Source organism: Cynocephalus volans, chromosome 8 (genome assembly GCF_027409185.1).
Source record: "Cynocephalus volans isolate mCynVol1 chromosome 8, mCynVol1.pri, whole genome shotgun sequence".
NCBI classification, from domain to species: Eukaryota; Metazoa; Chordata; class Mammalia; order Dermoptera; family Cynocephalidae; genus Cynocephalus; species Cynocephalus volans.
Genome location: NC_084467.1, coordinates 65,557,029 through 65,678,924, shown reverse-complemented (window position 1 = coordinate 65,678,924; position 121,896 = coordinate 65,557,029). Strand labels below are relative to the sequence as shown.

Below are 121,896 nucleotides of genomic sequence, written 5' to 3'. Positions count from 1 at the left end.
TGCACAGCATAGTCCATCCACACGCAATGACTGCAGTTCTTAAAATGACTGAATTGCAATTACCTTTGAGAAAATCTGAACTTCCACCCCAAATCCACTAATTAAAATACCTTATTTTCGCCAAAATCGTAAACTCCAAAAACCACAGTATAAAAGAACGTGGGGCCAACCTTCAACTTATCTGTTAACATGTTTCCTATTGGAAGAAAAAAAGCCAAAATCCTGATTAATTCTGATCTATAAAATGCTAAAAAAATGAGAAGTGCAGTCCAAATTGCAACCCGACTCTAAGAGGTAATGTCATTTACCTAAATCTGTGACCAATTCAGAGTGTATTCAAGCCTATGAATTACCCCCAAATGTCAACAGCCATTTATTTTGTGGATCTTTTTAACTACTATATGGGGTTTATCCATTTCTATCAGGTAACATTCTTGTTGACACAAACCAATTACATTAAGTATTATTACTGAACACATGAAAGGAGCAGCACATGGGGTATAAAACAAGTAGAACTAAGTTTTTATGTTTGCTGTTATGAAGACATATGAACAGAGACACTAAAGTAAAAACAAAATATTGTACTCAGAAAAAAATCTAAAGCTGAAAATACAATACAGGTCTTTATTTTACAGCATGTATAGTTACATAATTTATTAAATTAACACAATATACAAAATATTAACATGAGTCATTTTTAGGTTCGATAAGCACTTTAAATACAGAAATGTTGAGATGGCAAAACTACACTAAGCCAACTTTTGCATCAATGAATCTAGCTCACTAGCTCAGGCTGAATGTTCACCCTTCGAAGCACTTCCTCAGGCATGCAAAAAACAGGACTAACAGGTTTAATCGTTTCTTCTCCCAAAAGTGACAATCCAGCAATTCCAAATAATGTATGAAAAGGATCCACCTATTAGAAAACAAGAATTTATGGAATATTACAATATGCAAACCTTTAAAAATCCTTGTTGATAAATATTCATATTGGAGTCAATTGTAAGAGGGTACATCAAAAAGGGCATGGAAAGATTCATATTACACCTTTCTTTTTTTTTTGGTGGCTGGCTGGTACAGGGGATCTGAACCCTTGACCTTTGTGTTATCAACACGATTCTCTAACCAAGTGAGCTAATTGGCCAGCTCTTTACATTACCTTTCAGCTGTATTTACTGAAGTACCCTCGTATTATTTACTTTGTATGCTGAAAGAGACTTACAAATTGTTTTTAATATTTGACCTATATCATAAGCTTAACTAATTTTGTTGGCAAGAGGTGATGAAAATTTTCTGAAAATTTGTTAAATAACCTTCACATTTGAAATTAAAACATCTGAAGTAATACAACACTGAAAAAATAACTTATTCAGACATGTAAGAAATATACTTGCCATATCTCCTGGCCTATCTGCAAATCCCCCCGTTTCTTCATCTTGACATGCTAAGATGAAACTACGCAGTTTCTCTCTATCAATCCAATGAAGCCTTCCAATTATCTTTAGGGAAGCCAACACCCACCATGAATAACAAACATCCGGTAACTAGGAGGGAAAGAAAGACCACAAAAGTCACAATTTTATTCTCTTCCCTAGTTTAGAGGAACAACTTAAAAGTGGGTTAAGTCCAACTCTTAAGTTATCTGAAGTTCAAACAGCGGGTGGGTGGGGGGTAGGAAATCAAGGGATATACTGACATGCACTGTTTGAAATGCTTGCTGAGAATTAAAGATCACTAGGACAAAGAAGACCAAATTCCAATCCATAAATACCCATGCTCAATATTTCAGTACTTATTGGTCAGCACCCAATTATGTATGAAATTATGCATGTATATTTCTATGAAGAATACCTAACTCAGCTCCTTAACCAAGAAGCTGATGGAAGGGCTCATGAAATTCATGAGAATATGTTCCACTTTCCCAGGTAGAGCATTTTAACAAGTGCTGTCCAGATGGATACACATCTGCTTAAAAATCACCTAAAGCCTGGCTTCTCAAAATGTGGTCACATGAGTCTGTAAGAAAGGCAGAAGATCCCATCCCAAACGGAGTAAGAATCTGGAAATAAGATCTGCATTTTAATGTAATCCCTGAATGATACATAGGCACAAAAAGAGCTACCCTAGACTATGGTGAAAACACAGGTTCCTGGGGCTCCCCAGAGCCACCCATTTTCCTAACCACTGACAGTGCCCCAGGTTTTTTTCTTTTTGGCAACTGGCCCATAAGGAGATTCAAACCCTTGACCTTGGTGTCATCAGCACCATGCTCTAACAAAGTGAGCTAATTGGCCAACCCCCCCCCCCCCACAGGTTTTTAAAGACCAACTGTGGATATTTCCCTATCCATTAAGTGATTCAGAAATACTGAGCAAGAAAAGTTTAAAAATAACAAAAATAGTGACCCAGATGAAAGCACTACCATGTTCCATTCATGGGCCAGAGGCACAGCAAGCTACAGCCCTTGAGTCAAATCTGACTACAACTTAAGAACAGTTTTTACATCCATAGTTTAAAAATAGTTGACATATAAAATACAAATATGTCCATAGTAATTTTAATTAGAACAAAGCCACACCCATTCATCTCTGTCTGTGGGTTACACTTGCTCTACAAGACAACTGTATAGTTAATACAAAACTATTAAGGCTGGATGAAATTTATTATGTGGCCCTTACAGACCTGATTTAGACAGAGCATAATGTGGAGGAAAAGTTTAATAAACCTCTCTCCAAATCAAAATATTAAAAATTGTCTGGGTTTTCCTTAAAAGTAAATAAAGACTTGGAGTGAAAATTCTGTAGCCTACATTTAAAAAAATTTTTTTAATTTGGCAAAATCAATTATCCTTTCACACTCATAGATGAACATAAGAGATTTCTATACAAGATGCCTAACAGTAATGTAAAGCCTTTGGCTGCCAGCTATAGAGCCTTTACTACTTAAGAGATAACCCGGTATGTGTCCAGAACCAAAAGGTGTTTATAGTTTCATTTCAATGCCTTCATTATGAGGCCTTCAGAAGGAAGGGGGAAAAGATCTTCTAAAAATTCACACACGTCTGAATACAAATACTTTTTAAGCTGTAAGTACAGTATTTTTGTATTCGCCTTCAGAAAACTCAGTTTAATTCAGGATAGTGAAGACCAAAAGACACGTTTTTGGTAAGACCACCAGAAAGCAGTACACACAAGTTTTCAATACTGTCTAGAAATGGAACACCAAGGCCAATGAGCATTTCAAACCTAGGGGTTCTACTTTTACCTGTCTTTTTAGAAGATATTACTGAAAAATTAGAACAGAGGATGGAGGAAAGGAAAAAAGGTCATGATCAATTTACAATGAAATGTGCAAATGGCATTCACTCAAGTTTATAAAGCACAAAACACAGCTTATGAAAGAATACCTTCTCTGGCCTTCCATTGAGTCCACCTGAGGGTAACTGTCGTTCACAAAGCCACCAACCAAGTAAATCAGAATTTACTTGATGCAACTGACTAGTAATAGCCAGGAATCCTGTGCAACAATAGATCTAAAATTACAGATATAAAGTACATGTGTATAATTCCTTGGTAGTAAAAGTGATAAAAACTACTCAAATTATTAAAACTCTTATTTTATAAGTGAAGTTTCGCTTTCTGACCTGACATTTAGAAATTCAAATATGTAATACCACATAACTATTTGAACGAGTCCAAGCATACAATTACTAGAATCTAATTCTGCACTGAAATACCATTGTCAAAATTTCTTCATGGCTAAGTGTTTCAAAACTACTGACAAATAATGTTCTCTGGCATGAGAAAAGAGGTGGATAGGGACAGAATGTTTTCATTTGCATAGTTAATTACAAATTAATAGGAAATATAAAAATGTATTTTGTTGATTATAACCTTGCTTCTTATGTTTGTTTGGGTCAGTGAGTTCCACTAACAGGGGAAGTTATATAAAGCAAACTATATAAAAATTCATTCCTTAATTAGCAACTAAGCAGTTCTTATGAAATATCCCACATTACAGTTTAACTTTATTTGTATTTGACAGACTCTGAAATTACTATTAACACATTTCCCCACTTTATTTCACTGATTATCTCTCCAAAATTGATATTAAATTTAATTAGCATTAATAAATCACCTGCCCAGCATGGGACTCAGAACCTGGTCTGCAACCAAATCCACCATCAAAGTTCATACAGGACAAAACAAATTCGATTGCCTTTTCCACATTAACAGCATCAAGCTTCCCCTGTAAACAAAACAAAACAAACAAAAAAAAGCCTATTAAATTCCAGAGTATCTATGGATGCTTAAATTATTTCAATACAACATTGAAAGCTTACCAGTAGAGCCAAAGTTGCCACTGCACAAAAAGAGAATCTTGTATCAATTTCTCCTAAAACAAAAGGGATCAAACCAAAGTGTAAGTGTTACCAGAGGATTCTATCATACATAATGCAAGTTACCTAAAACCCAAATCTTCACAACTACCACGTTACATTTCTAAAAGTCCAGCTTAACTTTTACTTTAGGTAGTCAGGAGGAAAGCTAAACCTGAAAGTTAAATGCCTTTACTTACTTCTAAGGAAACAACCACAAGACTCAAACAACCCAGATTGCTCAGACAGGAGAGACTAATAGAACCAAAAGGACTAGTCAATTTCTAATAATGCAAATAAACTTACTCTATTTTATAAAAGTAGACTTTCACATCCCATGAAGCAGCTGGTCTGTCTGGCCTGCACTGTTTTCAGCCCTAATGCAGAGATTATATGTATCAAATAAATTCTATTTCCTCCCTCTACTCAAATATTCAGTAACTTTGCAAAGTTTTTTGAGTATTTTCTCCTTTCCAACAATTTTTTTTTTTTTTTAACTTTACAAAGCCACCAAATATTGGGGGAAAAAATCACACCTACCTTATCTTTTAGACAAGGCCCCTGTATTCCAGTGCTCCTGTATGCTGATAAAACTACCACAGTGCATGCTGGAACCTCCAGCAGACCATTAACTCCAGTTAGACCAGCTGCTTAGTGGGACCTGAAAGGATGAAAAACTTAAAAATCTCTTTATTAACTAGCAAAGCCAGGACATTTTAGTATTTGTAACTTGGGTAGCATGGACTAAATTTGAAATTACCCCAAATGTCTCCAGCAAAAGAACCATCTTCTTTCTGTAGACTTTGGACATATTCCACAACTTTATTTACGTCAATAACATTAATACTGTCATAAAGGGTAAGAATCTGCAACAAACACAAATAATATTAAGTGAATACCCCTTTTCAAGTTTATTTTAATGCTGTTATCTTCAACTACCTTTTAAGCTGTCAAGCAAGCATGTTTTGTCTATGTATGTTGTACACTTTTCTCAAATATGCAGACTACCCTGTTACTCAATAAAATTATATATTATCAACAAACCTAAATCTTTAATTATTAAGCATTATTTTTCAACATATTAATTATAACTTGGCATTCCAAGATATTCAAATATCTTTATATATATACAGAAAGCATATATATATACTTATACATAAAGACTTTAAAGCACCATGTGGATCTTCACTAATACCAAAATTAAATAATTACATCTACTGATTTTAAAATGTTTACATATACTACAGATAAAAATTTTATCTTCCAAGGTCTCAGTAATTTTAGAACTCACATCAACTTTGAATTCAGCTAATACATGCCATCACATCATTGACCTTGTAGAACATGCTTCACTTGAAAAGATTAACTTTTTGACCTATGATACTAATTTTGTCATCATCCTAACAGTCTCAATTCCTGACTCAGGTAATAGAATACACTATATCTAGACTGTTGAATCTTAATTAGTATTTACCTGGACAGCACTAAGAGTGTACAGAAGATGAGGATCATGTCCAATACTAGCACTTATTCCTCCACACTCATGCTGGCATGACTTAATGAACGTCAGAATTTCTTCTCTATTCATGCGATGAAGTTGTCCCATGAGATCCATTACTGTCAGACCCCAATAGATGCCACTCATTCTCAAATACTCAGACATACAGTATTCCTAAAATACAGAATTTCTTAAATGTGTCAGTTTGAACTGACGACAGGTTAAAGAGCTTAAACACATAAAGTTAAATCACTAGCCAGCTTATTTCACATGATCTTAACGGTATCACTAATCAAGAGTGAGTTTAAATTTGGAGTTCTCAAAATTAGAAGCCATCTTCAGACACAACTGTCAATGGGGAAAAAATTATGAGAAGCATGATAAATTCATCTGTGGCTGACAAAGAGGGCTTTAGTCTCTTCCAAGAGCCACCTAGAAGAAAAATGAGTCAGAAACTGTATCTTTTTAATCAGTGAAATACAGAAAGTATTTTTCAGAATACCTCCGCCAGTTTGTTAGACATCCATTCTTTGAATATGTGGACTCTGCACAAAACCTATTATTAGTAAATCACATAACTACATGCAAATGATCAAAATGATCTAACCATGGGAAAGGTAGGTGTTTATGCCCAGATAAAATAGTGGCTAATCAAGGAGTCATGAAAATTAGTTTAGTGCCAACCCAAATTCTGGGTTTAAAGAAGGGGCAGGTGGTTTTAGCAGATAAAAGGCAGAAATAAGTCAAGCCCCACCTCTTTTAAGCCATACAGAGAAATAAATACATACTGCCTTAACAACTCTATGATTGCTATTAACTGGAAGTAATAGTTATGTAACTGGAAGGTTATGGGAACAACCTAACACTTAAATCAAAAATTCTTCATTACCAGATATTTACCAAGATGACAGGTAAGATTAAGACAATTCAGCTGTTTTAATACTGCAGAAAAAATATTTATATTTAGGTGAGTTGTTTATTACTTTTTGCTAAAATTGTCCCATAGTAAAACTCTTCATAGTTTAAAAACTTAAGGGAATACTTCTTCAAGGTCTCAGAGTAATTCTAGAGCTTAAGTGTTATTACACATCAGCAATAAATTCAGGTAATACATGCCAACACATCATTGACCTTGAAAGCATTACCCCAAATACAAAAATAGAAACCTTTTTGGGCCTCAGAACCCTAATCTACTTTGTCTGGCATAGCCTCTAAGGGATGGTAAAAATCCTGGTTGATTCTGATAAATCTCCAGCCTCAAAGGTACACTTACTGAATGTCAAGGGCACATCTTCAGCCCTCTGCATACATAAGATGGATACAATTTTAAGAAACAGGATATAAATACTTCCCCACTGCTTATGCCTGTCGGACTTCTTTAAAATAAATTTTTCAATATAAAATTATACATACATAATCATCTTTCTTTGAGCCATAGGATGCGATATAATCTACATGTTTTTCCAATAACAGGGTGTCCGGTGCATCTGACTTGATAACAACATCCTTCTGTGGTGTGCCCTTTCAAAATAAAAAAAAAATAGTGATCTATCAATGTTTACCTTTTGGTGTTCTGTCCCCTAACATATATTCATTTCATCTCACCACAGAAAAAATTTCAATTTAAAAATTGCAGTATCTGACCGAAGAGAATTTAAAAGATTAAATCTTCACCTTAGGCATGATTCAGGTATTTTTAGGGTCTCAGAGTAATTCTAGAGCTAAAGTAATAATAATCAGCTTTAGATTCAGAATACATGCCGGCTCATCATCGACCCTAAAAATTACCATCTGCATTTATTGTTGCTTATCTTTCAAAGAATGAAGCAAAACAAACAGCACGGAATATCAAACCTTACCAATTCAGGTCAACTTCCGCAGTAAGCATGTGGAAGCTTTAAAAAAAAAAAAAAAAAAAAAAAAAAAACCTAGCTAGCCCATAACATACAGGCAAATTTTTGGTTAATGAAATTCAGGTTTCGAAGCATTCTCCATGCACCCTAAAAGTTATTCATATTACTAAATAAGCAGTCCTTTTAACTGCATCTCTCCACCTTTACTCCGAATCTCTGCCATTTGCAACAAGTCCCCAGGCGAGGCGGATGCAGTTCTGCTTTTCATTTCTTATCTAAATCTCCGTAATTGAGACTGCACTGTAGACACCATTAGTAAGTAGGTCATGAAGATTACTGAAAATGATCAAGTAGCGTATTTCCTTCGGATCCTATTTAAAATTTATGAGGTCTTCCAAGAATCCATATCACTAATGACTTAAAGAATATTTTTTTGAGCAAAAAAAAAAAAAAAAAATTCCGTAAGAAAAGAGCCAACTGGGTGCGGATTTTTAGAGGGATCAGGCGCTAAATCCTTAAGACCGCCCCCCCGATAAGAGGAAGCCTGGCGGCAATTATGCCCGCGAGGTCTGCAGAAAACGCTTAGTAATACTTCACCCTCTGCGTACTCAAAAGTACTTCCAAGGCCCGTGTCTTAACCCAACCAATCTCCAACACTCGGTAAACAACACTATGGTGACCACGCTGCTCAATACTATCCTATCCCGTGTCCTCCCGACCTATCCGGACAGCCGCAGGAAACACAGCCACACTTACCATGTCCGGGAGCGAAAAGAAAGAAACTGTTTCCTCCTAGGTAGAGTTAGGAGCCGCGCGCCTGCGCAGAAGTGCTCCTCAGGCCCCTTCCGCTCCCTGACTTAGTTGACCACACTTCCGCCTGAAGAACCCCACCGACTGCTCATGGGTGTCCTCACTGCCTGCGCCTATTTTCTTGTCTCACAGTCATTTCGATTTGTCTAGAACAGTTTTATTTTGTTTTGTTTTGTTTTGTTTGCAGGGGAGGGGGGCGGATGGCTGGCCGGCACTGGGATCCGAACCCTTGGCCTTGGGAAGTGTTTCAACACTGACCAACTACGCTAACAGGCCAGCCCCCTACAAAAAATCAGTTTTTAAGTATCGGAGTTACTCTAAAGAAATCTTTGTTCTTGAAGCTCTTGGTACTCCGAATATCTGAGATGGCTGTTTAGTAGAACGCCTGCGTGCATGTAGTAAGTGTTCAGTAAATAGTTTTTGAACGAATGTTAATGAAACGTTCACATTTCCTCCGTTTGACTTGTCCCTTCCAGATCCGGCCCTTTACTCCCCCCTCTTCGCCCCCCACCTCCCATTACCCCCCCGAAGCGCTAATAAAGTTAAAATAGTTGGAAGTTACGTTCCAAAGGAAACACCCATGTACCTTTTAAGAGCTTTTCACACAATTTGTATCTGCTAGGTTCATTACAACTATTTTCATTTGTGTGTTTTTCTCTTTGACACTTAAGAATTTTTGTGTACCCATTAGAAAATATTGGCACACTGTCCACTTAAAATTGATTAGGTAACGAATTGGGGAAGGATTCCTGAAACACTGACGTATCTGTGCTATCAGTAGTTGAGACAGAGAGTGACGATGTTGAATGTACTATGATGATGGATTTCATTATTTCTCCCTGTAATTCTGGTGATTTTCCCATGTATAGTTTGGGGCCACTTTATTAAGTGAATGTAAGTTTAGAATTGTTACCTATTTTTGGTGAGTTGAGATTGCTATCAGTAAATGATGACCTAATAATGCGTTTTATCTTACAAAGTCTTCTTTGTTAAATATTAACGTAATTTCCCCAGCTTTCTTTTGGTTAATAGTTACCACTAAGAGGAATTTTTTTTTTTTTTAATCTTTTTACTTTTAACCTTTATGTGTCGTTAGGTTTTAAAGTGTGTCTTGTAAACAGAATAACAGAATATGGCTGAATTTTTTGGTCCACTTTTAATCAGTAACCTCAGTCCAGTCACATGCATTTTTATTACTTATTTATTTGGGTTTCTTTTTTCTTTTCTGTATTTTTTTGGCGGCAGCAAGGAATCTCTGGAGGCTAGTGGACATGCCTACCCAGAGTCTGTCACCTGAACTCCAGACCATATTTCAGATCACCCTGAATCCACCCTGGATTTCCCTGCCCAAATTGCCCTATAGCTCACTTCCAAATTCTATCTGGGTCTCTTCCCTGGGCCCTTTCCTTAGAGGTATGTGCACCACATGTCCCAAGGGGTGGCCAAGTCACTGCTATAAGCCCAGTATGGAAAGAGCTTGGATATGTAGGCTGGGATATCCACATGCATAAGTACAAACCCATTGTGACACAGGAGCCAGGAATGGGACAAGGAGGACAGGCCAAGAGACATCCCTTTCTACTCTGCAATTTTCCAGCACAGGAATCTAAGTCCCAGAAGTCTACATTTGAACCTGGCTTTTTGGGCTGTCATGAAGGTATAATCATGAACATCAGAGGACAGAACATATTTTAACAGTTTATTAGCCTGATTTTTACCGTTTAGCTGTTAAATGCTAAGACATATGATATGTGGGCCTCTATTTGTGCTCTTGCTCCAGGCCCTGCAAATGTAAGGGGTGGGCCTTCTTTCTTTCAATATTCTCTCTCTCTCAGACTTTAGTGGATATGTTAGACTTTCTTATTTCATCCTTCTTATTTCTTAATCTCTTGTATTTTCCATCCTTTTATCTTTCTGTGGTGCATCCTGGGTAATTTCTTCAAATCTATATTCTAGTGTCCTTTTGCTACTCAAAGTATGTGGGTCAGCAGCATCAACATTGCCCCATGATCAATCAGAAAAGCAGAATCTGAGCCCCACCCTAGGCCTACCACATCACATTCTGCATTTTAGCAAGCTCCCTGAGTGATTCCCGTGCATGTTAAAATTTGAGAAACACTATTTCACTTCACTAATTCTCTCTTCAGCTGTACCTAATCTGCTGTCTAACCAACCCAATGAGTTTTTTATTTTATTAATTGTATTTTTCATTTCTGAAGGTCCAATATGATTATTTTTCAGATCTGCCTGTTTGTTTTTATAGTTTCCTGTTGTTTTCCTTTTTGTGATTTTTTTGTGTGTGTGTCTTTTATTTCTTTATATCTTTCACACCAATTTTATGCTCTGTATCTGATCATCCTAATATCTGGAGTCTTGGGGTCCAAAATCTGTTATTTTTTTATTTTTAGTTGACTTATTTTCATGGTGATTGGTTCCTTACCTATTTTGGAGTTTTTTGGTTGTAGGCTTATATTAGGGCCTGAATGGGGGGAAAAAAACAACAAAAAAAACAAAAAACCACTCAATTCAGTTTCTCCCACTATACTCTCATAACATGCTCCTGACACCAGATGTGTGGGGGTTTCTCCCCACACACTAAACAAGCAAGCAATTCTACAGCAGACACAGTGTCCTCTAATTCAATTCAATTCTGACACCATGTACCTGGAGAGTGTCAGATCCCACAAATTAAGGGCTCAGTCCCCAAGACTGCCCCACCACCCTTCTGATACCAATCCTAAGCTCCAGGTTGTCTTTCCTTTGCTTCTGACTGCCTATAAATTGGGGTCCCTGCAACCCCCTCCTAGGGTTTGATTGATTTCCTGTGCAGCTCACAGAGCTCAGGGAAACACATTTACTGGTTTATTATAAAGGATATTAGAAAGGATACAGATGAAGAGATGCGTAGGGCAAGGTATTGGAGAAAGGGCACTGAAGAACCATGCCCTCCTGAGCGGACCACCCTCCAGAAACTTCCACTTATTCAGCTATCCAGAAGCTCTCCAAGCCCTTGGGGTTTTATGGGAGCTTCATTACTTAGGCATGACTGAAGCATAAACAACTATGTAGAAACTGAACAGAAGGGGTATGATCTAATACTAATAAACTGAGTGGGGAGACCCAGCAAGGCCAGGTGGTTTAGATTCTTCTTGGTCTCTCTGTGCAGCATTCCTTGCTCCCAGTTATGGGGCAGGACCCGTCCTGAAATGAGGGTTTTATGACTTACAATCAGATAAAGTAGGTCAGAGAATTTCTTTATGGCAAGCTCCAAGATAGAAAGGCAGGAGATTAGAGGCCTGCCTTGGGGAGCCAGGAAATGTGGATGAAAACATGTATCACAGGACCTAACTTGAAGGTGCTTTTCTCTGAAGAATATTTGCTTTTGTTTCTGACAAGGAGTACAGGGTATTAATTAACTAAGTCTATGTTATGTAAACATGTATTAAGCATGTGCTATGTAGCTGGCCCTCTATTTGAGAAAACAGCTCAAATAAGAAATGCTTCTACCCTGACTAGGAGCCTAGTGGGAAGGACAGTTGGTAAATAATCTGTGGTAAATTCTATGATAAAGGTAAGCTCATCATCCTATGGAAAAGGTGCCTACAAATCAGATGGGGAAGGGGTGTGATAGAGAAGGAAACAGAGGGAAAGGGAGATTGATCAGATCTCCTTGGAAAAGCAATGCTTGAAATAAGAACAATTCAAGAATCAGATCCAAAATGTAACACTATCCAGATTGTCAATAACTGTTGAAAGAATAATAAATAAACCTCACTTCCTGCTTTATAAATTCATTCAACAAATATGAGTATGTATTGGATACCTAGAATGTGCCAAACATTATTCTAGGTTCTGGTTACAATGGTGAGCAAAACAGAAATATGTGTAGGGAGCACATATTCTAGCAATTTTTGTAATTACATTCAGCAATTCTATCTCTAGATGTTTATCCTACAAATACACTGGGTGTGAAGTAACATGTGCAAAAATAACTTATGTGTTAATTCATAGCAGCAGTACTAGTAATAGCAAAAGATTACAAATATTTTTAAATCAAATGGTTAAATAATGGTGCATTCATTGTGCAGCCATTAAAAAGTGATATACAAATTCAATGCAATCCCCATCAAAATTTCAAAGACATTTTTCTCAGAAATGGAAAAAACTATCCAGACATTTATATGGAACAATAAAAGACCACGCATAGCCAAAGCAATGCTGAGCAAAAAAAATAAAGCTGGAGGAATAACACTACCTGACTTTAAGCTATACTACAAAGCTATAATAACCAAAACAGTATGGTACTGGCATAAAAACAGACACACTGACCAATGGAATAGAATAGAGAATCCAGAAATCAACCCACACATTTACTGCCATCTGATCTTTGACAAAGTCACCAAGCCTATTCACTGGGGAAGGGACTGCCTCTTCAGCAAATGGTGCTGGGATAACTGGATATCCATATGCAGGAGAATCAAACTAGATCCATACCTCTCGCCGTATACTAAAATCAACTCAAAATGGATTAAGGATTTAAATATACACCCTGAGACAATAAAACTTCTTAAAGAAAACATAGGAGAAACACTTCAGGAAATAGGACTGGGCACAGACTTCATGAATACGACCCCAAAAGCACAGGCAACCAAAGGAAAAATAAACAAATGGGATTATATCAAACTAAAAAGCTTCTGCACAGCACAAGAAACAATTAACAGAGTTAAAAGACAACCAACAGAGTGGGAGAAAATATTTGCAAAATATACATCGGACAAAGGATTAATATCCAGAATATATAAGGAACTCAAACAACTTTACAAGAAGAAAACAAGCAACCCAATTAAGAAATGGGCAAAAGAGTTAAGTAGGCATTTCTCTAAGGAAGATATACAAATGGCCAACAGACATATGAAGAAATGCTCAACATCACTCAGCATCCGGGAAATGCAAATCAAAACCACACTGAGATACCATCTAACCCCAGTTAGGATGGCTAAAATCCAAAAGACTCTGAACGATAAATGCTGGCGAGGTTGCGGAGAAAAAGGAACTCTCATACATTGTTGGTGGGACTGCAAAATGGTGCAGCCTCTATGGAAAATGGTATGGAGGTTCCTCAAACAATTGCAAATAGATCTACCATACGACCCAGCTATCCCACTGTTGGGAATATACCCAGAGGAATGGAAATCATCAAGTCGAAGGTATACCTGTTCCCCAATGTTCATCGCAGTACTCTTTACAATAGCCAAGAGTTGGAACCAGCCCAAATGTCCATCATCAGATGAGTGGATATGGAAAATGTGGTACATCTACACAATGGAATACTACTCAGCTATAAAAACGAATGAAATACTGCCATTTGCAACAACATGGATGGACCTCGAGAGAATTATATTAAGTGAAACAAGTCAGGCACAGAAAGGGAAATACCACATGTTCTCACTTATTGGTGGGAGCTAAAAATTAATATATAAATTCACACACACACACACACACACACACACACAAAACCGGGGGGTGGGGGGTGGAAGAAGATATAACAACCACAATTTCTTTAAGTTGATACGACAAGCAAACAGAAAGGACATTGTTGGGGGGGATGGGGGGAGGGAGAAGGGAGGGAGGTTTTGGTGATGGGGAGCAATAATCAGCCACAATGTATATCGACAAAATAAAATTAAAATAAATAAATAAATAAATAAATAAATAAATAAATAAATAAATAAAATGAAGATGCTATGCAAAAAAGAAAAAAAAGAACGAAGAAGCTCTACATATATTACTATGGAAGGATCTTCAAAATATATTAAGTGAAAACAAACATAAAAAGAAAGTGCCAAACTGTATAATACGCTACTACTTGTGTGGGAAACAAATTCACAAATACATATATTTATGAATGCATAGAATAAAAAAAAAAAAAAACAGTTGCCTACAAAGAAGAAATGGTTGACTAGAGGACAAGAATTAAGAAAGGTCTACTTTTTATTGAATAATCTGGTACTTTTGAAGTTTGGTAGGGTTTACCTCTTCAAAGAATAAAAATACTCCCCCTCCAAAGAAATGTAACTACAAAAATCCTATGTTAATTAAAAAACAAGTTCATCTTTCCCTCTAGATCTGCAATGCCCAATATTGCCACATGAAGCACTTGAAATGTGGCCAGTCAGAACTGAGATGTGTAATAAGTGTAAAAAACACACCCTATTTTGAAGACTTAGTAGGAAAAAAAAGTAAAATATTAACAATTTTAAAGCATTGATTTTTGAAATGATATTTTGGATGTATTGGGTTGAATAAAATATACTATTGTGGGTTGGCCGGTTAACTCAGTTGGTTAGAGCACGGTGTTGTAATACCAACGTCAAGAGTTCAGATCCCCATACCGGCCAGCCAACAAAACAAAAAAAGAAACTGAGGTATTCTATTTCTTTCTACTTTTTGTTTGTTTTGTTGGCTGGCCAGTATGGGGATCTGAACTCTTGACGTTGGTATTACAACACCGTGCTCTAACCAACTGAGTTAACCGGCCAGCCCTTCTTTCTACTTTTTTTAATGTGACTATTAGAACATTTAAAATTATACAAGTGGTTCACATTATATTTCTATTGGACAATGCTTGTCTGCTTTGTTCACCATTACATTTCTTACACCCGAGGAGCTTGTATTATTTGGTGAATGAAAAAAGCTTCTCTTTATGTATAATTTTGGTCAAAGCTCATACTGTGACCAACTGCAACTGTGAACATAGTTTCATTAGCATTCAGTGTCTAAGCTATTTTTAGTCTGGTTTAACATTTTCATAATGTAGAAATAGCATTTCCCTGGAGCAACAGTACCATATTTCATCTAAGATGCCATTGATTATAAGACACATTGCAAAGATGATAAATGTGAAAAAAAAAATAGCCAATGACATTAACATAAAGCTTATCCAGATTTGAGATGTTAAAAATGAAAAAATATGCATTTTGGGATCAATGACATCTAGTAATTAAGTCATTATTTATTTCTGAAGTAGCAAATGTAGAAACAGAATCATGCTTCATATTCTACATTTAAAATTCTATTACTTTCTATATATTTTATGCTGTCTCTGATTTCTTTACTACTCTTCCACTTCATTCAGTTCAAGCAAATGAAATCTTGTCTAAAGTCTTGGAATTGCAGGCCTTTGTGATTAAGTAGTTCCAATAATAAAAGGAACTCTGGATAGGTAAGATACAAGTATAGAAGGAATAAAATTCTAATGCAATTTAAAAGAAATGTTTCAGATAAAGTTGAACTATAAAAACCTTGGGGGTTAGCTGTTTTTTTAAAAAAGAAACATTTGAGATATCCAGATTTTAAGGTTTAAATTGCTTGCTAGAAATTGGTTTCAATATGATAGAATTTGGATGTGTTGTCCCCCAAAGCTTGTGTCAAAATTTGATCCCCAAACTGGCAATGTTGGGAGCAGTTTGGGTTATGGGAGCAGATCCGTCATGAATAGATTAATGCCCAGGGGTGGGGTGCAGAAGGGGCCACTGTGAGGGGACAGTTCCTGGGACAGCTGGTTGTTTAAGGGATGCTGTCATCTCCTCTCTTTGCTTCCTCTCACCATGTGATCTGCTTTTAACTGCTGGCTGCCTGCTGCTTTCTGCCATGAGTAGAAGCAGCCTGAGGCTCGCAACAGATGCACCTGTCCCAGAATCCTGAGCCAAATAAACCCCTTTTCTTTATAAATTTCCCAGTTTCAGATATTCTGTTATAGCAACACAAAAACAGACTAATACACAATAGCTTACAGATTCCCTTCTTGATTAAAGAGTTGAATATTTGATATGTTCATTTTATATTTGTATTCATCATGATTTTATCATTTTGAAATTTATACTTAACAGTTCTGGAGATCACCCACTCAGACACCCACATGAACTCACTAGATAGAGCCAAATAAACTGCATTGCTTGACGACAGCTCCTCAAGATCTACCCAAGCACCTCTTTCCTTGGGTCTGAGAATGACCCCCATGTAGCAATAGCACCTTTTCTTATAATACTCTATTTGTGTAGATTTTTTCCTCTCTACTAATTTTGTGTTTTGTTTGTTTCTGGTTCACACATGGCCCGTATGTTAATACTCACTGGTAGCAGCAATGATCAAGATTGTTTTTGTGGCCCATTTGATGATTTCTGTTAATGAAAGAAACTTATTCTCTCTTGGAGAAGAGATGACAGAGAATCTGGTATGTTCATTTCTGTCTGCATATTTGTAAAAGCCCTAGAATGTTAAGAATTTTATGCCTAGTGGGAAGGAAAACAGATCTTTGAGATTTGGTCTAGTAAGTTTACTTTCAGCCTATGGCTGAAGTTTGAGATCTGAAGATCTCAATGTGTCTGTATATCTATAACTGACGAAGGCCTTGATCTCTCACTGTGTGTCTATGAAATATTTCCCTACCTCTGAACAGTATAAACTCATACATTAATGTCTCATATTTAAATTTTGTTCTGATTGGTTGGTAGAGATAAATAAGCACACTTATATAAATACAATGGTTCCCGAGTTACAGAAAAGTTTTAAAATTAACTTCTAATTCTTTGAATGAGCTAGACTTTAAAGGAAGAAAAATCATCCTTATAGATTAGCTCAGAAACATTTATAAAAATCCAAAATCACATAATTTGACTTCCAAATTAAGATGATTTTTGGACAACTCAGATAGGTTTAGTAAATTTGGTTTAAGAAAAAAACAAGGTGCTCACCTTTTTCTTTATCAGTGTTAAGTATAATACAAATAGTGTTATCAACTGAATGTGTGTTCCTGCTCCCCCCTCAATTTATGTTAAAATGTAATCCCTAGGCTGGACAGTTAACTCAATTGGTTAGAGCATGGTGTTAATAAAAACAAGGTCCAGGGTTCAATCCCTGTACCAGCCAGCAGCAGGCCCCCCCCCCAAAAAAAAAACCTAATCCCCTTTGTGATGGTATTTTAGAGGTGAAATCTCTGGGAAGTAATTAGTTCATGAGGGTGGAGATCTCATGAAAAAGATTTTAAGAACCCTATTGGCCCTTATAAGAAGAGGCCAAAGACCTAGCTTGTTCTCTTTTTGCCATGAAAAAGGTGGTAGTCTACAAGCTAGTAGAGGACCCTTACTAGAACTCAACCAGGCTGGCAACCTGATCTTGGACTTCCAGCCTCCAGAACTGTGAGAAATAAATTTTTATTTTAGGTAAGCCACCCAGTTTATGGCATTTTATTACAGCAGTTCAAGCTAAGACATAGAGTATCATATGTACTAGTACATTTTTTTATAATATTTAGGGTTATTGTTTAGTAAAGAGACTAGTCTGAATTTCCTACATTTTTTATATTGATTTATTGGTTGAATTAACTAATTTCTACAGAAAGTTTAAGATTGAAAAATATAATTTTGGGGGCTGGTCTGTGGCTCACTTGGGAGAGTGTGGTGCTGACAACACCAAGTCAAGGGTTAAGATCCCCTTACCAGTCATCTTTTGAAAAACAAACAAACAAACAAAAAAACAGTAGCTATTTGAAACTATACAATAAATTGTTGTTAACTTTAGTCTCCTTACAGTGCTATAGGACACTAGAACTTATTCTTCCTATCCAGCTGCAATTTTGTATCCAATGACCACTCCAAATCATAATTCAAACACACTTTTTTTATTCCAACAATTATTATTTTTTGAATTATGTCAGATTGAAGAAAAATCTTCAGGAAATTTGAAACCTTGACCTGATGCTGATTTAACTAATGAAAAATCATTGGACGCGTAGATCATTTCTTAGATAAAATATGAAATCATTAATTATTGAACATAATTTTAAATTTATATACTTTTGCTTCTTATTTTGATATGCTATAAAAGGGTTATATCTTAGGGTCAAGTTAATAAATGTTTTCTCAGGATGGGGCTGGTCACCAGAAAGACTAATTATTAGAAAGTTGTGTTATGGAGTAAATTGTGTCTCCCCCCACCGCTCACAATTTCTTATTTGAAGACCCAATTCCCAATGTGACTGTACTTGGAGTTAGGGGTTTTAGGGAGTTAATTAAGGTCACAAGGGTAGGGCCCAAGTCCAGTATGACTGGTGTCCTTAAAAGAAGAGAAAAAGACACCAGAGCTCCCCCAACATAACCCAACCCTTGAAGCATGCACAGAAAAGGACACGTGAGGACACAGCAGGAAGGTGGCAGGTACAAGCCAGGAAGAGAAGCCCTACCAGAAACCAACCCTAAAGGTGCCTTGATCTTGAACTTCTAGCTTCCAGAATTGTGAGTAAATAAATTTCTGTTTAAGCCACACAAGTCTGTGGTACTTTTTTATGGCAACCCTGGGAAACTAATACAATTGGGAAATTTCAGCTTCACCCCTGACTTCTGAAGAAGAAAGGGAGACTGGAGATTCAACTCTATAAAAACTCCTGAATGAAATTTGGGGAACTTCCAAGGTTGGCGTACACATAGAGGTGCTGGGAGAGGTCATGGAAGCTCTGCATCTCCCCTCTCCCCCAAACCTTGTCCTATGTATCTCTTCCATACAGGTTCTTCCTGAGTTGTATCCTTTATAATAAATCAACAGGTAAATGTAATTAAAACACCACAAAGGTCCAGCAAGCCAGCTGAAGGGGAAAAAAAAAAAAAGTAAGTAAAATGTTTTCCTGAGTTCGGTGAGCCTTTCTTGTAAATTATCAAACCTGAAAGTGGGGTCATGGGGATACACTCTGAAAACTATACAAACACATGAAAATTAAACAACATGCTCCTAAACAACTATGGGTCCAAGAAATTAAACAGGAAATCAAAAAATCTCTTGAAACTAATGAAAATAAAGACACATCATACCAAAACCTGTGGGATACAGCAAAAGCTAAGAGGGAAGTTTATTGCAATAAACACTTACATCAAAAGAACAGAAAGATTTCAAATAAACAACCTAACATCACACCTCAAAGAACTAGAACAACAAGAACAATCCAATCCCAAAATTAGTAGATGAAAAGCAATAATTAAGATCAGAGCAGAACTAAATGAAATAGTGACCGAAAACGATACAAAAGATCAATGAAACAAAGAGTTGGATTTTTGAGAAGATAAAGAAAATAAACCATTAGCTGGGTTGACTAAAAAAAGAGGAAAGAGCAAAATAACACAAATCAGAAATGAAAGAGGAGACATTACGTTGCACAGAAACACAAAGAATCATGATCCTGTATATATAAAAACCTAAAGACTCTACTAAAAACTCTTAGAGCTGATAAACAATTTCAGTAAAGTTACAGGATACAAAATCAACACCCCAAAATCAGTAGTGTTTTTACAGAAAAAGAAATCAAGAAAGCAAGTCCATTTATAATAGTCACAAAAACAAACAACCAATAACAACAATGGAATCAAGTAAACCAAAGAGGTGAAAGATCTCTAAAATGAGAACTATAAATCGCTGCCAAAAGAAATTAGAAAGGACACAAAAAGAAAGGCATTCCTTGCTCTTGGATTGGAAGAATTAACAACATGAAAATGTTTGTACTACCCAAAGTGATCTACAGATTCAGTTCAATCCTCATCAAAGTACCAATGGCATCCTTCACAGAAATAGAAAAAACAATCCTAACATTCATATGGAACAACAAAAGACCCCAAATAGTCAAAGCAATCCTGAGTGAAAAATAAATAAATAAAGCCAGAGGCATTACACTACCTGATTTTAAATTATACTACAAAGCTATAGTAACCAAAACAGAATGGTAGACCAATGTCTGACCAGTCGGTCAGACACACAGACCAATGGAACAGAATACAGAACCCAGAAATCAACCCACATACTTACAGCCAACTGATCTTTGACTAAGGCATCAAGAACATCCATTGGGGAAAAGACTGCCTCTTCAATAAATGGTGCTGGGAAAATTGGACATCTTTATGTAGAAGAATGAAAGAAGACCCATACTTCTCACCATATCCAAAATCAACTCAAAATGGATTAAAGACAAACATAAGACCTGAAACTGTAAAACTCTTAAAAGAAAACATAGGAGAAACACTTCAGGAAGTAGGACTCAGCAGAAACTTTATGAACAAGACCCCAAAAGCACAGGCAACAAAAGAAAACATAAACAAATAGGATTATATCAAATAAAAAGCTTATGCACAGCAAAAAATAAAAAATAAATTTAACAGATTGAAAAGACGATTTACAGAATGGGAGAAAATATTTACAAAGTATATATCCAGCAAGGGATTAATACCCAGAATATACAAGGAATTCAAACAACTTAACAGCAAAGTAACCCAATTCAAAAATGGACAAAAGAGCTGAACAGACAGTTCTCAAAGGAAGATACACAAATGGCCAATAGATACATGAAAAAAATGCTCAACATCACTAAGCATCAGGGAAATGCAAAACAAAACCACACTGAGATACCATCTCACCCCAGTTAGACTGGCTACTATCAAAAAGACAGAGAATGAGAAATGCTGTTGAGGATGTGGAGAAAGGAGAACCCTGCTACACTGTTGCTGAAACTGTAAATTTGTGCAGCCATTATGGAAAACAGTATGAAGCTTCCTCAAACAACTACAGATAGAACTGCCATATGATCCAACAATCCCACTGCTGGGTACATACCCAAAGGAATGGAAATCATCATGTCGAAGGGATATCTGCACTCCCGTGTTTACCGCAGCTCTATTTACAATAGCCAACAGCTGGAACCAACCTAATTGTGGTATATATACCCTATGGACTCTACTGTCACAAAAAAATAATAAAATTCTGCCATTCACAGTGACATGGATGGAATTTGAGAAAATTACATGAAATAAGCCAAGTACAGAAAGAGAAATACCGCATGTCCTCACTCATAAGTGGGAGGTAGAAAACATAAAGTAATAAATTTAAAAAAACGAAAGAAAGATACAGCAATCACAATAATATGCTGAACTTACAAAAGAAGAGAACAGAACTGAGATTACCCGAGGTGGGAAAGGGGGAGGAAAGGGGAGTAAGTGAGAAATTGGTAAAGGGCCAGAAAAAATGATTACATTGTATAGAGCTGAATATACTAATTATCCTGATTTGAGCATCCTATATTGCACACAGATATTTATATTCAACGTGGTGTGCCACAGATATGTACAATCAATTATGTTTCAATAAAAAAAATAATTCCGGGTAGTGTCAGAAGAGAATTGAGATGGAGTTGATGTTGGAGAATTGGAGAATCAGACATGGTATCTGAAGACATCCCATTTAGTATAACAAGTTTTAATGGTATTTGATATTTAGAATTACAAAGAAATACTAAACTCACAAATTTTGGTTGTTATTTTATTTCATATTTATATTTTCTGAGATCTCTAGTAATATAATCTAATAAAAATTGGGTAGATAACTTTACACAGTTCAAAATCAAGACAGGACTTTTTTCATCATAGTAAATACATGAAGTATACATTATTATATGAAGTAAAAAAAGTTCCTGGAAAGAATATAAAAAGGTACACTAATAAGCATTGAACAGACAATTTTTATTTAAGTTCCTTTTCAAAATGCATGCACATGAAGTGAGATTGTATACAATAAACCAAAGTCTGCCTAGAGACCAGCAGAGTCATATAAAAATAATTCAAGACAAGCTTTATGGATTTATTTTAAATGAGACAGCTGAAATGCGGGGTTGGAATTAAACAAGAATTTTCAAGAAATTTCATGCAGTTGTATAATGGGAGAATATGAATATAAAAATTTTGACTGTTACTGTGCAAAACTGAATGCAAATGCTTTTCAAGTTGTAGTAAAATTTATTCCTCTAACAGCATAATACCATTAAGTCTACAAAGCTGCTGGCCACTTGTTTGATGGTATCCAAGTCCTACAGTATTTTCTTAATGTAAATTTTGGAACATTCTGAATATTTTATAAGCCCACTTTTCTATCACTGGAAAAGTATTGAAATTCCAAGGAATTTCTGTTACTTTAATTTTAAGGGATCAAAATAACAAAACAAATGTATTTTTCTAGGTTAATGTAATTCAAGTACAGTGGTACTAAGGACAACATAATTTTAATAAAACCAAATCTATTTGAGAAAAAGGAAATCATAAAGAAAAACACAAACTACTATTACAATCAGCTGCATAGATTTAATATAGGAACACTTATTTTTATTTTCACTGGAAAAATGTTAAAGCCCTTTCTCTTTTTTGAAGCTTAAATAGTGGATTGTGTTCTAGTTACTCAATGGTTAATCATGTTTCTATCGCAATCTCTTTACTTATTATACTTGCCAATGTGTTCACGGGCTATAATAAGCCTTTGAATTTGTGCAGTACCTTCATAAATCTGCAAGAAAAATAATGTATGTTAAATATCTTCAACACATAAACACCCTAATTTATTCAATATTTTGGACAGTAGTATAAGCTCCACTGTAATACCAAACTGAATCACATCATATACATTTATGTGTTGCTTAACAACAGAGATACATTCTGAGAAAAGCATCACTAGGCGATTTCATCACTGTGTAAACATAGAGTGTACTTACATAAACTTAGATGTATAGCCTACTACACACTGAAGCTATATGGTATAGTCACTGTTGTATATGCGATCCTTTGTTGACTGAAATGTCTTTATGCAACAGTTGGCTGTATATGGTCTGTAGCCTATAGAGATTCTGAAATCTGGTTTTGTGAAACCCATGAAAATAAATAATTGTCTAAAGATTAGTTTAAATTATTATAAAAATCATTTACCAGAATTTTGTAGAAGAGTCTTCAAATAATTAAAGGAAAGGATATTTACATTTGAAAAAGTTTGGGAAAACTAAAGTTTAATGTTGCCAAAGTATTTATCCAACTTTTCTTTTCTGAACTGTTCTGAACTAGCTGTTACCTCCAGTCATTTTCTATTCTTCCTCTTAAACCTGATTTTTCCTCCTGCTACCTAAGGTACAGAGTTGCTAAATAAGAAGGTGCTGGAAGGATTTGGTTTTAGTCACCTAAATATTCCTAGTACTCAACCTTCATTTCCATTCTAAATATCTAAACCTATCTGTTAGTTCATCTTCTCAGAAGGCAGAGAAAAGTTAAATAGTTGATAACAGTAATAATTATAATAATTATATGCTTCAGGACACGGAGAATATCACCAGATAAACTTGTGACTTTGGATAAGACATAAATTCTAGTCTTCAGTCTTTTTCATGTCTAAATGGAGGGGCTGTAAAATATCTAATATTTCTTCTCACTCTAGTATTCTGATTCTGCCTCAAGGTTTTAAGTGAATGACAGACTTGTCAATAATTCTCTTGGGGGAGGGAAGCAAGGAAAGAGATTTAGGAGCATGGGTTATAATTACTTAAGCCACAAGTGGAGAACATGTGTATTTATATCTTACTAAATTTCTAGCTAAGATTTTCTAACCACTGATTTAATTTAGAAGTCATCTACATTACTGTCTTCTCATGTTGGTTTAAGACTCCAAGAATGTTTTAAATTAACTCATGAGTTGTCAGGCAAGATTCAAAACAAAATAATTACTTTTAAATGACATGCATACCTTATGGAGAGAAAATGTAGGTTACGATTAGCTGGAATGTTAAAACTCAAAAGCCTGATCCAGACATATTATACGTTTGTACCACTTACTTCGTTTGCTTCTTTGTTATTCTCTCTCAAGACCTATACTTAATAAAAAATAGCATTCTTCTTTGTGCTAATTATTTCCAACCACCGGCTCACCAACTGGCTAATAAGCCATCTATGATAGTCATTTACTGTTCCTAGTGCCATAAAATCCCTAAATAATGAGAAATCTCTTCTGTCATTTATGAATATTCCATCCCCTAACAAACAACAAAATATCATTTTTAACCTTACCTGATAGATCTTTGCATCCCTCATTAGTTTTTCTACAGGATATTCTGTATTAAATCCATTGCCCCCGAAAATCTGCACGGCGTCACTAGCCAACTGATTTGCAATATCTCCAGCAAATGCCTTTGCAATAGAAGCATAATAGGTATTTCGGCGACCGGAATCAACCTCCCAAGCTGCTCTCTGGTAACTCAGTCTAGCTAGTTCAACTTTCATTGCCATTTCAGCCAGCAAAAATGATATCCCTTGGTGCTAGAATTAAAAAGAAAAAAGTTCAGGGACATCTACTGACAAAATTTAGAAGTTTTTCTCATAGAACTCTTTTTTTTACTCTTTATTTTGAACTAATTTTAGACTTACAGAAAAGTTAGACCCAGCTTCCTGATGTTAACATATAAAAATCCATAGTACAATGATCAAGGACAGGACATCAACACTGGTACAATACTCATCAACTAAACTACAGACCTTACTCAAATTTGGCCAGGTTTTCCACTAATGTCTTTTTCTTTTCCAGGATTACACATGAATTTAGTTATTTCTCCTTAGTCTCTCCCAGGCTGTTACAATTCCCCAGTCTTTCCTTGTCGTTACCCTTTGCACTTCTGAAGAATACTGATTGGTCATTTTTTGTTGGGTGTCCCTCAATTTGGGTTTGTCTAATGTTTTCTCAGGACTAAAATGAGGTTATGCATTTTGGGCACAAATACTACAAAAACTATATGTGTCCTTCTGAGTGTCTGCTGGGACTGTTTAAAGAGAATTGCTACAGATAGAGAAAAATAACATGGCATTGTATCAGATACTGACAGGGAAAGGACAAATAAAAGATACTTCTTATCCTCTAGAGGCTCATAATCAAATAGGAGACATAAGACAAACACTTTCAACAAGGGATAATAAGTGCTCTATGAGTTATATGACCAAGATATGTTATAGGATGGAAATATGTTCACCACATACTGTTACTTGTGAAATTTTCAAATACATGGTTTGGTTATAATTTCGGAAAAATATACTTATGGAAAAAATACAGAAAAAAAAGAATATAGAGCAAAATGTTCATTGTAATTATCTCTGGACAATGGGATTATGGCTGTTTTACTACATAGGTTTACTTATATAGTTATCATATAAATTATTCCACAATAAAATAGAAATATGCTTTAAAATAACATACATTAGGGCTGGCCCCATGGCTCACTAGGGAGAGTGCGGCGCTGGTAGTGCTGAGGCCGCGAGTTTGGATCCTATATAGGGATGGCCGGTGCGCTCACTGGCTGAGCGTGGTGCAGGCAACACCAAGCCAAGGGTTACGATCCCCTTACCAGTCCAAAAAAATATATACATTAAAAGAAGTCCTTTAGGCATTGTGAAACAATAACATTAAGATGATTAGAAACCTGTTTCGTGTATCAGGCAACATCAAAATGGGTTCTGAATTCTTAGGAGATTATAAAACCACAAATTCTGTGACTGAGTACTGACTAACATGAACCAAAGGTCACAAAAAATAAAACAAAAAAACTGAGCTGTTCAATTTCACATATTTATTATATTTAGTAACATAAACTTGGTCACACTGCCTTAGAATGTGACAAGTTGCTTCAGAATGGCACAGTAATTAAGTCTTCGAAGAGGCATAATTATCTAATGTGAATAACTCCTATGTTGAACAAGGAGAGCAATATCTTCCCCTATTTTCTACCTGCCTGAATTGTGCCCATTCTTCTAAGCCAATAAGTCTTTCAAAGTTTTTCTTTTTACATTTTCATTTCATATTTTGAATAGGTAATACATTCACCAGTTCAAAGTTCAAAAGGTATGAACGAATACACATGAAAAGTTTTCTACCTACTTCTCTCTATCATCCCTGCCCTCCTCCCCTCCCACTTAGGTTCCTCTTCCAGGAGGTAATTTATGTTATCAGTTTGTTTTTTATCCTCCCAGATATATTTTATACACATAAGCAAATACACCTATAGTCTTCCCTTTTTTTTCACACATATGCTAGCATACCAGGTTGATGGTTCATTTTGCTTTTCTTATCAATAAATCTGTGAGAGCTTTCTGTATCAATACATAAAGAACTTATATATATTTTTTATAGTTGCAAAGTATTCCATCCATTGTATGGATGATCAACATTTTAGTTGTTTCTGTATTTAGTTGTTTCTATACAATGCTGAAATGAAGGGTAAATATCATATGGAATATGGCTATAGGATTACCTTTGTTATGTGGGCCCCAAGGTAGGTATCTTTGACATATATTGTCAAATGTGGTTCATAAAAGTTACACCAATTTATATTCCTATCGACAGTGTGTAGAAATGCTTATTTCTCCACAGGCTGCCCTGGTAACCTGGTATATAATAATAAGTTTTTTTAGGATGCCCACACTTCTCTTGAGACTTTGATTAAAAATATCTGGGGGTATGCTCAAATTTATGTGTTTTTAATGAATACTCCAAATGAGTCTCCTTCAGTTGGTTTTCAGCCACACTTGAAAAACTCTGTTCTAAACGCAGTTAGATTCCGTGTAATGTGTCCAGCCCACAAAAATCTCTCCTTTTGCTTTATGAAACCTTATTTGTAGCTCTTATTTTGAGATCTAAATCTTATATTGCTCTATATTATTTCTGAATTTTTTAATGATATACCTTATCTCCAAAGTAAGGTTAAAGGTTCCTGAGGGTAGAAACTATGTCAAACCTATTTTCTATCCCTGGGAATAGCACATGTGGCATGTAAAGAGCATGGGCTCTTTGAATCTTGGTTCCATCATGTATTAGCTGAGCCTAATATTTTTATATGTGATAAATAGAAAAAATGCTATTTACTCCGTGGTACTGAGAGGATTAGATAAGTTAATACATGTAAAGCATGTAGAAGAGTGCCTAGAACAGAGAAATTATCCAATTATTAGTATTTTATTGTAGTAGAGGTTCAATTACTATTTGTTGACTGAACGAAATAGTTCAGAGTACAGGAATATAAGTTTCTAAAAACAGAAATTCCCTACTTATATGGAATTTACATTCTAGTTGAGAGTGTGAGGGAGACAATAAACAAACACATATATGATATAATATTGCACAGTGATAAGAACTGTGAAGAAAAAAGGGCAGAATTCTTTACTGAAAGGAATGATGAAGTGAAATTTGAACAAAGTGGAAGAGCTATCCTTAAGGATATCTGGGGGAAGAGCAAAGGTAAGGAAAACAGCAAAAATATCCATGTGGTTGATAGAAGACCACTGTAAAGACTTTAGATTTTAATCTGAGTGTGATGAGAAGATACTGGAAGAAATCTGAGTACAAAATGGTTAAGGAAGAGGGAAGGAACAGAAAGTTAGAGTTGAGGTTTGAGATTCCTATTGGAAATCAAATGGAGATATTGAGGAAGTATTTGAAAATTCAAGAGTGATGCTCAGAAAAGAGATCAGGGCTGGAGATATAACTATACTCATCAACACATATTTTATCTTTAAAGCCATGGAATCATATGAAATCACATAGGAATGATCTTTCACATTTCCACATTTAGATGAGGAAATTGAGGCTCAGACAAGTTAACTGAATTGCTCAACATCTCACAGCTAATAATTTGTGGAAGCAGCCTTCCAATTTAGTCCTGACTTTCAGCCCAAGAGCTTTCCACTAAGTCACACTGTCTTCCAAAGAAAAGACAAATACTGGCAGCCCAAAGCGTCATTTCTCAATTACTTTTCTACTCATTCTAACTGGTCTGCCATTGACTACCACTCATATAGGGGAATACAAAATAGAAAAACATAGAAAAGAAAGGAGATATAAATATTTTTCTTGCTAAGTATATCATACTTGAGTCTTAGGTCTTACAGTGTTTTTCCCCTTATCCATTTTCCTGTCAAGAAGTGGTCATCATGGGAAAAAGTTATTGCTAGTTAGCAATAATAATTAATCAGATGGGAGTTATTCTTTTTGTTTGTTTTTTGGCAGCTGGTTGGTAAGAAGATCTAAACCCCTGACCTTGGTGTTACAAAGCTGCACTGTAACCAACTGAGCTAACCGGCCAGCCCTGGGAGTTGTTCTTAACAGGTCCTTTCATACCATCCCAGACCATTCCAACTTCACTCAGAGGGATGTGACTAGATAAAGGAGTATGTAATTATTTCCATTATTGGATTTTACCATCCAGTAATCTGTTATCAATGTTCCTAGTTTTAATCACTGGTAAGAAAAATACCATCTTTTATTTTTGGCAGCTTTCTTTAGCCACATCAGGTTAAATTTAAGCAAGATGAGGATAAGTAGCAGACATAGCATTCACTGAAAGAAAGAATAACAATGTTTACATAGTAGTGAATGAGAAAGCTCTGATGAGAGTACCATTCTATACTGTCCCTTAAAAAAAAAACAAGACAGAACAAAACAAAAAACCTTCTCCATTCTCTCTTTGGAGATAATGAACCCAAGCTATATATAAATCAGCTCCATAGAAAGTAAGAATGAGAGGCCAGCCACAAAAACAAACAAAAAAGAAATTAAGAATAAGAGACAGAGAATGGTAGAAACAGAATGAGAAATAAGAATTATGCAAAGTCTGGTTATGTTGGAATAAGGGGGAAAAAAGGCACGCACACTGCAACAGTTTTCTTTTAGAAAGTAATAAACAAGACCTAATGTGTTAATATTTTAATTTTATATAAGCAGAAGAAAATAAAGTAGACTACAAAAAGTGTCATAAATGGGTCTGGAATGATATGGACAGAAAAACAACATAGATGGGACTAAACTAAACTTTATCACAAATAAATGAGCACATACTTGCTCTTTTACCTTCCTGCTCCCATATTCATACCACACACATTCTCACACAATATCAGATTAAAACATCCTACCTTTCTTGGCTCCAAATTTTTATATGAAAATAGATGAGTATGTGGTGTATATCGTGTATTTCTTAAGATTAGACATGAAATGGCTAAACAATTATTTAAATGAGGATTCCAAGTATGAAGTGACCCTTCTTATTCATAATGCTACATACAGAGAGCACAGATTCTAGCAGACTGGAGTTGCAAAGAACACACAGATTGGGAGGGGAGGTACCTGGCAAAGGGGTGACAGGAAATTACAGCATCACATCAGTATACCATTAATTTAAAATGTAGGCAGTCATTATTTTTTATGGTACTTAAGAAGGAAGCAAATCTTCAGTAGAAATCAAATGATAAAAGGCTGTTTTTTGAGTTAAGTAGTAAGCAAAGACTAAGACTTTTCTTCACATAATAGGAAAAGAACCTTAAGAACCTATAAGAAAGGAAACAAAAGGAGAAGATTCCATATTGAGTTGAAGAACAGCCAAAATAACTAAGTTATCATCAGATACTTGGTAAGGAGGACCTGAAAGATGATGACAGATCTTCACTGAAGAGTATTTGTAGTTATCATCTGTTTATGAATAAGCCAAATTAACATTTAGTAAAATGTATATATGAAATCTTCAAGTACCTCCTAAAAAGGAATTTAAATCCTGATGAGAAGAGATGACACAGAGAAGGAAAAAAATCAGACGCAGTTTGGGTACAATGAGAGAGGAGCTGGAGTTTTAACAAAACACAAGAAAAGGAGATTTGGATGTGAGCATGAACAATATAAAGAGATGAAACTAAGACTCCCTACATACAAGAGCTTCTCTTACAAAGGGGGAATTGAAAGTCTCTGCTCATCAAGACAGGAAGGCCACAAAGTAGCTTATCTCCTTCCCAAGACTCTGTCCAGGAGAATAAAAAAAAAAAAAAGAAAAAAAAGAAAAGAAAAGAAAAGAGTTTCGTGAAGTGTGGAATCAAAGTATATGGCCTCTGTGGAACAGCATTCACCAAGTGGAGAAGTTAATATAAAATAATAACTCTTAGAATGGTGATATCTTTTGGGTATCTGACAAAAGTACAAAAAAAGTACAAAAGCCACTCTTGAGGATTCTTACACAATGCACTGAAAAAAAAAAAATCTCTTGCAGATAAGCTTACAAGCAAAAGTTAAAAGATGAAATAATTGGTCATAACAAAATTAGCAGAATGCAACAGATCAAAAGATCAGCATTCTAAGAATTTGAGATAACAGAAAAAGATCTGAAATTGACTATAAATAAAGAATTTTTATATGATCAAGGAGATAAAAGGAAAAAGAAACACTGTGTTGAAAAACTAGGACACCATGAAGGAAGAAGGGGTAGAATGGAAAGGATCAAAATATAACTTCTGGAAATGAAAAGTAGTCATTAAAAAAATTCAACAGGCTGACTGGTTAGCTCAGTTGGATAGCACTCGGTGTTATAACACCAAGGTCAAGGGTTTGGATCCTCGTACTGGTCAGCTGTTTAAAAAAAAAAAAAAAATTCAACAGATGGATTAAGTAGCAGATTAGGCACAGTACCAGAGAACTGGGAAGCAGATCTACGAAAATTACCTAGAATACAGCACAGAGAGATAACTTATGAAACGAAGGTGAAGGCACTTAGTGCCAGTCAACAAACTGTTACTGGTTCATGGTACAGAAGGTGAGAATTAAGCGTTTAGAAATTTCAATAACAATTTAACATTGTGTGACATTCTCATACTTTACAAAAATAATGGTCCACAATTTATTGGAAATTAAAAACAAACTGGTTGTTTACCACAGAGAGTTTGAAAACCAGTGACACACGAAGACAGAAATAGGAAGTTCACTGCACAATCCATAGTGAGTTAGAGGAGAGAAGACATAATGGGGGAGGGGACATCAACATTTGAAGAGGTAAGAATTTCCCTGGAAATTCATGGAAGACGTGATGCTTCAGGGCTAAAATTATTTGATACTCAAGAAGACATGAAAAGTAACATGGATTAAAAGCATAAATTGAAGGGCCGACCCGTGGCGCACTCGGGAGAGTGCAGCGCTAGGAGTGCGGCAGTGCTCCCGCCGCGGGTTCGGATGCTATATAAGGATGGCCGGTACGCTCACTGGCTGAGCGCGGTGCGGCCGGTCACAAAAAGACAGAAAAAAAAAAAAAAAAAAAAAAGCATAAATTGATCCTGGACCTGTGACTTATGAATTGTGTGGCCTTGGATAAATTATTTAATATCTTGGTTTCCTGATCTTTAGCAGAGATTGTAGCACTACTAAAAACAGGATTACTGGGGGAATTAGAAAATACATTTAAAATGTGTAGCACAGTGTCAGGTACACGACAGGCACTCAATAATATAAGCTGTTCTTTTTCTTCATCTTAACAGATTCTCAAAGTGACCAATGATTAGTGGCATAGTCTAAAGAAAATTTACTCTTGAAGCCCATCCTGATAAAAACCACATTATCTTCTTGGTACTGTAGTAGAAACAGATTAGTTTGTACTTTAAAAGTAATTTCTCAATATTTAGATGAAAGTGAGTGTCTTTAGATTTGAACAGAGCGAGCACAGTATTAAAATTACCTCTACAAGTGTCTTTCCAAAAGTTTTCCTTTCCAGGGCGTATTTGGTAGCTTCATCCAAAGCTCTCTGTGCTAATCCAACAGCACCGGCTGCTACCTAGTATTTTAACATTTTAAAAAGCAAAAGTTCATGTTGTTTTTAAAATATACAATATATGGCTATCTGTGTGAGACTGTTAAGGATTACACAATAAACAGATGACCTACAGCTTAAGTCTACAAGAGGATGGGGGGAGACAAGCACTGAAGTTTGTATTATTTATTAAAGGTAACAGCAGGCATTTGTAAGGCATAGGATCATAGATTAAAGTAATACCTTTAATTTAACAAGGGAAAACTTTTGGGGGAAAATATTCTTAATGAGTAAAGGAACAGGAAACGAATACATGTCAACAGGAATGATCAAATTAAGTGTGGATTGCCTCTCTGTAAATCTAGCAGCAATATAGTAATTTTGCATTTGCTAAAATAATTTCCATAATGGGCAGCAAGAAAGTTGAAGAATTCTAAAAAATGAAGAAAAGTAACAATATCTCTCCTCCACCCTTAACAAGCAGGTATTTAGAAAGAAAGACACAGTAAGAACACAATGTTAAAATAAAACTGCTTATGTAATGTAATAAATAAAAGATCTTATAAAGCTTATCAACTAATATTACTTACTGGAGGTCTGGTTAGATCAAAAGCTCCCATTGCAATTTTGAAACCAGCTCCCTCACCAATTAAAACATTTTCTTTGGGCACTCTCACATCTTCAAAAACAATTCCTCTTGTATCTGAACATCGCTGGCCCATGTTTAATTCCTAACAAGAAAATCAATATATTTTAAGAAACATTTTTTGAGCTAGCATCAATTTTTGCCTTAACCAGTGTTTTATGACTTTCTGCAATTATCTAAAACAGGTCAACAAAGTATTGCTGCAATCCATATTGTGTACACAAAGTTTTATTGGAATACAGTAACACTCATTTGTTTACACGTCATCTATGGCTACTTTCTTGCTACAATGGCAGAACTGAGTAGTGACAGATCATATGGCCCAAAAAGCCTGAAATATTTGCAATCTGGATCTTTACAAAAAAAGTTTGCCAACCCTTACAACGTTTCATAAACTTTGAAACTAACAGTAATCTAAAGGTCTACAAGGACATACTACATACAAAGACAAATCTCATTATGTTTGAAAGGTATCTTTTTTACTTTGAGTGTCAGGAAAAACAGCAAACATAATCTGATTTGGGACCTTTAATCTTAGCTTAATTAACAGAGCTAGCAAAGTAATCTACTGAGTAAAAACTGATTTTATTTTCTTCCAACTTTCTTAAAATTCTTTAAATCTTTCTTAAAATTAGGTAAGATTTACATATAGAAAATCTTTCACCCTTTTTATGTACACATTTTTAATAGTTTTAACAAATGTATATATGTGTAACCACCACTACAATTAAGATACAGAATACTTCAGCACTCCAAAAAAGTTACCTGTTTCCCCTTTGTAGTCAATTCCCTTATTCTACCCTTACCTGCTGGCAACCATTGATTTTACTTATACTTTTTCCTTTTGTAGAATGTCATGTAAGTGTAATAATAAGGTCTGCCATCTGCGTATGACTTTTCACTTACAATGGTTTTTGAGATTCATCCTTCTTGCTATCTCATCAATAATTCATTTGTTTTACTGCTGTGTGGTATTCCTCTTTATGAATGTACCATATATCTATTATCCATTAAATATCTGCCCCACCCCCAATTTTTGGCAATCGTTAATAAAGCTGCCATAAACATTTGTGCATAGGTCTTTGTTTTCATTACTCTTCAGTAATTACCCAGGAGTATTGGGTATGTGGTAGGAGTATGTTTAACTTTATAAGAAACTGCTCAACTAGCTATATTTCTTCAACTTTTTGTTTTGAAAATGTTCAAATCAACAGAAGAGTTGTAAGAGTAGTATGATGAATACTTATATACCCTCTATCTGGATTTACTAACTGTTGACATTGACACATTTGCTTTATTTCTCTAATTTTATATTTATATAACTATTAGCATTATGCTGAATCATTTGAGAAGAAGTTGCAGACATCATGACTCCTTTCCTTCAGGAAAAAAAATTTAAATCTCATTTTTAATGAGTAGGATGAGAAACAGGGGAAATGGAAATATAGAACTGTGAATTATTTCTTTAATTTGCTGTTTTTAATATTAATAATTTGCTTCCAGATTTGAAGAAATGGTGACAATAATATGTAGTCTGACCCAGAAAGAAACCGACATCACTTTGTCTTTACAAGTTAATAAATTCTAGTACCTTAGTTCACCACTCAGATGTAAGAAGACAACATTGTTTACAAAAATACCGTTTACTCTAACCAGTTTCCCAGACTCACATCAAACCACACAACATTTAAAACCAAAATGCTTCCTGGACTTATCTCAAACCATATAATTTCTAAAACAAAAAACATTTTTAAAACATCAAATTCATAAATTTTTAAATGCCCATTTGTTTCAAAAAAGATTTAAGGAGGCTCAAATATACACCATATAATTATCTGTCTCCTCACTAGAGAATAAATTCCCCAAGGGCAAGGATTTTTGTCTGTTTTGATTCATACAGAATCCCCAACACCTAGAATAGTGCCCAGTATATAGTGTGTACTCAATAGTAAATATTTATTCAATTACAGAATTTTCTTAAGTGAGAAAATTGGGCGAAAAGAAAATAAGCCTAGAAATAGCAAGATAAAATCAGAAATGGGGTTACTACAGAAAAAAGTATAAGCTATTAGGTCCTTTACATTTTATAAAGATGAGCCATACATTTGGCCCTGAGTTTGCTAGCAACCATCCCAAAGAAGGAAACACGATCCATTACACAAATAAAAACCATTTTCTTGAGAGAAGCACAACTATTCTGAATACTTATATTTTGTTATACTATAACAATATTTAGTTTTATTTGTAAAGTGCAGTCCACCTTTAATATTAACTCTTAAAAGAGAATAGCACAATATAATGTCAGAAACTGCACATTCCTAAGGGACCTTAGTACTGATCTCAAGTCCACCTCTAAGTTTGTGACCTTGAGTAAATCATTTCACTTGAACCTCAGTTTCAATATTCAGGGAATAGACTGAAGTAAATAACATGTAGGGTATCTCCCACCTTTAAAATTCTGTGACCTAAAAGAGAAGTTACCCATTTTATATTCTCTAGCAACAAATTTCCATTTTAAAGAGGCTTAGATACAACAGAGATTCTGATGGCTTTTAATAAAACAGGATTTTACAAATACACATAACTGGTTTAGAAATTTGCTTAACTTAATCAACTGAAATTAGTTTTTCCAATTTAGGGTATGCATTCTATTCTAATATCTGACCAGATAATCTATACCTTTCCCCATCTGGGAGGAAGAAAATATATTCACGTAACCTTCAGTAACTCTTAATTAACTTCCACAGTTTCTCCTTTGCCTTATATATAGACATCATTTGGTCATTAATAGGTTTTCTTTTTCAAAAATCCACTTTGCAATAAAGAGTTTTACAGTTGTAAAAGTAAGTCTGCTTTTCCTATTCTCAGTCATAATCTAAAATCACGCTTTGTTAGCTCTCACTAGGATTACTTTAATGATTTCATTTCTTTCCTCCTTTGATTTGTGAAGTTTTAAACTCTTTTCTCTTTATACTACTTTAAATGCTAAATTATCTCCACACATTCTGATTACAACCCTTTTCAATATGTTAAATTAACTTTTTCTTATTTAAATAAAATTGTCTTGCCTTTCCACATTCAAGGTTCTTTGCCATTCTTACGCTTTTTTCAGGCATAGCTTTTTTCTCTTAGTGTTGTATGACCTTGGGTAATCCATTTATGTCAAATTGTTTTGATCCATAAAATGGGCATAATGCCACTTAACCAATCAAAAGGTTTCTGTGAGGAACTAATGGGAAAAAGGGTAGAAAAGTGCTTTGAAATATCTACAACTCTATGACTGAGCAGGCAATATAAATGATAGTTTGATTTCTAGTTCCTTATCTCTCACAGGTGTTATTATTACTCTCCACAGGTTGCTACCATAAATAGCCACTCTTTCAAAATGACTTGAAATGACTATTATTGACAAGATTTTCAGCTTCATGTAGACTATTGTTTGATTTCCTCAAAACACAGCTTTATTTTTATTCCAACTGAAAACAAACAAAATGTCTTCATTAAAGAAAACAAATAATATTTTGAAATTTATAGTTAAAATAATATTTGAGGCCTTAATCACCAATAAATATACACTTTACCTTTCTTCCAATCTGCACTCCTGGAGTATCTGCTTCCACAATAAATCCAGTAAAGGCTTTACTAGCAGGAGCCTTAGGATCTGGATCAGAACGCGCCAATAAAAAATACCTAATATACACACATGGTGATGGTAACAATGATATCAGCAAATAATAACACACGGTGATAGCTAATCTTCCCAACAATTCCAATTATTATTAATTCCATTTTACAGATGAGGAAATGAAGAATTAGACAGGTTTAAAAATTTGCCAAAAGCACATACCTAGTATGTGGCAGAGCTAGTATTTCAACCCAGGTCTATGTCTTAATGTAGTTAATACGGTATTAAGTTTTTTTGGTAGTATGAATTGTTAAGTAAAAATTCCTTGTATAAAGACAATGTAATATTAAAAGAAAGTATGTGCATGTTGGAACTGACACTTTTTCTTCCTCAAAACGAATTTTATTCTTTAAGAGACATGCTGTCTAGAAAAGGAGGGCAAACAGGGATGCCTATGAAAAGGAATAATAAGAGACAGAAACCCCTATATCCTGACTACTCTCCCCTTTATGCAGCAAAATCAGTCTTTGGTTATGACTGAATTATTATAAATATTTGCATATTTGTTGCTTTTCCCTCCAGAAAGATTTTTTTCTCAGAAGTATTTTGAAATCAAACATGAGGAAAAAATGAAAAACACCCAAATATCGATCTAACACGTGTTCCATATATCTTGGCACAGGAGAATTTAAAATACAAAAAGCAAAAAAGGTATTATTCCTTCTTAAAAAACAAATTTATTTCCTATGCTGAAAACTAATAAATTTTCATTCACTCTATAGTTTTGTTTAGTAATAATAATAGTAACATATAGTAAAAACTGTTTTCTAGTTTCATATATTATCTAATTTGTCTTACTATATGAAGAGTTGTAATCAGTTCTTAAAATTACGAAAACATCTAATTGCATTGTTAGGTTTCTTTCAGCTTGTTAAATTTTAATAGTTTCTTCACTTTTTTATTACTTGTTAATACTACAATGAATTGCTTAAGGATAATGATATAGCACTCTGTAATATTAGACACATTTAGGATACTCATAATGGATTGATAGATATGTTTAAAATAAACAACTTCCTGGTAGGCTCATTCCCAGGAATGATGCTTTACTTGCTAGAAAACTGAACTGCACAGCACACAAATATATTGCATCAGAATATGTGCAGATATGGAGAGATGGGCCATTCAGTACATTATTCCAATCACCAAAAAGTCCTTCTAGGAAGTCTCTGTTTATGTACTTGTAGTGATGCATAAATACATTATTTTTCATGGCAACTTAACACATATTGGACAGCACTGTTATTGAAAAACTTGTCCATATGTTGAGCTAACATTTTTCTAACTTTTACCTATTAATTCTAAACCTGTTTCCTGAAGGAAACATACAAGCCTGCTCTTCTTTTTGTGCAATATTATTTCAAAAAATTTCAAGATTCTTCCAAAATAGCCAAACCTAATTCCTTTACTTTTCACAACATGTTTTGTATGCTCCTTCTAATACAGGATGCTTACCTGCTTCTGGATTTATTCCATTTTTTCAATGCATGTCTTAAAATGTGTTGCCCAGACTGTCACCATTTATTCCTCTTGTTTGATGCTATACTTCTATTACTTCAGCTTGAAATTACATTAGCTTTTTAAAGGCTGATACATCATATTGTTGATTTTCACTGAACTTAAAGTTACATTTAAGCTTTCCTCTTCTTTTTCAACAAATAATCAAGTGTTTTTCTTTAGTATTTTAAATTTATACAAATGACTTTTTGATATTTTGTTGAACTTTCATATTATTATTTTTGGACCTCTATATTCGGACCTTTTAGATTTTATTAAAGTCAGATTCTGTCTTCCCTAAAGGATAACCTGAGTTTTACGACTGCCTCTGCTTATTTCTGAGAATCAGAGAAATGTGCTATACCAATGGCTTTCTTTTTTCCTCAGAGTTTCAGGGGTTCCAAGAAGATGCTGCCAAGGAGATGGAGAGTGGAGACAATGAGCCAAGTGGATGGAGTACTAGCCTTCCTAGTCATTTTCAACCAGAACAAGTATTTTGATTTTATTTTACAAATTAAACTTCTGAGAGTTATTTTGAAGAAAAAGTTTAGGGTCTTAAAAATAGTTATTGAAAATCACTAACTATTTATAATCTCTTACGGATCTTCCAGTTCCATGAATATAACTTATCTTAATTGTGGTGGTTTAAAAATACAATGAAGAAGAGAGGAAAGATTCTGAATATAACGTAATTAGGAAGAAATAGACAGAGATGTTTTAAACAACATACCAATTAGCTTTTCCTCCATTAGTTATCCACATCTTCTGACCATTAATAATATACTCATCTCCTTTCTTTTCTGCTCTGGTCTTTATACCAGCTACATCAGAGCCTGCTCCAGGTTCCGTTACACAGTAGGCCTTGAATATAAGAAAAGAGGAAAAAAATTAAATGTTAACTATTATTTTTAATGTTTGGAAATAGAATTATATGTTATTTTTTAAGCCAGTATTTTAAATATTTTAAAATACCTAAAATTAAAATGTTCTTAGAAAATCAAATAAAATTCTCAAATGTAAAAACATTTAATATATAAATTAAAATTAGGTGTAGGATACCACCAAACCATATCAAAAATTAAAATATTAGATATCGTCAAACAAGTTCATTACATTCAATTTCACATGTACTCATTAATTCGAACTTACTGATTATCTACTATGTACCAGGCTATAAACTAGATGGGGAAACCAGAGATGAAAGACATCCTGTCCTAGAGATTTTCATGATGCAAAAGTGGAGGTAACTATATTGTAATTATATGTCTAAGTGTGAACATCATACACAAAGGGCTTGAGAAACTAGCTTCCCAGAAGAGATGATGCCTAAATAAAAAGGAAAAGGGATTCTCTAGGAGGAACGAAAGGAGGAGAAATGTATAGTCCAGGCAGAGGTAACAGCATATGCAATGATGTTGGAGTGAGCAGGACTGAAGCCATGTTGCGACCTAAAACCGCATGAGCTGTAGGCATATTTTAAAAGGACGGTTTTCTTCTTGGAGTGCATTTCTCTGAATTCTCTCTTTTCTCCTGGTTATTTGATATTTTGAATCTTGGTTATGAGGCAAGATGACATTATTCACATGAATGTAAGGTGGTTTTCCAGCCAGCCTGAAGCTTCAGACTTGCACATCCTATCCAGACCCTGAAATAATAGCAAGGATGGGAGCAGAAACCAGACAGAGCCTTGCTGAGAATTTGCGCCTGGCCTCTTGCACATCCCCCTCCCGCTTTTCATTTCCCATGTTCCATTCCCTCAGCTCCCTCTTTGAAAACCATGAAGACTGAGGTGTATGCTCTGCTGAGGAGATTATACTTCTATGTATTCAACAAAAGTTTACTGAACACTTACTACTGTGACATGGGACCTTAAGGAATCAAGTAGATGGGCTTCAGGGAAATCCAGAACACACTGATGTGCAAAAGTATGGAGTATAAGCATTTTTGGGGGGAAGTTAGATTCTAAAATGGGTTCACAAGTTAAAAAATAAATATTAAGTACCACCACCATTGATGACATGAAACCACTCCTCTCTGTAAATGTAGGAGAGTGACATGTACGGATTTGTATTTTAGATAACTCAGTATTACTAAAGTATAAAAAATGGGTTTAAGGGGAACTAATAAAAACAGCAGCAACAACTCACTACCTTCCAAGTGCTGTTCTAATAATAACTATATTCAAATATCTGAAGGGCTATGATAGACAAGTATGAGAATCTGAACTGATAGGAGAAAATGGCAGTAAAATCACTCAAACATTTACTGAACACATTTTGTAGTATGAAGTGGTAAAATTATAAAAAGAAGTAACAGATCCAGTCCCTCAGTGCCATGTAATCTAGAAAAGCTTTCAATTGACCAGAGATGCTCCCAAATGGAGCTGCTACAGAAGGTGTTAACAGAAGTATGAAAACATGAGCTAGGTGGCCTTTTGACAGAGATGCTGTAGAGGGGATTCAGGTGTCACATAAGTTAAATGAACTAGATTACTCTCTACCTGGAGATTCAGTGATATATTCAGCATCATAACAAAATAAGGATTTAAACAAATGAACTGTCCAGAAAACAACCCTTTAAAGTACCAAAATTTTGTTTTCACCACCTTTAGGATTTTTTCCCCTGAAATATGCTATTAGACATTTTTTTGCCTTATAATGAGGGAAAGTTTTTAGAGCATATGAAATGTATGGGCCTATTTTTTCTATACAAAATGGATTGTCACTGCTGCTTCTTCAGAGTTCTTCTTGTCTTATTTGATCACTTATTAGTAGATAAACTTAATTTTTCTAACCTTTCAGTTGAAGCCCTTTTTTTCATTGCAACTTGTTCCCTTCTTTATCACACAATAAGTACTATATAATCTTATATTTGTTTGTGTTTCTTATGCTATATCAGAGTTTCTTGAGGGTAGGAATGGTACTTATTCCACTGATATCACTAGTGCCTAAAACTAAGTGTTTAATAAAATAATAAATGTCCCTAATATTTGTCATCCTCACCATTTTAACCAATTTGACTTAAACCACCTAAATGTTGCCAAGTGAACTTGTAAATCAAGCAAATAGGTCTCTTTTGTTCAGCTTATTTCTCTTGCCATGATACTTTGATTTGCCGTAGAAAGTCACCACATCAGGAGGAGGGACCACACCAGATGTGTTCCCTGGACTTTGGACTTCCAAGCATCCAAACTCAAAAATTGAACCTAACCAGTACGTGTGGAGCAGGGAGATGTCCAGCAGAGGAAGTGGAAGCTCCGCAGAGAACACATGCCCTGTGGTGCCGGCGCGCAACCCAGCAGGTAGGCCTCACTGCCGGCACCTGACTCCATCCCCAGCCCGGCTGAGTGTGCATGGAGCAGGGAGACGTCCAGCAAGGGAGGCAGAAGCTCGACAGAGGCCACACGCCCTGCGGTGCTGGTTAACGACCCAGCAGGTAGGCCCCACTGCTGCCACCTGACTCCATCCCCAGCCCAGTGGAGTGCATGCTGACCAGAGAGGTGGCTCCCCAGAGAGGCCCAAGACCCAAAGCAACCACACACACAAGGCACTTGTGGACAACTGAGCAGACACTGAGACAGCCATAACAAATTGGCAACCCCAGCAACATTCTAGCCAGCCAATAGTGTCAAACCAGTGGACTGTGAAACTCGCTGCCACAATGACTAAACATCAAAGGAGAGATACCAGAAATATGAAAAATCAAGAAAGTACACCACCAAACGGTAATAACTCTCAAGCTCTAGATCCTACAGAACAAGAAGCCTTTGAAATGTCTGGCAAGGAATTTCGAGTGATAATTCTAAGGAAACTGAATGAGATACAAGAAAACTCAGCTAGACAACATGATGAAATGAGGAAAAATATAAAGGACCTGAAAGAAGAAATGTACAAGAAATTAATGCCCTGTAAGAGAATGTAGCAGAGCTTGTTGAGTTGAAGAATTCATCCAAAGAAATAAAAAACAAACCACAGAGTTTAACCAGCAGGCTTGCAGAAGTAGAAGAGAACTTCTGACCTTGAAGATGGGCTGTTTGAAATAACACAGGCAGACAAAAAAAAAAAAGAAAAAAGAATTAAAAGGATTGAAGAAAATCTAATTGAGATATCAGACAACCTTAAGCATTCAAATATCTGAGTCATGGGTATTCCAGAAGGGGAGGAAAAAGGAGATTGCATTGAAAACATATTCAAAAAAATAGTGGCAGAAAACTTCCCAGTTGTTGGAAAAGAAACAGATCTTCAGACTCAGGAAGCTCAAAGATCCCCAAACGTATTCAACCCAAAAGGTCTTCTCCAAGACATGTTATAGTCAAATTGACAAAATTAGAGACAAAGAGAATTTTAAAAGCTGCACGAGAGAAGCGTCAAATCACCTATAAGGGAGCCCCAATCAGACTAACATCAGACTTTTCATCACAAACCCTCAAAGCCAGAAAGGAATAGGATGATATACTCAAAATACTAAAAGACAGACATTGCCAGCCAACAATACTATACACCGCAAGGCTATCCTTCCAAAATGAAGGGCAAATAGTATATTTCTCAGACAAACAAAAACAGCGGGAGGTCACTACCACACAACCACCCTTACAAGAAATTCTCAAGGGAGTACTGGGTTTGATACCTGAAAAACAACTACCACTGCCATAAAAACACAAGAAAAATCAAAACCCACTAGTATAATAAAAATGGCATCCATGAAGAGAAAAGAAACAAACAAACCAACAGACAAACGAAAAAAGGCTATCTACAACCCAAGGAACCAACAAATACACAAAACAAACAGTAAATCAGAAAGAAAGGAACAAAAGACACATAAGACATCCAAACAAAAATCAATAAAATGCTAGGATTTAATCAACACTTTTCAATAACAATTCTTAATGTAAAAGGCTTAAATTCCCCAATCAAAGACAAAGACTGGCTGACTGGATCAAAAAGGAGGACCCAACTATATGCTGCCTTCAAGAGACCCACCTCACCCATAAAGATTCACATAGATTAAGAGTGAAAGGATGGAAAAAGATTTACCATGCAAACAGAAAAGTAAAACGAGCTGGAGTAGCTATTCTTATATCTGAAAAAGTAGACTTTAAACTAAAAAGCATAAAAAGAGACAATGAGGAACACTACGTAATCATAAAAGGACTGATCCATCAAGAACACATAACAATCATAAATATGTATGCACCCAATGTTGGAGCAGCAAGATTTATAAAACAAACTCTATTAGACCTAAAGAAGGAAATAGACACTAATACCATAATAGCAGGGGACCTGAACACCCCACTGTCAATATTGGACAGATCATCTAGGCAAAGAATCAGCAGAGAAACACAAGATCTAAAGAACATACTAGAACAATTGGACTTGGCAGATATCTACAGAACATTCCATCCAACAACCTCAGAATATTCATTCATCTCACCAGCACATGGATCATTCACAAGGACAGATCACGTTAGGTCAGAAATCAAGTCTCAACATATTGAAAAAAATTGGAATTACCCCATTTATTTTTTCAGACCACAATGGATTAAAATTAGAAATCAATAACAAATTAAATTCTGGAAACTATACAAACACATGGAAATTAAACAGCATTCTACTTAATGACATATGGGTCCAAGAAGAAATCGAGCAGGAAATCAGAAAATTTATTGAAACTAATGAAAACAATGATACATCATACCAAAACCTGTGGGATACTGCAAAAGTATTACTAAGGGGGAAATTTATCACATTAAATGCTCACCTCAGAAGAATGGAAAGATGGCAAGTGAACAACCTAACATTTCACCTTTAAGAACTAAAAGAAAAAGAACAATCCAAACCAAAAGTTAGCAGACAGAAAGAAATCATTAAGATCAGAGCAGAACTTAATGAAATTGAAAACCAAAAAACAATACAAAAGATCAACGAATCAAAAGGTTGGTTTTTGAAAAGATAAAAAAAATTGACAGACCATTAGCATGGCTAACTAAAAAAAGAAGAGAGAAGATCCAAATAACACAAATTAGAAATGAAAAAGGTGATATTACAACTGATACATCTGAAATACAAGGAGTCATTTGAGACTATTATAAACAACTATGTGCCAACAAATTTGAAAATCTGGAGGAAAAATGGATAAATTTCTGAACACACACAAGCTACCAAAACTGAGCCAAGAAGATGTAGAAAATATGAACAGACCAATAACAATAAAGGAGATTGAAGCTGTTATCAGAAGGCTCCCAACAAAGAAAAGCCCAGGACCAGATGGATTCACAGCAGAATTTTACCAAACATTCAAAGAGGAATTGACACCAATTCTCTACAAACTATTCCAAAAGATTGAAACAGAGGCAAATCTCCCAAACTCATTCTATGAAGCAAACACCATCCTGATACCAAAACCAGGTAAAGATACAACCAAAAAGAAAACTACAGGCCGATATCCTGGATGAATATAGATGCAAAAATGCTCTAAAATACTAGCTAACAAATACAGCAACACATACGTAAAATTATTCACCATGATCAAGTGGGATTCATCCCAGGGATGCAAGGTTGGTTCAACATATGCAAATCAATAAATGTGGTACACCATATTACTAAAATCACACACAAGGACCATATGGTCATCTCTATAGATGCTGAAAAAGCATTTGATAGAATTCAACATTCATTCATGACAAAGACCCTCTATAAGTTAGGTATAGATGGAAAGTATCTCAACATAATTAAAGCCATATATGCCAAACCCACTGCCAATATCATCCTGAATGGGGAAAAGCTGAAAGCTTTTCCTTTAAGAACAGGAACTAGACAACGATGCCCACTCTCACCACTCCTATTCAACATAGTGTTGGAAGTACTAGCCAGAGCAATCAGAGAAGAGAAGGAAATAAAGGGCATCCAGACTGGAAAAGATGAAGTCAAACTGTCCCTGTTTGCAGATGACATGATCCTATATATCGAACAGCCTAAAGCCTCTACAAAAAAACTGTTGGAGTTGATAAATGATTTCAGCAAAGTAGCAGGATACAAAATCAACACACAAAAATCAGTAGCATTTCTATTCTCCAATAGTGAACATGCAGAAAGAGAAATCAAAAAACCTTGCCCATTTACAATAGCCAACACAAAAATAAAATACATAGGAATTGAGTTAACCAAGGATGTGAAAAATCTCTATAATGAGAACTACAAACCACTGCTGAGAGAAATCAGAGAGGATACAAGAAGATGGAAAGATATCCCATGCTCTTGGATTGGAAGAATCAACATTGTGAAAATGTCCATACTACCCAAAGTGATATACAAATTCAATGTAATCCCCATCAAAATTCCAATGACATTTTTATCACAAATAGAAAAAAACTATCCAGACATTTATATTGAATAACAAAAGATCACGCATAGCCAAAGCAATGCTGAGCAAAAAAAAAAATAAAGCTTGAGGCATAACACTACCTGTCTTTAAACTATACTACAAAGCTATAATAACCAAAACAGCGTGGTACTGGCATAAAAACAGACACACTGATCAATGGAATAGAATAGAGGACCCTGAAATCAACCCACACACCTACAGCCATCTGATTTTTGACAAAGGCACCAAGCCTATACACTGGGGAAGAGACTGACTCTTCAGCAAATGGTGCTGGGAGAACTGGATATCAGTATGCAGGAGAATGAAACTAGACCCATACCTTTCACCATACGCGAAAGTCAACTCAAAATGGATTAAAGAATTAAATATACACCCTTAAACAATAAAACCTCTTAAAGAAAACATAGGAGAAACACTTCAGGAAGTAGGACTGGACACAGACTTCATGAATATGACCCCAAAAGCACAGGCAACCAAAGGAAAATAAACAAATGGGATTATATCAAACGAAAAAGCTTATGCATAGCAAAAGAAACAATGAACAGCGTTAAAGACAACCAACAGAGTGGGAGAAAATATTTGCAAAATATACATCTGACAAAGGATTAATATCCAGAATATACAAGGAACTCAAACAACTTTACAAGAAAAAAAGAAGCAACCTAATTTAAAAATGGGCAAAAGAGCTAAATAGGCATTTCTCAAAGGAAGATATACGAATGGCCAACAGACATATGAAAAAATGCTCAACATCACTCAGCATTCGGGAAATGCAAATCAAAACCACACTGAGATGCCATCTCACCCCAGTTAGGATGGCTAATATCCAAAAGACTGTGAACAATAAATGCTGGTGAGGTTGAAGAGGAAAAGTAACTCCCATACATTGTTGGTGGGACTGCAAAATGGTCAGCCTCTATGGAAAATGGTATTGAGGTTCCTCAAACAATTGCAGATAGATCTACAACATGACCCAGCTACCCCACTGCTGGGAATATACCCAGAGGAATGGAAATCATCAAGTCGAAGGTATACTTGTTCCCCAGTGTTCATCGCAGCACTGTTTACAATAGCTAAGAGTTGGAACCAGCCCAAAGGTCCACCATCAGATGAGTGGATACAGAAAATGTGATATATCTACACAATGGAATATTACTCAGCTATAAAAAAGAATGAAATACTGCCATTTGCAACAACATGGATGGACCTAGAGAGAATTATACTAAGTGAAACAAGTCAGGCACAGAAAGAGAAATATCACATGTTCTCACTTATTTGTGGGAGCTAAAAATAAATAAATAAATACACAAAAAAAAAACGGGAAGGGGGGTGGGAAGAAGACATAACAATTGCAATTCCTCGAAGTTGATATGACAAGCGAACAGAAAGGACATTGTTGGGAGGGAGCGGGGAAAGGGAGGAGGGAGGGAGGTTTCGGTAATGGGCCACAATGATCAACCACATTGTATATTGACAAAATAAAATAAAATTTGGGGAAAAATAAAAAAAACAACTGAATAAAACACAATATTTTATGCAGTACAATTTTTAAAATATTTACTGGTATTGATATTCAATGCTGTACCCTACATATACATACAATCAATTATGTTTTCATAAAAATAAAATTAAAAATAACCAATATTTATTGGGGTTTAAACAATTAACTGAGTCTCAGTGTAAATTAATCAAAATTTACAATCAATATACCTATTGATAATTTTCATTTTCACCCTTGGCTTCACGTTTTGATTACATCTATTGCTATTATGCACTAGAAGGGGAAAAAATGTACAATAAATGTGCAGTGTATTAATTCCGTAGTTATGATAACATCAGTACTACATTAAATGTACTTTTACATCTACTGAAAGTATTAAAAACAAAACTGCCAAAGAAATGCTTAAAATACTTAAATTGCTTTTAAAGACTCACAAATATTTTAGAAACACCTATATATAACTAATTACAAATATTCTTATCAATGCATTAAGGTAGATTCTCCTAAGCAATTCTATGTTTTAATTTACTAGCCTATTTCTATTAGTATATATGCTACAGGAGAAGACTCTAGATATTTCACACAGTTCTTATACAATATTGAGAATGTTTAGCCTAAATTCTCAGTTGTTGAAAAATATAATTACCAAGGAAATATGTACATATGTCTTTATAAGCAGTTTGCCTGACATTTAGGTATGTGAATAAAAAACATTTATTTTCAAATATTAATTTTTACTCTTTCAGACGAATATTCACAATTAGGTCAAAACTAATAATAATTGGGCCGACCCTGTGGCTCACTCGGGAGATTGCGGCGCTGGGAGCGCAGCGGCACTGGGAGTGCCGAGGCCACAGGTTCGGATCCTATATGGGGATGGCCGGTGCACTCACTGGCTGAGCGCAGTGCGGGCGACACCAAGGCAAGGGTTACGATCCCCTTACCGGTCACAAACAAACAAACAAACAAACAAAAAAACTAATAATAATTTATTATATTTCAGTATCACAATCACACCTTAGATTGAAATGTTTGACCAAAAAGAAACAAGTAAAAATCTGTAGGTAAAGAACATTTTCAGAATACAACCTTAGTACACATATTAATATCTTTTTTAAAAATCCAATTTAAAAATGTGTTGGGGCTGGCTGGTTAGCTCAGTTGGTTAGAGTGCAGTGTTAGAATATCATGATCAAGGGTTCAGATCCCCATAGTGGCCAGCCACCAAAAAAAAAAAAAAAAAAAAAAGTGCTGAATTGCTTTTAGGGATTTAACTAAAATCTGTAATTATTCTTCCCCAAGTCACTCAGTCATTCAACAAATATGTTGCTATCTCTTTGGTCACATGCTCACATTAATTCCTTACTAGTTCAAAAAACTACTAGTTCAAACACCTATTGTCCTACATTAAGTCTGAACTTCCTGACATAACCACTCAGTTTTTGAACTGCAGAATGCTCCATTAAGTAGATATCTCTCTCCTGGAAACAAGCAAGGGGATTATTATGACACTTTTTTGGCATCTCAGAAATATCATTGTACCTAAATATGTTGCTAACTTTTGTCTTAATGACACATATATAAACACATATAGAATAAAAAGGAGAAATAACACCTTTGTTCCCTTCTTAAAATGTGAAATAAAGCAGCAGCTACACATACTCACACACATCAATGGCTCCTCAGTCATTCTGCCCAAATACTTCTTTTGTTGTTGATTATTCCCAGCAATAATAATAGGCGCTTGCTGCCAAAGAAAATAGTAAGCATGGCAAATATTAAATAGCAAATATTAAAAAAGCAAGTCATTTTTATCAGATATGTAAATTCAGAGACACTATAATTCAAAACAAAAGAACTATTTTGCCCAAGCGGTAAGTCCAAAGTAGTGGCCTTTACTTTGCTAAAACCATGAAGAAATACATCTGCTAATCTAAATATTTTCATAAATTTAAGTTATATGTAGGACTTGTTGGTAACATAATATGTAAAAATCTACCATAGTAAAATGCACAAATAAAGAATTAAATTTAGGATATGTGACATGGTATGTATGATCAGGCCTCCTAAGAACTGCTAGCTAAATTTCAGCACTGCCAAGAGTGGCAGCAAGTCAACCTGCTCCTGCTCCCTTTAGGCATTGCCATTACCTGAGAACTACCACTGAAGCTGCAGCCAAAGTGTACAGTTTCCTCACAAGGACAGCTAGGATTCAAAGTACTGGAGATGACAGCCAAAGTAATCAAGCCTTGGATTTAGAATTCCAGGGTTCATTGTTGAATCTTGTGTTCCTATTTTAAAGAAAACTGTGCTTCACCAACTAACCTAGCCTAGTAATAACTAACTCACTAACAGCAGCTGTTAGGCAATTAATTTTCTAAGTAACTTACCCCCAAAGAATTTCCTTCAATAGCAGTCTGAACCCCTGTACATCCATAAGCCAATTCTTCAGTAATTAAACAAGCATCAAAAGATCCAAGGCCAAGACCTCCTACAGTATTAAAATGTTTTAAGAGCCAATTATAATATGTAGCATATCTCGATAGAAATAAAGGTAAACAATTTTAATTACTTCCAATATGACCTAATTTGTTTTAAAAGCAAATTTGCAAATACAATTAACTGTAAATGTTCTGGCTGGCACAAAAACAAATCATACTTTTCTAAAATTAAGTTGTAAAAATTTCAAAAAATTCTCTTACTATTTGTAAGCTAAACCCATATTTCTGTTTCAACTTGATTTTGTAAAAACTCAGTTCAACTCTGCTAAAACTTTGACCCATTGATCCAAGGAAAAGAGCAACAATCTCACACAAAAATAGTCTCAATAAAATGTGAAACAGAAGGCAGAATTAAATACAACAAATTGACTAATCTAGACAGAGAAGTTACCAAGGTCTAGGATCAAGTTAAGGTTGAAACCAGTTATAAAGAAGGAAAATGCCTCAAAGAATTGAGTACAAGGTTTCTAAAGGCAGACAAATACTGTAGTCTGAACAGGGAGGCAAAGGTAGAAAGCCATTTAATGGCAACAAATAATTGAAAGAATGACTTGAGTAGACTTTCACAATTTTTCTTATTCGTATGCATTCTAGGATTATAAATGTAAAGAAAGCTTACCACAACTCTCTGGAATATGTGTATTCATTAAACCAAGTTCCCAGGCTCTTTTAATTAGGGGGACAGGGTACTAAAAAAGAAAAAGAGAAAGAAAAAACCCAGTTATAATATATTTAAAATCTAGATAGTTTGATAATATCATCTTGTAAAAAACATAAAGGGCTTTTCTATCCTTAAAATGTATATACCTACTTCACCAGTTTTATCATATTCTGCAGCAACCGGGATTATTTCCTCTCTGGCAAATTTACGAGCAGTAGCTTGAAATTCTTTCTGCTGTTCAGTGAACTCTAAGGGAAATTCATTTAGAAAACATTAAAATAGGACAATGAGTTGAAAAAAATCCTATGCAGTCAGTATGTGGATATTTATATTTATGAGGACTTTAACCCTTGATTAACCAGAAAGCCTAAGACTACAATGCATTTTCTGACTAATCAATATTTCACTATACAATATAAATCTATGTCAATACAATTCTAAAAGGAAATATGTAATATTTCTAGCTTTTATGAACAAGTGATAGATATAAACTATATATCTCAAGTGAGTTTTTTCTTTTCCAATTGTGAGGTAAAGAATTTTTTTTTAACTAATTTTTAGTTAACTAATTTTTTTTTAACAAATGTTTACTAACACAGAAGTGAAACTAATATATAAGACATGCCCCTGATCTCAAGAATCAATCTGAGATGAGACACACTCAGTGATCATAAAGCAAGAGAACTTGTTTCAAAGTATCATAAATATCAAAATCATAATTTCAATTTTATTCCTCCTTTAAACTCAGACAATTTAAGTTTATAAATTAGCACAAAGCAACTGGTAAAACTGGTGGGAAGGTTTCACAAAAGATAATATCAAAAAACCCTTCTTTAATGCTAATAAGTGGTGTCCAAACAATTCACTTACATAAAATAAGGGGTTGTTATTGTAAAATTAATGAAATGAATATGGTGGCTGGACTGAGAACAGGAGCCAGTGATAACTAATTACACTTTTTCAAATCCATGCTATCCAAATGTTTTAGTTGTTATATCCAATGTCAAAGCATAGGTCAAATTTAAAAGAGGTATAGGGTATTTCTGGCTAAAAGAACAGGATTAAAAGCACAGAGGTAAGAATGAGCAAGAATGTTTAAGGCTATAGGAATCATCTGTATGGGGATGTGAGAAATAAAACATAAAAGACAGGAAAATTTAGGTGCTGAAATGAAGAGCTTAAGCTCTCTCATTTTACAGTAAAGGAAACTAAAGTACAGTGAGGAAATGATAGCCCTTTAGTCTCACAATGAATTAGTAGTAGACGTATACTTATGAGTCCAGTGTTCTCTACATCACAACCTCACTTCTTAGATTGAGGTCAGTCCATATCGAGGCTGTGGGTGGGTAAAGGGTATGGAAGACAGGGATCTATTAAGTATTTTTTTATTGAGAAACTACTTTGATCCAGTCACTATGTGCTAGGGACTTTATGTGCAGCATGTAATTTAATCTTCAAAGAAATCCTGTTATAGAAGATAAAAAACGATGCAACTGGGTCATAGGTGTTATCCCTATTCCTTTACTTGAGCTTCATAATCTCCCTCTGAAACACTTATTTGAGAGTACTTCAATATGAATCTTTCTGCTAATTTTTTCAAGTACCCTTGTGTCTATCTCATTCTCTGCCACTCGGCTAACCACCACAGATTTCTCCTGTTGGTCTCCTAGTACTGAGAATGAATTTGTATGCAACAAGCTGAAACTAGACAGCAATCATACCAAATCAATGGTAATATCTCAGTAAGTAAGGAGATCCACTGCCCCAAACTGCTATCTTCACACTGCTTGAAAATTTCCATTGAATTCTGGTTAAAAAAGAGAAAAAAAAAAAAAAAAACTTTATAAAGAAGGAAAAAAAAATCTTAGAAAAATAAAACAAAAAACAAAAATGGCAACTCTAGAGAGCTTTGAGATTGTACTTTGTACCTGGGTGTGAGTTAATGATCTCAGCTACCTTTTAATTATTTTCTGAAACCAAGTGAACTGAGCAAGTGAGTTTTTAACTAAAGGAAAGGGAAAAATTTTGATGCAAGAAGCACTTTAGAAGGCAAAGGATGCCAAAGATAGGGATTATTACTTCAAATTTTTTTGCCTGGGGTTTTCATTTTATAGAAGGAAAGGGAAGCAAAATCTTATCCTTTTCCCTCCAACATTACATGGCTCCCTGGTCCCACAGCTTGAGAACTTCATCTAATTGCACCAGAATTGCACTTGAGATGAATTGCACTTGAGATATATTATCACCAAAACAGCCTTTAGTTTACTACCTAACATTGTTTTGTCTAATAAGTGTTTTAAGAAGTATTTGTTGCATTCAAATTTGTAAGTTGAAGACTGTTCATGTATATCAGTAAAACTGTCATTTATCTTTGGCTACTCAGGAAAAAGGGAAGGAATATACATGTATGTATGTTAACACAGATCTAATATGCTAAAAAAGAACACAAGATTAGGAAGCATGGGTGTGACTGTGAACAATCTGCAGATGGTGATTAGTTCTACTCATTGATAGATATTAAGTTTTTTTACATTTATATTCCAGACAAACACATATATAGAACTTCTTATGTGTAACAAATATAAGTTTAAAATCAAAAGACAGAGCATAACATATACCAAAACTAAATCCTAATCTTGGTTCACGTTGTGGAGTGGCTTTTGTATGTTGTAATCTCCAGTCAAAACGAGAAATACTTCTTAGGACCTGTAAAAACAATTTTATTAAAATAAATTGATATTTATCAATCAAATGAGAGAATACTGACAATTATAAGAGAGTACACCAACTTGTTTGACCACACTCAAGAGCATAATTGTTAAAGTCACCATTACTTAAATGCCTTCGGTTATAATTTAATTTAAATAAGCCAATTGCCAATTATTTAAACACCTATCATAAAGGAGAGTTAAAAAACAAAAAGCAAGTAAGGAGGGGCTGGCCAGTTGGATCAGTTGGTTAGAGTGCAGCCTTATAACTGCAAGGTCATGGGTTCAGATCCCTGTACCAGCCAGCCCACAAAAAAAAAAAAAAAAAAAAAAGTAATGAAAATAAAACTAAGCAGTATTTGCACTACTGAAGTGGAGGGTTTCCAGGACAAACAGTCAGGGGTAGTAGCAGACTTCGGGCCATTATTCTGGAAATCTTAACTATAAGCTCCTAGGACACTGGTGATTGGGAAGCTGGGGTTGGGAGAACAATAGTATGCAATTATACATACTGTGTACAAGAGTTGCCTAGTCCATCAACTTTGATACCCTATCCCAGTGAGCCTCCCAGATATGCCTCTGTCAATCTTCTCCTTGGAGGATCCCATTTTCTAAGATATCTCACTCTAACAAAACAATTAACATAAAACCATGTTCCATATTTGTCTATAGAACATGTCGTCTACACACATTCTTACAACGTTCTAAGCTGGGAATCAGCAAACTATTGCAGCCGCCAGTTTTGTAAATAAAATTTTAATGGAACTCCCACACCATATTATCTATTATTGCTGCTGCTTTCACAGAAAATCTAGGTGGTAGCCATGGAATTCATATGGTCCACAAAGCCCAAAAATATTTACTATCTGTCCCTTTACAATAAAAGTTCACCAACCCTGTTCTAAGCTACTAACATAGCATCTGTCTTAATATCTGAACTAGTCTCATATTTCTTGAAAAGGATATATAAAAAAATAATCAAATATACACATATTATTCCTTTACAACCCATTTTTATATTCATGACAGTTTAATGGACACAAAAGTAACCATTTGCATTTATTAAAGTTACTAAACTGGAAACAACAGTGGTGCTCCTGAATAAAGGTTTGAGGACAGCCCAAACTACACAATTTACACTTTAAAGGATTTTGATGGAACTAACCCAAGGCAATTATAATAAGCTAGATACTAAGAGAAAAGAGAAGCTAAACAATATACTCAAGTTTCTAGAACTGGAACTTCTTCATTTTTCAAAATCTGTAAAATAAACTGTCCACTTTGTAGATGATCAATTTACAAAGAGAATCACCTACATTTAAGGGGACTATATAGATTGTCAAATATTGTAACTTAGACAGCCCTTTCAAAATAATAACACCTCATACTACAATTTTGAATAAATTAAATAATTACAGAGAGTATGAAAACTCAGAGTTTCTCTTCAAGTTTCATTCATTTTATTTTGGAAGTAAAACATGGTTTCTCTGGTCCTTATTGTTCAGCAGTCATAGACCAAACCTATACTTATTTACAGTCATGTTACAAATATTAATTCACTGAATCCCAGGTGAAGCCTAGGATTAAGGCACTATATTTATCCCTACTCTGCATATAAAGAAACTGAGGTTCAGAAATGTCAGGTAAAATGAGCCAAGTTCACTCCACTCTTAAATTACTGGAACCAGGATTCTAACATTTACTATCAAGAGCCCACCCATACTATCAACCACCTTACTATACTGCTCTTTCAATTAGTATCCTAACTGGTCATTTCGGTCCATAACAAAGAAAAACACCCCACAAAAATCAGACCAAAATACCAAACTCTATTATAAATGTCTGTTTGTGCACCATTGCACAAAAGTCAGACTTCACAAAACATGTAAAATGGTCCCTAGAAACTTTAAATAGGGAATTATTTAGTGGATTTAAATTAGTTTACAAAAAGTTAGTTTACATATGATTTTTCAGGAAAACATGATATGAAACAAAGTGCTACAGTCACTATAGCCAGAGAACAATGCCCATCAACCTCTGGATTACATAATAATATTAGCTATTTAATTAGAGGGGTGGCTTAGGAGAAGTAGAATACACAGGATTTGAAGCTAGAACTGCTGAATTTGACTCTAGGTTCCACATGTATCTGTGACCTTGCACAGGTTACAAACTTCTTATAGTTTCTATTCAAACCTGGAAAATGGGGCTAATCTCACTTGGTAATTTGGGATGCTTAAAATAAGATAGTGTTTTGAAAGCCTAATGGCATATAAATATTGGTTTATTTCACGCATGGAATTCCAATACCAATTGTGCAATAATAGTACCATTCTAATTAAACACATGCGCATTTCTAAGAAAAGTGAGTCAATTTTATCGGCGTCAAAGAAGAGAAAAAGGTATAAAAACTTTCTGTATTGGGTTTTCTAGATCCTTCCTTGGAGGGACTGTGAAATCTTTTTTTCTAATGGGAAAGTTAAAAATGATTTTTAAAATCCCCCAATTTCTTCCTTCAGAGCATATTAACTTGTATAGCAACGACAAAAACTGGGCAAGAATCCATTACAATTACTCTAAATTCTAAAACAGCAGCTTTTTTGGTAAAAGACATAACGTTAATTCAACTTTAAGTGGCATTTAATTGGAAGTATCGTGTGACTATATCAAGAATATTTAAGATACCAAAATACATCTAGTTCAAAAACGTTTAGAATTTGTAAAACATAATAATGGAATATATAGACAAACTTCACTGAAGTTCAGCGGTAGATTTTTTTCTTGTACTTTTTTTTTTTTAACGTACGCAGTAGAGGCGTCCTCCTCCGTATTACAAAACCAAAGGCATATTAAGTATCCCCAGGAGCAGCTGCTCGGTTTTCCTTCTCCCGGTAGTTCCGAGACCCCTCCTAGTTCAGAAACGGCTGACTTCGGGAAAGGGTGGGACTCCTGGGGTTAATATTTGGAGGGTTCCCAAGCCAAAGAAAGAAAAAGGATATTTTGAACTGAGAACGCCGCCTATAGGGGTCAGTTCGGGATGAATCTGGCCCCGCGGTGAGAGGAGGGAGTGGGCGTGAAAGCAAGGCGAGGGTCCGAAATCCCGGACGGCGTGCAGCAGTGGCGTGAAGCCGGCCAGGCGCTCCGAGCCGGGCTCCTTCTCCAGCACGGCATCCTAGCCCGCCCGGCCGCACCTATTTTCCGCCCATGCCCCAGTCCCCAAACATCACCATATCCATGCCCCAGCCCCCCGCAGCCTTGGTGTCCCTCTCACCCCGCAGCTTCGCCTGAACCGTGCAGCCATGTCGCCTCCTGGTCCAGCCACTCGGACCACAAGTCACTGGCCAGCGCCAAAATCTTCAGGCTCTGCGGGAGCGCGGGACCCTCCTGGCTCCGCCTACCGGATGGACGTGGGCGGGGCCCGGGGAGGGAGCAGGGCAGCCACAGGAGGGAGGGGGCGCGGCGGGAGGGGTTGCGTGCGCTACTCATCCAAACGCATGCTCGGTGGCTCTCGCCTGCTCCGTCCGCGGGATTTGGGTGGGGGTCCCCGGAAAGGCTTGGCTGCCCTCTGGTATTCTGAGTTCAAACGTCGCGCGCTCTCTGGGGTACGCTGTGGCTGACGGCGGTGCGGAGAAGGAGCCCCGAGGGACGCAGGGGCTGGGAGGGTCAGGTGGCGCCGAGGGATGGGGGACGGGGCGCGGGGCAGGACGGGAATCTGGGTGAAAGGGCGCGGTGGGGGTCTGGGCGTGGAGCGTTCAGCCGCGGTCAGCCTTGACCTTCACTCGGCGAGTCCGGTCAAACCCAGATGGTTTCTATTTTGATGACTCAGAGTACACACAGTACACTTAACTCTAAAGAGGGGGGCCGAAAGCGAAAGCACGCCTGTGCTTCTCAAAATTTAAACAAAGGGAAACTTAATTGCTTCGGTAAATTTGAAATATAGCCAAGGCAGTTTATTACTGTCCACATGTGTGGATATGGAGAGTGTCATTAGAAATGAGGGTGTAACAACAGAGTGGGAGAAAATATTTGCAAAATATACATCTGACAAAGGATTAATATCCAGAATATATAAGGAACTCAAACAACTTTACAAGAAGAAAACAAGCAACCCAATTAAAAAATGGGCAAAAGAGCTAAGTAGGCATTTCTCTAAGGAAGATATCCAAATGGCCAACAGACATATGAAAAAATGCTCAACATCACCCAGCATCCGGGAAATGCAAATCAAAACCACATTGAGATACCATCTAACCCCAGTTAGGATGGCTAAAATCCAAAAGACTATGAACGATAAATGCTGGCGAGGCTGCAGAGAAAAAGGAACTCTCATACATTGTTGGTGGGACTGCAAAATGGTGCAGCCTCTATGGAAAATGGTATGGAGGTTCCTTAAACAATTGCAAATAGATCTACCATACGACCCAGCCATCCCACTGTTGGGAATATACCCAGAGGAATGGAAATCATCAAGTCGAAGGTATACCTGTTCCCCAATGTTCATGGCAGCACTCTTTACAATAGCCAAGAGTTGGAACCAGCCCAAATGCCCATCATCAGATGAGTGGATACGGAAAATGTGGTACATCTACACAATGGAATACTACTCAGCTATAAAAACGAATGAAATACTGCCATTTGCAACAACATGGATGGACCTCGAGAGAATTATATTAAGTGAAACAAGTCAGGCACAGAAAGAGAAATACCACATGTTCTCACTTATTGGAGGGAGCTAAAAATTAATATATAAATTCACACACACACATACACACACACACACACACAAACCGGGGGGGGAGGGGGAAGAAGATATAACAACTACAATTATTTGAAGTTGATACAACAAACAAACAGAAAGGACATTGTTGGGGGGAGGGGGGGAGGGAGAAGGGAGGGAGGTTTTGGTGATGGGGAGCATTAATCAGCTACAATGTATATCGACAAAATAAAATTTAAATTAAAAAAAATAAATTAAAAAAAAAAAAAAAAAAAAGAAATGAGGGTGTAAGATGACCCTATCCAAAAGCTCCTGGCTCAGCAAATGAATGTTGAGAGTGAATGTCAGCTTTGAAAAATTCTTCTTAGAAGCACTTTCTTTTCCAATTAGACCCTGAGTCTTTTACCAAGACCAAGTCTCCAGGCTGGATTTTTGGCATAAGAAGGGAAGTGGTAGATGGGAGTAACACCTACTTGCCATACTTCTTAATGGATTTTTGGACTTTTTGCAGGTGGATAATATGTTTTAAGATTAATGTGACATCCGGATCATGAAAGAGGTCAATGTTTGGAGATCGGCTTTCAGGGCTACCTATATTAATAATAGATAGTACCTGAGTTCAGGATAGGGAGTTTTCCTGGCAGAGCTTGGCTAAAGTCTTTTTTAGGGTGTGATTAGCCTTTTCTACTTTTCCTGAAGACTGGGTGCACCACGCAGCATGTAGCTTAATCTGTGTCCAGCGAAGTCCCGACCTTTTGGGGTTATTTGGGCTGTGAATGAAGACCCATTATCACTTTGTAGGCCCCCGAGAAATCTGAACCTAGATATAAGTTCCCTCAGAAGATACTTTACCACTTCCACCACTTCCAGTACCTTCTCAGTTCTGGTAGGAAAGGCTTCAGCCCAACCTGTAAAAGTGTCCAGGAATACCAGTAGATATTTAAACCCACCTGACTTTGGCATTTGGGTAAAATCCATTTGCCAGTCTTCTGGGTATGCACCCCAGTGTTGTGTGGGCTGTAACAGGGAACGAAGTCTAAGGCCTACCCCCTCTCCCCAGGATGGTTTAAGGAGCAAGTGGGGCAAGTCCTGGTGACTTACCTAATGGTAAGGGCCAATATATTTTTCCCTTTGCAATTAAGGAGTAGTCTATAGGGTGATATTTGGCATTATGCCAAACAATCTTTCACCTGAATCTTGCCCAGTGATAGAAATGGAATCATCTGTCAATAAATATCTTTTTATTAAAATTTGGACACTGTTCCACAAAACTTTTACTGCATTGTTAGGTGAAATAATTAAAACATTTTCCCAATGTTCCTTCCTCCCTTGCTGTCTCCCCGTAACCCATGGGACTATTATATAAATGTCAGACCATCTTTAGAGTAGTTCTTTAGGTTAGCAGTTCCTAATGTGGAGCTTCTGAATAAAGTTGAGGTGGATCCTTAAGGTTAAATCTTTTGGGTTTAAATGCAAAATTTTATATACATACATATATTTCTGATAAGATCCTTACGTAGATACAAAAGTAAGAGTGTATGAGTTCAGATGCCCATAGTTTGGTAGATGAGATGGAGTAACAGGTATCAGTACGGGTACAGTGATCAAACCCTGGACCTTGGTGTTACCAGCACCATGCTCTAACCACCTGAGCTAACTGGCCAGCTTGATTGTTTCTGTTTTTCAGTGAAATAGGAAATAAGGTTATCAGCAAAGAGTAAGGAAGTGTTGAAAATTTAAGGAAAGAGCATAAAATTATTGTGTAAGTATAGACTTATTTCCTGTTTCTCCACACTTCTTGGGATGTGAGGGGGTCAGGGAGAATGGAGAGGTGGTAGGTTCAATGCATTGGCATGAACAGTGAGTTTGAAAAACTAATGGACCTGGAATATTGGAGAGAATGAGCTGAAAGGATAGAGGGCATTAATCAGGTGGAGGACGTACGGTTATAGTAAAGCAAGGTCTAGGGTATAAAGGAATGAATAGTTGAGAAAGAGAACAGTATTATTGTAGGAAAGGAAGTCAGAGAACTGAGAGGCTGGTTATTGGAAAGATCATCTTTGTGGATATTAAAATTATTAAGAATTATGACAGTAGTTTTAGAGAAAGAGACTTTTAGCCACATGCAAAACTCTTGGTAGCATCCTTATTTTTTTCTCTCTCAAATAAATGGGAAAAAATGATGATAGAATTGTAATTAGAAAGCTGATTTGTTTGGCACAAAACAACAGCATTAACCTTTTTGGTACCTGTTTTTCTTCTTTTCCTATTTCAAATAGTACTCTTGTTCTGTCTTTAAAGTACAAATAGATCTAGGCATACTACATTATGTTACCATGAAAAATTATTTTATAAAAAAGGAATTTATAGTTATACCTCTACCAATCCTTTGGTGTTGCTTAAGGCTATGTCAGCCTTGACAGTGAAAAAGTCAGTTTCACATTCAGAGGCACTTCTGTTTGTAGAGCAAAGGTCATACTTAAAAATTGTTGATACCACTTTAAGCTCTAGAAATAGCTAATTGCCTTAGATCCCAGGAACTAAAAAGTCACAAGAGAGTGCTATGAAAAGTTCTAAGCCAATAAATTTAGAAACAGACAAAACACTATTCTACTATATAGAAATCATTAAAATTATATCATGAAGAAAAAGCCGGAATAAACCATTAACCACCCTCCCAACTGTCCTACCTCAGACTTGAGCTCTAGATGGTTTAATAATTCTTTGCCCATGGTGCTGATAACACCAAGGTCTATGGTTCAATTCCTGTACTGGCCAGCTGCCAAAAAAAAAAAAAAAAAAAATCCAAAAACCGTTTCTTTGCTGTGTGAATATTATGAAGCAGGAACAGTCTGCAATATGATTTCAATACCATTCCCATAGGTCTAGGTATTGTTTTCCTAAGTGTATTATATGTTTTTAAAAAAATATATTCATTAAAATAGATTTCTAGATATTTGATGTCTCCGTGTTTACTGTTTATCTGATGTTATATCCAGTGTGCGGATCTGGGATCTAAAGTCATACCAGCCAGCCTCCTAGAATGGGAACCAGAACAAAGCCAGCTAGTTGCCACCAACTATTGCCTTTAGTTTAGAATACAAGAGTTATATCATCTGAGCTGGATTGTTACAAGGGATTACTGATGAGGGAGTGAATTGGATACAGCTGACAGAGCAGTTCTAAAAGAAGCCAGAGTCTTGAACTAGAAGAACCAGTTTATACTTACAAGGCAGCTATGTATATTTGGCTAAAGGATGGAGAGTCATGAAGTCATGAAATTCAAGTTAAAACTGTTAGATTAAGGTCAGAAATGGTTGAGTTATTAGGATGTCAAAATCACAGTGCAGGAACAATTTATCAAGACCTAGGATTAACAAAGGCAAGTTTAGTATAGAAAAATGTCTAAGAACAAGGAAGAGCGTGGGACAGGCACCATAACAAATTATTTGAACAAGGTTTTTAGCTGACTTATTTCAAAATACGATTGATTCATCTGATTATAAGTACCTGCTAATTATTTAAAAATCCCACGAGTAAGGGCTGGCTGGTTAGCTTAGTTGCTTAAAGTTGGGGGTTGTAACACCAAGGTCAAGGGTTTGGATCCCCATACTGGCTAGTTCCCCCCACCCCCAAATCCTACAAATAAAGATAAGTATAAATAAGAAATAATGTTAATATTTTTGTATATAGTTTTTATACTTTTTTCTATGCATGCAATATAGACATTCATAATATTTTTTATAACAAAGTTTGGTTTTATTACATGTATAATTTTGTATCTGCTTTTTGAAAATGTCATGAAGGTCATGAACATATTTCCACGTGAATATATAATTGCCATCATTTTTAATGTTTCCATAGTCTGTACACTAGATTTCTCAATTTAGTTTTCCAGTTTCATGTTGTTGGACATATAGATTAATCTTTTTACTTTTTTTAAGCAGTGGTGTAATAAGACACCACTGGACAGATTCTCACCAAAATTTGAAAGTATATCTAGAGTGGTCTGTCTGAACATACAGACTAGGTAGCAAACATGAAATTTCTTTAAGGGGTCCTGGAAGGCACCTTAAGGATAGAAGCCGTCATTCTCCAGAAAAGCTGGAACTGAGGTAAAGCATTATATGAATGCCAATTGTGAGAAACATTTCACATGTGTTAGATGCTATGGACACCAATCTAGCAGGGAAAAAATGGAAACACGGGAAATTTTATAAATCCAATATGAGTGGGGGTGGGGGAGGGGGAGAAAAAAAAGAGTGGTAAACAGGACACACAGGATAATATGACAAAAATCAGGTAAATATGTCACTAATCATAAAATTACCTTCTGGGCCGGCCCGTGGCTCACTTGGGAGAGTGTGGTGCTGATAACACCAAGGCCACGGGTTCGGATCCTATATAGGGATGGCCAGTTAGCTCACAGGCTGAGCGTGGTGCTGACAACACCAAGCCAAGGGTTGAGATCCCCTTACCGGTCATCTTTTAAAAAAAATAAATTAATTAAAATAAAATAAAATAAAATTACCTTCTGAAAAATAATCGGATATGTTGCTTACATGAAACATCATACAGCAAAACCATACAGAAAGATTGAAAATAAAGAGATGGAAAACATTTGTATGTACTTAACAGAGGCGGGGTGCATAAAGAACAAAAATAACAGATATGTTGAAAAACTGACAAATTTACTGGCCAACTGCCAAAAAAAAAAAAGCCAATAAGACCCCAAACTATGAAACTACTAGAAGACATAGGGGAAATGCTTTGTGAAATTGGACTAGGAAAGGCTTTTTTGGAAAAAGACTCCAAAAGCACAGGCAACAAAAGCAAAAATAGATAAATGGGGTTCTATCAAGCTAAAACATTCTGCACAGGAAAGGAAATAATCAGCAAAGTGAAGAGACAATATACAGAATGGAAGAATGTATTTGCAAACTATGCACCTAACAAAGGACTAATATCCAGAGTATGAGGGTACTTGAAAAAGTTCATGGAAAGATTTGTATTATCTTTTAGTTCTATTTTCCTGCAAACTTTTTGAAGTACCCTCACATGTAAGGAATGCAACAGCAAAAAAACAACCCAGTTAAAAAATGGGCAAGGAGCCTGAATAGACATTTCTCAAAAGAAAATGTACAACTGTCCAACAGGTATATGAAAAAATGCTCAACATCACTAATTTCCAGAGAAATGCAAATCAAAGCCACAATGAAAAATCACCTTACCCTAGTTAGACTGGTTATTATTAAAAAAGACAAAAAATAACAAATGTTGGCAAAGATGCAGGGAAATGGGAACTCTCATACACAATATATTGCCAGTGCAACACTTAGATTTATATTCTTAGTTTCTACCCAGTTTTGTTTTTGTTTGTTTAAATTCTCTTATTTTGATGTTTTGTTGATTCATGTAAAAACAGTAGAGCACTGTAACCTGGTATGATATGTTCTGCAGACCTATGAAGATTCCCTTGAGTAGATAAGTCTGATAGTGAACAAGTGTGGCACTTGACCTCCAAAGACATCTGAACAGAGAATGTGCCGTATGCCTTCTGGCACCCTCTTGGATGAGTGCATTTCCACATTCTTAAGTCCATTTTTATGTTGGGATATGTGGGTTGCGTGGCAGTTCAGGTGATTTAAACTTTCTATAACCATTCAGGTTTGTTCTTGGCTTTGTCTTTCCAAATGGTCTTTATTATTCTGTGCTTGCTTGAGTGCTGCTCCAGCTACCCTTACGATATCTAATGTACGTAGGTTTCAATCTTAGTCCTTGAATTAGTGAGAACAAAGCCTAAAGATGTATTTGGAGTTATCTTGCGTCCAGGTAGTGGAGTCTGGAAATAATCTGCTGCCCTGCTTCTTGTCTCTGAGTGTCTAAAAGGTAGCACTGAAATATAGCCTTCTAATTGTTGTCGTTGTGTATGGGTAGAATTTTTATCAAAAATGTTTTCTTATGTTCCTGGAGCTTTATTTCTCACTTTTGCTTATATCCCTAGTGTCTGACAATCCTTTACTGTTTTAGTTCCTTGACAAGACTAGAGACCAGACCTAATTCCCAACTAGATGGCTGTGAGCTATGATACCCCTATCAAGTTTCTAATAGTCCCTTCCCCCCAACAAATGAAAAGAACTTTGCTTCTTTTCTCTTTACCCTTTCTTTCAGCAGAAATCTCTGAAGAGCTTAAGTTCTCCCATTATTTCCAAATTTGGGGCCATTGACTTCAGTCTAAATAAACCTGAATTTGTCATACTAACTTGAAGTTGGTTTTAGATTGCTGATCTTATCTTGGAAGTGGGAAGGAGACAAATCTAAATTACATCTCCCATATTGACTTTTGCAAACTGAGAGCAAGAAAAATATTATTTGATGTTTTGGAAAAAAATCACGAAACTTATAGCTTAGTTTAAGCACAAAGTTTTTTCTGGTGTTTTGAAATCACCATACTTAGAGCCCCTACCACTGTCACTATTTCATTCAGAATTAGAATGTGCCCTTTGATTTTTTTTTTTTTTTTTTTTTTTGTCTTTTTTGTGACCGGTAAGGGGATCACAACCCTTGGCTTGGTGCTGTCCGCACCGCACTCCGCCAGTGAGCACACCAGCCATCCCTATATAGGATCCGAACCCGCGGCAGGAGCGCCGCTGCACTCCCAGCGTCGCACTCACCCGAGTGCACCATGGGGCCAGCCCTTGATTTGATTAACTTTTAGTCCATGGATTTCTCTATGGTTGGCCTTTAGAGTTCATAAACTTCTGAAATTACGGGAAAATTTGTGTGTATGTATGTTCATTTTCTGGTGACAGATTTCTAACTACATGTTGGTGGGTAGCTATCTCCCACTAGGGGAACAGAGTATATCCAAAGAAATACCTGTGCCATTGGAGATTCCCCCTGGTAGATTCTCTTCTATGACCCCCCAGATGGGTTCTCCTTCCAGAATCTCTCGAGAGACCCTAGGAAACCACTTCAAAGAACTTGTCCGGTATCTGGCAGTGTGCTCATTGTATACTGAGAATGATGTGACTGAATGTCCCCATAAACATTGTCCATGGTCCCCTCCCCTAAAGAACCTATAGGCCCGGGGTTGGTTTTCTTTACTTCAGACAAAACCATACCCATCAAGGGCACATGTTTCAGTGTCGCTAGTCACATTTTTTGCCAGCTGTGAATCTATTACACTTTTGTCACATGTGAATAAAGCTGGGCCTATTTATTCTCCACCCCCCTATACAAAGAACGTCAAAAGGGGTGCTGTTGCTTTACCTCCCATGGATTTGTCACCCTTCTTCCCCTCAGTGATGGAGCTGCAAAGGATTACTCAAAGCCCATCTCTTCTGAACAGTGAGAAGCGCTAAAGGGGTTAATCTCCCAGAACACTCAAGAAAGAGGCATTCTTTCCATTTGGGAACTGGGGTTCTCTTCCTGCATTTATTCTCCAGACCAGGAAGTTACAGGAAGAGAACATAGATGGGGTTATAGTTTAACAATATAGGCTGGTAACATTCAGTAAAACAAAGAAGGTGACATTTCATAATGCAGTTTGCAAGAAGTTAAGTCGATCCACCAACAAAAGCTTGATCTTCGCAAACATTCTCTCTCCTTACAGCAATTTCCCAGTATGTTTACATATCGGTCAGTAACATGTCTGTCCTATGAGCCAGCACCCTTGCTGTGCTACAATTCTTTATCTTACAACAGAGACCTTTAGCCTGGAGAAAATTTTCCTGTCTTTTGCAAGGTTAACATTACTATATGTACTTTTAAGAAGCTAGGCTAAACCTGAAACTGCAAGAAACTAGGCCCTGTGAAATATATTTACTTTATAGTATACTCCACAGCATGCTAGCTGAATCACCATATGGGAAGAACTGTCATATGTCATCCTTTCGCTGTCTGATTGAGTTGTCTAGAGAAATAGGCCATGGGCCTCTTAAGAGGTCCAAAGTTTTAAGTTGGGACCCCTCAGGCTCAAACCTTGTCTCTCACGTACAAAAAGGTCAAAGAATTTTCTTAAACCTGGGAGTCCTAGAGCTGGGGCAATAAGCATATTTTCCTTAATCTATTTGAGTGCATTCTGGAATTCTTGAGTCCTGGGTTCAAAATCCCCTTCTCTTAAGCCTTCATAAAGGGGCTTCGCTATTACTCTGAAGTTAGATATCCAAATAAGACAGAAAAGTCTGCCATTCCCAAGAATCCCCACAACTGCTAGAGGGTGGTGGGGGTTGCTCCTCGGGCAATTGTCTTCCTCCTATCTGGGAGGAGGCTTCTCTGTCTCTTGGATAGTTCAAATCCTAGATATCTGACAGTTCTATTATAAATTTGGTCCTTTTTCCTCTAAACTTTATAGCCCTTATTGGCTAGAAAGCTTCATGTCTGAATGGTATTTTCAGTGGAGGCCTCCTGGGTTTTACTGGCAATAAGGATATCATCTATCTGCTGTAAAAGGATCCCATCCACTAGTTGGAGTTCTCTCAGGTTTCTGGCTAGGACTTCTTCAAAGATCATGGGTGAGTTCTTCAAGCCTTGAGGCAAGACAATCCAACAGAACTGCTGCTTGGAATTAGTCTCAGGGTCTTGCCATTCAAAGGCAATGACTTCTTGGAAGCCCTGAACCCAGGATGGAGAAGAAAACATCCTTCAAATCCAGGACTATAAACTAGCAGAGGTCTCTGGATAAGGTGGTCATCAGCAAGGTATATGGGTTAGAAATCATGGAGTGCACTTCTTGAACTATCTGGTTTATGGCTTGGAGGTCCTGAACAATAATCAGTACTCCTTTGAGTGAGGCTTATGGATCAGTAAGATGAGGGTATCATAGGGAGAGCAGCATGGGTGGATCAAGCTGTATTTCAGAGAAGCCTCCAGCAGGGGCTATATTCCCTTTTTTGCCTTTTCCTTTAGTGGATATTCAAATTAGGATCTTTTTTTACTGGATCTGCAGTCTTGGCTCTCCCTGGTTTCCCATCTGCCTCAAGATTTCTTGAGGTATCTCACAGAAGGATTCATCTTTAGTTTGTAGCAACAACATCTGAAAGGTGTAGGCATGTTCAGGCAGGACTTCCACGTCCAGTTGTCTAGAGGTGAAGACAACCTGGGCATTTAATCTAACAAGTAAGACTCATCCCAAAAGGGGGTTGGGGCACTCCAGCTTATACAAAAAGCTATGTTTCGAATTTTCATCATGAAGGTGGCATTCCAAGTGTTGTAGGAAGGGATGGGTTATGGCTTCTCCTGATACTCCCATGACTATCATAGTCTTTTTTGAATTAGGGGAGGTAATGGCTTGAATTATGTCCCCCCAAAATTTCCTGAAGCTTGAATTGTGTCCCACAAGTTTTATGTATTAGAAACTTAGCCCCCACTGTGACTTGTTAAGAGGGTGGGAGATCCTATTATGGTAAGTGAAAGATGGAGCCTTGAAGAGGTGATTGGAGTGTAGGACCATGTAGTAGTGAATGGATTAAAAATGGTGGTCAAGGGCATGGTTCTGAGGGCTTTAAAAGAAGAGGAGAGTCTGCCTTTTGTTCTCTCTGCTCTCTGCTTCCACCATCTTGCAATGTGAGACCCCTGTGTCACTGTTGCCACCACCAGATGGACTTTGGACTTCTCAGCCTCAGAAATGTAAGCAATAAATTTCATTTTTATAAATTACCCAGTTCAGTGCACTTTGTTATAAGCAACAAAAAATGGACTAATACAGAGGACAAAGGGGTGTTAGTTAGAGAATACATAGCCCCATATCAATGAGAAAGTCAATTAATTGGTTCCCCACTGTCATTAGCACCCAGAGGTACTGTGGGGATACAACAATGGGCTGCTACAAGTCAGGTGGAGCCCCTGGGCCTCTTTGTTCTTCATTTGTGTCTCCCACCTTTACTTCCACTGTCTGAGTTGAGGGAGCTTACCTTCCTTCACCCTCCTCTCCACCTTAGGGCAATCCTTTCCCCAGTGCCCTTTTTCCTTCCAATAAGCACACTGATCCTTTCCCAAGGGTGTGTGTGATCCTTCCCCCATCTTTCCATTGGCTTGTCAATTGATTGCAGCTGCCAGGAGGATCACCTGCAGCTTTATTTTCCTTTGTTTCTCTGCATCTTGGGCCTGGACTCTGCTGTCGTAAACCTTAGAAGCAGCCTCTACCAAATGTTATATAGGCAGCCCAAGAGCGCCATCTACCTTCTGTAACTTTTTTTCTAATATTGAGGGCACTTTGGCTGATAGAAGTCATATTTAATATTTTCTGATTTTTCAGGGCATCAGGATCTGCATTAGTATATTTCCGGTATGCCTGAAATACTCATTTCTGAAATTGGGAGGGGTCTTCCTGTGGTTTCTGTTTAACCTCCTGGACCTTGTTTAGGCTCTTCAGTTGAGAGACCCCTTTTTTAGTCCTTCCAAAAATCATTTTTTGTAATGCTCTTAGCAGGGCATTTCTCTGTTACTTATATCCCAGTTGGGCTCAACTATGGGGATGGCCTTAGCAGAATCAGAACAATTGTCCCTGTACTCAACGTAGAGTCAGTAGGCCTCCTTTCTTGCTTTTTCATGTTATTTCTCAGCCATGAGCAAAATATTCATAAGGGACCAACTGGAGTGTTATGTTAAAAAGATGGAGAACAGTTCAGTCACACGGTTGAGGTCATCTCCATAAAAGGGGTTATTATTTTTCCAATTAAAGAGATCCGAAGTGGGAAAGGGGTAATGTACTCATATCATGCCTGCTGGCTGTCCATTAGTGTTTACTCCTACAACTGGGAGTTAGTGAAGTGGAAACTGCCTTGCTTGGGGACCTCCATCTCTGTGGGTACTAGATAGACCATGTCCTGACCTTCTCGCCCTCCCTCAGCCAAGGGAGGATATAATGTTTCTGTACCCTGCTCTCAGTATGGAGGTAGATCGGTGGTTGTTGCGGTGTGGGAGTTTACAGGTTGGGGGGAGACACTGGTACAGGTGTGGTGATGGTGGCAGGGGGGTCAGCTGAGGGGGTGGTGGAGTGGGCATTGGCAGAGGAGCCAGTGGCATGGTGGGAGAATCCAAGGTATGTATCAAACAAAAAAATCTCATCTTCCTCTCTGGTGCTTCTAGACTCTAATATTCTCAGCTTAGGTTTCTAAGCCCTTTGTACCATTAAATTGCACCTTCTTTGTGCACACTTATTTTGGTGTAGCAACATAAAGGCTTGTACATACAGGATTTCATCCCATTTTTCTTCTCTTTTACAAAACAATTCTAATTGCAGAATGATAATATAATTCAAAGAGCCATTAACTGGCCCCTTTTCTCCAGAGCCTAGAGAGTATTGTGGCCAGGCAGTGTTGCAGAAGAGGATCATTTTCTTACATTTTATAGGCTTATAGCTATACACAGTCCAATTTTGGAGGATGCAATCCAGTGGGCTGCATTCAGGGACTGAATTAGTATTTCCCATAACTATCACTCAGCTAACATTTACACACACACACCAAACAAACCAAATTCCTGCAGGACAAAAACAGAAAGGTGAAGTCCAGCAATTCCCACAACTCTGCCAAAGGAGGTCCCCCCGCAACTTCAAATAGGCAAAATGGAATCACTACCATGGGTGTCCTGAAGACTCACCAGCAAATAAATGCAAAACTGAAAGCAAACAATAATTTATGAAGTTCAGTGTGTTTCTCCACTCCAAGCACGTCTTGTGCCCAAGGTGGTTGATGCTGGCAGGAAAGGAAGCAAAAAGGGGAGTCCCCCAGGCAACACACCTGAGCAGATGCAGGGACCCTTGAGTGCTCGGATCCAACTGAGGACACCTAGCCATGGGCACAAGGCTCCTGGCTGGCTTGATGAAGTTGTTGCCAGAACCCCAAGTTCCAGGTTCAGGTACCCAGTGCACAGCTAAAGCCAAGACACTAAAACACCGGTGCTTGGAGACAGAGAAATGTTTATTCAAATCGGTCAAAATGTGAACACAGGAGAGCAAAATCTCTCAGATCCGTCTTCTCATAGAAACAAGGCAAGGAGTTTTATAGGGTTAAGAGGTAAGGGAGAGGGAGTCTCAGGGAAGTTAGGGGAAGGTCTGTGCTTTCTTAGACTCTGGATAAGCTCTTAGTAGACAACCAGGCTCCTTAGCACCAGTGGCAGCTGGGGCTGGGTCGAGAGCATTCATTCTTTCTGCAGAACAAACTTATAATTTTCCTTGTGATCTTTGGATCATCTCTTACTGCTTGATGGAAAACCGGACATCAGCAACTTGTATTAGGGACAAGGGGTAGTGGGTGGGAGGTTAACAAGCTATCAGAAAGCAAAAGTTTAACAAACACTCAGGCCATTCATTTTTAGCCACTATTAAATTTTTTTTTTTTTTTTTGTCTTTTCCGTGACCGGCACTCAGCCAGTGAGTGCACCGGCCATTCCTACATAGGATCCGAACCCGCGAGGGGAGCGTCGCTGCGCTCCCAGCGCCACACTCTCCCGAGGGCGCCACGGGCTCGGCCCAGCCACTATTAAAATTTAAACCATTGAAATTCCAGAGGGAATTGGCTTCACTTTCATACCTTTAGTTAGATTTATTCATAGATTGGTGTTTTATTAGCAACTTTTCCTTGAAATACTTTTTTCACATGGCTTGTGAGACATTACTGTCTCTTCCTCTGACTGCCTATACCTTTGCTGATCCTTCCTCATCATCCAGATTTCTAAATTTTGGTTATTGCAGGGCTTAGTCCTTGGTCCTAGACAATATTGATACTCTAACCAGATCTCTTTTACCAGATGGTGGACAAGTACCTAAGTTAAAAGCTTATACCTGTGATCTCTGGAGAATTGCCCTTGTCTAATAGGAGCCCCCTCCCAGGAGATGCCCAGAAGTATATTTCCCATTCCCCTCCCCTGCAGCCAGTGATGATTCAGGAGTACAAAAGCCTGGCATCCTTGCTTCAGAGTGGGTAAACTCAGCTCCCAGAGGCTCTAAGCCACCCATGCTCCAACGAAGGATTAGGAGAAAGCTGAATTTTGCCTGAGACTATATTCTTATTCAGATATGTTTTTCTTTATTTTATTTCCCTCATGGCCTTACAGGTTTTTCTTGAGGAGAGATCCCTCAATAAATCAAATGTTCCCAGTCCTTGTCTCAAGCTCTGCTTCTAAGGAAACTGACCTAATTCTGTAGCTCTTCTATTCTCTATCTCTACTCATTCCCTAGGTGATTTCATCTAGTCTAGTGGTATTAAATATTTTTTTTATGATAACAACTCCAGATTTTATATTGCCAGCCTTAACTTCTCCTCTGAACTTGAGACTCAAAAATCTATCTCATTGCTGTCATCTCCATTTAGATGTCTAAAAAGCCTATCAAATTTAGCAAGTACAAAACTAAACTTTTGAATTTTTCCATCTCAGTGAAAGGCATCTGTATTTAGTAAATTTCTCAGGCTAAACAACCTCAGCCAATCATCCTTGACTCTTCCCTTTCTCCCATTTCTCAATTCATACATCAGCGAATCCAATTTATTCTATTTTCCAAATACATCCACTTTCAGAAAATCCTGTTGAGTCTACTGTACAAATATATCCTGAATCTGCCCACATGTTAACTGTTTATGGCAACCCCTTCTCCAAGTAACTGTTAGCTTTCTCCTTGTAAAGATGTGTTGTAACAGCCTCCTAACTTCCTGCTTTCCTACACACCCGTTATCCTTCCTAAATGCAAATCAAACACATCACTCCTCTGCTGAAAACTCTGATGACTTCTCACCTCACTGAAAGCAAAAGCTGAGGTCCTTTCAATACCCTCAGAGATCCTACAAGATCTGACTCCTCTCTACCTCTCTGACCTCATTTCTTACCATTCTCCCCCTCAATTCTGGCCTTTTGCTGTTTCTTAGAATGCTGAACACACTCCTGCTTTAGGGCTTCTGTACTTACTGATCTAAGTTTCTACCCATAGATGTTGAAAAGATTTCATTCTCTTCATTTAAGTCCCTGTTAAAATCTCATTTTTTCAGAGGTTCCTTTCATGACTACCTTTTCTAATATTTCCCCCTTCCTCCTCATTCTCTGTCTTCTCAACTAGTTTTTTTCTTTATAGTATTTATCACCCTATGAAATATTTTTTATACACACACACACACACACACACACACACACACAAACTCAATCCTAGCAAAGGCATTATTTTATTCACCTCTATAAAAAGGCATTTCTTTTTACAATACTTTACACTTTATTATTATTTTTTTACACTATATCAGAAGAGATTAAAATTATAGGTCCATTTCCTGATGAAAATAATTGCAGAAGTCCTAAGCAAAATGTTTAAAAGTAGCATGTTCTGATAAAATAAGGTTTTTATTGGGACTTCAAGGAGGGTGTAACAACACAAAATGTATCAATATAACTTACCACAGTAATAGGCTAAATAATCAAATTATTTTCAATAGATGCAGCAAAGGCATTTAATAAAGACCAACACCCATTTATAATTATACACTCTCAGAAAAGTTGGACTAAAAGGAAACTTTCTAAACCTGATGAACTATACACCAAATTTATCAACAGCATTAGCCTAAAAGGAGGAACTTTAGATGATTTCAGGAACAAGACATTATTGCCTATGGTGCAATGTTGTGCTGGCGCCAGCTATGGTTAAATGGGTCACCCAAAGGTTAATGATTGGAAACTTAATCTTCATTGTAACGGTGTTAAGAGGGTGTGAAATCCAATTTTGATAACTGAAAGGTGGGGCCTTTTAAGAGGTGATTAGATTGTGAAGACTATCCTTATTGGCATGAGCAGGACTGAAGCCATGTTGGGACCTAAAGCTGCCTGGGCTACAGGGGGTGGGGAGGATTTTTAAAAGGGCAGTTTTTTTCTCTCCACTCTTGCTTCCCATCCCCTGACTTTCTTATCTTGCTCATTAAGTAGGAAAACAAGGCTGAAAAGCTAATTAGTACTTTGCAAAGCTAACAGTTCTTTCTTTGAGATTTATAGAGTTTTGGGAAATGATCAAGGCCAAATGACTGAAGCTGACCTTGGGCACTAGCCAAGTGTACTGGTGCAAATCAAAATCTTGCAGGGTCCTGAGATAACAGCAAAGATGAGAACAGAAACCAAATGAAGCCTTGGCAAGAATTTGTACCTGACCCACAGAAATGGACCCCTCGTAGCTCATGTCTCCTGCTCTCCTTCTCTTCACCTCCCACCTTCCATTCCCTCAACGCTTCCTTAAAAATCCCTTCAGTAGGGCTGGCCCGTGGCTCACTCGGGAGAGTGTGGTGCTGATAACACCAAGGCCACGGGTTCGGATCCCATATAGGGATGGCCGGTTGCTCACCCAGCATGGTGCTGACAACACCAAGTCAAGGGTTAAGATCCCCTTACCGGTCATCTTTAAAAAAAAAAAAATTCCCTTCAGTAAATGTAAATCTTTGAGATGGGGTAGCCTACCATCTCCTTCAGCTGAATACATCTGCTTTTCTAACACCAACCATTTGACTTCTAAGGTTTTTTTCTTTCCTTTTCAAAGGGGTGAGCAGCTGGACCTGAGTCCGGTAACACCCTTGTAAATGGATTAATCCATTGAGGCTTTCTGTGTGGTAATGAGCGTGGTTCTGATGGCTTTAAAAGGAGAGCAAGTGAGGAGGTGAGCTTTCTCTTGCTCAAGCCATTCACCATGTGATACTCTGAATTACTGTGGAAAGTCACTACCCACAAGAAGGCCCTCACCAGATGCTGCCTGGATATTGGACATCCTAGCCTCCAAAATTTTAAGAAATAAATTCTATTTCTTTATAAATTACCCAGTTTCAGGCACTCTGTTATAAGCAACAGAAATGGACAAAAGCAGCCTGGTTCCCTGTCTCTTTCTCTTTGCCTACCTCTAGTATAAAGGCTGAAAATTTTGAATAGTCTTTTCCTATCCTCCTCTACACTTAGGGGTTGACCATGTGATGCAGTTCTGGACAATGAGATCTAAGCCAGGTTCTATAGGGGGTTTTTTGGAAAGCTTTTGCTTCCCTGGTGTCAAAGAACAAAATTACAACACATTTAGTTAAAGCTCTCAATCTGCTTTATTGAAATTCTGGCAACATGTTATTCCATAAAATAGAGTAAGTGTTCCAATGAGTCCAGTAGAGGAGGTTGATTTTATAGAAAAAAGAACAAAGAACAGATTGGTTATTTCAAAGTTACTCTCCTTGTAAGGCGGGGACAGGAAGACAGAATGATAGAAAAATAATTGACTAGTTAACATTAGGTTTCTTCAGGCTGTCTTTTTTGTATAAGAATTAAAGCAGAGAGAACTTCATTATCATATGTATTGAAGATTAAAACTGGTCTGTTTGGGAAATTAGCACAACCTAAGTGACATGGGACTTATCAGGGGTGACTCCATTTTTATTTGTAGTCTGGTTTGTTGGGGCCTAATATAGGAACTTAGTCCAAAACAATGGCCTCTGATAATTTTTATTTAATACTGGTGTATTAGTCTGTTTCTGTTGTTTATAACAAAATACATGGAACTGGATACTTTGTAAGATAATGAAATTTATTGCATATTATTTCAGAGGCCCGGAAGTCCAAAGTCCAGGGAACACATCTGGTGAGGCTCTTGGTCGTGACTTCAGTGATGCAGGATATCACATTGTGAAATGGTGGAGCAGAGAGAGCAGAGAGTAACCTCCTCACCCTCTATCTTTATAAGGCTCTCAGAACCACTTTATAAAGCCCCTGACCACCATTTTTAATCCATTCACTACTGCAAGGTCCTACAATCCAATCACTTCTTCAAGGCTCCACCTTTTAATTACCATAATAGGATTTCCCACCCTCTTAATGGTTACAGTGGGGGCTAAATTTCTAATACATAAAACTTAGGGGACACAATTCAAGCTTCACTGAGTTTTGAGGGGACATAATTCAAACCACTTCAACTGGTAAAAGGGACATATAGTGGTGCCATCCTTCCCACATCTTCATGTCCCTCACCACCACCCCCACCAACTATCTCATAATTGCCTCTCCAATCTATTTACAACTGCCTTTAATCCACCATTTAATACTCTGCCTTCTAGCCAGAGTTCACTTATTTCAGTTCCCCAGATATGCTGTGAGTCTTCTTGCCTCAGGGTTCACACACTTTTCCTTAGGCCTGGAGTACTACCGACACAGCCCATTTTATTTTTTTTTATTATTTTATTTTATTTATTTTTTTATTTTCAGTTGCCAGCTGGTATGGGGATCCTAACCCTTGACATTGGTGTTCTAACATCCAGCCCATTTTAGCTCAGTTAATTCCTACCCTTCTTTAGTATCAGCTTAGGTAACTCTGCACTCAAGAAGTTTTTCTTGAGCACTCCTCCACGTCTGAGGTTTTTTCACCTGCATGCTCACATAGCACCCTGACTGTCCCCTATCAAAGCACTTCTTTATTGTATTGTAATTGTCTGTTTAATTGTTTGTCTTCGTCACCTACTTTAGGTTATTTTAGGATAGGGGTTTTATCTATCTTATTCATTGTGTCTTTATACCTTGCTCAGAACCTGGCACTTATAAGTCCTCAATAAATATTTGTTTAATAATGAATAAATATTTTCATGAAATTATTTATTTTGATTTATTTTACTTTTTTATTTTATTAAATAAAATTTTAGTTTATTTTTACTCTTTAAAATGAAGGAATTTTAGACTTTGAACTTTTAGTATAATATAAGGTTATACTTTGTCTTGCTTAGTCTTACATCAGTTTATGTTAGGGTTTGTGAATGAGGATTATTTTAAGAATCCATGTAATAATGAAGGGAAGAAATATTTTCAGTTTCTCCACAGCCATCTAAAAGAATTTCAGCCTGAATCAAAATACAACTCAGTGCTAGGGACTGTCTTTTACTGTTTTCCTTTCAGCAGCAGGCGTCTGTTTCTATGCTTGAGGACTTTGCCCTTTCTTAACAATTCTGTGTGTTTGCTTCTACTGCACTCATCCCTATCAATTCCTTTTGCTCTTGTTTTCTCTACTGTTGATTGATTAAGTGAGTGATCCAGTCATTCATTCAATAATGTATAAGACAATGTCAAAGTTGTTGGAGATATTCAAGTATGAACAAGATGGACCCAATCCCTGCTCCCAGAGAACTTACAGTTTCATGAATTTCTACTTTTTTATGGTTCTATTTCCTCATGACATCTATCACTTTATGAGTTCTGCTTAGTGGTTTCTCTCAGTGACTCTCCCTGCTTCTGTAACTCCTGTCTGCATTCCTGTATTAACCACATTTCTACATTCTGTATTTTATGATGTTTTGACATCTTGGAGCCTTGCTAATCTTGGAGAGACTGTCACTCCCATAGTTAGCTTGTTCCTAAAGATAGCACTCTCCTGTGAGTGTTTCTTTTATATAAAAACCAAAGAATTCAGAATCCATACCTACCAACATTTATGGAGCTCCCACAGGTTGAACCACCATCCCCTACCCTAACATCAGTCTAGGGCCAGGTCCCAGGCAACTAAGGGCAGTTCCTACATCCCAGAGGCCACTGAAATTATTCAAACTAGCCAGTCCTAAGTCTGCCTACCCTACCTGTTCCTTCCCACAAAAACTACAATAAAGGCTTTGGTCCATGCTTTCCCCTCACCCCTTTGCCTCCTGACTGACCCTGTTTTTTTTCTGGGGATCTGTGAGTATGAACTTCTTCCTTCATGATGATTTTTTTTTTTTTTTCAAAGATGACCAGTAAGGGGATCTTAACCCTTGACTTGGTGTTGTCAGCACCATACTCTCCCACGTGAGCTATCTGGCCATCTCTATATAGGGATCCGAACCCATGGCCTTGGTTTTATCAGCACCACACTCTCCCAAGTGAGCCATGGGCTGGCCCTCATGATGATAATTTTTGTGTCTGCATGTCTTACTGTGAAGGTTAATTTAGGTGTCAACTTGTTTAGATTAACAAATACCAAGAAACCTGGTAAAGCTATCTTTTTTAGGTGTGTCCATGAGGCTGTTCCAGAAATGATTAGCATGACAGCTGAAGTGGACTGGGTGGGAAAGATCCACCCTCAATATGGGCAGGAACCATCCAATCCACAGGGAGCGCAGAGAGAACAAAAAATAGAGAAAAAAGGTGAAGCTCTCTATCTGCTGGAGCTGGGATATAGAGCTCTTCTCCCCCGTCTATGACATCAGAGCTCAAGACTCTTCAGCTTCTGGGTTCCAGGACTTAACACCAAGGACACCCTCGGCTTCCCTGGTTTTGAGGCCTTTGGACTTGGACTGAGCTACACTGCCGGCATCCAGTTTGCAGTCTATCATGGGAATTTTCTTCACAATCATGTCAGCTAAATCCCCTAATTAATTCCCTCTCATATATTTATAACATATTCTATTGATTCTGTCTCTCTGGAGAACCCTAATATACTCACCATACCTGATTAAAACAAATCTGGATACATTTTAACACAAGTCATCACCATATATCTAACATTCAAAAAATCCAGTAAGATTACTATCCCTATTACTAAGATAATCTAGTTATGAATTACAAAGTACAATATAGTCATAAGAAATCTCTTTGAAGAGGGCTTTGGGCATGGTCTGTATTTTACTGCTTGTTAGAAAGAGTGTGATTGGCAGATATCTTGTTTGAATTATTTAGTATAGCCTTCCTCCTCCCCCACTCTATGATTTTCTCCTCTATATAGACTGGTTTACCCACCTTCATCTTCTACAATGACTTGGAAGTTAGGGTGTTCTATTTTAAATTCTACTTCAAGTCATTAACAAATTTCAAAACACTATTAAACATATTTATATAATTATGACATATAAAACCAAAATAACTAGATTCTTTTTATGAAGTATTTAAACTTAGTTTTAATTTTTCTCTAGCATTTAAAATTGCAAAGGAGAAGACTAATACCCTTTTGTTCTGTTTTATGATTTCTTTTTTTTTTTTTGCTTAGAGCTTTTTAAGAGACTTTCTTTACTTTTGAGTGTTAAAAAGTCACCGTGATAGACTTATTAATTTTTCTTGGAGTATATGGAACTCTCAACTCTGGGATCAAATAATTTTTAGATCATTAAGGTTTCCTTTTAGGCATCATTATCACCTTTGTTTGTTTTATTTTCCTTGTCCTTTTTTTTTTTTTTGGCAGCTGGCTGGCATGGGGACCTGAACCCTTGACCTTGGTGTTATAGCTCTGCACTCTTAACCAACTGAGCTAACCAGCTGGCCCCTATTTTCCTTGTCCTTTAAAATTTTCTATTATTCACAGATTTAAAAGACTAGAAATATAGCTTTCTTCTGTATTCATTATTATATCTGCTATAGTTTTAATCTTTTTTTTTTTTTTTTTTTTTGCATTTTAGGAGTCTTATATTTTGTGTCATTAATTTGATTCTCTAGACTATGAGGTCCTTCAGGCTAAAGACCATGTCTAATTCATTTTCATATAGTAAATGCTCTTCTCATGCTGTACATTTTTAAATAGGTTCCATGTTCATTCTTCTCTTGATAATTTAAGCCTTAACACAGTGATATCTGGCTTTTACAATTTACTGAGGTGCTGGCAGAAACCCTTTCACTCATATGTGAAGGTGAAGGGTAAGGTGCTATATAGTTTAGCAAGGTTCCTTGTATGTTTGAGATTTTGTTTCTGTCCTTAAGACAGTGAAGAAACTGCCCAAGTATTTTAAGGCTGAGTGTCAAGAAAGAGGTTTGTATGTGTATGATGTGAGAGTGTGTGTGTTGGGAATGAGAGGAATGTAGGGGAGAACTTATAGTGGCATCAGAATTCTGAGAACAAGACAGGTAGAGGAATGTTCATTATTCAAATCGATAAGGTGTGCCTACTATTGGTTCCTAGGGATTAAAGGACTCCTTATATATCTCTGTCATCCACCTCCTAAATTGGGGTAGCAGTGATGGTTTGACATGAGATCTCACTTGTGTCCTGCTTTGGATAAGACTATCTGGCTAAAGGTGATACAATAGGGGATGTCCCAGGAGGCAGGTCTTGGACTAAAGTTTGAGTGTGCCAAGCCAGAAGAGAGACTAAATGTAGAGGGAGTAGACCATAAGCAGTACCAATACAGTCCCTCAGATACTGAGAATCCAAGTACCAGGCTTGGGATTGAAGAAGGGGACTGGGTCAAGCTTAAGGGCTAGGAGGACATCAACAGAAATGAGATTTAAGGGAGCATCACCTGATTGACAGAGCGTTTTTCCTGCCATTTGTGTAAGCACTCAAGAAAAAATTAACAGGTGAAAAAATGACACATGAACAAATTGACAGGAAATTTAGTTGAAAAGATTATGTGTTAAGATCCAACACTTCTGTATTGGTCTGTTTTCCTCACAGAGAATCAAGTGTTTTTATCTATGGAAAGATAAACAAAAAAGTTTAGAAAAATCCTATAAAAAGGCTCCCAGGATTCAGGAGATTCTTTTTGAGTAATCTTCCTCAAGGAATATAACTACAGAGAGTTAATAGTTATCTATCTCCTTTACGTTAGCCTCAGTGCCACTTCCACAATATAGCTTATTAACTCTTACCTAGAATGCTAAAACAACTTGTTTAAAAATTTATTTATAATTTCCAATAGGTAATTCCATTGTTATTTCAGTAGGACAGCAATGTGTTTAGCAGAAAAAATGGCAACACTTTAGATGATTTAAAGTTTCGTGAATGACAAATTATTTGGAAACTAATAAATCAGTTATACAAAGTACAACATAATCAGGTGAAGGTACTGGCTCAGTCTGGGAGCATGCTATCTTCTGCTTTGTGGAAATATCTACATATGTTCTCATATTCTTTGACTAAAAAGAAATTTTACATCTCTAACAGTGACTGCTGGGTCTTTCCATCAGTTTTATCACTTTTCTTTGTGAAAATCTTACCATAATACGTTCACATGGAAAAAAATTCAAACAATACAACTAGAGAAAAGTAAGTCCTCTTCTTTCAGCACTTACTTCCATTCCCCCAAAACAAATCCCATTACCAGTTTCTTGTGTATCCTTTCAGATTTTCTATACATGTCTTGCCTCAGTATCCTTTTCTGTAACATAGGTTTAGTACTAGATTCTATTTTTTTTTTTAAACCTATAAATGTAGTGTACTCAGGGTGGTTGTACACCTAGCTTTCAAAATTTAACCATATATCTTGGAGATCATTTCATATGTTTAAAACTATGTCAGTTTTTAAAACAGATATATACTGCTCTGGGTTGATGTCCCCCCGAAACTTAGTCCCCACTGTGACAGTATAAAGAGGGTGAGAAATCCTATTATGGTAATTGAAAGGTTGGGCCTTGAAGAGGTGATAGATTGTAGTACCATGCCATAGTAAATGGATTAATAATTGTGATTAGGGGGCATGGTTCTGAGGGCTTTAAGAGGGGAGTGCATGAAAGTCTCCACTTTCTCTGCTCCACCATTTCTGCCATGTGAGACTTCCCTGCATTGCTGTAAAGCCACCACCAAGAAGACTCTCACCAGATGTGTTCCCTGGACTTTGGACTTCCCAGCCTCAGAAACTATAAGCAGTAAATTTTGTTTTCTCACAAATTACACAGTTCCAGGTATTTTGTTATAAGCAACAGAAATAGATTAATACATACACCATTAACAATGCAAGTGCTTTTTATATCTTTCAGTAACTTTTTAAAAATTTATTTTATTTTTTATTTTTATTTTAAAAAATTTTTTATTGAATCAAAATTGATCATACATATTTTTGGGGTTCAACATTGAGATATGTTGATCAAATCAATATTACTAGCATATATATTGTTACAAATTGTAGTTATTCTTTATGTCCTTTGTCCTATCTCTCCCTATCCCTTTGTCCCTCCCCCTTCCCCCATCTAATTACCCTAGATTTCTTCTCTCCTTCTGAAAGAATAATGGTTACTCTGTTGATTTGTTGCCTAGATTATCTGTCCAATGCTGAGAGGTGTGATCAGGTCCCCCAATATTATCATAGAGCAGATGCTTCTTCTGTCACTCTGTAATAGGCTTTGTGGAGAGAGACATCTTATTCTTTTCTTTATCTCTGCTGGTGACTCTCCTTGTGTGAGTGCGCTCCAGTGGCTGGTGGACCATCTGCGTGATGGTTGTGGAAGCTAGCCGCTTTCACAGCAGCCATGGTTATAGTGGTGGCTGTGGTGGGCCACACATATGGAGGTGCTGTTTTTGGCATGTTCCTTGGTGCTGGCAGTGTGCCTGGTTGTGGGGAGTGTTTGGTCCCCAGCTGCATGCCTTGGGGCCTCGGGTCCCCGGGCAGGCCCTGAGGTGCTGGCACGGTGGGCTAGGTTGGAGGAGGGGGGTCCGGTCCCCAACTCCATACCTCAGGTCCTGGGATTGGCCCCAAGGCACTGGTGTGTTGTGCCTGGTTCTGGGAGGGGGTTCTGGTTCCAGGCTCCGTACCTCGGGTCCCCACGTGGGCACTGAGGTGCTGGCATGGTGTTCCTGGTGGTGGGCAGGGGTTCTGGTCCCCTTCTCCATGCCTTGGGTCCACAGGCAGGCCCCAAGGTGCTGGCAGAGTGTGCCTGGTTGTGGGAGGGGAGTCCAGTCCCTGGCTCCATACCTCAGGTCCACAGGTGGGCCCCAAAGCCCTTGCATGGTGTGCCTGGCTGTGGGAGGGAGTCCGGTCCACTTCTCCATGCCTTGGGTCCCTGGGCAGGCCCCAAGGTTCTAGCGGTGTGCCTGGATGTGGGAGGGGTGCCCAGTCCCTGGTTCCATGGCTCATATCCCCTGGTGGGCTGCAAGGCTCTGGTGGTGTGCATGGGCTGGAACTAATTTTTTGTCATTAGCTTACTTCTTAAATAGGCAAGCTTCCTGTGGGAACCAGTACTTGAGCTGTGTGGTTGACCTAATTGCTGTTTTGCTGCTGTTTCTCTAGGAAAGGCTTTTTGTGCAGCTCAGGGTTTAATGGTTGACCTTATAGGTACTTCCGGCTCTCCAGAGACCGGATGCACCTGCGTTGTATAGAAACTCTGATCTGGGCCTGAGTTTTTTCATCAAACTGCACGCCATGCAATTCTGCATTCCCAACCAGTCTCCTCTGAGTAATCCTGCACTGACTGGAGGGCGGATTGGCTGTCCTTGCTGTGTCCCAGTGTTCTCTGGGTGGGCCCGTCTCCCCCACTGCCCGTGATCCAAACACTTCCCATGGGACGGGCCCTGCACTGGTCCCTTGCGATAACTCACCGGCCTCTGAATGGCTCCCCTTTTTTAGCTGTTCTGGCTCTTTGCTCCTGCGTGGGTCCTTGGGAACCCTATTAGTGGTCTTGCTGTCCTGCAGGCCACCAAGGCTCTTTTTTGCCTATCACCTCCAAGTAACTCCATCTGAAGTGCACAGCTGTGGCTTCTGCCAGCTCCTGCTCCATGTGCTCAGCAGCTGGAGCCTTAAAGCGGCTGTGCCCAAAACACTCCGACCAGCTTTTTCTTTCTCTTATCATGGTTTTTCTCACCTTCATGAACTCCGTAGATCTCTCTTCCTCTTCCCCTGAGCTCCAGAGGCCCCAGCTTGGCTGATGTTACATTTTTATGTTGTAAATTGGCTGATTTGTGGGAGAGAGTGACACTGAGGACCATCTGTTCTGCCATCTTGATTGGAACTCTCAGTTACTTTTAAACATTTTCTTCATATAGATCTTGTGTATTTCTTATTAGGTATATTGCTTTTTGTTTTTATTGTAAAAGGAATCTTTATTGGCAATTTTTACCTTGTCAATGTAATTTTTACTTTCTGTACATAAGAAAACTTTTGATTTTTTACATCAATTTTGTACCTAGCTAACTTCTATCATTAAAAATCGTTTTACAGTTGGTTCCCTTATTTTTTCACTTATGCAAGTATATCATTGGTGATAATTTTGCCTTCTTATTTCCAATGTTTTTGCTTCTTATTTCTTTTTTTCCTAATTGTTGTGGCTAAGACTTTTAGAAGAATATTAAACAATTATGTTAAAGGTGAATGGGCATGCAAGGGCACTTGAAAAAGTTCATGGAAAGATTCGCATTATCTTTTAACTCTTCTTTTACATAAAGTTTTTGAAGCATCCTCATCCTTGTACTTGCATTTATCCTGACTTAAATGGGAATGTTTTTGGTATTTTATTATTAAGCATTGGCTTAACATATCACTATATTTATGATTTATCTCTATATTGTTATTTTTAAGGAGTTATTATAATGATTATTTATGAAGGCTAAGTGTTGAATGTTCTCAAATGTCTTTGTTGGCATCTATGAAGATGATCACAATTTTTCTTTATTGCTATCCTGAATTGTGTCAGTAGATTTCCTAATATTGAAACAGGTCTCCTTTCTTCATATGAATCTCACTTTGTTTACCAAATAATTTTGCTCTTGTGATGATTAAATTCCATTTTATAATATTTTATTTAGTATTTTAACATTGGTATCCACAAGCACAATTAAACTATAGCTTTTGGTATGCTACCTTCTTCATGGTTTTGTTTGTTTGTTTTTTGGTTTTGGCTGCTGGCCAGGACAGGAATTGAACCCCCTGGACCTTGCTGTTATCAGCACCAGGCTCTAACCAACTGAGCTAACTGGCCTGTCTCATTTTTCATGTTCTTATGTTAATGTTACCCTGGCTTTACAAAATGAATACAGAAGTTTTCCTTCTTTCTCTAAGCTCTAAAACAGTTTAAATAACACTGGCATGGTCTATTCCTTGGATATTTGATAGCATTTATTTCTGAAATAAGAGGAAAGGAAGAAGTATGAGAGCAATCACGAATATGAGAAACTTTTGGAGCACTTCGTATTCAGTTTTCTAGTTGACCAGTTTTTTGTTTTTTTCCTTAGGCCTAACCAAACAAATGGGTCCCAAGTATCAGTCTGGCCACATTTAGATAACCAAGTGGCATTTTCTTTTGAATAATTGATTATGCCATTTTCCTGAAGTGCTTACCCAGGTAAAACAATACCTTTTAGTTATGACACAGACTCTATCTTGACTGGTGTCTTACTTAGTTTGTCTGCTATGATGAATTACCATAGATTGGGTGGCTTTAATAACAAACGTTTATTTCTCACAGTTCCGTAGGCTAAGTCTGAGACCAAGGTGCTAGCATGGTCAGATTCTAGTGAAGGCCTCTTCCTGTTTGCAGACTGCTGACTTCTTATATCTGCACATGACAGAATGAGAGCAAGAGAGTTCTCTGCGGTCTCTTTTATAATGGCTCTAATTCCATTCATGAGGGCTCCACTCTTATGACCTAATTACCTTCCAAAGGACCCACTTCCTAACACCATCAAGTTAGGGGTTAGGATTTCAACATATGAATTGTGGGGGGACATAAGCATTCAGTCCATAATAACTGATCAGTAAAAACTTGAGGGTAATTCTACTATCTTGTCAAAAAATGCATGCTGGTCTATTGGCTCCTAAAGCTTGAGCTCTTGTATGTTCTACTGGGCTATAGTTAGGTATAAATTAGGAATCATATGTTTTATTTTGGTAACTAATCTTTGTATGAACAGGTAAAACCTTGTGTTTCAGATCCATCCTGTTAACTTTCTACATTGGGCTCTTAAATAAATATGAGCAGCTGGGGAGTTTGTTTTGAATACTTGGAAAGGTATTTCACATAAGACTATGTGAAAGTATAGTTTACATTTTGATGTGGTGAGCACAGAAGGACCATCTAAATAAAACAAGAAGAATAGTCCCTAGGGGGTACACATTGAGAGGATACGAATATATTATTACTAACTTGTTGGTATCAGTTATTATCTAAATTTAATTGTTCTGATTGTGGAGGGCAAATACCCTGGATAGGCTATTACATAAATAAATTATGTTGTTTTCATCTAGCTTTGTGGAAAAGGAATTAGGCCATAGCTTTTATCATCAGTCATTTTAAATTTTTATTTATTTATTTATTTATTTTGTCTTTTTATGTGACCAGCCACACTGCGTTCAGCCAGTGAGTGCATCGGGCATCCCTACATAGGATCTGAACCCACGGTGGGAGCGCAGCTGCGCTCCCAGCACCGCACTCTCCCGAGTGCGCCATGGGGTCGGCCCAATTAGTCATTTTTTTAAAAAATTCCTGACTTCTTCTGAGCTTAGTTGAGGCTCTGAGAGATCTCTTGGAGGCTTTTTAATGGGCTTCAAAGTTATAATTCTAGTGGGACTGGAAGTTTAGTTTATAGGAATTTTAGCCCATTTTCACCTGACAGTATGAATCCACAGGTGTATTCCTTCCAGTATAAAAAGCAGTATTTTTAGTTTGAAGTACCTTAATGATCTTTTCCAATCTGTTTTTCAGTGTGACTTTTGTTGATCTCTTTCTGTTGTACCCAGCCTCCAGGTTTTGTATCATGCAGTGTTGTGTTTGGTGTTGCTTCTTAGGATGTGCTGCTTGCATTAACTGCATATATGATTGTGCACATGTACCAGTTTTTGACAGTATCTGGCAATTTAGAATGTAGTACGTATTTTCTTTTGAAAACTTGAACAGTTTTAATTTAAGATAACATCAGTTTTATCTTTCCAGAGATTCAGTGATTATATAGCCAAGTAAGTTCCTCCTGTTTTACAGGGAGAACCTTTCACCTGTAAAGTAAGTTAGTCTATTACTAGAGGATATTGAATATTTTCCTCATGTGTGCAAAGTAAAACCCATGAACATTTTTATTGCATCAATTAGAGGATTAATCTTTAGGCAACAGAAAATATAATCTAGCCAGAAAATTACAGGCTAATCATTTAAAGTCTTTCAACTTAGGTATCAGAATGCATTCATTTCTAAATGTTTGGATGGTTCTTGAGATGTTCAGACCTTTATCTTATCTTTAGAGTTGTTTTGGGGATTGTGATTCCAAATAAGGGAAGGTTTTGTCATTAGCTGAACCTGTCAGGTAAAATCATCTGTTGGGAAAATATAGGAAAATGGTCAGGGCCCCTCAGATGTTCAGAATCTTGCTGAGCATTTGATGTAAATATGCACGTGTGTCCAGGTGTTCCTTGGTTATTGTCTAATGTAATTGTGCATGTGCACCCAGGTGTCCTGGGTTATGGACTTAAGTATAAAGGACTAATGGCTCTGATACATGGTGCCTCTCAGGACTCTCCAGGAGGCCACTATGGCGGCTGCTCTTAGCTTTAATAAAGCGTAATAGTTTTTTACCCTTGGACCCCAGGACCTTTTCCTATTTCCTACCTTGTAGACCTGCATGTGAAGGGTTTGTGACCTAGTCTGTACAATGGGCTTGAGGGGTCTGTGAGCCCTAGCCCTAGCTTTACAATTGGTGTAGTCAGCAGGATTCCGGGCAGGTAAAAGAGCCCAGCAATTTGCATAGTCATGGCAGGATTCTGAGCAGGTACAGGAGCCAATAGCCCCTTAGGAGGAGGAGGAAATGTGGCTACTCTTGAGTATGTGGTGCCCAATGGCCACTTTCCTGTTGACTGGGACCTGGTTGTTGCTTGCTATATTGCAAGTCAGCATAGACCAGGTACTCCATGAAGCAGTGCGGCTTCGAGATTTGCAGCGAAGAGCCCCTTGGAAGGGTGAGAAAATATGGTTATCCTTGAGTATGTAATGCCTGGTGGCCACTTTTCCGCTGACCAGAGTTGGGCTATTGCTCACTATACTGCAAGCTGATCAAGATTTGCAGCAGAAAGCAGAGTTGTTGGAAGCGTGAATATGATGTGCAGCAAATGGTAATCCCTGCTTCTCACACCAGGGAGGATGACAAACCCAGTGGTGAGTTGGGGGAGATTGTGCGTTCTCCAGGCACGACCTCTTGTGCATCAGAAAATGAAGCATGAGCAGCCTATGGGGCCAGGTGGACAACCAGTGGGCAATCCACAGGTGACCCAATTCACCACCTATGTCCCGTATAACCAGGTTGAATTAGTTAACTTGGGGAGATCAGTCTGGCAGAAACAGGGGGATCCCCTGGCTGCTTGGTTGCTGTGGTCATGGGACCTAGGGCTGGATAGTATGCTCTGGTGAGGAGATGAAAGTTTGGTCTCCATTATCACACACCCCTTCCTGAGGCAATAGCTACAGAATAGCCACAGATATGCACAAGGGCCAGGTAATCACTCCTTAATGGACAGGGTGAATGCAGCTGCCTGAACTGTGCAGGCAAATGCTGGAGAACTGCCCAAAATTATGAGTAAATGGCAAATATATGCTGAGTTGGTTCAAATAATTCAGGAGCTGGGAATGTGGCAGTCCATGTTTAATGTGAACACCCATGGCCCAGATGATGAATGTTTTACAGGAAGTATGAGAGACATAGTGCTACAAAATGCCCCATCAATGCCCTTTGGGTCACTGATGGCCATACTGGTCCCATACATTGATTGTCATGTACATGAAGTAATGACCATGACAGCCAGCCTAGGTGAAGTAGAGGATAGGAGACAAGCAAAAGGGGTCCAAAAGGTGGCTAAGACCAACCCCCCAAGAAATGCTCGGGATTTTATCCTGAGGAGACCAAACAAGACCAGCCATAAGTAGATGTGGCTTGACTTGCTTGCAGCAAGGGTTAATAGCAAGAAAATTAACCAGCAACCCAGTGTGGTCCTGTTTGCCTCGTGGCAGCAATTGCACCCTGAACACCGTTTCACTAAACATCCAGAAATAGGTAGCAACATATGCCCAGTGGATTTAAAGGATGTTTTGGTTGCTCCCAAGGCGGCAGATGAACTGTTTCGTTTTGATTAGGGAGCAGGCCAAGGTGCTTGTCTTTTGCTGGGAGGTGAGGATCAGAGGCCTCATGTTAAATTGGCAATACATTGGTCAAGGACAAATGTGTAGTGTGTATTGGTGTTGGTGGATACAGGTGCAGAAGGTAGCCTGATATATGACAATCTAGAAAAGTTTCCAGTACCACAGTTCATGTAGATGGCTATAGAGGACATATTATTGAAGTCAAAGCTGTGTCATTGCCATTGGACATAGGACAATTGCTCCCTTGTGTATATACTGTATATGTATCCCCAGTAGCTGAGTACATCTTGGGTATGGATGTACTTTACGGTTTGCACCTGCAAACAGTTGGAGAGTTCTGGCTGCAAATATGGACAGTAAAGCCTGTATTATGGGGATATGCTAAACATGACCCACAGGTGTTACCCAAGCCAAGACATGTAGTTAATGTAAAGCAGTATCGCCTCCCAGGAGGACATGTGGCAATAAGTGCCACCATATTGTGTTGCTTTGCCCCCCATGGATTTGTCACCCCACTTTCCCGGGTGATGGAGCCACAAAGGATTACTCAAAGCACATCTCTTCTGAGCAGTGAGAAGCCCCAAAGTGGTTAACTTTCCCGGGACCCTCCAGCAAGAGGCATCCCTTCCTTGGGAAATTAACCCCAAATTGAGGTTCTCTTCCTGCATTTCTTTCCAGACAAGGAAGTTACAGAAAGAGAACAATATTGGAGTTAGAGAAAGTTGGCATCATTTGTCCTGCTCATAGCCCATTTAATGCTCTGGTATGGCCAGTGAAAAAACCTGATGGTACCTGAAGAATGATTGTAGATTATCGAGAACTAAACAAAGTAGTGCCTCCTTTGCATGCAACCGTGCCTTTGGTTCACAACTTGATGGATCAGCTGGCGACTCAGCTGGGAATTTATCATTATGTATCAGACTTTGCAAATGCTTTTTTCTCTGTTCCCATCTCAGCAGATAGCCAAGATTAGTTTGCCTTCACCTGGGAAGTGAGGCAGTAGACCTTTCAAGTATTGCCCCAAGGTTATTTGCATAGCCCAACCATCTGTCATAGTTTAGTGGTTGGGGACCTAGCCAAGTGGACTAGGCCCATCGCAGTTACAATGTTCCACTATATTGATGACATGTTACTGACCTCTGATTCTCCTGAAGATTTAACCCAGGCAGTTCCAATGCTGCTGAGTCATTAGGAACAATGTGGGTGGGCTGTAAACACAGCCAAAGTGCAGGGACCTTGGCTGTCAGTCAAATTTTTGGGAGTGGTCTGGTCAGGTAGGACGGGAGTCATCCCAGAAGCTATTATAGACAAGATACAGTCATACCCTCAACCCACAACCATAGCTCAGCTACAGACATATTTGGGACTTTTGGGGTATTGGAGAGCTTTTGTACCCCATATGGCCCAAATGGTATGCCCACTGTATGCATTAACAAAGAAAGGAGCCCCCTGGGATTGGACTGAAGAAGTAGAATGGGCTTACTGGGCTACAAAAAGGGCAATACAGCAAATACAGGCTTTACAAGTGGCTGATCCCACTAAGCCTTCTGAATTAGATGTACATATAACACAAGAGGGGTTAGGATGGGGTTTCTGGCAGAGACAAGACCAATTTCGAACACCTGTAGGATTCTGGTCTCAGCTCTAGAAGGGCACTGAAGTTTGTTATTCTCCAATAGAAAAACAGCAGCTGTGTATTCTGCCTTGATGGCCACTGAACCTGTCACAGGAATTGCCAAAGTCCTAGTAAGGATGACATACCCCATACTAGGTTGGCTGCACACATGGGCAACCAACCCTAAAACGGGCATAGCTCAGACTCCCACTCTGTCTAAATGGGGAGCATATATATGAAAAAGAAGCACTGTGTCAGTGAGTCCTCTGTCCAAAGAGTTGCAAATTGTGCTAAAACTAGTAGAGGTTGTGGAGGAAACTTTGACAGAACCATTACCCATGGAGATGGAGGCTACACCTTTCCATGAGGGACAAGGACCAATCACAGAGCAAGCTTGGTATACAGATGGCTCTAGCATGGGACCCTCAGCATCATGGACAGCTGTTGCTGTCCAGCCCTTAACAGATACCATGTGGTATGAAAATGGCACAGGGCAAAGCGGTCACTGGGCTGAATTGAGAGCAGTGTGAATGGTGATAAAAAAATGAACCTGGGTCATTAATGATCTGTACTGACAGCTGGGCTGTTTGCAAAGGTTTAACCCTTTGGATCTCTACTTGGAAATATCAATGGAGGATAGTAGGCCACCAATCCCTGTGGGGACAAGCCATGTGGCAAGATTTTTGGGAATTGGGACATAAGAAAGAAATAACTCTTTTCCATGTCACAGGACACTTCCCCTTTGCCAGTCCAGGCAATGATGAAGCCGATACCTTGGCTAAGGTAAGATGGCTGGAGAGAGCCCCAGCCGCTGATGTAGCCTGTCGGGTCCGCCGCTGGCCGACCCGAACAGTCCTAGCTTCATTCCTTTCAGTGGGCGAGAGAATGGCCCAGATTCCTCTTTCCCTCCTGTCCCCTTTGGAAGGAGATGGGGGAAGAGAGCTGTGAAGAGAGGTGAGCACACTGCCAGCCCCAACCAGCCCAGTTAAAGGACACTCAGACGTGGCGGGGGTTCTGTCAAGCAGTTCCGTTTATTATCGCACAAGCACTTGCTTTTAAAGGCAAATGGGGAAGGGAGGTTTTTTACATAATCCTATCAGCTTAATGGTCAAGGGCATGCATCCTGTCTCAATGCCTAGCTATTGCAACCACGCAGTGTTCACGAGTATGGAAGCGCGTATTTGGCCAATAAGGGCTAAGGCAAGGCTCCCGCAGACACCCCCACCCTACTTCCTCCTGGCACTGTCTTAGGCTGCCACATTAATACGCCCTTGTGGGTCCATAATGGCACCACTTGTAATGTCACTTAAGGTGGCGTTAGTTTTTAAGGCCCAACAGTAGCCTAGTGGTTACATTGACAAATGCAGCATGCTGGCAGCAAAACCATGTGGATGGCAGCTCAAAGATTGGCCCTGCCTATAAAATGGGAAGATGTAATGAACGCCTTTTGTGTTTGTCCAGTATGTGTTCAAGAAGAGTCCACACCCCCAGCAGGTGCCCCATACATATGGGAAAAACTTGAGGAAGGGTCCCCTTGACTCAATGGCAATTGTACTTTGTCAGACCATTGCCAAGGTCAGAGAATTCCAGATATATCTTCACAGTTGTTGATACGACTACTGGTCTTCTGTGTGTATGGTCTTGTAAGGCCCCAGACCAGGTAAACACTGTGAATAGCCTTACGGCCATGTATGTCCAGCCTGTACTCATGGAGAGTGATAATGGAACCCATTTTACTGGACATGAGGTTCAGAAGTGGGCTTCCCAGTTGTCTATTCAGTGGAAGTTACATATGCCTTATCATTCCCAGTCTGTGGGAATGATTGAATGGTACAGTGGTCTTTTAAAAAAGGGACTAAGGCTATCTACACAACCCCCATCCCTGAAGGACTGGACACAGTGGTTATGGCTGACAAGACTCTAAATGTGAGACCCCACAAGGGTGGGCCTTCTCCAGTGGAAGCTCTGTTGCATAGAGCTACAGCACCTATACAACTGCAAGTCACTACTAAAGATAAGCTTTTGAAGCCAGGATATGGCAAGAATGGAAATATTCTCTAACCGCCCCCAACCTGTTTGTAACAGGGATAAACAGTACAATGGGGATGGCCTTGGAGAATAGAAGCCCCCATATATGCTGGGTAGACCTAATAGGGCCCTGGGGGAAAGGACTAGAAGAAAACTTGCAAGTTACACCTTGGGTGACAAATACCTGGCCTCCCTGAGTAAAGGTAACATGGCCTGGAACAGATAAGTGCTCTATTACAAAGGGAACATTTGTATTATCATTATGGCCAATTATGAGTTCCCCTATACTGTTACATGTAGATCAATTACATGTAGATTCTCCTTGTGTCAATGCACTCCAGTGCCTTGTGGACCATCAGTGTGGTGATTGTGGCATCTAGCCACTTTCACAGCAGCCATGGTTACTGTGGTGGCTGTGGTGGGCCACTACAGATCCAACAGTGTTAGGGGATAAGGTATGGTATCATAAACAAGGTAAGATACCTATTCTTGCAACCATCCCTTCTCAAGATGGCAAACTGGCGTGTATCCTACCAGAGGGGTGAGAACTCCCCCTATTGGTACCAATAACCCTTCTGTCTTTTTGTCCATAGTGTTCTGGCTGTGGCCACCAGAGTCAACTGGGCACATACATACGTTTGTGTGACCAATGTGTCGACTTACTGAATATGCACTGAACTTCTCATCAGTATAGCTACAGGATTCCCATGGAAAATCACCCCAATGATGACTACTAACTGGATGTGAGCAGCTAATATTTGAAAGGACAGAACTACAGGACAAGCCTTAAGGCATGTCGGACAATAGGTTATATGAATGTGTCATTTATCCTTGCTAAGGGAACATTGCGGAAGATTCTGAACACGTAGATTATATGGCGAGGGACCCTGAAGGGATGGATTGTTGGGAAAATATAGGAAAATGGTCAGGGCCCCTCAGATGTTCAAAATCTTGCCGAGCATTTGATGTAAATATGCACACGTGTCCAGGTGTTCCTTGGTTATTGTCTAATGTAAGTGCACATGTGCACCCAGGTGTCCTGGGTTATGGACTTAAGTACAAAGGACTAACAGCTCTGATAAATAGTGCTTCTCAGGACACTCTGGGAGGCCACTAGGGTGACTGCTCTTAGCTCTGAATAAAGCCTATTAATTTTTTACCCACAACTCCCAGGACCTTTTCCTATTACATAGCTCGCAGATCTGTGTGTGAGGGGTTTGTGACCCAATCTATACAATGGGCTTGAGGGGTCTGTGAGCCCTTGCCGTAGCTTTACATAATCTCATCAATATTTTTGTGATGTTTGGTCCTGCCATTGTGAATGCTTTCATGTGACAGCAGAACACAAGTTCTGATGGTTGACTTAGGCACAACCAAGTTGCCTTCTTTGAAATGCTAAAGTCCATCTAGCTCTGCATGAGATAAAATTTTAAGATAACCAATATCTTTTTCTCTTCTATAGAGATAGAATAATTATTGTATTTGAAAAAGTCCTTCTGAGTTCATTTAATTAGACTGGGCAACTATCTTTTATATGTCAATATTGGTTAAATCTGTTTGGGCTGTTGATTTTGCAGAGTAATTGCTTAGGTTGTCTCCTTTAGCTTAAAAAATTATCTTACGTTTGGGTTTCAACCTTAATGACAGAGATTCCCTTTAGATTCTGGATCAATTCTAATAACTTATTAATTTTTTCCAGTTTTGAATGACGTTTCTGAGTTTGTATAAATTCCTACTGACATCATAAATAACACGAAGGTATATGAGGGGTCTTCAAAAAGTTCATGGAAAGATTCATATTATCTTTTAATTCCATTTTTCCACAAAGCTTTTTGGGTTTTTTTGTTTGTTTTGCTTTGTTTTTTAAAATGTTTATTGAATCATAATTGATTATACATAGTGTTGGGGTTCAATGTTGACATATGTTGATACAATCAATATTACTAATATATATTGTTACAAATTGTATTTATTCTTTATGCCCCTTGTCCTATCTCTCCCTATCTCCCTCTCCTTCTCCTCTCCCACCACTGATAACCCTAGCTTTCTTCTCTCCCTCTGAAAGAGTAATGGTTACTCTGTTGATTTGTTGCCTAGTTGATCCATCCAATGCTGAGAGGTGTGTTCAGGTTCCCCAATATTATCATAAAGCAGATGCTTCTTCTGTCACTCTGGAATGGGCTTTGTGGAGAGAGACATCCTCTTCTTTGATGTCTGCTGGTTATTCTCCTTGTGTCAATGCACTCCAGTGCCTTGTGGACCATCAGTGTGGTGATTGTGGCATCTAGCCACTTTCACGGCAGCCATGGTTACTGTGGTGGCTGTGGTGGGCCACTCACATAGAGGTGATGTTTTTGGCATGCTCCTTGGTGCTGGCAGTATGCCTGGTTGTGGGGGGGCATCTGGTCCCTGGCTCTAGACATCAGGACCCCAGGTGGGCCCTGAGGTGCTGGCAGTGTGCCTGTATGTGGGAGGGGGGTTAGGTCCATGGATCCATGCCTTGGGTCCCTGGGCAGGCCCTGAGGTGCTGGCAGTGTGCCTGGTTGTGGGCAGGGGCGTCTGGTCCCCAGCTCTGTGCCTCCAGTTCCCAGGCAGATCCTGAGGCACTGGCAGTGTGCCTGGATGTGGGAGTGGGGGTCCAGTGTCTGGCTCCATCCCTCACATCCCCAGGTGGGTCCCGAGGTGCTGGCAGTGTGCCTGGATGTGGGGGGGGGGTCTGGTCCCTGGCTCCATGCCTTGGGTCCCCAGGCAGGCCCCAAGGTGCTGGCAGTGTGCCAGGTTGTCGGCAAAGGGTCCAGTCCCTGGCTCCATACCTGAGGTGTCATGGTGGGCCCCTAGGCACTGGTGGTGTGCCTGGGCTGGAACTTTTTGTTCTTTGCTTACATCTAAAATGGAGGAACTTCCTGTGGAACAAGTACTTGAGCTGTGTGGTTGAGCTAAATTGCTGCTTTGCTGCTGTTTCCCTAGCGAAAACTTTTTGTGCAGCTCAGGGTTTAATGGTTGACCTTATAAATACTTCTGGCTCTTCAGAGACCCAATGTACCTGGGTTATGTAGAAACTCTGATCTGGGCCTGAGTCTTTTCATCAAACTGAACCTCATGTAATTCTATATTCCTGGCCAGTCTCCTCTGAGTGGTCCTGTGCTGATTGGGGGGTGGATTGGCTGTCCTTGTTGTATCCCAGTTTTCTCCCATTGGGCCCATCTCCCCCACCACCCATACTCCAAACACTTCCCATGGGACAGGTCATGCACCGGTCCTTTGCAATGTCTCACCAGCCTCTGAATGGCTCCTTTTTTTCAGTTGTTGTGGCTCCTTGCTCCTGTGTGGGTCCACAGGAACCCTATTAGTGGTCTTGCTGTCCTGGAGGCTATCAAGGCCCCCTTCTCCCCTGCCACCTCCAAGCAACTCCATTTGAAGAGAACAGCTCCGGCTTCTGCCAGCTCCTGCTCCATGTGCTCATCAGCTCCAGCTTTAAAGCGGCCGCAGCTTGAAACTCTCCAAGAAGTTTTTTCTTTCTCTCATTGTGGCTTCTCCCACCTTCACGAACTCCATAGGTCTCTCTTCCTCTTCCTCTGAGCTCTAGCAGCCCCAGCTTGGCTGTTGTTGCTTCTTTTATAGTTGTAAATTGTTTGATTTGTGGGAGAAGGTGACACTGGGGGCCATCTATTCCACCATCTTGACTGGAAACACCACAAAATTTTTTGAAGTACCCTTATATGTATTATCATACGTGTTAACTATTAAACCTTTAACAAGTTGGCATACTCAAGTTAGAGCTATCAGATCAGCCACCTGAGCAGAATGGGCTGTGATATAGAGGAAGTTTCAATCACAGAAAGTCCAGAAGGTATAGTATATCCAGCACAACATATACCTTTTTAAATTTTAAGTTATGAGCCATCAACTAAAATATCATTTCAAGGGCCGGCCCCGTGGCTCACTCGGGAGAGTGCAGCACTGGGAGCACCACGGCCGCGGGTTCGGATCCTATATAGGGTTGGCCGGTGCACTCACTGGCTGAGCGTGGTGCAGACAACACCTTGCTGAGGGTTGCAATCTCCTTACCAGTCAAAAACAAAACAAAACAAATATCACATCAAGATTGCCTGGGGAATAATCAGTACAGTCAGGATATTGCATGCTATTAGAGTTGAGCTTCACTTTTTTTTTTTTTTTTTACAGCTGTTAGGTACAGGGATTAAACCCTGGACCTTGGTGTTATCAGTGCTATCCTCTAACCAACTAAGCTAACCAGCCAGCCCTGCAATTTCCTTTTATCAGCAAGAGAAAATAAGGTGGCTGGATTTAGACTAGAATAGAGTGTGACAGTTATGAGGGAAGTAGACAACAAAATCATTTTATAAACAGCAATGTGGCTGACCAAACAAGAAGAGTTGAATATGGTTTTGGAGTATAAACGCTTCTACTGAATGAGGGACCCACGGGTGAGAGGTAGATCTAGAACAATGTCTATAGAAGCTTCAATTGAGTTAGTTGCCTCTGCTACAGCATGTAAATAAGATAGGTATTTCTTAGCTGCAGGGCCAAGAGAAATGTTCCTAGTTTTGAAGAGGAACCCCTAAGTACCACCACACCCTTAGGTATAGAATTTAGCATAGTTAGGAATGCCCAGAGTCAGGGCTTATACGTTTAAGAATGGTAAATGTCTTCTTGATGATTGGTTCACAAGGAAGGGGTTCTGAGTCATTTGTTTTATTTAGTTGTAATGGTTAAACTAATTAAAACATGGCAAATACCAGACATATCTTATTATTTTAACATCCTTCCTTTTATAAGGTGAAGGAACAAATTTCAGTGTTATTGAAGGCACCAAAGATAGTTTGGGTATAGAAGACATCTTAACCGTTTTACTATTTTGAATTTGTTGTATGAATTTGGGAAAAGCAATATCTGAAAGAGTTGTCAGAGGCATTGTCATTGTAATAAGACTTGTGTATTGGGCACATATGCCTAAAGGCAAGAAATAATTAATCTCTGTTCTAGACGGGAATTCTCACCTTTTTTTGAGTTATGGGTCCTGTGGCAGTTTGACAAAGTCCACACAATTTCTAACACAAGTATGTTTTAATGCACAGATAAAATGTATGGAATTTCAAAGAAAACCGATTATATTGAAATGTCCTTGTGGAATTTGGCAATTGTTTCATGTGTACTCTTATGGCATTTTATGCCTTCCTGAAATAATGGTTTTCATTTCTGATTTCATTCACTTTTTTAAAAAGTTATCTTTGAAATTTGTGGTATTTTCATGACTTGTAATCCATGAGCACCATCTGTACAAAAACACTGCATGTGTATGCCTTTCCTTCATCATAGAGATAGTCTGGAGAGAGAGAGAGAACTAGAGGACACAGGGCAAAGTAAAGGAAAGAATCTCTGCTACTGAGCTAAAGTACAGGGCTGGGTTGTTAACTCAGACTTACAAAGACTAGGCATGTTTCCCAGTATCAACCTTTATTAAATAATTTCAAGGACACAGGCAACCCAGAGGTTCAGAAGAAGCAGAGAGATTCTAGGGCACTGAGAGCAGCTTGTGAGGTCCTTCCTTCCCACTCCAGAGATGCACCTCTGCCCCAGAATAGATGAGGTGCCTGAGTGAGGTTTGTGAGGTTTCTCATGGGTGGTGTTTCATTTATGCAGTATCTTTATTTTAAATCATCCAGAGCTGTATAGGTTATGTAACTTCCTCCTAGAAGGCACAACACAATCCTGATTCTATTTACACAAAGCCTTAGCCAGGAACCTTTAGCCAAGGATGTTTCAGAAATAAATTTTCTTCTTCCTAGCAAATATCATTAGTCTATTTACTTGGAAATCCAGTTGACAAAGAAATTAGATCAAGTTACCTGCCTTCTTTCATTTCCCCCAGGGATTCACATTTCCCTTCCCCTTCTTGAAGAAAGTGAAAAGGTAGACCAGCTGCTTTAACACTTTCCCAGCTATGCATAGAACTTCAGCACCATGGATGACTTGTATCACTGTGCAATCTGTTACCAATAACAAAATTTTAAATAATAATAAATAGGAATAATAGCACTTAAAGAGTTACCTCAACTGTCAGATGTGTTTGGACTTGGCTGGTCTATCCATGTAGCTTGCATACCCACTTATGTTTCAAAAAGCCATGCTGCCTTAGGGTTTAAGATAAGTTTTTTCATTTGAACAGCCTGGTTTTACAAAATATTAACAATGAAAATAATACTTCTTCTTTTGTATCATTATAGGCAGGGATTTCCGGGTCACTATTGTAAAAACATGTGATGTCACCACTTTGTTGCTGAACAAGTACCAGGCACAGAGTTATCCAGTAGTTTCCCAGCTACATCACAGAAGCATATATTGACAAAAACACTATAACCACATTTGATATAGCTTGGGCTCTAATAATTATTGTAATTTCAAAATAGCATGAATCTAAAAGATGTAAGCCTATGTGCAATAACTGTAATGTGTTATAGAATATCTGTAAATTCTGTTTGAGACAAAGTCATAGCCACTACTAATACTACAGATTTATTTATGTTTTTATGTGTGCATTTATTTCCTTGCCTGTGCTCATAATTCAAGGACATGTTAAATTGTAATTAGTTGTTAATGGAAACAAACATGTAATTTTTTCCCATAAAAATTCAGGATCCCTGAACTCTATTCTCAGATTCCTTAAAACCCCTGATTTAGAGTGAAAGGGTTCAGGACACACTACCCCAAACTATGGCATGTTGGCATTTGAGAAAACAGCAGAAACAGGAAGGACACTCTCACCTTCCTCTCTTCCTTCTCCCCTAAAGCAGGACATAAAACCTAGGAAGGTCACTCTCTGACCTTCTCCTTTCCTCCTTCCCTGAAGACCATCATGTAACAGGTGTCCTGTCCTATTCCTGGAGCAAAGGAATATCACACAGGTATGCCAAAAAGAATCTGAGCACACAGGTCTTGCTAAGTTTCCCTCAGTTTATTTTTGTCCTCCAATCATACTTCAGCACATCTGTCGATTAAAATACACAGGTTTCCCTGTTTCTTTGGGTCTTTGTTTCTGAAGTTTCCCATGTCACATAAAACTTATATTAAATAAGTTTGTTATGCTTTTCTCTTGTTAATCTGTCTTTTGTTACAGGGGTGTCAGCTGTTGACCTAAAAGAAACAGAGACCAAACATATAAAGCATAGAATTTATTAAGACAGAATGACAATTGCAACTGGGAAACCCAGAGGTCAGGTCATCCTGAGCAGTGCACTCAGAAGATGGCCAACAGAGTTTAGCATTTTATAATCCCAAGAAGGGGGGAAGGATCAAAGGAGAGAGATAGTAGGCCAACCCTTCTGATAGAGTTTGGATGTATTGTCATCCCAGAACTCATGTGGAAATCTGATCACCTGTGTGGCAGTGTTGGAAGCTCTTTGAGTCACAGAATGTGGCTCCCTCATGAATGGATTAATGCTCTCCCTGGGGGATAGGGGTAGTTAGTGAGTTCTCAATTTAATAGTTTCCACGAGAGCTGGTTGCTTAAAAAGACCCTGGCACTTTCCCCCCCCTCTCTCTCTTGCTTCCTCTCACCATGTGATCTGCTTAGACCAGCTGGCTGTCTGCCACTTTCAGCCATGAGTAGAAGCAGCCTGAGGACTGCACCAGAAGCAGCTATCCTAGAATCGTAAGCCAAATAAACCTCTGTTCTTTATAAATTACCCAGTCTCAGGTATTCTGTAATAGCAACACAAAAGGGTCCAATATACCTGCCTAATTACTTCATCAGGTTTTCTGTTGGTTGTACATGATGTATACATTTGGGATTATTATTACGTTACATCCTACATGAAGGGATCTAGGGTAAGGGTTATGAGAAGAAATTTAGGTTATTTTATGGCTTTCTGGTGCCATTATGTCTGCTTCTAAGTATTATTATATATAAGACAATGTGTACACTACATTTAGTTGACTATCTTAATGAAATTTTACTAGTTCCCTTAATAAACAAATAGATAAAACATATCTGTCATCTCGTGTATTCATATCTCTTTATAATGAATATATCACGCATTTTAGTTACTTCTTTTAACCAAAGCAACTAACTAGTGAATTCTCACAGTAATAGAGGAATTAGGACGTAGGTAACTGAGAACTATCACAGACAAGTACTTTGGCCCTGGCAGGACTCCAGTGAGGGTTGCTTATGTTCTATGAAAACACTTACGTGAGGGTTCTTCAAAAAGTTTGTGGAAAAATGGAATTAAAAGATAATAGGAATTCTTCCATGAACTTTTTGAAGACCCCATGTATATCCCTTTTATATTTTGTAAAGTAGCAAAAATGGCAATGTGTACTGGCATGACCTAAAGGTATTCACCCGTCTCTTTTAACAGGTTAACTAATGAGGGCTGGCTGGTTGGCTCAGTTGGTTAGAGCACGGTGTTATAACACCAAGGTCAAGGGTTCGGATCCCCATACTGGTCAGCTGCCAAAAAGCAAGCAAACAAACAAAAAATTAAAAACATGTTAACTAACAACCAATCCAGAATGTAAACAAATGAGATATATACAGTCATGTGTTGCTTAAGAATGGAGCTATGTTCTGAGAACATGTTATTAGGTGATTTTGTCATGTGAAAGCATGTTATGAAAGGAAACAGTAATAAATTTTCCATTATCTACACTGACTGTTAGTTGTATGAGTGTGGGCCCTGTATGTTACTAAGTCTCTCTGTGCCTCACTTTCCTCATCTGTTAAATGGGCATTAGAATAATACCACCCTCACAAAGTTATGAAAGTTAAATTACAGGTAGGGATTGTGCCTTGCACACAGCAAGCCTTCAATGAGTATTAGCTAGCTGTTATTAACTATTATTTTGCTATGGGGTGAGTGGGAATCATTTAAAAATGCAAGAATTCTAAAGTAGGCAACAATCCTTTAACTTGGGGTCAGACCTAATGTGTCAAATGCTGCGTAGCTGATCAGAACTTTGGAAGGGTTACCCCATGGGTAAGCTGGGCACTCCTCCTAACATATTTTTGCAGTAGGTTTATTTGCACCAGCATCACCACAAACACATGAGTAATGCATTGCACTTTCACATTAGATGGCTATAGAAAATTTTCAGCTCCAGTATATTCTGACGGGACCATGGTTATATATGTGGCCCATCAGTGACTGAAATGCTGTTATGCGGTCCATGACTATATGTGTATTTATAATAAAACTTTTTTATTCCATATTTTATGAATTTAGATCTACTTGGAAAATGTCTAGGTAGCCTAAGACTATTTTAATTTAATGGAATTAATTTAACATTAGTCTAAGTTCTCAAAGTCAGCCAGGGATTTTGGAAATCTTTGACACATCCTGGTTGATTTTAACAGTTCATCAGAGAAACAGGATATTTGAAAGTTTTATAGATAGCATAAGGAGATACTGGGTTTATGTGATATGCGGTATTTTCTGAAGTTTATTAGAGCAAATATTTTAACAGACAATTGAATTATAATTTTATAATTTTAAATATCTAGTGGAAGTAAAAATCAGTGTAAGAAATTTAGAAGGTTAGAATTAATTAGTGTTTCCATGAAAAAATAATATTGTGCTAACATTTTTCACACTTTAAATAATCAAGAGGGAGAAATATAGCTATTTTTAAAGCCAAATTACCAAATGAATCTTATTTGTCCAAAGATTCATCTCAATATAAATATAACCTAAACTAATTCTTACATATTGTTTTTTTCTGTATTTATATACCAAATATTAAAACTTTATAGTTTTTGTTTAAAAGTACTGTTCTCCTAGAATTCCCCTCTTCCCCCACTGTTTTCCAGCCTGATAATGTCTTGTATTTCTCTGCCTCTTATCTTGAAACTTTGCAAACAAGGCCATTAATTTATTTTATGATTTAGCTCCTCCTCCTTCTCATACTTCTTCTTTCATTGAGTTATGGCCTCAGCAAACCTCCGAAGCTCTTATAAATGGTCATCACATTCCGGTGATTATTGAATTTCTTATTAGTCTCTATAAGTCAGTTAGAACAGGGGTCCCTTTAAATTAAAGAGACATAATTAAATTTTTTACATTTCTTCATAAATAGTCAAAAATATGACATTTGTTAGAAAATATTTCATACTCAGTGGAAGAATTTTATCAAATCTTTGGGCAAGAAGAGAACTCTGGAAGAGTTTAAAGTTGTTTTTCTCTGTATTTTATTATGTTCTTTTTGGGGAAGACTTGTCCAGACATGGTCAACTTATAGGTTCTACTGTAAGATTCTGTAATATTTTGTTGTAGTTCACACAAAGCTCTTCCTTACATCTTTACTTCGCTCATTTATGTATATTCCCACGGGGCTTTCTTATTTCTTTTCCAACAGGAAGGAACAAAAAATTCATACCCTCTGAATCCTTTAGCTTCCTCAGAAGGTGGTGAATCTCCAGACAAGCCCGAAGCAGTCAGTCCCATTCCAATGACATTTAGGCCTGCCATAAAATTTTAACATAAACCAAGCAAAGCTCTTTCAGAAGCCAAAATTCTCTATTTTACAATTTATGCAAAACCAGTTTCAATTTTTGCATGCAGTTTCTTCCTTTTAAAAATAGATATGTTTGGTTTTTAAAAAATTTGTTTATTATTATTATTTTTTTACATTCTAAGATGTTGCGGAGCAGTTGGGGGGAAGGGGAGATGGTGGGAAAAGGAGGAAGGGGGGCGTGATTGATGTCCGTGGCACCCCTTTCATTCTGGCAGGGGAGCCTAAGGGGCTTCCAGTGGCAGCTTGTTCATTGCTGGGCCGGATGCTGACATCGGTGGGGCGTGACTGAGACCCTCAGATATGTTTGAATTGTATATCATCTCTATAGTGTGCTCAAATGATAGATATTTATGATCCATTAATCTTGAAAAGTTTCCCAAAAGAGAGAGAATGAAAGAGTCAGTCACAGATACAGAAAGAACTACCATTATAAACAAACTATCCCAAAAGACAAACTTTCTTCTGTAATGATCTCTCAGTGAATCATAATTCTCTGTATCCATATCCTTGCACGGTCCCCTTCACATTGACACTGTGCTTGTCCATGTGAGTTGTTCTAGCCAAAAAGATATCAGCAAATATGATGCAAACAGAGGCTTGATAAGCATTTGTAGAATGGGCCTTGCCTCTTGGAGCATTATGCCACAGTGTGAAGAAGCCAGGATCAAAGACCTTATGGAGAGGGGCCCAGTTGGCCTTGCCAGTCCAGCCATCCCAGGTGAGATCCCAGACATGTCCAGAGTTAAGAGAAGTTGTCTTAGATCTTCCCACCCCATTTGAACTCCTAGACAACTGCGATTGCATGAGTAAGCCTTGGCAAGGTCATCAGAAGAACCTCAACAAAAATTTGGAGAAATAATAAATTGTTGTTGTTTTAGGCCACTCCACAGCAGTAGATAACTTATGCATTTTTATTCTCTAAGGAAGGCAAAGGGCTTTTTTTTTCTTTCAATAGAAAGACCTACAAAGAACTGGCAAAAGCAAAGATAGAACACAGATAAACAAAATGAAACTTCCATCAGTGGTCAGAAAAGTTAACAAATCAGTCAGATGTGATGGGGCAACTTCTCAATCCCGAGGCTGAAAACAGCCAAGTCTGACTATACCCTTGTCACATCATCTGGTGACAAACAGGTATCAGGAGATACTAGAATTTCTAAGATAGTCAGACAAATAATGAAGACAAATATAAAGGGCCAACCAGATTCCTGGTCACGTGTCACCTGTCAGGGACCACAGAAAACAGCTTCCCAACATTATTTCTACAGCAGCAGTGGACAAAAACCAGACATGGCCATGACCCAGTTTCAGTGTGCAAGAGCCAATGAATTTGATCATTGTATGATGGCATGCATAAAAGAAGTGAGCAAAGATGAGACAGGATTTGACAGGTCTGGATGAAGATCTTTCTCAGGCTGCATGCTTCTAATAACTCAGTAGGCCCGCAGAAATACCATCAAAGAATAACTTAGAGGCATTTAGTTTGGTAAAAGCTGAGCTGAATTTACTTGGATGTGAAGGAGGTAAACAAGCATAGATCAATTATCATTGAACAAAGGTAAGGCGGGGTTTATTAAAACAAGAACTATAGATTGGTTATAGAGCAGCAAATTTTGTAGTTTTTATTTGTTTTGTTTATTTTGTTTTATTTTTTAATAAACAGATGAAAGTATATGTACTTATTGTGTACGATATGATGTTTTGAAATGTATATATACATTGTGGATTGACTAAATCTAGCTAATTGGCATGTGAATTACCTCATTTGGTTATCATTTTTGTTGTGAGAACACTTAACGTCCAGTCTCTTAGCATTTTTCAAGAATAATGTGTTGTTGTAAACTATAGTCATCATGTTAAATGTGATAGCTCTCTTGAACTTATTCCTCCTATATAACTGAAATTTTGTATCCTTTGTCCGACATCTCGCCTAAGCACTTCAGCCCCTGGCAATCACCATTCTTCTGACTATTTCTATAAGATCAACTTTGTTTGATTCCACATTTAAATGAGCTCATGTGATATTTGTCTTTCTGTGCCTGGCTTGTTTCACTTAATATAGTATCCTACAGGTTCATTGATGTTGTCACAAATGACAGAAAGTATCTACACTCCTGTGTTTATTGCAGCAGTAGTCACAATACCCAAGATATGGAATCAATGTAAGTGTCTATATGGGATGAATGGATAAAGAAATTATGATATATATGCACAGTGGAATACTATTCGGCCATAAAAAAGAATGAATTTTGTTTTTTGTCCTTGGGCAAGCTGATTGGCTGAAATCTAGGAAGAAAGAAAGATAGTTTACCTCGGAGAAGGCTGGCAAGATTTATCTGGGAAAGCAAATTCAGTTACTTAATGGGTTGTGTGAGAAACGATTTCAGCTGTGGAGTATATTTGATTGCTGTCTCTGTGTAACACAGGCTAGGTTCTTTTCTTGGTTTTCCTACCTTAGTTAAATCTAGTGTGCACCATTTCTCTCATGATGAATCCTCAGGAGAGAATTCTGAAGTTTTCCTGCTTGCCTGCAGGGCTTATTTCATTTTGTTTTAATATTAAGGATCTATAACTTTAATACATCCTAACGGCTGTGTTTGTTATTGCAAGAATTAATAATTCAGAAATAGTATGGGAATGATAGTGAAGTGGTTGAGTTCTAAAGTCAGGTTGATTTGATGTGACTGCACTGTATTTACCTTTATCATTCTATGGTCTAGTGAATATCTTGCACATTACTAATATTTTATACACATTTGTTTGAACACTTGTTGATACAGTGAATTTTAAATAAAAGTTTTATCTTTCTGAGGGACCCACTTCAGTCCTTTCTTTGTCATCAAATACTCTTCAAGTTTATAGAATAATAATTAGAACTAGAGGCCACTTGTTATGTTTTAATCATAGAAGTGCTTCTATGCTTCACTTGTGTGGTTTTGGAACCATATGGGTCTCACAGTAATTATACCTGAAACATAAAAATTGCTTTAATCATAACTATTAGCTTTTAATAAGATGATAAAATAAGATGATAAATGATGTCATAGTCTTCAAGAGTCCTTTTGTTTTTATTATCTTTCTTCATAGGGATGTTGTGAGGATTACGTAAGTTAATAGGATAATTGTTATGTAAGTGTTAGCTATTATATAATTATAATGAATATTTTAAGGAGGAAGATAAAGACTGTATACAATAATTGGGCAAAACTACATCAGCTACTTAGGCTGAAATATAAGTACTGTATTATCAGTGAGGTACTAGTCATTAGAGGTAAAGAAATTCACTATTTTTTGAATAAAAGTTCCAAGCACTATTCTAATGTCTTTTTGGGAAAAGCTAATTTAAGGGGTTCCCATAGCTAGTCCTTTTAAAGGCATGTCTGTGTGCATTGCCATGTTTTAATTCTTAAAAATTTTCCCACTAATTTTTTAATAAGTTTTGTCCACTTCCTCAGTTTTAGCCAGTATTGATAAATCTCAAATACATAAAGCTCCTCTGAGCTTTGGACTTATTATTCACATTTTGTAGATGAAGAAATTGAGACTCAGAGCAATTACATAACTTGTCCATAGTCACACTGTAAGTGGCAGTACTGTATTTCAGATCCGAGCAGTATGATTCCAGAGTCATTTCTCAAATCACTATATGTGTCAAGTCAATCAATAGATGAATATAAGAAAATCAAGAAAAATGTTTTTCCACGTATAATCCTAATCTACCTGACCACATTTTCCCCAGTTTTGAAACAGCAGCTGCTGTCAAGTAGAAAATACTTTAAGATGAACATACTTAAATTTTTTTGGTCAGGAGAAACAAATAAAAATACAGCTAATATACATAGTACTTATTCTATGCCAAGCATTGCTCTAAGATCCCATTCATTTGCCTTACATTTTCTTAATATAACTCTTCTTCCTGATTTCTTCAACCAGTCTTTAACTGTCTTTATGACATATTTCAGTCTCTGATTTGCAATGGACAGTTCTAGGAGCAGATCTTGTTTACATTTTAACTTTATCTGAGAAAAAAAAGATCAAGACTCATTGCAAGGGACTGAATGTTTATGTCTCTAAAGGCTGGCCGGTTAGCTCAGTTGGTTAGAGCATGGTATTATAACACCAAGGTCCAGGATTCAGATCCCAGTACTGGCCAGCTGCCAAATTAATAATAATAATAATAATATTTATGTCTCTCCAAATTCATATATTTAAACCCTAATCCAAATGTAACGATATTTGGAGGTGGGAACTTTGGAAGGTAATTAGGTCTTGAGAGTGGATCCCTTAAGAATGGGATTAGATTCCTCATAAGAAGAGGCCAGACTTCTGATGAAGATGGTGGAATAGACAGGACCCAGCATCACCCTCTCCCACAATCAACCAATATACAACTATTAAAAAGCTATGACTGCCAAGCTGGAGCAAACCAATTTACAGCTATTAAAAAGCAACAACTGTCAAGCTGGGGCTGCTAGAGCTCAGGGCAAGAGAAGGAGAGACCTGTGGAGTTCATGAAGGCAGGAGAAGCCGTGATGAGGGAAAGAAAGGACCACTCTGACTGTTCCAAGCCCCGATCACTTCCAGGCTGGTCCTGGTGAGCACATGGAGCAAGAGCTGGCAAAAGGTGCAGCTATGCCCTTCTTATGAAATTGCTTGGAGGCTGCAGGGGAGAGAGGGCCTTGGTGGCCCCCAGGCCAGCAAGACCACTAACAGGGTTCCCATGGACCCACATAGGAGTGAGGAACCACAGACAACTGATAAAAGGAGCCACTCATAGGCTACTGAGTCATCGCAAGGGACGGGTGCATGGCCCATCCTGTGAGAAGTGTTTGAAGTATGGGTGGTGGGGGAGACAGGCCCACCAGGGAAGCACTGGGGCACAGCATTGACAGCTGATCTGCCCTCTAATCAGCACAGGCCCACTCTGTGTAGACTGGTCAGGAGCATAGAACTGCAGGGGTGCAGTTTGCTGAAAAGACTCAGGCCCAGAACAGAGTTTGCACATATCCCAGATATACTGGACCTCACAAGACCCAGAAGTGCTTGCAAGGTCAACAGTTAAAACCTGAGCTGCACAAAAAGCCTTCCCCAGAGAATCAGCAGCAAAGCAGCAATTTAGCGCAACCACAGGGCTCAAGTGCTGGTCCCCACAGGAAGTTCCTCCATTTTAGAAGTAACCAAAGGACAACAAATTAGTTCCAGTGCAGAATATAAGTGGTGGGAATAGCAAATAATCCAACACAGAACTGAGAGGAAAAACAAAAAACCCATAGATCAGAGACAAAGTTCTGATATTAACCAGTGAATGTCTAACACCACCAAAGAACACCTTAAAATCTAGAAAGACTGGAAGCCTCCTGGGCTCCTGAGCCAGGGTAGGGGGTGCTGAGGGCCTCAGTCATGCCCCTGATGTCTGCATCCAGCCCAGCAACAACCTCTGAGCTGCTGCAGGAAGTGCCTTGGGCTCCACTCCTAGAATGAGGGGGATGCCACGGGCCTCTACCATGCCCCTCTCCTGCCACCTCCTCCCACCTTATTCCCCTCCCTCTTTTATTCCCCCTCCCCCTAACTGCTCCACAACATCTTAGAATGTTAATAATAAATAAATAAATAAATAAATATTTTAAAAAAGAAGAGGCCAGAGAACTCACTCACTTTCTTTCTGCAATGTGACCATACAAGGAAAAGTCAGCTATCTGCAGTCTAGAAGATGGCCCTCACCAGAACCCGACCAGGCTGGCACCCTGACCTTCGAATTCTTGTTTCCAGAACTGTGAGAAATAAATGTTTGTTGTTTAAGCCACTCAGTCTATTGTAATTTGTTATAGCAGCCTAAAGTGACTAAGATACTCATCTGTAAAAGGCAATCATCAATCTACCAAAATGTAAAGGTGATCGAGAGGATAAAGAGCCAGACTGATGAGTCTTTTATTTTATTTCTCAGCAGCACTCAATCCTGCTAACCACTTCTTCCTTTTTAAATTGACCTTTCCACTAGGCTTTCACATTCTTCTTCTTTTTTTTTTTTTTTTTTCTCCATTCTCTTTTACACTAATATTCCCATCTCCTTTCGTGGATTGTCTGTCTCTGTTGCCTTTTGAATATTGGTGTTAACATAATGTACATCATGTCTTAGACTGGGCATTCTGGGAATGGGGAATTGTATGCAGACTGCTTATTGGGAAATATGCTTGGGAGATACAGCCTCAATGCGGTTAGAACTAAGACCTCACCCAGTGCTACAGAAAGCTCTGGAGCTGGGATGGCCCTTCAGAGTTAGTTGTCCCACCCAAATCAAGGCAAGACAGTTGAACCTGTATCCCTGCATCAGCCAGTCATTGGCTACAGACCAACCATTGGGTGAGGCAGTTCTTTGCAGCCACAGGAATTTCACATGAGGGGCCCAGCTGAGACCCATCAGGAGCCAATATCCCTAATGGCTAGTGTGTGGGTGCATGGGCCTGGAAGAGGGAATCTGGGTGGAGCACGACGGTATCAGTTAGACATCCTAAGACTTTTTCTTTTATATGCCTCCTTATTTATCTTTATAAAGTGAAAATCTGAACACATCTCTAATTTTAACACCTACCCTGACTGCTTTTCATTTATAGAAAAAGTTAAAATTTCACTGCATAATAGAAAAGAAACTTTACCTTCTAACTGCATGCGGTTTCTCCACCTCATCTCCCTCATATTTTTCTTCTGTGCTGTTCTCTTGCAACCACATGCCTTTCCATAAACTGATCCCTCTGCACATGATAACCTGCCTCTTCAATCTCTGTCTGATTATTACTCACCCTCTGAGAGGAAGCTCAAATGTCACCTTTGGTGAAATTACCAAAGCTGCTTGTCACATTAAGCAATTTGTCTTCGGTGCTCTTTGTGCAAACCTCTTTCATACCATAATCCTAATAAAGGGCTAGGGCCCTACATGGCCCAATCTCAGCATAAAGTTACATATTAAAAAGCATAATGTAGCAATAAAATCAAATAAGAAGTATAGCAATAAAATTATTAAACAAGAGGAATATTGATCATTTACTTATACCTCTCGAAGAAAACTGTAGGGATTCAATTTATAATCTATGGCTACGGTCTGTTGAATCTTATTTCCTCTTTTCTATTGATGATGTTTTCATTATCTTCCCTTCTGAATCTGCACCCAAATTTCTCTCTTTCCCTCCATTTACTCTTCATTCCTTATTGAGAGGAAAATTCACAAGTGCAGCCCTTGTTTTTCTCATCTTCTTTCCTCTCCTCTGCTCTACACTACCTTCCTCTCTTCCGCTCCCTTTATTCCCCTCCCCTCCCCTCGTGTGTGTGTGTGTGTGTGTGTGTGTGTGTGTGTGTGTGTGTGTGTGTGTGCGCGCGCGCGCATGTAGAGAGAAAGAGCGGGGATTGATTTATTATGTGGAATTGCCTCGTGCAGCCACGGAGGCTGAGAAGTCCGAAGATCTGTAATTGGCAAGCTTGAGACCCAGGAGAACCGTGTCGTGGTTCCAGGCTGAGTCTGAAAGCTGACATTATTCCGTCAATCTGCTTTATTCCATCTACTGATTTGAATATTAATCTCATCTAGAAACATCCTTATGGACACACCCAGAAAAATATATGACCGAATGTCTGGGCACACCATGGCCTAGTCAAGCTAACACATAAAATTCACTATCACAATTGGTGATGTGTTTAATACTGGAAATTATACACGTGCTTGCTATACACACTATTATACAAACAATAACATCTTATGCAATGTAACAGTTAAAAAGAAATGTAGAGCCACCAAAACAGTAAAGGTATGGTTAACAGAAAAATATTTTACTTTGCTTAATTTTTTATAACAAAATATTGCCATTCTAAACATTTTTAAGCGTACAATTCAGTGGCATAAATACATGCACAATGTCATAAAACCATACCACTATTTCCAAAATCTTTTTATCACCTAAACAGACATATTAAGCAATAACTTGCCATTCTCTACTTCCTCTAGTCCCTGATAACCTCTCATCTACTTTGTCTCTATGAATCAGCCTATTCTAGATATTTCACATAATTGGAACCATACAATATTTGCCCTTTTGTGTCTGGCTTATTTCACCTAGCGACATTCTTTCTATGACATTTACTTTGCATTATAGTTATTTATATATATTTCTTATCTTGATTTTATATCCCTTAGTGGCAAAGATAATAATAAAAACAAGAACTACATCAGCAAAACATTTATTAAATGAGTGCAATGCCTCAGGCACATTGTTAATCATTTTACACACTCCATTTAATTTAATCCTTAAAATAGACCTAGGAAAGGAGGAAGTGTTATCTGAATTGTAGATCAGGACTTAGGGCTTAGAAGCTAAGTAACATGTTCAAGTTCATAAATTTAGCAAATGATGGAATCAGGATTCATCAGGATTCCAAATGATGGAATCAGGTATGTCAGATGCTCTTATGAGTCTACTTATGTTTTATAAACATCACTTTGGGAGATCTTCATAAATAATATTATCTAACATGTACACAACAATTTAATTCTTACAACAATCTTATGAAGTGGGGCTGTAATCACCATCATTTTATGTATATGATAATGGTATAGAAAAGTTGTCTCATACTTAGTAAATGGCAAAGTCAGGATTTGAACTGAGTCTAAGTCAGAGTCTGAATTCTTAATAATCATATTATTTATAAAGTGCATTCAACAAACATTCATTGAGTGATTACTATGTGCCAGGCATCATGCCCAGTGCTAGGGATTTAAAGATGAACAGAGTGGAATGTGTGTGTGTCTTTTCTAGGAGCCTTGTCTAGAATAAACAAAAAAGAAACTTTTGTCATTGGTGCTAAAGTTATTAATCACAACTACCACCACCACCAAACAAGGATAATGAGTGCTTGATGTTTTTCAGGCACTGTGTTTCGCAGATGTTAATTTATTTAGCCTCACAACAACCTTTGCAAGGTCATCATCATCATTATTACTATTTTCATATTCAGATCAGGAAATTGAGGAGGAGAGATGTTAGGATAGTAAGTAATTTGCCCAAGCTACGAAATGGAGAACTGACTTATGAACACAGGCAATCTGGCTCCAGAACCCACTTTCTTAAATGATTATTACCTAAAGGTAATAGACTGTTAATTCTTTTGGTGTGTGAACAGGTGGCATTGCATATAGCACATTTAAAAACTGGCTTTAGCCAATTTCAGAGTCCCAGAGGAAACAGAAATTATAGTCATTCTGAAATGAGATTAAAGAGGGTGCAGTTACTAGAATGGTCAGCAGAGGGTGAATGGAGGCAGCATTTGCAATGTACGGCTACATAATGGTGGGATCTACTGTATAGAACTGGTAATCTCTAAAATCCTCTCTTGCTCTGACATTCTATGATGATCCTTATTTGAATTTCTTTAGCTCAGTGCAATGTAAAACACAAGCAAGAAAAGGAGTAGCTCCTTCTTAAATACGTATAACTGAGATGATTTTTATCTGATTTAACATAGTATTTATTTCAATATTTATTGAATGTTTGTTAAGAACATCTCTTAAGTGTAAGGTGACCTAGATCCTTAAAGAGCTCAGGGCCTCACTGAAGAGGCAAGATAAATAAAAATTTAAATGATGATATAAACATCATATGAACAAGGTTTTAGAGGAATTCAGAGACAAGAAGAAATTAATGGGGCTGAAATGGAAGAAAATTATTTGTGGAAGAGATAGCCTTGTTCTGGTGCTGAAGGGTGGGTGTTAAGTGCATAGGAAGGGAAAGATTTTTCTCTCCTTCCAATTAAATTCAATTTCCCAAGCATTTATGAGCGGTCTTCAATGAGCAAGGTACCATCCCAGACACTGTGGAGAAAATAAGGATGGGAGATACAGTCTGTGCCCTAAGGAAGTCACAGATACCCCAGCAGTAATATTATAAGGCATAGGCTGGCCCCGTGGATCACTTGGCAGAGTGCGGTACTGGGAGAGCCGAGGCTGCGGGTTTGGAACCTATATAGGGATGGCTGGTACATTCACTGGCTGAGCGTGATACAGATCGCACCGTGCTGAGGGTTGCAATCCCCTTACTGGTCAGAAAATAAATAAATAAATAAAAATTTTAAAAATATTATAAGGCAGGATATGGTAGACAAATAACAGGATGCTCAATTGGAGGCCCCAAAAGTCAATAACAAAACTATCTGTGCTTCTCATTCTGAATAGAGGTACCAGACTATTAATGTTGAATGTTCAAAGGCCATGGTCCTAAACTAGTTCTGCCAGCTGTAGCAGTTCACCCACCTCCAGCTTACATAAAAAGTTAAGGTTGAAGAGAAAGAGATTTCCTTGGAGAGGAATTGATAGAGTGCTTTGTATTTCACCCACCTTTCTACTACCCTCCTATGGGGAAGGAGAAGATATATTCCTTGAAGGTAGAAATCCCCTAAATAGACACAAATGGATATTCTAGGCACTGCAGAGCATGCTGAGAGAAGAGGAGCTTGCTCCAGTGCTGGCACAGCAAGAATTTCAGGGACTGGAGAATGTGGCTTCCTGCACAGCAGACTTATTGCCTTCTGTTGGTGTTCAAAATTGTTTCAGGGTATGCATGTAGCTGGGGGCATGGAAGACAGTGAGTTCTCATCCTTCTCTGCCCTGGAAAACTGGCAGGCTGCCAATTGTGTTGAACTTCAGGTGAGATGGGGAGCTGCATCCACTGATTTCTTATTTTATTTTCATCACTGGCAGTTTATTTACTTCTTTGGGAGTAAACAGGAGTAAGAGCAACATTGTAGAAAGGTCAGGTTGTCTTTTCACTTGTCTTCCAAATTGGACCAGACAGATAGCCCAGTAACAATAATAATAATAAAAGGCAGAATATGATAGACACACAGTCCCTCTTGTGAGAAATGCCCTCACATGTCCAATGCCAAAGGATGTACACAGAGACACAAGGTACAGTGAAGCAAGACTTTAATCACAGCCTTGCAAGGTTTGGGTGTCAGAAGGGCAGGCACATAGAAAAGGGCTATAGCAAGCAATTTATTTCCTAGTATGCAAGTTCTTCCCCCTGCCTCCTCATTGGATGAGTACTACGGGGTACACAATCTTCCTGGATGGCACCTAAAATTTATTACCCCCTTGCAAGGAATTCCTTAGTCTGGGGGCTAAGGACAAACCCGCCTAAGCCCTGTGAAGGGAGAAACACCAGGGAATGAAGAAATCAATGGGTGCTGGTAACTAATTATCATTTCAAGGAGAGCCTTATCTGTTCAGAGACCCTTCTGGAAAATGAAGAAAATAAAAGGGGCTAGGAATTAATTACCATCTCAACAAAACACCCTCAGATAAGTCATTTCTGAAAATGAATCACTTAGATTATTTTCTTACACCTCTCCTTTAGTGAAAAACAGGCTTTTTTAGAAGGCCACTTAGAGAGCTTTATGCATGTCTCCAGGAGCTTGAGCATCTTACTAGTGAATTTTTTTGGGGGGAGGGGGTAACTGGCCAGTATGGGGATCTAAACCCTTGACCTTGGTCTAACAAGGCTATGCTCTAAACATCTGAACTAACTGGCCAGTCTCTTACCAGTGAATATTCTAAAGGAGAGATGCTGTGGCTGGAATTGCCCTGTCTGGAGGCAAAACAAACATGTGGCCTCTTTGTGACTGGGCTGCACTTACTCCCCCGCAGGTTAAAGGTGCATTATTTTAAGAATCAATAACAATCCTGTGGAAATGATCCTAACCAAGTGTACCGCCTGAAGGACATGAACAATGGGATAGACTTCAGAAATTCAGTAGCTAGACAGAAAAGAGACAGACAAAGCAACTGCATGGGACTCATGAGAAACCCACAAAGGAACCCTGCAATTGTACTACTGCAATTGTACAGAGTCAGCAATTGTACCACTGCCCTCTAGGTGGATTACAATCTACCTGAGCCCTGCAGGTAGATTACAATCGTACCTGTCAAAAACTGTGCCCCATTTCCCCAACACCTACCCTCCTACCCTCAAAATATCAGAAACAGTGATTAGCAAGTTGTAGGGATGGAGCCAGGAAGAAAAAAGAAGCTAATTTAAACTTCTACCCCACATAGACTAGTGAATAGAAAAAATTTAAATTTGAATGGGTTTGGAGTTTGAAATTTTATTCAATAGAGCTGTTTCTTGTGCTTTCTAATTTGTTTTTAGTTCTAAAATGATGTGTGGTTCTCGGTTTGTTTTTTAGATTTGCATCCTCCCTTTTCCTCTTCAGTATTGTTTTACACCTTATTTATTTAAAAATTGATTTTATGTTCTCATTAACTTCTATATTATAAAGTTCTTGCAGGAAAATTTTCCTTTGTGGGTTTCTGCTTACTTCCAGAATGGTTTCTTCATATGTATTCTCCTTTCTCTTATTTATTTCTGCTTATAATGTGTTTGCAAAGTTTTTGTATCCTTTCTTTTAATCTTTTTATTTATTTATTTATTTTACACAGCAGCTTTGTCTAGACCTTCTATTTGGTCTGCTATAATGTGGGTGGATTCCACTTGCCTTTCTGTTACCTTAGGCTCAAGGAGGAGTGAAGAGCTCGACTTTGGCTGTATACAGCCTTGGTTAGAGGATCTGTGCTCTACTATCTCCTGGAATTTTAGTATTTTCTGTGCTAAACTCTGTCCATCTGTTGGGTTTTATATTCATCCCAATGAGAAATATTGTTGGGCTTTGGATTATTCCTTCTAATCATCATGCAGCCCAGGTTCTTTGTTTCTGTTAGAGAAAGTAATCTAGAGTTTTGTTTTGTTTTGTTTTGGGGGTTCTCTACTTTAATGTCACCAATTTCCTTATGTTTTTCTTTCCATATTCCCCCATTTCTCTCCAACGGCAAATTCTCTTCCTCCCAACTCCCAATCTTTCCTCCTCTGGGAAAAAGATAAACAATAAATGGAGAGTTTTGCCCCTACATTGATGATATACATGTAGGTTACTTCCCTTCAGGCATTAAGCATGCTTCTTCTCCACTTTCCCTCCCCGAGAGACTCTTGTCCTAATTATTTTCTCTATTTTCTTCCTTTCTGCTAAATCACTATTTATTGTTGAGATAATTAACTCTGGGTGTTTATAATTGTTCTGCTATCCTCTCCATTTTCCCTCAGCTAGAAGATACCAAAATGGAGAGTCCCAGTAGTTCCCTTTTCTGATAGGACATGAATATTTGGGATGAGCCTTTGCCTTCCTTGCAAAATTCTTTGTCTCCTCTAAGGGCTACCCATATCTTGCCTGTATCTACCTTTCCCATGTTGCAGGGTAGGGGAGGGTGGTTAGATTTTTCAGGATTTTGTTTGCTCACCTTCCTTACATAGTGCTTGTTTGGAGGATGATGTTAAGAGGTTTGCCATACCGCTCTGAGCTTTGTTCTGTAAATTCTTGGAAACTTCTGTGTCTTTCTTTGATGGCCACCAATTTTTGAAGGTTATAACGTGACCGTTTCCTTGTTTGGATGCTATTGATGTATTTTCTTTCACTGCTTTAAATTTTTTCCCCAATTTGCTATTCATATAATTAAGTTATGTAGAAGGGGGATTTTTAGATTTGCCTGAACTCCAGTATTTAAACCTTGAACTCTCTTATTCCCATTTAGCAGCTGTGGAAATTAAAGGTCATAATGTTTAAGTGATTTGCTTGAAACACAGCCTATTGAAGAAAGTGGCAAGGCAGGGTCATGATTCGAATCTAGACCTGTCTTTTATCCTGTAATCAATATTCTATTCTGTAATCAATGGAGAGTAGGCAGGATTTTTAAATAGGTGACTGATGAAATGAAACATTCATTTGAGGTTTGGGAACTGACATGTGGTCTGATAGAGACATGTGAAATGAATTTTCAGACAGAGAGCTATGAAAGCAATGAAATGAGTTAGGAAGGTTTTATAAGATCAGATACAAAGCAACGAGGGCTTGAGGTAGAGGGGAACTTCTTTCATATCTTAAAACTTAGAATTTGGTACTCAGGGTCTTATTCTAGGGTGCTATCAATCTGTCTATCACATATTTCAATTTGTAAGAATTTTTTATTAAAATGGGGAAGTTTTGGGTTAGGAGTTCTTTTGCCATGTACCACCTGTGAGATCTAAATCAAGTTACTTCAGCTTGCTGGGCCTCAGTTTCTTTATGTTTAAACTGAGGATGTTGAATTAGTTGGACTACAAATTCCCTTCCAACTCAAAGTAGCCCCGAGAAAAGTTGAATGAGTGATTAATGATGAATAAATGAGGAGTTTCCTTCCCTATGCAAATGGCAAAACCTATTAGAATCTGTCAAATGAAGAGGAAGATATTTAGATTACTAACAGCTTTTCAGTTAAAAAGTACTTATTAAATACCTGTTATATGCTAACCTTCTTCTTTATAACTTGACATTTGGGCCTCCCTAACTTGATCCCAAAGTGCCCTTTTAGTCTTATCCTCCACTGATCCAGTTGAGGAGTTACTTATCGCCGAACTAGGAGCTAAGCTCCTATTAAGATGGCTAAGACCTAGTTTAATGGGGAGACAGACACCCACACAGTTTTGCCAAGATATAATGTAAATAAAATGAATCTTAATGATACAGGTACAATCAACTTGCTATGGTAATGCAGAAAAGGAGACATTACTTCTCAGCAGGAGATTGGGATGAGTGCCATTTATGACTTATGGGAGGACTAGGATTTTAAAAGATGGAGATGGGAACTAAAGAAACAATGTGAACAAAAGCAAAAACATGGACTTTTGTGACATATTTAAGAAATTGTGAAGAGTCCAGTGTAGCTAGACCATAGACTGTTGAGGGCAGAAAGTAAAAGAGAGGAGATTGAAAAGGTAAGCTGAGGCCATATAGTGAAGAAGATTGCATGACATAGGGAGCTTGTGCTGTTGTGTTGTATTAATATAAGCTTTTGGAACAGAAGAATATGCCTAAAGAATATGGCTAAAAAGGACAGGCTAAGAGGATGTGAATGGAAAAGAAGGCAAATAGAATTAATCAAAAAACATATATTTGACTTACTTCCAGCCCCCTCCGTGCATGACTTGCATATAGAGAACAAGGGGAAGAGAGACAAGAGGAGGCTGTTTAGAGTCATGAGTCAGATTGTTTCTGTGTAAACATGTTGAAGATTTGGGATGTTTTTCTACAAGCAGTGGTGAAGCCTTATTGCAGGGATATCAGCAGGAGAGTGAGATGGGCAGTCTCCTTCCTTCCTCACATCATTCCTAATTCTGTCTAGATCCGCTAATATACTACTTTTTCTGGTCTCTTGTCAATATCTTCAACTCCTATGCATTATCATTGTTCTCTCAGTTCCTTCCTACAAAACAGTCACCTAGATTAATCCAATCACCTACCTTCTCTGTTCCTATACATTGACTGAGTAAACTAAAACAATTCCCAGCTTGATTCTACTGTAAATCAATCCATTGTCCTCAATGTCATCTTGACCTTAACAGTGACCAGGATTCTTTCAATATTTTCTTAGTTGTTTCTTTCTCCTATTGTCCACCGTGGGCATGTGAAGTCATTTCCGTTCTTCTTGGATGTTCTTCCCCACAATCGTACTACTCAAACTCAGCAGATAACTTTCTCTCCTTCTTCAAGGAGGAAGTAGAAGCCATTAGACAGAAACTTTCTCAATTTCTTGCTATCATATGTACAAACTTTACTTGTACCTGTACCCACCTGTATCAGAAAAGTGACTGCCAATGTCAGAAAGCACAACAGCAGTTTAAATGATAGGAGTTTTGGTGCTCTAGAGTTACAACAGCAATGATATTGAATCGTCTATTTCAAGATAGGCAGAAAAGAGGATATTTAATGTTGTAACCACAAAGAAATGATAAATGTTCAGGTGATGGATGTGCTAACTGTTCAGATTGGATCATTATACAATAGATTCATATACTGAAACAACAAATTGTACCCCATAAACATGTACAGTGAAAAAAAAATTTTTTTTAACTGTAGAAGTTTATGTTTACTCATGTAAGAATGTCAGAGTCAGAGACTGGGGGGAATGGAGAAGATTTAGGATAGTTATTGGGGGACTGGGGCAGGGGCACCAAAAACAATTTAATAAAAAACCCAGCATCACTGATAGCCCAGCTTCACTGGCCCACACTAGGAGCTCAATAATTGCTGTTGCTATTATTTTTTGTTATGGGAGTTGTCCAAAGTCATGAAGTGTATCAGCAGACAAGTTGCAACTAGAACTCAAATTTCCTGAATCAGATGGATTATGCCTTCCCAGATGTAATGAATGCCACTGAATAAGGTGTAAGGAGCCACCAGGAAAAGGCATTATGAGGAATGGAATATTCATTGGTTTCACAGGCCAAAAATACGATCTTCATTAGGTTTACCAGTAGCATCCATGTGTTCTTTGCCAACATCCATCAATTTTTAACATTTTGCCTTACTTGATCTATGTATGTACCTACCTACCTATGTATTTATCATCTATTAATTTTTTGCCTACCCATTTGAAAGCAAGAAGAAGACATAATGGCATTCAGGTCTAAATATAGGTTGAACCATGAGAAATTGCTGATATTTAGCACTTTTTGTATGTTCAACCTAATATTTAGTATGCATCTCTTAAGAATGAGGACGTTCTGTTATACAACTACAATACTACCATCCCACCTAGGAAAATTCTCATTAATTCAATAGTATTTGACATTTTTCAATTGTCCAAAATGTCTTTTCTAGATGGCTCACCTTCCCTACTTTGACCTAGGATCCAAGGGAGGTTCATGCATTGCATTTGGTATTTATTATGCCTCTTTAGTCTCTAGAACAGTTCCCCTGTCTGTTTTCATGACATTGACTCTTTTTTTTTCCGTTAGGAAAGTCCAGGTTAGTTGTCTTATAGAATTTTGCATTTGAATTTGTCTGATTTGTTTTCTCATGATTAGATTTAGGTTAAACGTTTTCAGCAAGAATACTACAAAGGTGATATTGTATACTTCTTATTGAGTCTCATGAAACATTGTTCCACTATTGATGATGCTAAGTTTGATCATTTAGTTCATTAAGGTGATGACTATACAAACTCTCCATTGTAAAGGTACATTTCCTATTTCAAATTAATAAAAAATATATGAAGTAATAGTTTGAGACCATATGAATATCATATTCCTAACAAACTTTTATTCAATAGTTTTAGTATCCCTTCATTGATGATCCTTACTTATTACATTGGATGTTGCAAAATGATGATTTTCTAATTCTATCATTTTTTTCTACACTTATTTGCTCATAATTCTTCTGGAAAAATAGTTATATTTTTTCTCTCTTTTGAGTATCAACTCTGGACTCACATTTTATTTTATTCATTATATTGCAATCTATTATCATAATTATAGTTTTTGAGGCTAAAATTTTCATATGTTTTATCCATGGGCAACCACTTCAAGCTGGTTCCATTGTCCTTTTGACATAACCTCATTAGTCTTTGAGGTTTTCCTTGTTTTTTGGCACATTGAAGTGTTCCAGGTTCACCGAGTACTTTTTCTGCTGCAGGCCTGGAGTCATTTTTCCAAGAATCCTTTTTTGTTTTTAGTGAACAATGGAATTTAGAAACCAAGATCTGGGCACCAGTTGTGCTCATTCCTATGGAGTACATTGCTTCTAGGCCCTTGAATTACTTTTAATTGGAAAGTTTCAGAATCACTTTCCAACTCAGTTAGGGGCTTCAGAGCACAGCTGAGGCTTAGTGTGTAAATGTAACCCTCGCTGAACACCATAACTATATAATTTATTAGGCTTATTCCAATTACCCATACAAGAATCAGGGTCGTATTGTAAAATGCATGTTGGATCGTATCACTTTCCCTGCTTGAAATCATTATGTACTAAACTTTAGTCACATTGGTCTTCTTCTCATGCAGCAGTTTCTGAAGTTGGAGATGTCCAAGATTGTCCTTTTTAAAAAGCTTTATCCTTTAAACCTTTAAAATTTTTAGATATGTTTCATTAAAAAATTTTTTTAATTTAATTTTTTTGTGTGTGGGGGGTGGCCAGTATGGAAATTTGAACCCATGACCTTGGTGTTATAAGGCTGTATTCTACCTACCTGAGCTAATCAGCCAGCCCTAGATATGTTTTATAATGTACACAATGTATAAGTACAATAGTACACACAATGTAAAAATAAATAAATGTAGTTGGAGACGTGTGAACAACATTTTTTTTTTAATTGATGGAATACCTTATCAGTTTGAAATTTGGGATCACTGCTTTAGTCCCGAATTCCAAACTGGGGGTCTTTCAGCACACTGTTTTCCCTCTCTGAAGCAGTCTTTTCCTCACTTTTTGCCAGGCTCATTCCTATCGATTGTTCATTTATTTAAATATCACTTCCTCAGAGGGGTCTTCCTTAGCATTTGTAGTCTCAGCTGTGATCCATATTACTGTTCCATAGCACTATGTTCTTTTTCTTTCCATAGAACTTATGACAACCTATGATTGTCTATTTGGTTAATTCTGCTGAAAAACTATAAATACTATGAATGCATGAACCATGCTGTTCTATTTCTCCGTTGTATAATCCATCACCCATAACAGTGACTGGCACATAATATTACTCAATGCATATTTGTTGAATAAATGTTGGATATTGATGAATAAATAAGAATAGAAAAGAAGAGAAAATAATGAAAACTACAATTTGATCCATTGTCAAAAATACCTCAGAAACATTTAATTATTTTCTATGCTATTTATTTTGCATGCAAATTGCTCACTCACATATGAGGTAATCAGCTGGTAAACTGAGTCAAGGAACAAAGTTATAAACAGGAATTATGATTATAATGGGAAAGCTTAAGAACATTTGGGGAATAAATTGGCTAACTGGAAGGTAACAAGGTCAGATTAAACATTTTGTCCTTGAGCAGGCCAACTGGAGTGTCAAAGAAAATAATTTTAATTGTTTATATATTTTCCAGAAAACCTTGAGAGTTTAGCTGTGGATCACATACGACTATTTCTATGTAATGTCTGACAGTGTCCTTTCATCTATACTTTGCCTTACTCAGGCCAAGTCTGTGCCATTTCTCCTGTTGAAATTTCTGGGTAATATGAATGTAGCTGTAGGGTTTCTTTGCCATCCTGAATGCTTTCTTTTATTTCTTATGGGTTTCTGTGGGGTTGAACTGTAATAAGCATACATTTCATTGTGGGTGCAAAAGAGGTACCTTATTAATAAGCTCCCTTTAGACGGATGCAATTCTAGAGGTTAGATGACAGTTGGTAAATTGAACTTGGTAAAATTAAATAAAATCTTTCTCTGCACAGATTCAGCACAATATTTTCAATGCTAGAAGTGATAGTAGTGTTATGGGTACTCTGAAAGCAGCAAAATGTTGGGGGGCAGTGTCTCATTGTGAAAGTTCTAACTAAGAAACCTAGAATTTAAGCCCTTCAATGATGTCTCTGAATTTCATGACTTTTGGGGCAATTCAAACATACATAAATGAAATTACATGTTTCCTGAAGGGTCATCAAGTAAGGTCATTAAGTAAGGGTCATCAATAGAGAAGTAAGAGTCGGATAAAGAGATAAAAATAGAACAGGATCTCACTCTAGGACCCTCCATTTAATTCAGGTGAAATTTAGTTATAGTAAACATCTGTGTCAGCCTGGTAATCAGCGTAAAAGGGAAAAAGTGTTATTTAAATCTCATGTGTCCGTAGTTGTGTGTTGGATGGGTTAGCCAACCTCAGTTTCTCTTTACATGTTGATTTTGAGTATACAAGCACCACAAGGATTTTTTTTTTTTTTTGGTATACCAGTCGGCTGATCCCATTCTCTTCCCACTGTCCTTTCTAGTCACAGAATTGTAGAGACCATTAAAACCTTAGCTGAGGTGTATGTAAAAATTTAAAATACTAGGTCTTTTTTCAATAGTGGGGCAAGTTTGGATTCCTTTGACATCCTTTGGTATTATTCGTATGACATGATTAAAATCAGCGGGACTTTTTCCTTTTCATTTTCCCTAAACTACAGCAGTTAGTTTATGGATAGGCATTCAACATAAAATACTTCAGTCAAAAATACTCTTCTGAGGATTGTATTTTACAACTTTTTACTGCAATTGCACTAACATACAATAAATGACAATCTTGCTTAGTGTAGTATGAATTATATTTTAATTTTGGTCTTTGGCATAATTTGTATGACAAGTTTGTTTTCCCTGTTGATATCACTTAATATTTCTATGTGAGGAACATGCATTCCTTTTTCCATTCTGACTATGTCTCACTCTCTAGGTAGTCATGACAGGGCTAGAATAATCTAAGAACAATGGTTACACTACATATAACTATAGTTACCATTTTAGCTCTGTGGCTATTTTTTGAAAGGGCTCATTCAGAACTTTTCTAGAAGAGAAATAGAGATTAGGGCAATTTTGTCCTTGTCATTATCATCATCATCAAAACTTGGTCATCATTGTCAAATAAAATGTGTAAGTGTCTTTGTGCCAGCAAAATCACATATGACTTTGAAATTATTTGATTTACTGTGATCATTCTTATTGATGGCTTCAAGAATAGCCATAAATTTAGAAACACCAATCGCTGAAAATCTGTCTTTATAAACCATGATTAATTGTATCCAAAACCTTGATAATCTGTAATTCTAAGGACATGTAGATGCCATCAGAATCAGAACAATATCCAAGGATTCAGTTCAGTTCCTGCTCTGTGGGAATAAAACTCACCTGATGGGGTGTAA

General features: G+C 37.8%; 2 protein-coding genes and 3 non-coding genes across 7 annotated transcripts; all 5 read right to left on the bottom strand.

Annotated features, from left to right (window-relative positions):
- Positions 1-610: 610 nt before the first annotated feature.
- Positions 611-8,544, bottom strand: RABGGTB (Rab geranylgeranyltransferase subunit beta). Of its 3 annotated transcripts, none has more exons than XM_063105422.1 (9): positions 8,486-8,544; positions 7,290-7,397; positions 5,853-6,050; positions 5,139-5,244; positions 4,343-4,395; positions 4,138-4,248; positions 3,407-3,532; positions 1,395-1,544; positions 611-916 (listed from the first exon to the last, which is right to left on the bottom strand). In XM_063105422.1, exons 1-9 carry the CDS (start codon positions 8,486-8,488, stop codon positions 776-778), a joined length of 996 nt encoding a protein of 331 aa, XP_062961492.1. In that variant the 5' UTR covers positions 8,489-8,544; the 3' UTR covers positions 611-775. The 3 variants fall into 3 exon arrangements, with proteins under 3 accessions (XP_062961492.1, XP_062961491.1, XP_062961493.1); XM_063105421.1 differs by lacking the exon at positions 8,486-8,544 and adding an exon at positions 7,551-7,574; XM_063105423.1 differs by lacking the exons at positions 3,407-3,532; positions 8,486-8,544 and adding an exon at positions 7,551-7,575.
- On the bottom strand, positions 5,644-5,713 carry LOC134385376 (small nucleolar RNA SNORD45). The gene has a single exon (XR_010024354.1). It is a non-coding gene; the product is annotated as a small nucleolar RNA SNORD45 (small nucleolar RNA).
- LOC134385373 (small nucleolar RNA SNORD45) lies at positions 6,925-7,008 on the bottom strand. The gene has a single exon (XR_010024353.1). It is a non-coding gene; the product is annotated as a small nucleolar RNA SNORD45 (small nucleolar RNA).
- Positions 7,575-7,653, bottom strand: LOC134385377 (small nucleolar RNA SNORD45). The gene has a single exon (XR_010024355.1). It is a non-coding gene; the product is annotated as a small nucleolar RNA SNORD45 (small nucleolar RNA).
- A 13,527-nt stretch (positions 8,545-22,071) lies between the features above and the next one.
- Positions 22,072-56,332, bottom strand: ACADM (acyl-CoA dehydrogenase medium chain). The gene is made up of 12 exons (XM_063104620.1): positions 55,821-56,332; positions 52,460-52,547; positions 49,992-50,089; positions 49,800-49,869; positions 49,070-49,170; positions 48,346-48,426; positions 38,529-38,659; positions 36,198-36,306; positions 32,561-32,701; positions 31,899-31,994; positions 24,445-24,693; positions 22,072-22,903 (listed from the first exon to the last, which is right to left on the bottom strand). The coding sequence occupies exons 1-12, from the start codon at positions 55,848-55,850 to the stop codon at positions 22,832-22,834; spliced, it is 1,266 nt and encodes a 421-aa protein (XP_062960690.1). The 5' UTR covers positions 55,851-56,332; the 3' UTR covers positions 22,072-22,831.
- Between the last annotated feature and the right edge of the window lie 65,564 nt (positions 56,333-121,896).

What these genes read in the sequence shown, in the direction of transcription:
- RABGGTB (XM_063105421.1), bottom strand. An exon ending in GCTCAAAGAAAGATGATTAT is followed by an intron (nt 6,051 to 7,289) that starts GTATGTATAATT and finishes TCTGTATTTTAG; the next exon opens with GAATACTGTATGTCTGAGTA. An exon ending in TCAATGGAAGGCCAGAGAAG is followed by an intron (nt 1,545 to 3,406) that starts GTATTCTTTCAT and finishes TTTCCCTCCTAG; the next exon opens with TTACCGGATGTTTGTTATTC.
- ACADM (XM_063104620.1), bottom strand. Translation starts at nt 55,850, where the DNA reads ATGGCTGCACGGTTCAGGCGAAGCTGCGGG. An exon ending in AAGATTAGGATTTAGTTTTG is followed by an intron (nt 50,090 to 52,459) that starts GTATATGTTATG and finishes AATTTCCCTTAG; the next exon opens with AGTTCACTGAACAGCAGAAA. An exon ending in CTGAGGAGCCATTGATGTGT is followed by an intron (nt 38,660 to 48,345) that starts GTGAGTATGTGT and finishes CTTATATTCAAG; the next exon opens with GCCTACTGTGTAACGGAACC.